Source organism: Triplophysa rosa, linkage group LG4 (genome assembly GCF_024868665.1).
Source record: "Triplophysa rosa linkage group LG4, Trosa_1v2, whole genome shotgun sequence".
Classification (NCBI taxonomy): domain Eukaryota; kingdom Metazoa; phylum Chordata; class Actinopteri; order Cypriniformes; family Nemacheilidae; genus Triplophysa; species Triplophysa rosa.
In genome coordinates this window covers 21,916,408-22,060,586 of record NC_079893.1, presented here as the reverse complement: position 1 = coordinate 22,060,586, position 144,179 = coordinate 21,916,408, and the positions used below count along the sequence as shown (strand labels likewise).

At 38.5% G+C, this 144,179-nt stretch overlaps 4 protein-coding genes across 9 annotated transcripts in view; 1 reads left to right on the top strand and 3 right to left on the bottom strand.

The window, feature by feature from the left end:
• Window positions 1-42,723: 42,723 nt before the first annotated feature.
• vegfc (vascular endothelial growth factor c) lies at window positions 42,724-104,626 on the bottom strand. The gene is made up of 7 exons (XM_057332604.1): window positions 104,078-104,626; window positions 82,823-83,033; window positions 82,409-82,599; window positions 78,656-78,795; window positions 50,819-50,922; window positions 47,141-47,462; window positions 42,724-44,996 (listed from the first exon to the last, which is right to left on the bottom strand). Exons 1-7 carry the CDS (start codon window positions 104,186-104,188, stop codon window positions 44,882-44,884), a joined length of 1,194 nt encoding a protein of 397 aa, XP_057188587.1. The 5' UTR covers window positions 104,189-104,626; the 3' UTR covers window positions 42,724-44,881.
• Window positions 104,627-123,307: 18,681 nt separating this feature from the next.
• On the bottom strand, window positions 123,308-125,383 carry spcs3 (signal peptidase complex subunit 3). Its single transcript, XM_057332300.1, has 5 exons — window positions 125,118-125,383; window positions 124,755-124,828; window positions 124,584-124,660; window positions 123,885-124,000; window positions 123,308-123,512 (listed from the first exon to the last, which is right to left on the bottom strand). Exons 1-5 carry the CDS (start codon window positions 125,258-125,260, stop codon window positions 123,380-123,382), a joined length of 543 nt encoding a protein of 180 aa, XP_057188283.1. The 5' UTR covers window positions 125,261-125,383; the 3' UTR covers window positions 123,308-123,379.
• Window positions 125,384-127,224: 1,841 nt separating this feature from the next.
• Window positions 127,225-135,887, top strand: asb5b (ankyrin repeat and SOCS box containing 5b). Of its 4 annotated transcripts, none has more exons than XM_057330979.1 (8): window positions 127,301-127,415; window positions 129,101-129,155; window positions 133,182-133,294; window positions 133,422-133,529; window positions 134,180-134,330; window positions 134,415-134,549; window positions 134,694-134,885; window positions 135,289-135,887. In XM_057330979.1, exons 2-8 carry the CDS (start codon window positions 129,104-129,106, stop codon window positions 135,414-135,416), a joined length of 879 nt encoding a protein of 292 aa, XP_057186962.1. In that variant the 5' UTR covers window positions 127,301-127,415; window positions 129,101-129,103; the 3' UTR covers window positions 135,417-135,887. The 4 variants fall into 4 exon arrangements, with proteins under 4 accessions (XP_057186961.1, XP_057186960.1, XP_057186962.1 ...); XM_057330980.1 differs by having other exon boundaries at window positions 133,182-133,261; window positions 135,289-135,886; XM_057330978.1 differs by lacking the exon at window positions 129,101-129,155 and having other exon boundaries at window positions 127,225-127,415; window positions 133,182-133,261; window positions 135,289-135,886.
• Window positions 135,888-136,007: 120 nt separating this feature from the next.
• wdr17 (WD repeat domain 17) overlaps window positions 136,008-144,179 on the bottom strand; it is a 28,332-nt gene continuing 20,160 nt past the window's right edge. For 2 of the 3 annotated variants that reach the window (XM_057330975.1, XM_057330973.1), the window contains exons 17-30: window positions 144,122-144,179; window positions 143,958-144,022; window positions 143,739-143,871; window positions 143,554-143,645; window positions 143,368-143,467; window positions 142,368-142,507; window positions 142,108-142,128; window positions 141,199-141,310; window positions 140,769-140,910; window positions 140,362-140,464; window positions 140,165-140,266; window positions 139,082-139,177; window positions 137,477-137,660; window positions 136,008-137,389 (exon numbers count right to left, since the gene is read on the bottom strand). The exon at window positions 144,122-144,179 is cut by the window's right edge and continues 98 nt beyond it. In XM_057330975.1, the coding sequence (XP_057186958.1) occupies window positions 137,270-137,389; window positions 137,477-137,660; window positions 139,082-139,177; window positions 140,165-140,266; window positions 140,362-140,464; window positions 140,769-140,910; window positions 141,199-141,310; window positions 142,108-142,128; window positions 142,368-142,507; window positions 143,368-143,467; window positions 143,554-143,645; window positions 143,739-143,871; window positions 143,958-144,022; window positions 144,122-144,179 (1,468 nt within the window). In that variant the 3' untranslated portion in view covers window positions 136,008-137,269. The remainder of the gene's footprint in view (window positions 137,390-137,476; window positions 137,661-139,081; window positions 139,178-140,164; window positions 140,267-140,361; window positions 140,465-140,768; window positions 140,911-141,198; window positions 141,311-142,107; window positions 142,129-142,367; window positions 142,508-143,367; window positions 143,468-143,553; window positions 143,646-143,738; window positions 143,872-143,957; window positions 144,023-144,121) is intronic. The other variant, XM_057330974.1, reaches the window with a different exon arrangement.

Genomic DNA, 144,179 nt, shown 5'->3' with positions numbered 1-144,179 from the left:
TCACCAGCCTGGCAAAGTGGGCTGGAACCGCAAGGCTATGGTGAATATGATCATTTAGGGAGCGCTTGATATTTTTAACCTGCTGGTGGGAAATTGTGCTCATTAAAAACAAAGACAGAAGGAGAAGGCAAATTGGTCCCATTTACGGGCCCCATTCCCCTCTCTTTCCTTCATTGTCTTGCTTGTATGTTTTGCTGCATGCGGCGCTGTGGAAACGCGACTGATTGCGCCGAATGTGCTGAGAGGGAATGATGCTCCACACTCAGCAGGGGGACATGGATGGCATATGGAAAACAATACGTGCTCGGAGGAGAAAGAGAGAGGTGGAATCAGAATGTGAACGAGAAAAGGGGAAGATGGGAGCGGCAGATAGATGGTTAAACTTGCCCTGGGGATGAATACTGGATGGTCACTAGAGGAGTGTGACCATAGTTAAATCAAACGCTTGCCGATGGCACGCTTCAACATTTTGGGATGTACTATGTCAGCAGATGCAGTCAAACACGGCATGTCTCATTTTTACCTGTCACACTGTCATGTGTTTATATGGAGAAAAGAAACAGATTGTGAATCGTGGAAATCATCCTATTAAAAAAAACATTTTTTTTTCTTAAAGCATCTTAGTGTACACTAGGGATGGGCGGTATGGCCCTAAAACTCTATCACGATAATTCCTGGTATTTGTTGCGATAACGATAAAAAAATGACGATATATCCATACCGCCATCCACCGCTGTTTTTGCATCAAGTGATAGTAGCTGCATGTAGTCTAGACCCTCAGAAAAACAAATATTATCAAAAAGTAAAACTTACCCCAAATCAAACAGCTCCTAAAATATACCTACAGTATTTTTGTAAATATAAAATATAATAGTGAGATTCGACTTCAAAAGGTTGTAGTAAAGAAAAGTTAAATGAACTAAAGCTCAATAAACACATCATGTCACACCTAAAACTGTATATATTCTATTGTTGGGTGGAAACGATCGATCGCATCACGCTGTCAATCACTCTCTCTTGAACTGTGTGAACCTTCTCTTCTCACAGCAGCATACACTGAATCTGTCTATGACTCGCGCTACAGAAAGAGAACATAAAAATGCGGATAAAAGAAATCTAATTAAATAATCCATGCTTTATACGCTCATAAACGTATTTAAAATAACGTAATACAAACTCGCAACTGTACTGTATGTAAACAGGCAGCAGTGCTGTGCGCACTGTGTCGCTATGAAAGCACATGTGGGCGCGAGCTGTGCACGGGACGCTCCGTTCATCCTGTATATAACAGGCAAGAAATCATATTAAACAATTTGCGCACGCGCGCATAACATCTAACGAATGTTTAAATAAATACTTTTAGCCAAACTAAATGTTGTGGTGTAACGTATTATGACTATCAACGAATACTTAACAAATGAATTAAATAAAACGAAAGTGAAACTAAACATGAACTCGGATGCATCTACAGTGCCAACCTAAACGAGATTTAGAGCTCGTCTTTTAGTGCAAACTCTTTCTCAGCTTCACGTCCGCCCTCCGCTATACCCGTTTTTGCTTCACATATGAGCTGTGAATGGGTCTCACAAAGAAATACATCATCAACTAGAATGTATCGTTTATATCGCGGGAAGACTAATTCCTATCGTGTGGGGAATTTCTACTGGTATATCGCAAACGATATAATATCGCCCTTCCCTAGTGTACACAAGCTGGGTTCATAATCCACATTTTCAGGCAATTACTTGGATATTGCTTAAAAAATAATGCATATTTTGCATGTAAAGACATCCAAATGAAAAAACCTGTACACTCACTTGAGATAGAAAGTGTAGATTTTTTTTAATGTGCATTAACTGTTATAGAAAAACATTTACAGAATACATGACATTAACAATATTAAATAATATAATAATAAATCATTCTCAAAAGCCAGAGCCAAAGTAAGTCATCAAAATGATTGGCTAATATTTCCTCATATTAACACTGAATTCATCAGAGCATTTTGTCTGCATGATCCAAACCTTCAATAATTTGAGGATTTGAACAAAACAGTCACAGAGGCTTTATCGTTATTTTTAATTTTTTCAAGCAATAATCAAACTGATTAAGACTTAGTGCCACAGGTGATCTGTGATTTTTCTTCATGCCTACTTTTAGCACTTTATTTGACAAAACATTAAAGAGTGATGTCAATGTATTAGTTTTATGCTGTAATAAATTTAATGCAATGTTGTATATTAATTTGTAAAATAAAATATAGTTGATAAGTCAATTAATTGTTATTAATATAATTGGAAACGCTTTACAACAAGGTGCCTTTTGTTAACAATTAGTTAATGCATTAGCTAACATGAACTAAACAATACAATACCTTTAGAGCATTTATTCATTTTTTGTGTTAATTTCATCATTTACGAAAACATTTTTAAAATCTAACATTGTTTCTGAATGCACCATGAACTAACATGAATAACTGTATTGACATTAACTAACATTGTTAGCTAATGCATTTACTATTGTTAACAAATCTAGGGATGTAACGATTCACTCAGCTCACGATGCGATTTATTCACGATTTACTCACGATTTTTTCTTAAAAAATGAGTTGAAACAAATTAGAAATGAACAACTTCCCTTGCATTATTTCTTAAATGCTTCACATTTCTTTGTATAATAAAATAATGTTTTATTTCAAATAACAAAACTAAACTGCAATTTCATAACAAATTAATAATAGAAAAAGTCTCTTTAATATAAACAAACTAATACTGTCTGTGCTTTTCTTGGATTTTTTTGCATTTAATATCAGCATCCACGTTTAGGTTTGCAGTGAAAATAGCAGCCCCTGCTGTTCAAAAAATGTATTGCGATTCAGTTCAAGCCTCAACCGATTTGAATCGTCACTCATTATAACCGATTTTCAACCGGCTCACGGTGAATCGTTACATCCCTACAAATCGCATATTATTTTAAAGTGTTACAACATAATTATACCCTTGTCTGTTTCAACTAAATTCAACTAAAATGAAAATAAAATCTGCTAATAACTAAATAAATAAAGATTTTATAGGTTTTTACAAATCCACTTATGAAAAGATATTTTAAAAAAGATCTGATGTTAGTTTAGTCTCATCTCAGCTGGAGGGATAAAAAGTTTTAAATAAAACTATACTTAACTGATATATTGTATTTTCTCTACAATTTGATATGTTTTTAATTGCTCTTTTAACTTTGAAAGGTCACATAAATACTGTATATTCCCACAAGTCACATCAATCATTTAAATGTTCAGGTGGTTGTAAGAGGAAAAATGCAACAATTCTTCAAATCCCATTTGATAACAATTCTATAACTAGTACATATTGTGGCTTCATTAGCTTCATGACCTATACCATACACATTTTTTTCTTTATCAACATAAATCCCCCAGTTTGATCATCATCAGTCTGAGATCAGTCAGAAGAGGGATAGGGCGGCTGGCTGCAAAATGGGAAATATTGCACAGGGAGCTGCCTGTCTGATGATGTTAAAAACATTACTACAGTATATATTGAATATCAACAAATCTGTTTTTAACAGCCTGCCCAAGTCAACTACTCCAACGGGAACAGTGTATCCCCGCAGAAACAAATAATTAAGCCAACAAACATGCATGTTTCTCTGTTGATATCTGATACATCAAATGTGGTGTGTAAATGACTCCTTGCGAAGACACTAGTGTTGTCACGATACTGGAATTTCTAACTTCGATTCAATACCTAAAAAATATCGATATTCGATACCATTTTCGATACCACGGGGAATAAACTGCCATAGCAATAAGGCCCTAATAAGCAATAGCAATATAGGCCTTTTTAATTTTTATTTGAAGTTAAATTGAACAAGACTAGCCAATGAGGTATATATTTTTACATTATTTATTAATAGTTAATCTAATGTTAATTTTACAAATACATTTACTATTTAAAATCAAAGTTGTATTTGTCAGTATTAATGGACCAGACCCTGTTGAAAAACACAGCCTATGCTGGTTTGGTGGTTTGTGCTGGTTTAAACTGTTCATATGCTGATTTAAGATGGTTCTTAGCTGGTTTAAGATCAAACCAGCATCGATCAAAACATACCTTACCCAGCATATACTGGATTTTTCAACAGGGGAGCTTACATAAATAGTTGTATTTTTTAACTAACATTTAAAAGAGATTAATAAATACTTGAACAAATGTATTGCTCATTCATTGTTCGTTAATGTTACTTAATAGCCTACATTTTTATTTGGCTAAATTGGCTTTTATTCATCTTTCTAACATTAACAACTTTTAACCGGAGCAAACGAGACGAGTGGATGAATCATTGAACAGCGCACACACATAGAGCGCTATGGTAAACACTGGAGTGCAAACGTGTATCACACGCGAGAACTGTTGCGGAGACTTTACTCGCACCAGCATTATTTCAAACATCAAATTAACCGGAGCGAACGAGACGAGTGGATGAAATCATTGATGAGCGCACATAAAGACAGAAACGCGTGCATTAAACATGAGAACTGTTGCGGAGACTCTGTACTAACATAAACAACATATAACCAGGGCGAATGAAACGAGTGGATAAAATTATTGATCAGCGCACATACATGGATCGCTATGGTAAACACGGGAGGCGTAAAGAGCGTGCACCACCCCAGATGTGTTACTGAGACTGGCCATTTTTTCTAACATTAACACTATTTAACTGCCGCAAACGAGTCAAGTCTGTGAGAGGAGGCGGGGCTCTGTTGTTATGCGTTCACGTGCAGTGTGTGTTAACTCACTGTCGGAAAAAAGAAAGAGAGCGGGAACGCGCAGCTGATATCGATACGTGGGACATGGGTATTGGAACCGTTTCAGATTCTTCAGTATCGATACTTATCGAAATATCAATATTTTTGACAACACTAGAAGACACTGTGTAAACCAGTGGTTCTCAAACTTTTTCGTTGTAAGGCCCCCTTTGTGTAGAGAGCATCGCTTTGCGGCCCCCCAAATAAAGACTTATAATCTTAAATTTAACATTTTTATTTAAACAAAAACATATTAGGTTGCTGAAATGCTGAAACATCAATTCTTTTGTCTGGTGGTCTTATTTTTCTGATGTTTGATTGCATAAAATCTATGATCAATTTCTATATTTCATAAAATGCCACAAATCTGTGGCCCCCTGGATCCATCTCGGGGACCCCAGTTTGAGAACTACTGGTGTAAACGACATGCAAGTACGGTTGCAAGTCAAGTGAGCAGTATGTCTCTTTTATACACACACACACACACACACACACACACTTTTGTTCCTGGACACCATGCGCAACATTTAAAACTTAATTTGTCGAGCGGCGGTATAACAGAGGTGGGTGGTATTTCGATGTACCTTTTATCAGGCCAGACACTTTATTACCTCCCTCAGTCGTCAGTGGGGTGTAATTCTTAAGGGAGAATAAGAAACAAGGGTCAAACGACACATCTTTAATGAGCTTCTCAGCTTAGACATCAAACTAGCCCATTTGGCTATCTGTTTCAACACCTCTGCGATTAAGCACTTTATTAGGAGCTGGCATTTCCCACTTTGCCTTTCCATAACATCTGGGTTAAATTTGTCCGATTTGGAGGCTTTCATGGCAGTAATTATTTCAACCTTTCGTAATGTCACCAAGACTGAGTTCTGAGATGCCACACTGGGGCCTCTCCTCCAGAACAAGCCTAGTCATTAAATCAACAGCTACCCATTGAAACATGGTCTGGGACAAGCGTTTACCCAACTAGGGTGATACATGCTCATTATGTCATCATATGAGATCTCTTCTCACAGTTAGGAGATGAATAGCTATGGTATTGAAAAACTGCCAACACTGACTCGCCAAAAGATTATGTATGTTCTCCAGTGCTTCTCATTTCATCTCCGGCAATGACGTTTTGGAATTTAAAGAAAGGAATGTGCCAAGTACACTTATGAGAATACATCAGACTGTGTTCAAAATATTGATGCGGCGATACATCGAACTCTTGTTGATGAGTGCGTTGATCCAACTGCCGCACATTTGAAATGAGCCAATTATTGTGCGACACATTTTTGTAACAGTTATTAGTGGCATTCGCTTAAACGGTTTTGCATAAGGCACGTTTTAAAGTTAGTGTTGCATAGAGCTTAGACATCTCACGTGAGGTTTTTGCTCTTACTCTATCAGTACTAGCAAAGAATCGCTGCTCATTTGCATAAAGACATTGTTGCATTGCTGGACCTACCCATATTTTGTCGGCAACAGTCATTAAAGCACAACAGCTCCCAATGAAAATAAACAAGTTCAAGTTGCCTTGTCGCTGGAAGTGCGAATGCTTTAACCCCCTCACGAACTTTGTCCCCACCCAGCAACTCAGCCTCAGTTAAGCTCATATTGGTAAATGTATGAATTATTGATGGATCATTCCTTGTCAGAGAAGCGAAGTTGCCCTGAGGTGCACATTATGATACTGTGTTTGCCTCCAGGCAGCACAGTTTGATTTGAATATTGATATAAACGAAAACACTAACACGCTGCTTATGAACAACATCTCCGCAATAATATTAAACCTTGCACCAGCAAAAGAGTTACAAGCCTCACAAGGGTGCCCGACGGTCACCAATACACAAAACAAGGTTTATGCCCTTTCATCTTCTTGTAAACAACACACATGAATTTTAAAGATTTTTTTTTCTAAGTCTTTTCATTAATGACATTGCCATAGGCATGAAGTCGGCAAAGAAAAGTCACACACAATGACCAAGTCAGGCAAAGTCATGAGCGAAGGTGGGGGGTCATTTTAATAAGCTGTCTGCCCCCGGGCACGATATGAGACAAAGCAAATGTACAAAAAGTTTTCGCTCAAGAAGTTTCATTTAAATGTATTTTGTGTGCGTGCGTGCGTGCGTGCGTGCGTGCGTGCGTGCGTGCGTGCGTGCGTGCGTGCGTGCGTGCGTGCGTGCGTGCGTGCGTGTGTGTGTGTGCGCGCGTCGGTTCCATCTTCCTCTTTTATTCCTTATGGAGAGTATTTTTACTGAGAAGTGAAGGAGGCAGAAATAGACTGCAATGCATGATTTCTAGACTTTGGCTAAAAGGACGTGCGCTGACACTAATTTAGAAACTGGATATTGCTTTGATTTCAGTGTAGGCAGCTGCATTATTCATGCAACACACTCTTCAATATGTTTACTGTTCTTTTTTTCTTTCTTTTTTAGCTTGTGGATTTATGTCTTAACCTCCAGCACTTACTTGTGATACATTACATTCATTACAATTACTAATAGCGCCCGGGAGAAGAGCGCGGGACGCATTTGTAGTCCTGCCATATAATGCTGTTGTCATAGTGTGCCTTGTGTTGCAGATTTGGATGGAAGCAGTTAGTGGTGGATCTGGTAGGCTAATTGTGTTTCTCTTCAAGTGAATCACTGAGACGGAGCCCTTTCACGCCCTTCTTTTCTGACAACACAACATTATCGTGCCGTTAAGCCTAGAATAAACATTAGCGCTCAGCCAAAAAAAAAAAAATGTAGGAAAAGAAAAAAGATCAAATTTAGTAGTAGAGCACTTCCTGTCATGAGCTCCGTAATGCATAGGTAAATAGACCGGCGAAGAAAATTATTCTCAACGGCTGGAAATATGTGCTTTGTGGACAGAGATATATAGCAAGAATATGAATATCCATTCAGCGGCACAGGGAGAGAAAGTGGGGATTTATTACCCGTACCTGATACAGGTCAATATTTAGAAGCCCATTTAATTGCTCGATATATTCTGAACACTAACACAGATACTGCGTGCCACAGTTTTTCATAATAGGGGTTTATAATATGACAGGTTCTAAAGAAGTGCTGAGCTTCTAGCTAATAGTTCTAATAATCAAGTTTTCCTTATCTCAACTTTGAAAACTTTTTTGCAAGCTTGTCTCAATATTTGTTTAATTCCACGCATCCACCAAACTTTTTTGTGATAATTTACTCAGACAGCCATAGTGTGGTATGATGTTATTAGCATGTCACATTTAGGGTTGGGAATCGTTTCAATTTTATCGATTCCGATTCCAATTCTGATTCTGCTTATCGATTTCGATTCTTATCGATTCCCAGTTTCGATTCCACAGTTGAAGTAAAACATTTAGATATCAACCTGTATGGTCATTTAGCCTGCTTATTGACTTGTTTGCAAAATATATTTATGAGCACCGTTTTGTGTATATTTACACATAGAAACACACCTTTTCTGATTTATTACAATTTGTATTATCATAGTTGAACTACATCATGGTTAAACTGCAGTTACTATAATGCAACTATGGTTAATTTGTGATTCCTGTGCTTTAATGCAAATTCTATAGCTAAACTATGCTTACTATAGTAAAAAATATCGATAATTTTCATAAGGCCTTTTATTGAGATATCAGCAGATCATGCAACGCATGTACTTTTCTGAAAATATGCACACAGGAATTGATGAGAGGAATTCAAATTTTAATCTCAAGTATCCGATTCCTATTCCTTTCGATTCCGATCCGATTCCTAGCCTTTCGATTCCGATTTCAAATTGGAATTGATTTTCGATTCCCAACCCTAGTCACATTAGCAATCACTGTACTACAATAACTAAACAAACTTGCGTACCTGTTTACAGCAGGGGTATGGTATCGTGATATACTAAAAAAATCCCACAGATTTGTGGGAACAAGATTTTTTTACTCAAAATAAAGCTTAATTACCAACTCTGTAATTTTTTTAACATCGCATGCTTGTTTCTGAGGAGCATACAAAAACAAAACGTGAAAAATGGTTTTCTTTTCATACAAAAATGGTTCTGTCAGTCTCCAAAAAGGAAAAAAACCATCAAGTGCAATCCATCATGCACTCTATTGTCATGCAAGTCATCTGAAAATGTTGAAACAATATGACCGAATTACCTCTTACCATATTTGGAACATCAGGTTCCAAAGCAATTGTACTGACAGTACAGACTTGCGTATACATTTGGGCGGTCTTAGTCAACTCAGACCACGAACTTATGTAGATTTGTGGGGGTGTGGTTACACGAGGCGTTTCAGGCAGGTCTGGGTGAGCACTCACTTTTAGATAGAATGCATCTTTTGTTCCGACACTTAAATTTTTGCAATTTTACGCGTCTAATACATGCATGGGCAACTTATAACACACCAGACACAGAAAAACATGTATTCGCACCATATGACCCCTTTAAGTCTCTGTGGGTGTGTCTGTGTTTTCTTTTGTTTTCTCTCTCTCCACTGTCCCTCCTCAGATCCATCCTGTTGTCATATTGGTCCGCTGAAGTGTCAATCTCCCAGCTTTAAAACTGACATCACATGTCGCTCCGCTTATTGTTGAACTCCGTCCATTTTAAATGGATGCCGGAGTGAATGCGCATAAGTCTTTGGTTCACCTACATTTGTTATTGCTGCCCTTCGCTGTTATTTGACATTGTCCCTTTTTCTTGTTGTGTGCCTTTTTATGTTTTTAGGTTCTTTTGTTCCGCCTGTGTTTGTCACCATACATTCTTGTTTTTCTTCGTTATCCCATTGTCCTTGTTGTCTTCTGTTGAATGTTGTTGGTGACTCGCTTTCCCTGTGTACCAGGGTAAGAGGTCGCGTGACATACATTGTGCACACGTAGGTTATCATCTTTTGTATTGGACACACTAGTTCAGGAGTGAGTACCACCCCATGTATGTTTCCTACGGGCTAGTTAGTGTAACTTATACGGCGTGAATACGCTGAAGACCCGCTTTATTAAATTGATTAGAGGGCATTAAAATTTGTTAGTTTTCCAAGTTTTGTTATCTTCTTTTCTTTAGCACCATTATCGTCCCTTTTCCCATGGTCTTGTGTTTTTCATTTCTTGTCATTGTATATATTGTAAATAGACACATCCTTTTCTTATTATTAACATCATTCTTTATTATTATTATTTCGTTATTATTATCATATTTGACGCAATATTATTCTTTTCTTTACACATTGTCACTTTCACCTTTGTATATACGCACGCACGCACGGGAGTTCATTATATGTTGCGACCCAAAAAATCCTAGATCACGCCTGGGGTTGTAACAATCACTGAAAGCATCAGTAAATTACACACAAAAAAAACATCTTCCCTTCTGAATTACTTTAAAAATGTTTTATTAAAATACTGCTTCTAAAAAAAGACATTACTTAAAAGTGTATCTGGAGTGGAATATACTTCACATATTTTTAACGTATCAGAACATGCATAAATGCGTTTGTGACGAGGGAGGCGTGACGAGAGCCATGGGAGGAGGAAGCGAGGCCGGGACGCTATTGATAATGAGTGTCAGCTGGGCGTCATACCGGCCTCGTATCTCTCACAGAGATCAGAAGCATAAAAGGACGAACGGCAGGAGATTACGGCGAGAGAGGACCGACCCCGGACAGTTAAGTTTTGTTTATGTTCGTGTGGCCGGCAGTCGTCCGTGAGGGGCTGCCGGCCTGTTCTACTGCTGTTTATTGTTTATTTATTTTTTATTAAAATGTTTAAATGTTCGCCGGTTCCCGCCTCCTTCCTTCCCGTTTTATTGAACCTTATTACATTGGTGCCGAAACCCGGGAGGAAGGAGGGACATGCTGTCAAAGAGTCCTCGCTGCTGAGGGGGATCGCGGTGCTGAAGAGCTGAAGAGGCGGTGGTGCTGGAGCGTGTGCCCGGGTGGGGCGAAGACCTTGCGCCGTGTCCTGGGTCGAGGTGGGGTGGCTGCCGTCTGCAAGGGAGCGGAGAGGTCAGCCCCGCTTGGATGGGTCGGAGCCTGCTACCGTCCGCCGGATCAGGGAGGAGCAGAAAGCGTGGGACCTGCTGCCGGCTGCCCTCGGTCGGAGGAGCCACCGCCGGCCGCAAGGACACGAGGACCAGCTGCCGTGCCCCTGGGTATGAGGTGGGGTGGCTGCCTTCCGGGAGGGAGCAGAGGAGTCAGCCCCGCTTGCCATGGGCCGGAGCCTGCTACCGTCCGCCGGATCGGGGAGGAGCAGGAAGCGGGGGACCTGCTGCCGGCTGCCCTCGGTCGGAGGAGCCACCGCCGGCCGCCAGGACACGAGGAACAGCTGCCGTGCCCCCTGGGTCTGAGGTGGGGTGGCTGCCTTCCGGGAGGGAGCAGAGGAGTCAGCCCCGCTTGCCATGGGCCGGAGCCTGCTGCCATCCGCCGTGTAGGGGAGGAGCAGGAAGCGGGGGACTTCCTGCCTGCTGCCCTCATCCGGATGAGCCATCGCCGGCCGCCAGGGGGCAGAGGAATAGCGAGAGAGCGTCCAGTACCACCGCATGGCACCACGAGGAACAGCCTCTCGGCTGGTTGAGGACCGAGCAACAACGTGTCGGGGAACCGGACTAATTTTTTTTTTTCTCTCCCCTCTCTCGCCCCTGTCGTTCCTGGTGCTTCCGTCTCCGTTCTCTTGTCTCGTCTGTCCATACCCCCAGGCGCTGGGGCCATTGAGACTGGCCCCAGGGGGGGAGTAAGCACAGTCTCATGGGTACCCCCGGCCTGTGAGGGGCGATGGGGGTCTGTGACGAGGGAGGCGTGACGAGAGCCGTGGGAGGTGGAAGCGAGGCTGGGACGCGATTGATAATGAGTGTCAGCTGGGCGTCATACCGGCCTCATATCTCTCACGGAGGAGATCGGCAGCATAAAAGGATGAACGGCAGGAGAATACGGCGAGAGAGGACCGGGCCCGGACAGTTAAGTTTTGTTTATGTTCGTGTGGCCGGCAGTCATCCGTGAGGCGGCCTGTTTTACTGCTGTTTATTGTTTATTTATTTTTGATTAAAATGTTTAAATGTTCGCCGGTTCCCGCCTCCTTCCTTCCCGTTTTATTGAACCTTATTACAGCGTTACTAAAGCACGTGCGCACCCACTGCCAACAAAACACAGACATATGACTCAGTTTCAATTACTGTACTGCGTGCGGTTCATGTACGTCATCTTTTAGCACTGGGACTGCTCCATCTATCAGTTTCAAACGATCTCCAAATCCAGTGTTATATCCACCGTTTATATAATATTCCTCACCAAAATGCAGTGAACAAACTAACACAGCTAAACTTCGCGAACGCAGTGCTCTCTCTCTCTTGCTCCAGCTGGTTGATGTGTGTGCATGCTCCTTTTCCCGCTCTCCCTGGTTGACGCATGGCATGGGTGTGCTCTTTCTTCTCGCTCTGGCGGGTTGACGCATGGGCATGCTTTTCCTGGAGAATTGTCCAACAACGGACTAAGAAATTCCATATGATTCAGTTCCATATGGTGAACTGAATGTGCTGCTTCTCCAGAAATATTCTTATTATAGGGAGCGATAGCAACGGCTAACAAAATACATTGACATCCATTATAAAAACTAGCATCTGGCCTTTCCTGCATTCCACTGAAGCCAGGGCATTGGCATTGGCATTAGCCTTTGTATGCTTTCCCATATATCTATGGGCTTTCCATCTAGTGTCTTTGGCTTCTTCCACGCAGAGAGAGACGTTTCCTGCACCGGGAAAGCGAGACCTTGTGCTAGCAGGGCAGTACTGACAACATTTTCCCACTAAATGAAAGCAATGGTTTATCCAAAAAGACGCTAGGTTTGCCGTTATACATGTCTTCTGAACAAAAGTGGCTAAAGGGGCCAGAAAAGTGGCTAAATCTAGTGAGAGTTGCAAATTTAGCAACAATGGTTGGACAAATAAGGAGGGCTGGGCGATATATATCGCGGTTCACACTAATTATACATGTCTAAAACTATTCTGAAATCGATTCTGTGTTTTATGCACAGCTCTTCCGTCTCTACGGCTCTTTGATCAGTAGGAAGTACTGCTCGAACTAAAATCACTACGAGATTGATTCGTTTATAACGTGCATTTGAAAAAGCAACACTCGTCAAACATCATCATTCATTATAAATATACTTTATTATCATGAAATTACCTGAAAAGGTTTGAAGAACAGCGATAGAATATGACCATTGGCATTTCCTGGAACTGTGGACATTTTCCACACGGCATTTATTTTGGCGAAGGGGACGCCATTTGTAGGGGCGTTCCAAACGAAAGTGAACACCTGAAACCCTTCGCGAAGGGCCCTTTCAGAAGTCCGTCAGCGAAGGGTCCATGCCATGGTCACTTCAAGAAAGTGAGTTCCTTTTGTGATCACGTGATCATGGATTACGAGTTCTTGTGACGCATTTTGAAGCAAATATGGTACGGGATTTTGATGTTATCTAAATGTAAGTACAATAATTTAGTTTGTATTTGTTTTACACTATTTTTGTCAGTGATAAATATGATTTAAGATGGTTAAAAGATAGTATAAGATAATTTAGTTTATTGGAAAGTATTTTTAATATGTTTAAAAATAGCTACTTATTTATAGATTTCCTTTATCATATAACATTATTTCCTTTATTAATATCATGTGGAGTGAAAAAAACAAGGTGAAAAAAGACATAATTACACAATATTCAACAAGATGTATTAAAAATGTGCATTTTCAACAAACGAGCGCTGGATTCAGAATGCACATGCGGTGCTGTCAAGGTAACATTTGGCCAGTCATTCCCTTTGTGAAGGGAGTTCCAAATGAATACACGAGTGACAATAATGCCCTACACCCTCCAAACAGTTCACTTCGAGGGCTCAGCCCTTCAAAGGGAGTAGGGCATAGGGATGCTCCCTTCCGTTTGGAAAATGCCCTCAGTGTGTAAATTGTTCTTCTGTGTCCCATATTCTGAGTTTCTGCGCGAGAGCGCCCTCTGGTTTTCAGCATTTAACCGTAATTCATTGAGGAAACTGAGCATAAGAATTGCAAGATTTATCGTCCCAGCCCTAGAATGAATGGGAAAAAGTGCATCACTGTAGTCATGGTGGGGAGGATTTTTGGCGTGGCGGCCCGCTACAGCAAAATGAATATAGCGGAAACACTGTATACTTAAGTCACAAGATCATAAATTTATAGCCTACAACCTGAGCTGTGCATTTTTTGCCTTTAACTTTAAACCTTTGGCAACACACAAATTTTTTGTTATGACTACTTTTGGATTCACTACATTAACCAAATACCTAATGAGGGGACTTAGGGTGTTTTCACACATAAGGGTTTGTTTCGGAACCTGGTGCGTTTTCTCTCTTGGTTCGATTCGTTTAGGCATATGTGAGCACGGCAATCACGCTAGGATCCGCCCCAAAACAATCGCTCCAAGACCGCCTGAACAAGGTGGTCTCGACCCGATTGCAAATGAACTCTGGAGCGGTTCGGTAGACGTGTGAAAGCCATCCGACCCAATGGACCAACGAACCAGACTGTATCACAATGTATGATGGGTAATTATGTAAAGTTGCGTGATGCAAAAGGGATTGTTTTGCTAATGGCTCCCTGTAACAATGTTCAAAGTAAGGAAGGAAGGAGGCGGGATGTTAAACCAAACTTTTAATAAAATAAACAAACAACAAAACGAAAGTAAAGTGCTGACAGCTCCCTCACAGTCGACTGTCGGCCACACAAACACAATAAAACATAACATAAAATCCAGGCCTGGTTCTCTCTCATCCTTCTCCTCCTTTTATGCTTCATGAGATCCGCCGTGAGATACACGAGACAACGCGCAGCTGACGCTCATTATCACTCACGTTACCGGCCGGAAAATAAACAGATGCACTCTGACCAATCGAAGGAGAGTTTACTCGCACGTAGGGTTGGGAATCGAAAATCAATTCCAATTTGAAATCGGAATCGAAAGGCTAGGAATCGGATCGGAATCGAAAGGAATAGGAATCGGATACTTGAGATTAAAATTTGAATTCCTCTCATCAATTCCTGTGTGCATATTTTCAGAAAAGTACATGCGTTGCATGATCTGCTGATATCTCAATAAAAGGCCTTATGAAAATTATCGATATTTTTTACTATAGTAAGCATAGTTTAGCTATAGAATTTGCATTAAAGCACAGGAATCACAAATTAACCATAGTTGCATTATAGTAACTGCAGTTTAACCATGATGTAGTTCAACTATGATAATACAAATTGTAATAAATCAGAAAAGGTGTGTTTCTATGTGTAAATATACACAAAACGGTGCTCATAAATATATTTTGCAAACAAGTCAATAAGCAGGCTAAATGACCATACAGGTTGATATCTAAATGTTTTACTTCAACTGTGGAATCGAAACTGGGAATCGATAAGAATCGAAATCGATAAGCAGAATCAGAATTGGAATCGGAATCGATAAAATTGAAACGATTCCCAACCCTACTCGCACGTGACTTTTATTAACAAAGTTTGGTCCGTTTGGAAATATTGCCTTGTGAATGCGAACCGAACTAAAATAAATTTCAATATTGTAGCGATTTAACCCCCGGTTTCGGAACAAAGCAATCGATACACAGGTGTGAAAACGCCCTTATCTATCAAAGTTGTGTGAGGTCCCCACATGGAATTAGTTGGCTGAGGAAAGTAATTTTGTGGACGGCACTGCGGTTGGAGGAGATCTTTCCATATGCAGGGCAATGGCAAGGCTAGTCCTTATCAAAGGCAGATACACAGAGCCAATCAGCCGCATCCCTAGACCTTCTCATTTACACCCGGCCTCATCTCAATGTCTGCACACTTATTAACACCAGCAGTCCCAGCGGGTCATGCCTCATGCCTCAGCGCGTCACGCGACAAGCCTGTCTGCTCTAACACACGCCATGTGAATGACACCTGAATCGTCAAAAAGGTCAAGACTGCGACAACCTCGCCTGATCCTACAGTTAGCAATACTGCTCGTGATTCGCTTCACAGTCCTCTTAATAAAAGAGAACAAGGTTTTCTGCACAGTTCCTTCTGGTAAAAACAATTGAACGAGACATTGTGGCATTACAGAGAACTAGAAAGGAAAGAGCCTACACTATTCTATTTTAGGTCCTAATAACCAGGGAAGTCATTTTTATTAGGAACAAAGAAATAAACATTCCTACACTATGATTTTTTTTTACAGAATTTTCACATATTTTTGAAATGCGGTTAAAAGCAATAAACTGCAAAATTGCAGCAATAAACTGCAAATGTATAAGTTGGGCATGAATTAAAATGAAAAAGATATATTTTTTCTTTACAAAAAAAAACGATTTTAAGTTTAAGAGGTTTTTTTTACAGTGTAGGTGGTCGCAGGCTAAGGACACAGTCAAGCCCGGTAAACTGTCATATCTTGCAATTTCAATTAAACAACACATTTCAGTCTTTAATGCTATAGATGTGTAATATCTGAAACATGATTAGAGTGGCCAATTCATATTTCAAGTATAATTTTTTTTTTACAAATTCCTTAAAAATGTTCAGTTCTATTAATTTCCTTATGAACTTCCTCTAAAAACTAAAAACCTTTGCTTTTGTATAACCCACAATGTCCAATTTTGACACATACAAAAGACAGGTGTTTTGTTTTCAACAGAAGCAGAATGGGCAAAAAAAATGCTTGTGTGTCAGCAAAAAGTACACAAAAATGGCACTGAGTGTGCTTGAGGCTGCATTTAGTCTCTATATTCAGGTTTACAAGATGCTAACCTTGCCTAGAGCATGCTCTGAGCTATCAACAAGCATATCTAATGTATACTTTCTTGTAAAAAGGTGAGATGTGAGCTTTTCACTCCATTAATTAAGATAAGGGCAGAAACAGTAACAAGATATTCAGACAGTAATCAGAAAGTTAAAAGGACCTATAAAAAGCCTTAGTTAAGCAGTGATGAAACCTTGCTGTTAGAGACTGCATAGTTCAACAATAAATATAAATATCAACTGTTTACTACCACTAATACTGTACTTGCAATTAATTAGGGCATCTAACAATCATAGTTCCCAAATGTGTTCTTAAGGGCTGGATCTTAATAAAAACATATTTAAAGAGTTTCACCTTACATTTAATAATCATTACCTCTATCACTAACTCTGCCTTTCAACAGTGTGATTTAAAAATGCAAAAGTTACATTTACGAGGAGGATTGTTCCTTAGAAATACAATAAAATCATTGTTCCTTTCAGCTCAACTCGAGTGATGCCTCTAAATACTGACCATTAGGGGTGAAACGGTTCAAATTACTCACGGTTCGGTCTGTGTCACGGTTTTAGAGTCACGGTTTCGGTTCGGTTCGATTTGTGCTATATTCAGGGAAAAGGGACTACAGACAAATAAAAATAAGAACAAATAATCAAGCTACAAGTAACAGCACCAATAAAACAACAGAGCAAAGCAGAAAATTAAATAAGATACTGTATATATACCTTTTAAGGTAGAAATGGATTAAAGTAATCAAATAAAACATAACATTGCATATGTACAAATTAAATAAAGACGAATCATAATTGAAGTTACAGAAGCTATTGAGTCACAAGCAGTGAGTGATTTCCTTGACTTTTAACAGACAGCAGGAATATTCTGCTGTCGCTTTAAGAGGAATGAAACACATCCAGAACACTGATACTGTACACATGCATTGTTTTTCGTCCGTTTCGTCCGTTCACTTAGGACATAACCTATTATGTTTGTTAAGATACTCGACAAGATAGGCATGTTGACCTACTTCGTGTGTGAATTTGTCCGTTTAAGCGCTTCAAAGACAACTCAATATTTGCGCCATGTCTGAGACTTTCCTTATGCGCGCTTCGGATCTTCTCACAGCGCGCAAGTGAGTTTTCTTCTGCATCATCTTGCACTTAAATGTTTAAATTGGCAAGGCTTGAATGAGTGTAGTTTAAACAGCAACACGTGCTGTTCAGGTCTCACCTGCACTCGCGCGCTCACAACACCGGGTGATGAAAGCATAAATGACTGGTCATATTACAGCATACGTCAATTGAAATTTGTCTACGTTATTTTATGTTTTAGGTATTAAATGTGTATCCATCGACAAACATACATTAGCTGAACTTTGTCAGTCTGTTTTATGCATTATCATTTTTAACGAACCACATTATAAATGCGTCGTCAGATTTAAGATGAACCGCGGTCCAAGCGCGTTGGACCGTGTGCTGAACCGTTGGTGGAGAACCGTGCGGTTCATTATTTACCGAGAACCGTTACACTCCTACTGACCATTATAATCAAAATATAAAAAAAATATATTACATGAACAAAAAAGTTGGTTCAATACCACACCTTTAATCAAACAAAAAATACTCTATAAAAAGAATCATTGATCCTTGCTATTATTATTCTAAAATCTGCCTTTCAATGTTGTGACAGAAAAATACAGAAAAAATTATGAATCACATGTGTGCGCTCAACTTTCACAGAGTTCAAACAATAAAATCATTGCTCCTTTCAACTTGATTCTTTTGTCCAGAATCACATTTATGGCAAGTACTGAGGGTTTACTTGTACGAGGAATTTGATTTGGTGTATTGGCACATAGCAATGACTTATAACTAATAAGAATAAGTACAATAGAAAACATTTGACAAAAAGTAGGCTATACAAATATGAACAAAAGAAAGGGACATTCATTGTACAAGAAAGCCATTCACTCTAACAAGTCACACTTGACAACTAAGAGCGCTTAAAGTCGCTTGCATTCTCATCCAGTCAGATCCTCCTGATTGTATTCATAACTAAACTATTTTTTAGAGATAAGTTTCAAGCCAGTGCCTGGCACGAGGCCCACCGTCGCACCTAGAGACAGTAAGAGAAAGACAGAGCGAGCTAAAGAAATGGGTGGGGGGGTTGAGGAAAGGTCTTTTATTTTTCTCCCCTGTAGCTCATTAGGCTTCTAGCTGTCCTGGAGGAGCAGCTACCGTTGACAGGAAAAATAAAAAGTGGTTTACAGGGCACATGGAGGGAAAGGGGGAGAAGAAAAAAACAGGCCAACCTTGCTGCTCATTATCTGCAATTCACCTTCAGCCTCAAACTGTTTTCTTAATTAAAGAAGAATTGAGGTGCGGGGGGAAAGCAGACGGCGATAAGCCGCAAAGAATCCAAATGACTCCACCGGATAGTAGTTAGGTGAAAAAATAAAACCTCTCACTTGAGAGAAGAGGAGTTCTTTTCCACGCACCAATAAGCCTAAAACTTATAACCATTAATGTTCCTAAACAAAAACTCCAACATTGTATTTTAAAAGCAGAAAAGTGGAGCACATTCTGAAACAGAGAACACAGTGGGCTGCTACCGCTGCTGTAAGCGACAGAAATTTGCCATGGATTTTTTTCCATACTGCCGAGCACAGCGGAGTCACCACCACAGTGGCGAGCCACGGTTAGTGTTGTCAGGCAAGCGGGCAAGCGCCCAGCAGCTCTAATGCTCTGTAAACACCACAGAAGAACTGTGTACTCCCTCTCATCAGACCGACAGGCCGAAAGAGCTTCGAGTCGTGACCTGCAATTGTCCGTAGGAAACCTTGACAAACCGCACTGCTCTTTCCACGCTTAGGTGGCTGTTAATGTCATGTTGCGGCGTGTCAAAGCAGACGGGTGATGACTTCCCCGCGCCGGAACGCGTGCTGCCATCAAGGGTCTGAGAAATCGCTCCGGCACTATTGTTGCGAATTGCGAGAAGTTTGGAAATTTTGAAAGTGAACTTTCATTAATCTGGCAATTTTGGGCAGAAAAATGTAGGGAAATAAATAAGAAGAAAATTATGTGACAGGATGATGGGCGTAATTGGTCACACTTAAATGACCATCCAATAGCCATGCCAATCAGAACAATTCAGGAACGTTCCATTAATATGGAAGCAATCACAACTCGTTGGCATGGAGTTCTTTCATTCCAATAAATGGCTATTCAGGTAGCTTCTGTGCTTCGCCAGTGGGAGCCGATGGCGTGTATTTCTTCCATTAATGCCTCGGATGGTCGCAGTCGCCTGGGCTACAATCAAGAAATTCTGGAGAGAGGTGATGACACGCTGTAATTTAGGGCTCTTTGTTTCAAACAAGAGGCCCCTCTCTTCTTTATAGACAGACAAAATGAGAGCTCCGTCAAAGCCGCCAGCTCGTGTTTCCCTTGTCTCTGGTGAAATGAGTTTCGCCGAGGCTTTCATGGAAGTCAAAAAGACGAATGTAATTAGGACGGCAGAGAGTGGCACAAGTTGTGTGGCCCCCTCTGTGCCCCTCACGGTGTTATTAAACATGGCCAGACGCGAAAGTGCAGTCGACGGTGCGGGAGACAAAGAACGAGAAGCCTGTGTGTGTGTGCAAGAACACATTAATTATATGCAAAATAATTGTATTGTTCAAAATAAGTTTACATATTAGATCAACCCCAGAGGTGTTTACACCTCACAAATCTCAGAAGACTGGTGTGAAACAAAACTGTCTTTAGTATCTTCACAACCCGCAGACCGTCTCACAACAAAAGCGAGGCACGTCTAATGTATTGCTAATGACAGGGAGGGGCATTGAAAAAAGCGGCCAAATCATGATAAAACACAGACACTTTCAAAGAAGAGTAAAGAGACAGAGAGAGAGAGAAAGAAAAAGGGGAACCAGAGAGAAAACAGTGAATGTCTTATAAAGGGCATTTATGATGGATGAAGCTATATTTTAAAAGGGCACGTTCATTTCATTGATAATCTTTTCTTCTGATCAATATTGTCAAGAAAAAAACATGCACCATGTTTTCCATAAACACAAATCTTTGCCCTTGTGAGCGTTGTTCAAAAACTTCTCTGCAATTAACTTTTAAGGTGATATTTTTAAGGACAGGAGAAGCTGTGAATAAAATATGATGTAAAATTGTATTTGTGAGATGAATAATGAAATAGGAGAAATATCATCAGCCTTGATGTGCGGTTGTCCAGGGCTTAACAACAACCTCTCTTTGTAATTTAGCTTATATTTCCATACATGCTGTTGGTCTAACATTTGTCTCACAATCTGAAATCAAGGGATGGGAGTCATGGGACAATGGCAAACATCCACTTTCAGCTTCAGAGAAATGCATGAACAGGTACAAAACAGAAATATCCCCCAGTTTTTCCATTACGACTGACAAGATGAACTATCTCTGCTCTGCTGATATTAGTTTGTGTCATGAAAGGACACCACGACATTTATCTAAGTCCGTCTTGATAGACACTCTCAGCGAAATCTGTTGTTAGACACAGGGGGGAAAAGTACCTTTGATAGAATTTTGATTACAAAGCAGCTGTTTCCAAAAAACGCCCAACACAGCATTTCACAGACAGAACTTGAATAGTCAGCCTGGTTGTCACAAAGTCAGTGAGACATGTTCACACGCTGTCCCTTGTACACTGCAAAATATTATTAAGCATTATTATTACGTTTATTTAAGTGAAATGCATTTGCAGAAAAAACTAGTTTTCAGAAACTACATCTATAGCATCTCCACACACATGCAAAACCATTATCACCTTCTAAAAGCCAAATAATAGGTGTGATAGAATTTAAAACATGGAGCTCAATTTTGCTTCTTAAAGTCCACCAATCCTTAACAAACTTCCAAATGTCCTCTTCTGCCCTCTTCTGGGGCCCAGAGAAAATGTCTGTCCAATAAACAGCACACCTTATTCCAAACCATGGATGATGTGCTCTTACTGCAGGAAAGGTTGCGGGTATTACGACAGGTAAAGAGTGTGCGACAAAGTCCCTGGGCAGGTAAGGTTTGCTCGTCTCTGTGGTGACTGGAGAGAGACCTCCCAGCACTTTTCAGGAGACACGGACACATGTCCTTAGAAACGAAGGTGGCATAAGCATTTAAACTAAAATTAGCATATGGACAACGAAATGTAGTCTGCACACACATACACTCCAATGCACAGTTAGTTGGACATATGTACACATGTCACGAACATACTGTATTATGATAACTATTAAAAGTGACTAAAGTTGGAAATATACCACTAATATTAACGTTAACTTAGGGCTGTCACGATTATGAAATTTGATTGACGATTAATTGTCTAATAAATCATTGCGATTATGGCGATTAATTGTCTGTTTTAGGGCTTTGGCGATTATGCCGATTAATTGTCTGTTTTTGAGCTTTGACATTTAATTCTCATTCATTTTTGATTCAGCGATTGAAACGACCATATTGTTCTGAATACAAGACTATGTTTTTTTCTTGGAAATACATCGGAAAAAATTGGGTCATCATATATTTAAGGTTTAGGCTTTTACCTGTCAATAATACAACCACCAAATACTTGTAAATGAAGTAAATTGATCAGATGTGAATTGAAGCCACCATTAAAATGCTATCAGTCATAGAAAAGCTTCTAGTCTGTTTTTTTCTCACTTGCAAGACTACAGTAAAATTTTACTTGTGTGTTAATGAAATTTTGGTAGACTGGTTTTCACACTGAGATTTGCTTAAATAATATTAAATTGTACTGCAGGTAATTTGTATATGTTTTTTTTTTTTTAGGTAATTGTGTTGTGGTGGTACATTTTACAAGTATTACCATGCTTTAGTAACAATATATACACTAAAATATGCAATATGCAGATGCACTACAGCTCCCCCTAGTGTCTTCTATAGAGATGTGCGATAATTGCGATGATCCGAAATCATCGCGATGAGGTCAAACAATCGCGATGAGACGATTATTTAATAATCGTGACAGCCCTACGTTAACTACAACATTTCCAACACAATGGATTACAACACAATCCAAAATTTCAGCCCCTAATAATAATTTTCTTGCATTTTCTTAATCTTTGATGAATTTTAAAGGTTTCAGGTTGACCTGAGAATGAAGCATAAACTGAAGAAAAAAAGTAGAAAGCCATTTAAAGCAGTGTTTCTCAACTGGTGGGTCGCAAATACATATGTATATATAATATATATGCACGGTATATATAGAGAGAGAGATATTTTATTATTTATTTAAGAAAAGTTGGACGCATCTTGAGGACCATGGCCAAACCAGATCGATCTAAAGCATTGACCTAACGTAAAAATAAAATCAGTTTTTACAGAATTAAAAAATATATAAATACTATACAATTTTTCAAAATTGTAAATTATAAATAGTATTATGCATTCATTTCATCATCACAAATTTTCTAAATTGATTAGTGACATTGGAAACTTTTTTTATGATAGGGCAGATGCGGTTTGCAACAAACCAACATGGATAGTCATCTTATGCACTTTTAACTTCTTTCAGCAGTTTTATCTTGACTCAACTGAATTGTGTGCTGTCAATAAAGCAAAAGTTTTATGTAAAATATTAATCAATGATGTAAGAAACTTTTAATAAACTGCAACACACGAGCATATCACATGTGGACTTTTTATTATACTGTATACTGCAGAGTGTTTATGAATAATAAAAATCTTCACAGTTGCACAGCAACACCCAGAGAGAACAAATCACTAAAAGCCATAACACAACACAATCTGCTCCTTTCACAGGCATCAGCATTTGTTATTTATGGATAAACGGGCAACTCAATAAACGAGATGACCCGCATGCAAATGGCTGTCGATGCCACATCACGATTTCACAATCGGAAATGCTCTCGTCTCAGAATGTTGAATCCACACACAAGAGAGATGCTTCGCTTGTTTACCTCCCCAGTGACAAGTCACTTATTTCCGACATCCTGTCTGACACCTTATGGGACTGAAGTTGCCCACGGCCCTCTTGATAAAAAGGACAAGAGAGTCATTTATAGAAACACCGTTTTATCTCTGCCTCTTACACCTTTTCCTTTAAATGAGCTGTCACACACACAGCCACTGCATTTACTCTCAACTTCCCCATGCTGAGAAACAACCACTGCAAAAAACGAGAGGAAAAAACAATACAACAAAAATAAAATAATGCACCCGAGATTCATTTCAACTTCAAAGGTGTCACTCGCTGTCGACTGTGATTTCCAACACACCCAATTAGTCTTACTAAATATAACCGACAGCCTGTGAGTGTGTATGTGTGTAGGAGTACTTGTGAGTGTGTGCCACAATGATGGTTACCAATGGTAGTTAGGGAGTGTTTGGGAATACACATCTACTGGACTGCCAACATAGTAGAGATTTAGAGCTTGGATAACAAGACAGAGAGGATATGGTCCACGGGCTGCGGTCTTCAGCCACTTATTACCATCTACCACAGCATCAAAACGAAAGAGTCGAGCGAAAAATGGTCCATCTTAAAAAAATAAAGCACGAGATGGATTCTAAGACCATTCCTAATTCAATACTCTGAAAGACCTTAATAATTCTGTACATACAGTTAGTAACTAGGGCGTATATACTTTGTCACCTTTGCCACACACTTAATTGTATTACATTAAAATCTGCCAATAAGCATAAAACGAAGCACAGGACCACTGCTCTCCTCTGTAGACCATAAACTCATGCATAATGCATATTACACCAGACCGTTACCTTCCCATAGAGAAGAGCATGTGGTGGATTTTATGAGAAGTCAGTAAACCCGTGTCTGTGGTCACCTATCGTCAAAAGCCCCATTCTATTTATCTGATTTTTTTCATACCCAGTGATCTAATGGGATGGCAGCCATCTAATGATTACTCAAACCTTGTCAGGATGCTATATTTATACACAATGCTTTCACATTCCCCTGCACACTCCACCCTACAGGCTCGGTTAAACACAGGGTTTGCTTATATACAGCATACCTGGGAGACGTTTAAATCACTGAAACACTGTTACCTGTAGTACGCCTAATGGACAAAATAAGTTTTGACGTCTCAAAAACGAATTTACAGTAAGACACCTCAAACACAAACATGACAAGGCCATTTTAAAATTCAATAAACCTATTTCAAGCACTGTGCCAATTTGGTGGAACACTTACCAATGGTTCGAAGATAAAATCCACCTTTTCTGTAACGCAGAACATCGCGGGCCTTTAAATCCATGTGTAATCCAGATATCAAATGATGGCAGACGTCAGGAGCCTCGTTTTTTAAATTCCTGCTCTTTCTGCTAAAGCAATACAAAGTTACATTAACAAAGGCAGACCTCAGGAACTATCTGATTGAAATAATGCTGCGGTTGTAACGTTAGTTACTGCAATTTTTACCTCTTGCTTTCCGTAACGTTAAACCGCCTGACATGGAACAAATCTTAAAGCGGTCAAAACTTTGTCGGTCAGATTATAAAATATGCATAACGACTGTACTACGCCCGCTTTTTATAGATATTGAACGCTTTTTTGTGGACTTTTATTTCGCGCGCTATTTTTCCTCTGTAATCACGTACGTCACTGCATACGTCATTGCGTACCATAACGCATTCTACACCCGCCCTTAAAAAAACTGATAAATATATTTATTGAAAACGCATTCCTATTCGTTTGCCATTTAAAATAAAGTAATAGAAACGAGTGGTTAAAACACCATACAACATGGCTGACGCGAAGGCTAGTCCAGGTGGCTTCAGTTGCCGTAAATTATATTGAATTGTGTGGGTTACACAGGGGTTAGTGTGTTTCAAAGTGTTAAAATGTCATTTTTATACATATTTAAAATATTTTATTTTAATTATTAATCAAGTAAAATTAACTGTTTGTATTTTTGTTTACTAATGAGAGCAGAAAGGGTTTAATGGTGGCAAGAGTTTGCGAATTGTGGATTACTGTTTTAACGTAATTGTATTAAACTTATTCATGTTCAGCCTTACTAGTGAAACTTGAAGAGCACTTTCAAACACCAAGCCATCAGGTCTCTGAGTCTGTTTGTTAAATGTCCGAACAGTGGGATATAGCAACTTAAGGGCAGTAGATGACTCTCTCCAACATCGGTCCATCCTGACGGGTGCGGCGGGACCTGAGAATGGTGCTGTGGTGCGGATCCGAAAGCACCGCCATAAGACTTGTAAAACAGGTCTGATCAGGCTTTCTCCCTATCTCAACTCATACGACTTGACTGGCATGACACGGGAGGAGGCTGCTCAAAGACTAGAACGCGTGTTCTTGTCAGGCCGTTCCGGTTTTCACGCGGGTTTTTCCTAGCAATAAGTCTGAGTGAATCTGAGTGAATATTCAATCCGCCTTCATCTTCAGTGAAAGGTTTCATGATTTTGCTAAGCTGCAAACTGACAGGCGTGACCGGATTGATCCGTCACGCATGTAGAAACTCAACAAGATGCAGAAAGCGCGCGAGATCAATCACAGTGAGGGGGAAAATTAAGAGAGCAAACACTGAAGCAGCTCAATAAATATTCCCATATATATAGCAAAGATGTGTTTTCCAGTGTATGTTTAAAATACAGTATGTTTAAAAAGTATGTTTTAATAATATAGACTGATTTTTTATGAAGATAAAATAGGAATGCATATAGCACAAACAGTTTAATCACAAACGTTTAGTTACAACACAAACAACTCTTGGTTGACATCTCTAGTTGGACATCAATTTTGAAAACATATCCAGTACAAAGTCAAAATTGTTAAAATGATCTAATCCAAAATGATGGACAATTTACTGTCCAAAAGGAGTGTTTATGCAACTCTCGTCACAGCTTGTTCTAATGCAAACTGGTCAGCAAACAATTGCTATTGGGCTTTGCAGATAAGTAGCCCACTTTTCAATCAGCCTCCTCATTTTATTCATGAACAATCAGTTTGGTAAACTGAAAATGCCATTTATGGGTAAAATCAGGTCCTATTTGTCTGTTGCCTCATGTTATGTGATTTGATTACTGTGAGCTGTAATAAGTAAGAATGACAGAACAGCCACAATGGCAATAACATTAGCAAGGTAACAATATGAACAATTCATTGGTAATAGGAAAAAATCCAATAAGCACTTAGTTGTGCCTGTTGTCTCTATGAGATTTGCTGATGGAATTGTTCAAAGTAAAAGCCTTGTTTTAGTCACTCGTTCCTATGAAACAAAATATTTCAGATTTTTGTCCAATTTTAGCATCTAGATAACATAAGCCTTATGCTTATGATGATATAGGGCAGAAGAATGAAATAATCCTGAATATGACTGGGCACAGAATATAACTGATGAAACACCATGAAGCATGTGCCAATGAGTTATTGGACAAATCCTTAACCCCAGGAAAACAATGCAAAGCCAATCGTGGCTTTACATTGAAGCCTGGTCCTAAAAGTGAGCAGGAGGGAGCTGAGCTCTCCTCCTGCTTCTCTGGCATCAGGGCGCTGGTACATCATGATTCCTGGGTCGCCTCCCACCCGAGATGAGCATTTGTCTTTGGACAACATTACTGCCTAATTCAAACAACTGCTGTGACAACCCCACCAGTAAAATAATCTGGGGTTGGGCAAACTAATAAAAAATAATGAAAGAACAAATGTGTTTATTCAATGTCACCCCAACATTAGTGGTGAAAACATTGCACATACAGTAGGGTGCTGGAAAAATATTGTCATGAAGAGTGAATATATAAATCAAAACAGGTCTCTTCTGTTTACAGTAATGGGCGTGTTAAGAATATATGACTCTGTTTGCAAAGGGATTATTACCAAAAATGGTTTCATGGACCTAAGTGAAAATCTCATCGTTACATTTTTAATTATCCTACAAAAGCAAAAAAAGAAAAAGGAAACAAATACACTTTTTGTTATTTATCATTTTTTTATTTTTGCTGTGTTGTGTGTTAAAGGAATAATGCTCACAAAAATCTCATTATTTCCTCCGTGACTCTCCATTACAATATGTCAATTTCAACTACAGTGTATCAATTTAGCTCTTTGTGAATCACAAAAAAAACAATTTTTTTCTATTAAGTGGTGACTGGGAATATCAGTCCCCTTTCCTTTCTGTTTAAAATCTTTACAAATATCTTTTAAAAGTAATTTTGCTATGTAATGTTTTGCAATACTAACAACTGAATAAAATGATGTTCATTTTTACATAAAAACAAAATACTGAATCTATAAAGCAAATTGAATTATGCAAACACTATAGTCTTTTGTGTATTCCACTGTGAAAATTAACTTCAGAATTAAATGAAATGTTTCTGAGTTTAATTAAAATGAATATCCCTTTCCTGAAGTTGCAGTTTGCTGGCTAAGTGTCCTTGTGTCCATTAGACTCTGATTAGTTGATGCATCTAATAAGCAATCCCTTCCACTTGCTGCAGAAATTATGAAGTAAATGGTGCATAAGCAGAGGAAAATGTGAAAGCCATAAAGTCTTTCTTTTCTTTCAACCACAACCATTTATGAGTGTGAGCGTGCATGTGTGTCACTACTAACTATCAAGACACACAGCAAGATGATGCCTAGTGCTTGAATGTCTGTATGGTAGAAAATGAAAAAAAGCATTGTCCACATGTAATAAAAACAAGTTAAGAGGATAGCAATTTTTTTAAATTAGACTCTTCTGGAAATGTATTTATTTTAGGATGTCCAATATTCCAGTATTTTCTACTTCACTTCAGAGTTGATGCCTTTGAAAAGCAAGGTTGTTGACAAGTAACATGAATGACAGGTGCTTACAACTGATATCTACCCTATACGATTTTTTCATGGCCATGTAGTAGGGAGTAATTATGAAGTCATGGAATAAGAATGTAATCCTTAAAATATGTAATAAGCCGTATTTAATTCAAGTATCTGGTTTCAATCTTTTTTTGACTTGTCAGCTGATCGATATATTTTGGGGGAAATACTTTAATTCAAAATATTTTATTTGATTGAAATTATACTGGAGATACCACACGGTTTATTCCTGACAGCTAAATATTTAGTAATCTCATACCTTTATGCAGTATTTTTATTTATGTGGGCTGTGCTCATAATATAAATGATAATTATAACAATAATAAATATTTAAGAAGGGGATCATCATATTTTTTCCTGTTACAATTGTCCTAACTTTCTTAGTAGCACTCTGACTTCTTGCAGATGTATTATAAATCTAGACATTCTCAATAAAAGGTCATTAATACATTTGGAACCTTTACACATATTACACAGTATGCAGCACATGACAGTCACTTTAAAATGTAAAGAAATTAACTTGCACCAGGAGATGGCAGCACAGTTTAGATTTTAGACCTCTACAAACACAAACGGTCTATTTCCACTTCTTGAAAGTTTGTATAGCTCATTTAATCCTAGACCCATGCAGACCAGCACTGACCGAGTGAGCATGCATCCTTCTTTAAAATGTTTCAAAACATGTAATTTATAGGATTTCTGGTTTTACGCATTAATCTGTTTCTCTAACCTCCCACATTCAAGAAACCTTGTCTGCTTTTCTCATTGCTGGACCAAATGGCAGTTGTTGGCCTTCTTTGGGTGGGAACAACTTTAGATTTCTGCCCGCAAATTTTTATTATTGCTGTTGTCCCAAATCATCTTATATTTAACAGCTTGCAATGTAGTACTATAAACTAAACTGAAGTGGCTATTACAGGAGAGAGGAAACATCTTTAAGTTAGTTAATAGGATTTTCCCCTTTTAAATCTGATGTTTTTATTACAGCTGCCCTCTTTATTCAGTTATTTATTGATGTTTCAAAATGCTAAACTATTTCCAGTGGCATAGAAGAGGATGTTTTCCAAACATTGAGATCTTTCTCAATGTGTGTATAGTACTTCATTTCACAGGGTTTCTAATTCTAAGTTCCAGAGAGAGGTTGGTAAATCAAAGTGGTGGCATGTCATATTGTAAAAAAATACAAAGATTATGAATGAACATTAAGGAAAAAATTAAATGCTAAACAAAATATGATTCCCATTCTAAACACACCAAAGGCACCTCATAAAAATTCCTGACTACTTGACTGCTGTGACAAAAGATGTAATTATGTTTGTAAGCGCAATAACTTGGCCTTTTTTTGCATAAAAATACACATCAGCTATTATTGCCCCAAGGTGGCTGTCAGGTTTTTCTTACATTATTTGATGGAAATAAAGCTGCGAAAACATGCGTGCACAACCACAGCGATACACATGGCAAAACAATATTCAGACCGCATTCACAGAATGATGTCTTAAGCAGATCAAAAAGGCCTACTATAGCAGCATCATTTATTGGTTGAAGACCTTTGTGAGGCCGCATATATCCAGACACTCTTTCTATTTTCACGCCGGTCTGGAGAGTATCTTTAAATGTCAGAGTCTGATTAATGCCACGCAGTAGAGCTGAATTAACCTATCTGGCTATGTTCAGGATTAGCAGTCGATTCATTCATCACCTGGCAAATTAGTACCTCGCAGCTGTTATCTTTCAGGGAGGTCTCCATGCCCGTTTTCCATCCTCATCATTCTGACTAAGGCCTGACAGTCCGGTTCAACCTTTTCCCGTGATCTTTTGGGTGTCTTCAGACAAGACCAATGAGACACCTTACTCATGTTATGAAGAAATATTTATTATATTGTCATATTATACAGAAAAAATACATGATTTATTATATTTAGTCCAATATATTGCTATGCAGAAAAGGCATACAGTTTTGTCCTGTGGCATTTCAAATGATGACATGGGTTTAAAAAATGGCATTTGATATGGGTTGACAAGGCCTGCCCACACACTCTAGATTAGCCAGAGAGGGCGAAAGGCAAACGCTGGCCTTCATCAAAGAAAAAAAAAGAACATAATTATGTACTTTAAGCTGTTCTCTCTTGATACTGTCCAGGAAGTGCTTCTGGTGACTTGAGAAATTCTTGCATGAGCTTTCCCAGAGGAACTCAATGTGCACTACCCCGGCTCAGTGGCATAACCACTAAAATGTCTCACCATTGTGACTACTGTAAAATTCTGGGCTCTCGGAATGTATATTGCTCTGAGCCCCTTACCTCTTAAATAATTGAAATGGGAAATTGTTTTGGGGCTCCCTGTCCCTGTGGGCCTCTGAAATCTTTTCCACCTTAACACCATGGAGCTATAGCCCTGCTCACAAATAGACCTATAACCATCATTTGGATCTAAAGTGTCTTTGTGATAAATATTTGGGTATGGGTGGTAGTGACCTATCATATAAATTAGGATTTATTAAATAATCCTTAACGATTACAGTTAATATATAGTAAATAGCACCAATGATTTTATCAGCAGCATCCAACGTCACATTTACATACACAGGTAAAAGATCAAATATCATTTTATTTTACATTCATTATTACTTTGAATGATCTTCCACATTTTTTTTCAAGTTCAGTGCAGTTTGGTCAGCCTCATCCCTCACAACATTTATTGCTAAAAAACAAACTTTCGGAGTACTTGACCAAAACATGGTGAATGCTCTTCCTTTAAAAAAACTCTTTCTTTAATCCTTTCTTGCATTGTTGAAACCGGTAACTTGTTATAGGCCTTCTTATGGCCTCCTTATGATGAATCACTTTGTTTTTGTCCTCACTCTTGTTAGTCACTTTGGATAAAATCCTAAATGCCTTAATGTTAATGTAAAATAACACTTGAAGTCACCGGAAATCAAAATACATTTAAAGGGATAGTTCACCCAAAAATGAAAATTATGTCATGAATTACTCTCTAGTTGTTCCAAACCTAATTTCTTTGTTTGGTTGAACAGAGAAGGATATTTGGACGAATGCTTGTAACCAAACAGTTCTTGGGTCCCCACTGACTACCATAGGAAACATATTTTTTTAAGTACTGAACCTAAGCCATTATAAATATTTTTTATTATAATGAATCGTGAATCGCCGAATCAAAAGGGGATTTTACATTACAACATACATTTACATTTTAATTTCTTAGCTGTTAGAAACCCAGACGACCCACAAACAGTACAACAAAATTGAGTGCATTCAGGGCATTTTCCAAACGGAAGTGAGCATCACTATGCAGTACTCCCTTCGAAGGGCTGAGCCCTTGAAGTGAACGGTATGAAGGGTGTAGGGCATTACTTGCTCCTCTTGTATGCGTTTAGAACTCCCTTCACAAAGGGAATGACTTGCCAAATGCTACCTTGACAACGCCGCACGTACATTCTGAATCTAGCGCTCGTTTGTTGAAAATAAACAACATTTTTAATAATTCTTGTTGAATATGGAGTAATTATGGCTTATTTCACTTTGTTTTTTCACTCCACTTGGTATTAATAAAGGAAGTACAGTATAAAGGCAACCAATAAACAAGTAGCTATTTTAAACATACTTTCCTATAAACTAAATGATCTTATACTATATTTTAACCATCTTTAATCATATTTATCACTGACAAAACAGAGTAAAACAAATACAAACTAAATTATTGTACTTACATTTGTAGTTAACATCAAAATCCCACACCATATTTACTTCAAAATTCATCACGAGAAATTGTAATCCAAGATCACGTGATCATAAACGGAACTCACTTGAAGTGACCATGGCATGTACCCTTCACTAACAGCCTTTTGAAAAGGCCCTTTGCGAAGGGATTCAGGTGTTCACTTTTGTTTGGACCGCCCCTACAAATGACCGAAGTTGCCTGCTTTCTGCGGGACCTAAGTGTAGAAAAAATATTTTTGTACTGTGGCGGCCACCATCGCGCTTCGAAAGGGAGGGGTGAGCGGAGGACTGAGAGATTGTTTGCAGTTCTCAAACTCACCGCTAGTGGCCGCTAAAAATCCCACACCATGGCTTTAACTATGCATGTTACAGATAGACACTACTCTTGCATCAAGATACTGTGACACCAGTTGCTCACGCTAATGTGCCAGAAACATATACAGTTTATGTAGAACTGTTGATATATTCATGTTGCTTACACACAGTCTGTAGTTAAATTGCATTCTTTCTTGAAAACTATGTACACATGAAGTTTACGAAGACATTTATCATCCAATCTCGAAAGCTTAGCCTATGGCTCACCAGGAGAAAAACATTTAAACAAATATATGAAAATCACACAATTGCTCATTGAAAAATATAATAAAAGAAAGGCGAATAAAATGCCACAGAGGAAAGAGATTATTAATAACATTGAATTAATTAATCAATACCTTATTTAACCACATACAGCACAGGTGCAAATTTTCACCTATTTTAACAACAACAACAGAAAAACTCTCAACTTAAAACTAAAAAATCTACTAAACTGACTAAACTGTAGCAGTCTAGTTGCATTTCACATAACTTATAAAATAAAGTTGAAATCAGTTAAATTTTTTAGATAAGTTAAAGTAATGGTAAAAGGTGCTAACATGATGTTCATCATGTTACCCATTCCTAAATAAAATATGTTTTTATGCAATAGAATATGCAATAGAAAATGCTTGATTTAAACTAATTTGTGGTAACTCATTTTCTATTTTTGAGGCAAGACACAGATTATGATGACATCTTACCAGAAAAAACTGAAAATACAGACAGAAAAGAAAATAACAGAGGGAAGTAGCTAACACATCTTACAAATATGTCAAATTCCTTTGTGAGGGGACTATTGTACAGTATGACACAAAAACAAAACATCAAGGTTTCTCATTCAGCTGGTGCAGGTGAAGGGAAATACAGTTACAGCATGTCAGCCTGATCTCACTGTTTATACGTAGGTATTTGTCCGTTACGTTTACAAGCACAAAACGTAAATTTTTGTACGTTTTTATTGATGCTGAAATGTTAAATTTAGACATATTACAATGTATAAAAAGTAAAAACTGCTACGTACGTTTTTAGCTCGTATCTCATTAAGATATTTGTATCAGTACGTTTCCATAATTGTATCGATAAGCGATGTATATGTTTAGACCCCTTAACCTACCCCCAAACCTAAACCTACCCATTTAATAGCTAAAATAAAAAAGACATAAAATGTAATAGACCGAAATATGCAAGAAAATTATGATTTTAGTAACAATATACCATTCAAAAAATATTTTATAGTTGCAAATCCTCCTCCTACCTCTAAAGCTAACCATAACTATTTCTTAAAAATATGTAAGAAAACCATGACAGACAGATAAGTGCAATCACAATAATTATTTTGTTTCAAAAATACCAAAAGTAGTCCAAGTGTCAATGCGTTGCAGTCGCAGTCCTCTCTGGTGGAATACAACAGTTTTGTGTGAGGAACAGAGCAGAATTTAAGTTGTTAATTGCCGAAAATATCCAGAAAGCACGCATTGTCCTACAAACACACCTCACCAGAAACACTGCATGTCGCAATCTGTGACGAGGCAGGCGAGAGCCAATGAGCGTTCGATTTTCCTGTCGTAAAACCTGTCGTAAAGCTTCTTGGTGGCGCCGGCGACAACTTTTGAATTTTTTTTTATTGATGCTTAATTGACAACAACAGATACAAGAGACAAATACAAAAAATAACAATAATAACAACAACAACATAGCATAAAAGAGAAAAAGATAATGAAAACTATATACAAAAGGGTATTCAGACTAACAAACAATATTGTATACATACAACATAAATAAATAATAATAAAAGGTCTATGGAAAATTGAAATTCAAGGCTTTACAATAGTCCACCGTTCTCTTAGCTTTAGTGTTCCTTACACCCTTCAATGTTTCAAAATATTGACAGAGCTCAATTTAAAATGTGTAAAGTTTGGTGTCTTTTTTGACCATAGACATTTGTGAATATGAAACTTGCCTAAAATAATAAATAGATTAAGCAAAAAACAACTTTTGAATTTTGTAACGGGTGTGTTAATGCCAGTGTCATGATGAAGAAAGAAGATCACCAAATAAAGGCTTGGATTTGGTTCTGTTGGTTCTGTTCCTATTCTGAAGATATCGATTGCATCTGACGAATAAAATTGATTCCTTTTGTAATTATTTTGCGTTTTTGGTGTATTTTATGGGTCTATTGTTAGTCACAGAAAATGCCTTTATATGGCAAACAAAGCAAACATTACATGGTAAGTAATGGTTAAACATTTTAAGAGTTTAAAGTCTTGTTTCTTCTAAACGAGTTGGCCGCAGAAATCACACAGAGCCGAAATCATTTCATAATAACTAAACGAGTAAACTTTAATAAACGCAATTGAAAACATAATGCCATTGATATGAGAAATAAATGCAATATAATAAAATACATGTTAATGCCGTGATTACGATATGCATAAGGATTCATTCGCAAGTCTGTAAAGTTGTTCATATGTATATAATTAACGTTTTATGTGTTGTCAATACGTCAGTATTGTGCGTTTAGATGCTGTAAATATGTCAGTATTTTGCGTTTTAGTGTTTGTGCAAACGTAAGTAAATGTACGTTTTGTAGAACCACATTTTACGTAAAATACGAATTCTCACATTTTTCCTTTTGAAATATCAAAACAGAATGATGAATAATTCTGAATGAAAATTGTATTGTTCTTATAAGGGCCATGTAATGCTTGCCAGCATCGCTGACAAACATTTAAAAAGAATTTGGGAAGATTTCAAAAGCCATCTTTATAGAGTAAAAAGTAAACATTATATACGCATGATTATTGGTATATTTCTACACTTAACGTTTATGTTTATATTGACACACATTCATATCGCAACAAGCCTGAATTCTGAAATCAAATACATGTTAAATGCTTATCATTGTATGATACAAAAAATAAATGACTCAATAGAGTTCTTTATTACATCAAATTATTTCCATCAGAAAATTCTTCACTACAGGGATGTCAAACTTGTTTAGCAATAACAAATACTGTTAAAACAAAGTAAATTATGGACACAATCTCATGTGTTGAGTATAAACCAGACAGTTTGAAATTCGTTCAATATGTTAAAAAATGAATTTGATTGTTTTCTGAGAAAGGACTGGGGTCTTCTAAATCTCATGCAGAAGTGATTAAGAACATATTTAGCACTAAAAGCATCATGCAAAGAAAGTTTGTTTACGCATAATTGAATGGCTTAATTGTTTGTTAAAAGTATGTAATTTGCTAAATATACCACAAATGAAATAACATTAAGACGTTTTGAAAAGATCTATGGTGAAATCTTGGGCCCATGTGTGCGGATGCACTTTATTATAATACTGTATAACACATTTGATGCTAGCCTTACTAGAGCTTACACACACTGCGCACTCACACTAAAAGTAGGATTTCTACTGGTTCTTTTGGCTGAAGTATTGTTCAAACATCTAAGATGGAAGAAGGAAACTATAAAGGCTCTCACCCTCATATCTTTGGTCATACATTCCTACATAATACCAGCCAGCTGCTTTTCAACATTGACTCTTTTGAAACACAATTCATGTATTTATGGACCTACATTGTGTAAACAGGAATTAACAAACAGACTTGCAGCGATTCATTCATCTCCAGTCAGGTGGTAAGAGCCAGAGCACAGGGATTTAAATCAGCAGGAACACGCTGTGTAGCAGTCCTTCAAACAGAATGAAGCAGATGCTGTTTGTGTAAATTGTGCCTTGTCTTTATATGCTCTTCCTCTAATTCCAGTGCCAGTCATTGTATATCTGACATCATCGTGGGTTTACGTCAGTCTGTGGCATCTACGGAATTCTTATTCGTGCCATTTCCTAAACAGAGAGAATAGAGATTCATGCCACCCTGTGATGTGCTATTGTGACTTCTTTCACAAGTATTTGTTTTTCTGGCCCATGCACATTTCACTTATTATTGTTATTTACCAGCATAGGTTTATTTACAACCCAACAGTTGAGTTCTTCTCAGCATTTTTCAGAGTGTACATCTTTAAAACTCCACTCATGTTTTTAGATCTGCTCACAGTGACTTGTTGTACACATCTTTGAAAAGGCTTTGAATTCACACACATGCCACTTTCAAAACTCTCCCGTCTAGCATTGTTGTGCGTCCAATCCAGCACACACCCATCTCCTGAAACACAACCTATAATGGGATTCTCAGCGGCTCCTGCCTCTCCCTTTAGAAAGGTCATAAGTCATGTAGAATTTCTATAGCAGGAAAAGTGCATGATGGGCACACTGATGTAATATACGGTGTGAACGGGTCGCAGTGGCATGAAGACTATCTGACAATCTTCAGACCAGGGCAATTGACACCGTTTCCTTCCCTCCTCTGAGGATATTGGCCATCCTTGAAAGAGTTTCGAAACCACTCGGTATTGTCTAGGTATCTAGGAGACAAGCCGACAACAAACTTTATTTAAACTCCTAAAATAACAAAACTGCAATTACAAAATAGAACTTTGGTTGCAATGGTGTTTGGAAGCATGTCAAGGTCATGATAAACCTCAAAAGGAAAAAAAGATTTTCATTTCACCTTAGAGGCTGGTTTTAATCTTAGTGCATACTCGCAATGCTATGCAAGCAGACTTTGATTGGACTGAAACGTAAATTGATGTTGACATTTAAGATTATCATGGGCAGTCTGGCTCGGGCTATATTTAAAAAAATAAAGCTCTGTCCTCATGTTTCTTTTTTCTTCCACAGAAGAGTGGCATGTTCACAATAAAACCCCTAACTTATTTGATGAATATGTGGTTCAGAAATGATCGTCCCCTCTAGAGCTCCACGTGAAATCATAACCCTGCTTTTGGTTAGAATGGCATTAGACAACATTACTTATTTACTTTGACAACATAACAAAAGACGTACCAAAGGCCTTACAGAATGCAAACCCATCTGCATCCTTTAAGGTCACTGGTAACCGATGTTTTTTGTACTATTCTAGCAGGCGTACACAGCGTTTCACATAATGTACTTATCAAGTCTGCCAAGAAACATGAGGAAATGGATAGGTCAATGCTGCTTATAGCTTTCAGACCTACAAAATGTGAACTAAGTAAAAGCAATGCTGAGGTGGTCTGCATTGACTCTGAGTCAATGTGGTTTCATTATGCCATAGGGACTCCCAGATGGAGCTCGGTTGTGAAAATGTGTTACAACCTCACCAGTCTTGAAGAAAGCGGTCTCCAAGGCTGGTGAGGTTGAAAGTGTGAAAAACTTTTGTGTGTGCCAAATTTAGACATTCATGAACTACATCTGGAGTGTGCAAATCACATTTACATGTTGTAGTAGCCCAGCCTGAAACGATCCATTTATAGATCCTATTCTCCAAGTTTTAACAACCCTTCTAGACTTTATTTGTCAAAGCTGGTATTGCTAAACACCTAAGAGGAGAAGAATTGTAAATCTCTCTTTGTTTATGGAAGTGACACATGAGAGGTCTTCAAATAAGCAAAATCACACTGAACGGACAGAACAGACTATCTAATAAATCTAATCTAATAATTCCCAGAGGACACAAAACAGATCCAGAAGTAAAGATGAAACAGTTTCTTTTAAATAAAACTGTGTTTATGGTTTGAAGAACGCTCACTTGTTAAAAACAGTGCGTGCAACTGGTCTTATTTAAATTTTGTTCCAAGTAGCACACATAGTAGAGGACTGAAGAATGTGCTGAAAAACACTGATGGTTGGGAACAGATGGAAATCATCAGATGGATTTAGAAACAATAGATCATATTCATTATGGCTCCAGATGACTCTAGTGTCCTAATGTCTTTGAGTTTAGTTTGATCTATAAAATGGCATAAAATACTGTCATTGTAAAAACTGAAGTCTGTTACTTATTGGTTTATTCACAAGAATTATATATTTGCAGCGCTCACAGTCAGAATGGATTGTGTCACATCTTTTGCTCAATGGCACAAAAAAGTATTCATATTATGAATTATTGCTATCTTTTGATGTAGGCTAATATACTGTACATGTAAATTGTGACATCTTAAATTAAAGGGCTAGTACACCCCGGAATAAAAAATATACTTAATTTATTCAACCTAAACTTGCTAAAAACCTGTATGACTCTTTCTTCTGTGGAACCCACAAAAAATATATTTTGAGAAATGTCTCTGCGGTTTTGTGTCCATACAATAGAAGTCAATGGGGCCCCAATTTTGTTTGGTTGCTGGCATTATTTAAAATATCTTCTTTTGTGTTCTGCAGAAGAAAGTAATTTATACAGGTTTGGAATGACATGAGGGTGAGTAAATGATGACAGAATTTTCATTTTTGGATCACTGTAAGGCATAAATTAGCTTTTACTGCATACAGTATATGTGTGTTGTTGGACGTATAACACAAGACACATGTTCAATGTAATGTTTGCAGTATACCTGGAGTCACAAAGTATAATGATTCATGGAGAACAAAGGACAAATAGACATAAACTGTGGCAGTGCCTGACGGAGACATTGCTCAGTCTGTTCTGTTTGTATTTATAAGAGGCTGTGGTTTGTGTTGACTAAATACTTTGTGAATAAAACAATCAACAGGCATGTCTTTTGTCATTTAGTTTGAACACTATGCAGTTCACCCAAAGCATTTCTTTTACTACAAACTGAAATGATGTTGCATTTAACAACATATTCTACATCACTGCATAATTTTTAAGGCTTATTTGTTTTATATTATCACATAAACTACGGCTGTAGGGTGAATCTCCTGAGACGAAACACACTAAGGGGAATATAAAGTGGATAGAGTGTCTTTAAATAAAATCTTATTTTGAACTTATAATAAATGAATATGAAATAAAAACAACAAGAGAACTGTCCTCAGATCATTATTCTAAATAAAAAAATTATTTTCTCACATCTTGTTATTGCATACCGTCTTTGCTCATGAACGTGCAAATTAAAAAGTTAAACTTTAAACATTCAACTGCAGCCAAGGGACATAAACATGACTGTAAAAATAAGTCAACACCAAAATGAGACTTGAACTACCGTTGTATGAAATTTGATCAATTTGAAATTTACTTCCCCTCTGATTGTCAAACTATTGTGTGACAGGTTGAACTGGTCACAGATATTTCTGACCATTCTCTTTATTTTGACTGTAATCTGATTATTTGATTGGATAGCTTTAGACCAGCAGCGTAATATTGGGAATAATTTGGTTTCTTGCATTTATTCATGGCTTTCATTTTCCTTAAATGAGTAGTATTTATGCATTCAAAATTGACGAGTCAAAACCCGTCGAATTACATAGAAAACAGGGAAAAACTGTAATTTTACATGAAAATATTTATTTTACGGTATATTTCTGGCACCCCAGCTGCCAGAAAATGTTAGTTTTTGACGGGATTTTTTAGTCTATTTTTATGATAAACAGAGAAAACGATTATGATAAAAAAATATGATCAAAACCAGTCAAATTACAGAAAAAAACTGAAAATTTACAAGAAAAACTGAAAAAACAATTGAATTTTACAGGAAAAATCCCAGCTGCCAGAAAATGTCCTTTTTTTACAGGACAGTGTTTGCTACAGATGGAAAAGCTATCCAATAGTGATAACATGAAGTGTAGACATCAGGACAGAAAGCATGAGATGGATGGTCTTTATGAGAAGCTTGATTCCATACAGGGCGTATGTTGTCTGCTGACTGTTTCTCCTCGGACGTACATGGGAGGCTTTAGTTGTTGAAAGGAAAACACCCTCCCAACTTGCCAATATCCACATCCTCTCTTTCTTGGCCTTTCAATTAATTTTTCATAATCACCTAATGGCTTCCTTTTCCCACAAGCTAAAAAAACAGACCCATCAGGGCACATCGGCGCTTATTCTGGCCTCTCCTTTCAGTGGGACCTCGGTGGAATTCGCAAAAAAGATTCATTTGGCTGCCGTTTAGAGCAGACAGTTCATTTCTCAGCTGCCGTCGGCTTCTGGAGAACAACATTTAGACCTCTGATGCCGTAGACCCCATTTTAAAACCTGTGTGGGATGAAGCGTCAGGGTCGACGTGTGATTGATTGATCCGCTGAAAGGCGGCGATGTGGGAAATGGGGCAGCGTCTTCCTCGCTCCTTCGAGATCTGCTCCAGGAGTGGGTGTAATTTAGAGGAAGTCTTAATCTTACTTTCCAGAGAAGTGGTTGGGGGGGTTACCTCACGGTTGATGTTTTCATTGTGGTGGTGCACGGATTCAGGCCAGGAGGAAAATGTTGGAGAGGGTCAACAACCTGATCAGAAGGTCAGGAAGAGGGTGAGGTCTGTTTTCCAGAGGGTGAGAGAGACTGCTAAAGAAAGCTTTGTATCCTGTAGGTCAGGTTGACCAGGTCTATTGCTCTTGTGCGTTGAAGTTATAAATTTTATGACTCTGTGTGTTTTCTTTGGCACTGCTTGGAACCATGATTGTCATGTATAGACAATCCATAGCTGTTTCACAGGACTACACACATACTAAAGCATTGAAGACAAGCCTCCTCTACAGAATTTTGAGTGACACCAGGACAACCGTGAGTCTCAGCGCTGCCACATTTATAAAAGAAGTAGAGGCCAAAAGAGTGACCCCCCTCAGGAACTTATTCTGAACTTTCCATGATTTATGGCCCCTGAGAGAAGCGAGTCTGTTTCCCGGGCCAATCATCTTCTGCCTCCATATGCTCTTACGTCTGTTAGCGACAGTGAGGAGTCATTCCATGTCTCAATTTGTGAAGTGTGTATATATACACAAGCACATAATATACGAGATCTTTCTCAATTACCCTTTCAGACACATATTTCAGCCCCCACAATGAATTCGGAAACCTAAGCCATCAAACTGAATGTTTTGGAATTAGTTTCTTTACAATATATACTATTTTATGGGCTTGACATGAAACAAAAATATTGAAATGTTTTCTTTTTACAGAGCTTCGAAATGATCAAGGGAATTTTACATTTTACAGTAATAATGAATAATGTAATGTAAGATAGCACAGACACAATTTTTAGTCAAAACTATTTTATTAAATACAAAAGAAGATGAAAACATTAGGTTTAAAATATAGCCTATGTGTGACCCTGTCTGTGAAAACCCAGTTTAAAGGGATAGTTAATCCGAAAATGAATATTCTGTCATCATTTATTGACCCTCATCTCATTCCAAACCTGTGTTATATTTTTAAGAACGCTGGTAACCAAACAACATTGGACCCCATTGACTTTCCCTGTATGGACACAAACCATTTCTCAAAAGATGAGACATTTCTCAAAATATCTTCTTTTGTGTTCAACAGACGAAAAATCATACAGGTTTTTGAATGACACAAAGGGTAAATGATGACACAATTTTTGGGGGGGATTATCCCTTAAAGTGGTAGTTCACCCAAAAATGAAAATTGTGTAATTTACTCACCCTCTTGTCATTTCAAACCTGTGTCATTATTCTGAAGAACACAAAAGATATTTTGAAGAAAGTTTGTAACCAAAGCACTAGCCCCCATTCACTTCTATTGTATGGACACAAACCAATGCAAGTCGATGGGGGCAAGTTAACAACATTCTTCAAAATATCTTCTTTTATGTTCTGCAGAAGAAAGAGAGTCTGTTTGAAATGACAAGAGGGTGAGTAAATGATGACAGAATTTTCATTTTTGGGTGAACTATCCCTTTAATTGTCCTATAGGCCATTGTACATAAATTCTGTCAGCTGGTTTTGCGTAAGTGCTTCAAAACATGCATGGCAGACATACGTGCACAGCCAGGAAGTTCGAGCGTGGACCTGAGGACAAAACCCTTTGAGTGGATTGCCAAGTCCCTCTGTAATGCCACGAAGAGATTCCACAATTACAAAACTATAAATAAACTCACGTGGCATCCCCCCTAAGGTACATGAAAACAAATGCAAGTTTGTTGGTTTAATGCAAAGATAATGTGCATTAAGAAAATAATATCCGAAGTGAATTTTGTAGTTTTTGAACCCAATGCAGATTAAAATCCATCAGAACTGAGTTAAGATACATGTCATCCAGTTTGTGAACCGAATAGTCTCCCAGATGATTTTGGTTGCAATGCTGGCATTGGAGCAGGCACCTAACTGATGCCAGGTGTATGATACTGGACCCCACTCAGCTGAATAATACAAGCAGACATTATAGTTTTATAGACTTCATTTATTTGATCACATGTGGCTGAAGTTTTCAGGACCACACACAGCATAACAGAGCAGCCTAATATATTTCTGCTTATTGACATTTGTTGACTACCACAGTTTTTTTAATATATAATAATTATCATCTTTGTGCTGCATTTCAGTGGTCACATATTTTTGTTTGTTCTGTACACCTGTGTGACTTTCTTTCTACTGCATAATACAAAAGATATTTTGAAGAATGTTTGTAACCAAACAAAATTGCCCTCCATAGACTTCCATTACATGGCATTTCTCAAAATATCCAACATATTCAAGTCATATAGGTTTGGAATGACAGGAGAATTTTCATTTCCGGTGAACTATCCCTGTAAGAAATGTCCAAAACTCGCCAGGTTAACACAATAAACCACTCATTTACTGTCTGTGCTTGTTTTAGTTTCAATTTCATTGGAATACACCAAAACAAGCACCAAACACAAATCCAAAGTTGATGTTGAAATGTAAACCTCATCTTCATTTAGTGCTGTGAAAAAAGCCAAGTCAAATCAGGCCAGACATGAAAATATGAATATTTTAGAATACCTTCTAAAATATTCACATCCACTCACCAGGTGGCTGTTTTTAGTTATTTCACGGTGAGTCCGCACGTGTTATTTTTATCAGGTCTCTCTTGGGATTGTGCGGCGGATGCAGATGGCTTTGGTACAATCTGCTGCAAACCAGGCTACAGGGAAAGCCTACTTTCAGCTGGAAACAGATAAACGCTGCACAGTTTTAATGTATAACATCTATGCATGTCTAAGTATATGCAATGCTGGGGGTGGGGGGTAATGTAATCCAGATGCAAAGTGATGCGACCTTAGATCTGAACTTCCCTGGAGAAACAGAGAAGCGGAGATGTGTGTGTGTGTGTGTGTGTTGGTTGGGGTTAAAACACAAAGAAACGAGGCAACCTGCTGTAGGAATAATCTAGAAAACAAAAGACGTGCTGGATTAGAGTCGAGTACATTTCTGAAATATTCCATCCAGTGATTGAAGATTATGGGAGATTACAATATGAAGATTAAGAGCTACAGGGGGTTGCTCTGGAATGAGAAACAGTGAAAAATCACACGCACATATTTGGCAGACACAGAAGCAAGACCGGGATGGAGGCAGAGGTAATTTATTATATTTACAGTGTCATGGGTGGATATGAGGTGGATCTGGGCCAATCGCATTACTTGTATTTAAACATCCATTCTGAGTTCTCGGCCACTCACTGACACGCTTGTTGACTACATTGCACACTACATACAAGACCAGGCCATAATGTCCAAAAAGGCCACTGATCTCCAAACTTAAAAGCCATTCTGCACACCAACATCACACTTTCTACTGCATCTATTAAAAGAGGCAGTCTGGATTCGATTGTAGGCTGGGAATCCGTCCAAATGCACAGCACATAATTTATGGAAGTGCATACATGTAGCACCCGTTTTTAGTTGTTATTGGTCCATATCCAGACTTTAAAATCATTTGTCCTCTTAAAATCACACAGTTTCTCCATGTTCCACTGGAATGCACTGCTGCAGAGTCCTGGTGTCCTCGATTGTCAACAAGCAACGTTTCCAGCGAAAAAAGACAAGTCGTGCATATTACCACCAGCTTGAATTGTCTGATAAAATTGAATCAGGATAGGTGCATATATTTGGTAGTCAAAACTGAATACATTTGAAACGTGTGCAGTATTATTTCAATAAGATAGTCTAGCTTATAAATAAGTTAACAATATATAATACAACTTTATATTTTATTTTACGGGACTCGACATGATACAAAAATATCGATCACAGTGTTTTTCTTTGCAGAGATCTGTAATTGCTATGAATAAGGGCGTTTCAAAATGTTTCATGGCAATAAATTATATAGTCAAAATCTGACAAATAACGAATAGACATTTAAAACGACGAGAAGAACATGGCTCCAGCCTTTAGACATCTCTATTGGTCCTGCATTCCATGTTTGATATCTGGACATTTCTTGTGTCCCACTGACGAATCCCTACTCCGTGCTAGTCCACGTGACTGGCACATGTGAGTCAGATAAGCAGCAGCCGAATATTAGCACTGCTCCACATGCCAGCATCTCCGTTGGCATTCAGCGCCTCAACCTACCCCGTTGCCCGTCTTTACTCCAGTCTCCCCCAGTATGTGGGTATACAGTGACACAGTTCCTCGCTGAAATACTCGTTCTCCTTACATCTCCGTTTCCTGGGATCCACAGTACATGGTGCTCTGGAGCAACTAACAACAACAGAAAAAATGTAAACATTAACATATAAAGGTGCCATTTTGGAGGATCTATTGACAGAAATGCAATATAATATACATATAATACATATATATTATATAATTTAGAGGTGTATAAAGACCTGACATAATGAAGCGTTATGTTTTAATTACCTTAGAATGAACCTTAAAATTTCTATCTGCATACACCCTACATGGAATTTGCCATGTTGTTTCTACAGTAGCCCTAAATGGACAAACTGCTCTACAGAGCGTATTTCGTAAATACGTTATCTCCTTCGGCAAAAAGGCGAAAACATGGCGACTGTTTTGTCGTCTGTCAGCCACCGTAGGGCTTTGAAAAGGAGTGGTTGAGTGAGCCGTTGGTTGCAATTCACAACCTCACCACTAGATGCCGCTAAGTTTCATACACTGGACTTTTACATTAGGTAGGGAAATTTCTATTTAAAAGAGCCATTTAAAGTGAAGTAAATGTTTAATTTCTATTCAATTCAAAGTCATTTCAACTTAATACTTTATATTTTGGCACGTGGTTGATGAACTTATAAAATAAGATGAAATTGCTAAAGATATTTTGATGAGTAAGTTGAAATAACTTGTAAAGCTAATTTGATTGTATACCTAAAAACCAAAGGCAGCAAAAATGTTTACAGCACACCCAAAATAGTGTTCATTTAAAAAAAAAACTTTATCAGCCCAATATACCATAAATCTTTGCAGAAGTAAATTTATAAATAAGTAGACTTATAATCTTAAATTTAACATTTTTATTTAAGCAAAAACATATTCGGTTAGGCTCGATTCACATTTCGCGCCTAAAACCACGCGCAAAACGCGAGAGGCGCTGCTTTCTCCTTTTTTACAAAGCGTTCGGGCAGTTGCGCACGCAGAGCGTCTGCCGTTGCTAAGCAACCATGGGCCACGATAGCCGTTGAGTCGAGGAGATATAAACAAAGGATATATGGATTATATGCACTGAAAATACCTTGCAATAACTCTGCTACTAGATTTAGTTATGCTGTGATCATCTGTGTCTCCATTTTCATTGACCTTGTCTATATTGGCTGGTTGAAACGCTTGCGCCTTTTTGAAAAGTTGAGATTTTTTCATCTCGATGCGGCGCCGACGCGCCTGAAAAAAAGAGCGCGTCGCCCCCTATTTCCGCGCGGGTGCCACGCGTCTACATTTAAAATAACGAATATGCGCGCGGAAAAGACGCGAAATGTGAATCCGGCCTTATACAATGCTGAAACATCAATTCTTTTGTCTGGTGGTCTTATTTTTCTGATGTTTGATTGCAAAAAATCTATGATCAATTTCTATATTTCATAAAATGCCACAAAATCTGTGGCCGCCTGGATCCATCTCGGGGGCCCCCAGTTTGAGAACTACTGGGTTAGGGGTTAGACAAGGTTAGAAAGTAAAAAGCCTAAAATATCATATTATAGAGTACTTTTTTTGGTAATCATCTGTGACGCGGTTTTAAAATATCCTTATCGCTAAGCCCTGTTTTTGGTCAAATTAATGTGGCAAATGATTTGATGAAATGAAATGTCAAACTGAGAAAAAACAACATTCATACATGACATCATGTTCTATAGAACAGAATTTGGCAGTTTGGTGAACAGTTGAATCTATTGTAATGAAATAATGAGCCCATAATTACACTTAATTCTGCTAATGACTCCACAGAAACGTTTGAGCAAGACATCTACGCCTCATTTGTTGGTTAACAGTGTGTACCAATGCATGTGTTCGTTTTGACACTTTCAGCTCGAAGCGACCACATAACATGTTATTCATCTCTACACATGGTTGACATATGTAATTAGACCTCAGCTAATCATTAAGGGTGTCACATTAGGTTTGAGGGGATTCAGAATGCATCAGAGCTCCAGATGTGTATGAAATACAAATACTGTTCCAATAGTCTCTAGCCTTGAGGAGTCAGACACCAGCTGTAAAACTCTGTGACGCACGGTGTACAAGTTAAAATATATATTAGTGGTTAGCAACAGCAGTGATGGTTATAATACACTTGCAAGACTTTTGGGTGTTTATTAAAGAAAGTTGCCATTTTTCTGTCAGTATATGAAATAGCCATAATCTCACATTGAAAAAACAAGCCGCTTTCTCACCTGCATGTGGCCGGTTGAAACCTCCTCCCTTTTAAGAAGCACTTGTTAGGGGTCTCTGTGCATTCGCACACACATTTGGTGCGGTTCAGGGGTTGACTCTTAGGGCACACCTTGGCACAGGTGCACTGGCAGGTGTCCTTGTTGAAGCTCTGCTGCGGCCCGCAGGAGGAGGGCTGCACTTTGCACACGCACTGACAGGTGTTCTTGTCCAGGTAGCGGTTTGGTCCACAGCCTGCTGTTCTCAGCTGCTTTCGACAGACACACTGACAGGTTTCTTCATCCAGCTCCTTGTTTGGCCCGCAGAAATCCTGCTCAAACGACTCTTCATAGGACAAGAAAAAGGGTTTTATTGCAACTTATTTTTACATTTGAGGGACTCTTTGGTCAGTGCTATGGAATGTTTGGCCGATTCGAAGAACGTTCCGCAAGAACGTTGTCCAGCATGCACAATTGTGAGATGTAACTGTTTAGCAATACAACATTTTTGCCTGGCATTCCTTACATTATGCTACCCCCAAAGGCCTAAACAGATGTTTTCTCTACAGCAGGCTAAAAACATTCAACTCGGTGACCATTCAACTATTTTGTCTGAAGTGGCCTTGACTGAAGAGAGGGCTAAAATTCCTGTCACAACTGTTTGTTTTTTAATGATTTAACTCATAGGGGTCACATTATGAATAATAGGACTTTATCCATGGAAAGAGTTTATAAACGGCTACATAAACATTTTGTTAACATGTTTTCGCTCTACTGTTGTGGTAATAACCTTGTAAAATGCACAAGATGTTGAATCCAGACACATTTGTAACTAAGCTGCTGTTACAATCAAGATATGTCAATAGTTACAAGGTATTTATGTTTTGCGGTTTAAAATGTCCAGTTTTAGATATTTTTGCATGGGAAACTGCTCAGTTACAGTAAATAAGAACTACACTGGGTTTCACTGGAAAGATACCATGCTGGTCTGGTTTGGTCAGTGTAACCACATTTAAATGCTTTTTCACAATAGAGAGGGATTTTTCGCAAATCTAATTGTCACTCTGGACTCATCCCACACATATATTCTCAAAATATATTCCCCTTAAGACATGAGGTTTTTCTCAATTATCATATTTGTGTTTTAAATGGGATGTACAGCAGTGTTTCATGCATTCTGACTTCTTTACAATGTTAAACGTGCTGTCTTCTCATGCTTAACATGGTCAACTTGTCAAAAAACGAGTTGGACATGGTATTTCTGTGCTAGGTACACTCCACCAGCGTTAGTATAGGTTTTGGAAAGTTTTTTTCGAACATGAAAATCCGTTTCGTAACAACTTTTTTTTGTCCCTTATTGGACAATTCTGCTGGAAAAGCATGCCCACGCGTCAACCAGCCAGAGCGAGAAGAAAGATCACGCCCACGCGTCAACCCGCTAGAATGAGAAGAAAGAGCACACCCACGCGTCAACCAAGGACAGCGGGGAGAAGGAGCATGCGCAAATTTACAGCATTACAGTAATACCGTAAATATTACAATAGTACACAGGTGTGTATGTGCAATACATGTCATGCGATTTGTTGAATTAATTAACATCATAAGAAACTAGATGTGCAATAATAAATATCATAATGTTATGTTTATAAAGCCCCCACATCCCCAACAGCAAAGAAAACTCTTCCCCTTAATAACTTATATTTATATGCTTAATAGAAAGCATATGAAATTAGACAACTGGAAACAAGTAAATCCAGAGGATTTAGAGCTCTGTTGACCCCCAAGATAATTCACTATTGGTGTAATATAAAGCTTTTCTGTCAAAGCACTATGCAAAGTAAAGAAATTAAAATTAATCAGAGTTTGTCTGCTTGAGCAAAAATGAATCACGGCTGCGTTTCATTCCCTAATCTCTACAGATGAACTGTGTGATAATCTTTTATTTCACTGTGGTATGACTGTTAAAGCATTGCGTTGTGCTGCTGCCACATATCATCCTCTCCCGATCAAGCTGTCTCTTTAAATCTAACACAGCGGACCGATATACGTAAGCAGTATGCATCTACACGGCTGATCTCACACATGCACTATATCTCTCTGTCTATTATGGGTTCAGCTGTCTGCTTCTCTTACGAATTGAGTTTAGTGTTACACATTAGCGTGATGGTTTTCTGACTGCATTGGATTCCTAAGTGCATACTCCACAGGCACTCATATCTACATCAGGTTTGACCTGTCACATCTGTTCGGTGAGAAGAAGACGAGTGCGTCACTCCTGCGAACCTGCATTACATCATCCTCCACTTGAGCTGGAACTCTGAGATTCAAGACCGGTTGGGAAGGCGAGAATGAGAAATTACTTTGTTTTAACCGAGTGCACTTTGCCGAGTGCCAATGTTTTTGTTTTTCTTGAAGGATTCTTGACCGATTGCCACGGTATTGCGAGGAGCTGTTATGGCAGCTTTCCCCTTTTGCAGAAACTTGTGGGTTTAGAGTCAGACTCAAGTGTTTGTTTTTGAGGCTTTGTTTTGTTAGCATGTACTCAGGGGTGTTAAATGCTGAGTTGGATATTTTGTGGCAACAATTCACAGCTGCTGCTTTTTGCGTCCATGAGAAAGAATTTCCTTCCACACAGACATCACGGTTGCACTGCCGCCACCAATTCACAGTAGAGAATTACAGTAAGCAATCAGGGGCTTATGGTATGTGTGTTACAGTTATCTTAGCACTGCTTTCCTGTAGACCAACTGGAAGGGTGTCATGGGTTTGATGCAGGTAATGCACGTGATCAAATGTAAAGCCTGAATGCATTGTAAGTCACTTTAGACAACAGTGTTATATAACTATAATTGAAATATACAGTGGTTAAAGGGATAGTTCACCAAAAATGAAAATTCTGTCGTACTCCCCCCTCTTGCCATTTTAAACCTGTATCACATGTGTACAACATGTGTTTAACATGTGCAAAACACACGTAAAATGCGTGTTGTTGTAACATTTTTTTTGTGAATACCATGTGAATTCCCAAGTGAAACCCATGGGATCACATGTAAAAACATGACATGAGAAGAACATGTGGTCACATGTGGAGAAATTTCACCACATGTTGCACATGTGTTCCCATGGGTTTTTACATGTGATCCCATAGGTTTCACATGGGATTCACACAAAAATGTTCCAAAACATACATTTCCCATGTGATCACGTGTATTGTTTTTTGTGAATTTCATGTTTTTCTGTAAGGGATTATTTTACACCTTTCTCGTAGAACAGTACATTCAAATTTTTAGGATTAGAAAAACTACTGTGACTAAAGAACTTAAACATACTGATACAAACCTTACATTTAGCCTCACATTTGCTTACATTTGTTATGCCCTGTATATTTATGTTTTACACTACACAAACACCTATTGAAATAAGTACAGCATCACTACAATAAGGCCTCATTTTCTGCATTAGATTGGATTTTGTATGTAGTTTCCTAGGAGCTCAGCAAACACTTTATCCACCTGATACACTCAACATTTCAGTTTAAGCGGTTTAAAGGGTTTGTTTAGAAAGACTGCTCAGGAATCAAATTTTTTAGAAGAAATGTCTGTCATAACATACTAATGTTTAAGAACATTTCATTCAGGTACACCAGGCACTCAGAGCACGCTGAGGTATTTTAAGATATTAACATTATAAATTAGCACTTACCAGAATGTGTTTTTAACAGAAGAGTGTCAGGCATTGGCACACATCTGCATAAGCGATTGCTCCAGCTGTGTGTCTTCGGGCATGTTTTATTTGCCACATGACATCTGTGGAGGAAATAAGTGATTAGCAATGAGACAGACGGTAGCTCAAGATTAAAACAAATAATTCACAATAAAAGCTCAAATAACAGCCTCAATAAAGCCACTCTCAACAAGCAAATGACTTATCTGTAGGCAAAACATTCTGCACGTTGACTTTACTGTTATAACTACAAAATGGATATATAATTCATAAACGCAGTTCTTTTGATCACAAGATGTGCCCAACCTTGCCGCAAATTAGTCTACTTGCTTTCCAGGATTTAGTAATAAATAAAATGGGCAAGAACAACAGGTATTTTCAAAGGCGACTTAAAAGAAGATATGTTTTTCAGATAGGCCTAATTTAACTTATCTATTAACTAAACACACCTCGCAGAGTTTTATACCATTTGGCTTAACTTCGCAATGTCCCATCATCCCATCAATTATTGACTATGAGGAGGGTCGAGACTAAACTCACGGACTGACTCAAGATCATCTCATTGTCTGGTCTAGCATCTATTTATCTTCTCATGGCCTCAGACTTCAAGTCCAGACTGCAGCTACCGGGCTGCGAAATCACAAGGTTCCACCAAGATAAACTTTACTCTGGCTTCTCTATTTTTAAGTTCGATAAATCTCCAAAATTGGATGGAAAGTGAGCGCTGCCCACAGAATGCATTGACACTGGTGTGAAGTGTTGTTTTGCCGTCTGGGATTTGATATTGCCTGCAGGCAAGTAAAATAATATCAAGTAACTCATTGGGAAGAGACTTGTTCTATTAAACCGTGGGAGAAGGTAGTTTCTGAAGACTCTTTGAATTTCAAAGCTATTGTCCTTTTGCATTGAGTGTAATCAGTGTGTATGCATATGCTTCTAAACATCTGCTATACATTTACATACATCCACAGCTGTAAGGCATCTATAAACTAGAAAAATCGGAGGCCTACTGAGATTTATTTTTAATAACATCCGCAAAGCATTTGAATATGGATGTGGGGGTCCTGCCTTACACAAACCACAGATTGTACCATCCAACTTTCTTCATATTTAGTTGTTTCAGAGTAAAACAATTTAGCAAGAAAAAAGTGCAGGATGCAGGACTTTAAGACGAAAACTAAGACAAAGAATGTTGGTAACCGAACAACGGTGGTACCCATTCACAAAACCAATGCATGTCAATGGATACCGCTTCTTTAAAATATCTTCTTTTGTGTTCTGCAGAAGAAATAAAGTCATACAGGTTAGAAATGACAAGAGGGTGAGTAAATGATGACAGAATAAAACATTTTTGGATTAACTATCCCTTTAAGGATATCTACAGTGCTAAATCTTTGACAAAATTTACATTTAGAAGATATTAGTATTCAAAACTTCTCACTTCCACCAAAATGAATCATTCTGCTTCAGCTTTTCATCAATTTCAAATTTTTTCTGAGAATCCAAATTCTCCCCAGAATCAAGAGAATCTAGCATCCGGTCCCGAAAAATGAATTACCTCAATGCATTAAATAAAGCTGCAGATTTCAAGCCGCTTCGGTGGGTCTTTAACACAATGGTCCACTAACTGAGCAACAGGAGTTACTTCTTACACAGGAAAATTCAAAACTTTATAGCCCTTTTTTAGCCCATTTACAGCAATGCTGGTAAATTACTGGTAAAGTCATTCTGGTATATTTATAGTAAATACACAAATGTGCTGTTCGCACAAGCAAAGGCATTCTGTTAATTTACACAGTTCACACAGCTGTCTCAAAAAAACAGTAGCTAATATGATATCATCAAGCAGAAGTTTCCTTATAGCTGCAATACAACCAGATTTATGTTTAAAAATTTGTCGGGGGTGTGATTTTATATCCGAACACAGCAAAATCTTATTTATGACCTTTTTAACACTGGGGGCACGTGTTGTTGATGTTTGGGTCATACACTGGCTCTAAACCCAAGCACACTGCGACCGTGCCGCTCGCGTGCGGGGTAGACAGAGTACGGTCACTTCATGTAATTATGGTAATAAAGATCTGTGTATGCGTGAGACGGCATGTCAAGACGAAGGGGGAGAACTAAAGTGAGATGAGAGAACTGCTCCCCCGGCTTCTGTTTCGGGAAGGTTGCGGGAAACTCAGCCCTGAACTGTATGAGGACAAATGCAGAGATGTGAGAAAAAAAACGGCAGGCTGAAACAGTAATGTTCATGCATACAGATACACAGAAGGTGCGCGAGGGACGCGAGCAGTTTAGCGAATACATGAGAAAGTGTTTGGCACTGTTTTGAACAACTTCAGTGCAGAAATATGAAGAGATACACAGCGCAGAGTGTGCGCGTAATTTGAGTTAGAGTGTTGTGATTGGCCCAAAGCAGTCAGTACGTCATGTGTTGTACCTTTTACCGGTAATCCTCATTATTAATTCACAAACCGCCTCATACTGGTAATTTGCCAGTAATCTTATAACTCATATTAGAGTTAGACCAATATTGGATTTTGCCGATAACTAAGGTGGTCAGTACATGCCGGTAACGATTAATTACCGATAGTTTTTATTTATTTATTCCCAATCAAAAGACAACACTTAAAGTAAAATAGCAATGAAGTGTATTACAACATTAACACTATTGCTTGAACCACTAAACTGTATTGTACTTTTAAATAAAACACATAAATATTAACTATATCAATACATTTTTAAGTCCACTGTATGGTTTAAACAAAAAATTATAAGTAGGTAATTTATACATTGATAGTAATGCAAAACAATTTTTGGAACCAAATTAGCATGTAAGAATGACATCTGAAGGATCCATTGTAATATTTTAAAATATACACTGTACATGCGTGTTTGTTTACATTAAAACAAATGTAATTTACATTAGCCGTTCGTGCTGTCTCTGTCACATCTATCTGCTTTCCGTTTCGTCACACACGCACGCGCACACATAGACCGCCCACTATACAGTTTATGATAAATATTCTGAACGAGTTATTACAATTTATTAAAGTATTGTTTTTGTCATCTTTGACCCCACCACTTTTCAAAACAAATTTACACTCATCTGATGTATTCCGCCCCGTGCAGAGTGTGGTCTCACGTTTCTAAATACACGTCACAGACTGTCAGTGGTAGTTTAATTTCCACCACTAGAGCTCGCTGTTTTACTCTGTACTCTCTTCCTGTATATCACAGAAAGGCTTTCCCTGCTGTATCTGGAACAAACGCAACCAGGTAAAACTATCGGTAGGGATCATTGACGATTACGATAGTTCAAATTATCATTATCGTGCAGATTAATCGGCAAAATCGATGAATCAGTCGACCTCTAACTCCTATTACTGGTAAATTGGGAGTACTGATTTACCAGAAAAGTTCTGTTCACACACAATCTGTTAACTGCAATTTTCTGGCAATTTACCAGTTAAGAAAGTTACAGAAGTAACACGGATGTGAGAGAGACTGAAAACTACAGAGAGTGACTGTGAGGGATTATATGCATCTGCAGTGACGTGCACTGAAAAAACTGATAGCTTTGTTAAGAGTATCATTTAGTTTGTTACTGTAATACAGTAGCATCCCAGTGCTGGTCGTTTCTTATATCAGCAATCCTAAAACACCTCAAAACAGATCTGAGGACTAGAACTAATAGTTGCATAATTTAAAGCAGCGTGCATAGCAGGGCCGTGCACAGAACTTTTGAGGGGAATGTGCTGAAACTGAAAAAAGGGCAGTCACAGCAGCAGGTTTAAGAATGCGGACCCTTTAAGAGCTGGTGCTCTGCGCAGATCTGACGCGTTCACTATTTTGCTTTGCGTTTACAAAAATACTAAACAAAATGTGCTTTTTTGTCCATTCAAGCACGAAAGAAAACGTAATATTGGTGCGCTGTCAGATACATTCTGACAGAGATTCAGTGACGCAGCCTTTAGCCTGTGTATACACCAGACAGGACCGCTTTATACTGGACGTTTCAAAGCATCCGTTTAAAATCGCGCCTAAATTGTTTACATGAATAAGAGCATAACTGTACACTGTAACGCTAGACAAAGGATGACAGAAAATCTGGGAAAACCATCTCATGGTGAAATTGTACATAATACAGGTTCTGATATCTTATGAAAGCTGGTTTCAAGCCCCTTTCAAATCTGTTTTTGAGCGTAAACGCTAATTACCCATGCGACCATACAATACGACTGATTAAAAAAAATGAAGTGTATCATCAATCATAAATCAACAAAGAAATTTCTTAGATATATATTTTTACCTAGGTGATGAGGATCACTCAGTAGTTTTGTGTCAAACTCAAATGCAGTTAACGTTACAGGGTTTTTGACTAGCGAATGTGTGCAAATGTGCATTTTGTCGGTTATTAAAACGGCGACATCACCGTTTTAATCAACAGGTTACAACGTTGTTGTAGCTATATGGGTGCTCAGTTTTTCTGTTATAAAATACATTTGGCCTAAATCTAATTTATAAAAGATGAAATGCTACTGTGTGCAAAGGCAAATAAGTGCAGGCAAATGCTAGCCCTCCAGTCCCAAATGTCTCAGACCTCAAATGCATAAAATATGAACATTTTAGGCATAATGTTTCTTGCGTAAAGAAAACGCTGTACTTCTTCAACAAGACATTTATTTATATTTACCCTTGCAAGACATTCAGCTGCTGTGGAAGGAACTGCAGTTCATTCGGTCAAGATAAAGTTTTACAGACAGACATACCCAACAAGATTGAGTCACAAGGTCTTTTTAACCTTTCATTGGCTAAATATTTGTAAAACAGGCAGACAGATGTCCAATCAACCAGAGTGACCAATCAAGTTACTTTTGATTTCATATTGATAATATAACACTTTCCTGTGGCTCAGTGGTTAGAGCATGGCACTAGCAATGCCAAGGTCATGGGTTCGATCCCAGGGGATTGCACATAGTCAGAAAAAAAATGTATAATACAATGCTTTGGATAAAAGCGTCTGCCAAATGCATAAATGTAAATGTAACACCAGCTCCCAACAACAATTCTGAAAAAACCCCGATCTGCAGTAAAACTGCCATACTCCATACTGTCTAATAAAACTGAAAAGCCAAGAGCAATGCTTCTCTTGACCCATAACAAATTACAACCACTAAAAACACCATTTAGTGGATCTTTTTGGAAAGAAAGTAGTCAGAATTCCAGGAAAACTTCAGAACAATCCGTTTAAAATCGCTTACCCTCATACTGCTTAAAAATACTCATTTTTATTACACAATGGTTCTATTTTCACATACAAAATTGAGTAAACTGCCACAACAAGTTTTGTTACATAAATGTTTACAGTATTTATATACAACTGTAAACATCTGGTTCTTGTGACAACAATTAAGCATATTGTAATGTATATGGTATGGCTTTTTTTAATAGAATTGTCATGGCTCTGCTTCATTTAGTCATGTTTTTTTGGTCCTGTAGCAGAGCCATGGCAAAGCCTTTGGTTATGTGTGGAGGGAAACATATTATTGTCCTTTTGACAATAATGTGCGTTCTCTCCAGTGTCTCGTCATTGGCCCCGCCCCTCTCGTTTCCTGTATTGTCTCCCTCTTGTGTCTTATGTTCCACACCTGCCCTCGCTCGTTATCCCTAGTTTGTCTTTACTATATATACCCTCTTGTTTCTTTGTCCTGTGCTCGTGGATTGTTCTATGGATGTACTATGTTTGATGTGTTTCGTTTGACACCGTGTCTCAGCCTTGCCTTGCCTTGCCTTGCCTTGCCCTGTCCTGTCCGTGAACCTGTATAGTTTAGTGAGTTGTTTTAGTGTTCTTTGGTTTTTGTTTTGCCCCATTGTGGGAAGTTGTTTCTTTGTCTTTTTCAAGCGTTTTTGGTTATTGTGTTTGTCCCCCTCGTGGGTGTTTTGTTTCTGTTTTTGTTATTGTTATTAATTAAAGTCTTGCTTGTTAACCCCTTCATTGCCTGCCTGCAATTCGGTTCTTTACACGCCAGCCATGACAAGAATGCTACAAGATAAAACACGACACTAGGAAGTACTGCATGTTATTTCCATATGGAGTTGCCTACATCATTTTGAATATAGCTATATGTATCAAAATATTTTTTGTAACATTCAACACCACAATTAAAAACAGTGCTTGTTTTGTGTGACACACCGTGTCTACACTTGGAAGTGACCGGCGCGACACGACAAAATACATTAGAAGCGCATTAGAACCCATTATAATTTCAAATTTTGTCCACACTGGATGGGGCGCGCCTGTTGCGTCCGGTGTAGACATGAAGTAACACATAAAAAGGTCCATATCCACAATTTTTTTTAGTTATTGTAGTTCGGTTCCAAAAGTCAAATACAGACCTAAAGACCCTCTATGTCTACGCAGGGGGACCCTCACAAAAACATGAGCTATGTTATGCTTATACTTGCTTATCTAGAACAACTCAGAATACAAGCATACAACAACAGAAAATGTATCGTGTTTACACTGGCCACAGAAATTGCCAGAAAAATGCATCACATGCTTGAATGCTGACAGAAAACACGCAAAGATTAATACGATGGTTTGTGGGGGGACCCCAAGATTTGTGGTCTACCACAGGTTTGAACTATTATGTTCTATATTTGAAGCCCCATCTGCTTTACACCTTCCCATTGCCTTTACCACTTTGCTCTTTTTTTATTTTAGCAAGTTTAAGTGGCTTGTGCATAGTGTCAGGTCCCCAGGCAGATTTGGCATCAGAGTCATCCAGCGCAAAACCAGTCTCAGATGTGGGTTTCCCCTCTGGATCACAGAGACACGAGACTTCACGATCTGCCCTCAACCTTTGCACTGGAAGACATGTGTGGTTGCGTGCAAGTGTGTGTGCTTGTGTATTTGCATGTTCAGCCTATGCATCCCGCTGAGAAACGACTAGGATGTAACAGCTCGAGTTACGGGTCCACTGTCATTAACCTCCACTGGCTGAAAAGTGAGAGGTCAGGGCCAGTTAGCATGACCCCGGGCTGGATCAGATCCAGGGGAGGACCATTCTCACACATAGATCAACCTTCTCTCCTCTCTTGTCTGGCTGTCCATGAAATCACCACTTTTCCATCTAGACAGCACAGATGATATATTACCCATGTAGAACTGTTTGTCATTATGGCGGCGTTTGACGAAACTTGAGCAATGATCTTGATCTTGAAGCTCGTGAACAATCTTGTCAAAATGTACAGTACAAAGGTAATCACAATCACCGCTAAATGTCAGTCTGCTTTGCATTCTACACTTCAAACATGCAAACTATGCAAACAGATGTTGGCATAATTAGTGTTGCGGGTTGTTTACTTAGAAAAAGCCAAGCAGGTTGTTGAAAGCCAATACCGTGAAATAAAGCAAATTGCAGACGTCGCCCCGAATGGGTTCAGTGATAAGCTACACGTACAAGGTACTCAATGTGCTTTCAATTACAATATGCTCGATGGTATAAGACAAGACATTCCTCAGAAGTTGAGGGGGGCTTATGTGGTCCACAAGAGGTGGAAGACAACCTATCGGATGACTAACACGTGCACTTGCACCTTGTGTAACGCAAAACAGATCAGTCCATTTAGTCTAGCAATGTGTTTGAAAGACAACATATAAGCTAGGATAATGTAGAGAGCATGTTCCTTGTATGACGGTGCTGTTGTACACGTTTATAGGCCATACTGAGACAAATTTGAGTCCTCACCTCTACAGTAATTCAACTGCTTGGTCAATATGGCCCATATGTTGTTTGTTATGGAGAGCAGTTTCATTCCTTGCTGGGGGCTGTCTGAAGAGGTCTGCCGCTCTTACTGATTTACATTTAAAAGTCTGAAGAGGTTAAAAATATCCCTCTTCCATATGGTCAGATAGCACTACCAGGGATGCCCAGCCTGCACTTTGAATCACATTTAAATGTAAAATGTCTCTTGCTGTGGTCAAAGGAAAATGTATCATTTGCTCAAATTGTTCCAAACAAATATAAACAGGGATATTATTAACTACCATAGTAGGACGAATTTTTGTATAATTTTTTTGTTCTGTTGAACACAAAATTAGATATTTTGAAGAATTTAGGGAGTTACCTGTCTAACAGGTAGGAAATAAAGTTCTCAAACACTTTACCGTCTTTACTGCTAAATACATGAAATACAGAATAAACCTCATTAAAGCTACAAAATCACATTGATTTCTTCTTTTCTTTTGTTCTTTGATTAACATTAGTGACAGGAGTCATAGCAGCACGTTTAAGAACGCGGCTCCTTTAAGAACTGCCGCTCTAAGCAGGTCTAATGCGCTTCCTATTTTCACTACTCTTTGCATTCATTTAAGACTTTATTTAACTCGTTGAAGACGAAAGTGCGAAAGTAGTACACACAATGTGCTTTCTAGCATAATCTTGTGTGTTTTTGTTCATTCAAGCACGAAAGATAAGATAATACTGGTGCACTGTCTGACAGATTCTGACGCAGCCTATAGCCCATGTGTACACCAGACGGGACCGCTGTCGCGTTGCGTTGAGCAGTGTTCCACACCCAGAAGCTGTCAATCTATACTGGACGTGTCAATACAACCATTTCTAATCGCGCCTAAATAGTTTAGAGGCCTTTATTTGAATAAGAGCATGACTATATAAAAAACGGAAAAAACTGATGTTGCGTTAATGGTGTTAAATATTTTAATATTTAATAATAAAAAATTAATTGCATGTTAAAGTTGACAACCGTAATATACATATACATATATACTGTATATATATATATGAAGAATTTGGTTCCAAAATGAGATAACTAAAAATTTTCAAAAATCATGTTTTTTTTTATTGTGCATTCCATATAATGTCAATCAAACTGCAGTTGGTTTGTTTTGATTTAAGCCATAATAACTCAAAAAATATAGCCAACTAACACACTGAAATACAATAAAAACATGATAACAAAATACAAAACATGATTTTTGAAAAAAATTTCAAACTGAGTCATCTCATTTTGGAAAAAAACTCTTCATATATTCTTATATTCTTATATATATTCGGAAGAAAGTAAGTCATACAGGTTTAAAATGATAAGAGGGTGAGGAATTTTAATTTTGGGGTAAACTGTCCCTTTAAAGGGGATGTGCAATGGTGTTTCATGCATTCTGACTTCTTTACAATGTTAAACGTGCGGTCTTGTCAAAAAACGAGTTGGACATATGACGTGGTATTTCTGTGCTCTATACACTCCCCCAGCATTTGTATAGGTTTCGGAAAGTTTTTTATTAACATGAAAATCCATCTCCTAACAATTTTTCTTAGTCCTTTATTGGACAATTCTCCCGGAAAAGCACACCCACGCGTGTCAACCCGCCAGAGCGAGAATAAAGAGCACGCCCACACGTCAACCAAGGAGAGTGGGAGAAGGACCATGCACACACATCAACCAGCTGGAGCAAGAGAGAGAGCACTGCATTCGCAAAGTTCAGCTGTGTTTGCTTGTTCACTGCATTTCGTTGAGGAATGTTATAAAACAGCGAATATAACACTGGATTTCGAGATCGTTTGAAACTGATAGATGGAGCGATCCCAGCGCTAAAAGATGCCCGACATGAACCGCACGTGGTAAGTGAAACTGAGTCATATGTCTGTGTTTTGTTGGCAATGGGTGGGCACGTGCATTAGTTCCGCCCTCCCCCATGCACACGTCGTATGTTTTTAGAAATAATTGTACAGATGTATCTGTCTTTAATAAATGTGATCAAACTAAAGACTCTACGGATATTTGAAAGGTGTGATACTATTCTGTAAATACTCAAGATTAAAATTAGATATGCAGAAACTGTTACGGCCACTTTAAATGATACACTGTAATACTATGCTGTAATTTCGCAGCAGGTTTGCCAGTAACTTACTGTAGATTTAATATATAATTTTGTTTAAAACATAAACTTACCTAATTTATATATTTTTCTTTCATGAAACAAGACTAAATATCTTAGGTCACTTTTCTTGTTATGTAAATGTATCGTAATTTAAGAAGTTTTAAATATTTTTTACTAGAAAACAAGACAAAAATGCTTAGGAAGAATGTCATCTTGTTGCTGTACTAATGCCAGTCTTTTCTTGCTCATTTTGAATATCAAAAGTCAACGTGTTTTAATTTTGATTAAAGTAATTGAAAACAGTACTAATTGGAAAATAGTATTAAGCAGTAATTAAATCTACAAGTAAGTTACTGGCAAACCTGCTGCAAAACTACAGCAAAGTTTTACAGTGTATATAAGCTATATACTGTATATACAAAGTATATATATATATATATATATATATACACTGTATATATACAAAGTATATATATATATGTATATATATATTAGGGCTGTCAATAGATTTACATTGATTAACTGCGATTAATCGCACACGTATAGTGAAATTAAACGTACACTATTTCATTTGTTTAAAGATCGGGTATCATTTACACTGTTAAACATGCTGGCTTCTCATGCTTAACATGGTCAACTTGCAGTGGTGTAAAGTAACGAATTACGAATACTCAAATTACTGTAATCGAGTAGTTTTTTTTCAGGAAATGTACTTTTTTAAGTGTACTTTTACTTTTACTTGAGTACATTTTTAGTGCTGTATCGGTACTTTTACTGCGCTATTTTTCCTCACATTGTTGTCGCTACTTTATACGTTTCATTTTCATGTGATTGGCCTAGGAAAATAATCAGTCCCGTTACATGACCCCGTCCACTCAAATCGTGCATAGAAAACTTGAGTCACACAGATTTCAAGACATCTGCCACCAATTTAGTTTAATCATGGAGGAGGACAAACGTGTGCAGCAGGCATACTTTTGCACACTTGAAAGTCACTGCGGGAAAGGGACACAATACGAAGGCTCGTTCGAGATATGGAGAAATATTGAGTTCCTGTAATACTCCGTTCGCAAGTTTCATCCAAACGGCTATATCATGAGATAAAATTGTCCATCTCTCTCCAAAGTCTCTACATCAAGTGCTCTGCCCTTATAAGTGAGTAGGGAACATATGCGATTGGAACGCATGCGAAGCAGTTTCGCAAACTGTGCATTACCAGTTATAATGTTGTAAATAACATTCAGTTTCTTGCACAGTTCGAAATTTCTGCATTGTGGGGCCTAGTACACATGATTGAACAGTGTTGGAAGTGCATAAATGGTTTTAACTGGAAAACTGAGCTCATGATAGACAGACAGACAGACAGAACAACACATTGAATGGTTATTTTGTCTGAGTTGTATCCAGTTATATGCTTTATCAGTAAGGTAAAGATGCGTTTTGTTAAAAGTAGCTATTTTCTATATAAATCTCCAAATTTGATTATTAATAATTATTCTTAATTCATTAAATAACACAGCCTAAAAAGTAACGAGTAACTAGTACTCCGAGTAGTTTTTGAGAAAAGTAATTTTTACTTTTACTCAATTACTTTTTTAACACCAGTACTTTTACTTGTAATTGAGTACAATTTCAGCAATGTAACAGTACTTGTACTTAAGTACAAATTTCCAGTAATCTTTCCACCACTGTCAACTTGTTAAAGTTGGACGTATGACGTAGTATTTCTGTACTTGATACACTCCCCCAGCACTCAAACTTGTTTCGGAAAGTTTTTTATAATTCTTTTTATAAAAAAACGATTGGCCATTCTCCCTGAAAAGCACGGCAAGGCGAAAGAAAGAGCCCGCCCACGAGCCAACCGACGAGCGAGACCCGCTTACCATCAAGCTTATCGGCCTTGCGTCAAGATGGGCTGCGCTGCAGCTCGTTACTCTTGCGATAGTGAAGTTTAGGTCTGTTTGTTTGTTCATGGCATTTCAGTGATGGATGTTATATAAACGGTGGATATAACGCTGGATTTGGAGATCGTTTGAAGCTGATAGATGGCGCGGTCCCATTGCTAAAAGATGCGGTACATGAACTGCACGCGGTAAGTCAAACTAAGTCATACATGTTTTGCAATTTTTTTGTTGCCAATCGGCGTGTACGTACATAATGTACAAAACACGAAGGGATTAATGTGTTGCTTGCTCGTGCTGTAGTTCCATCCCACTCTCACCACTAGTCCTACCACTAGCAGCTTGTGCTTTTCCGGAAATAATCGCACAGCTGTATCTCTCTTTTATAAATGTGACTAACTAATCACACACAGCATTTATGTTTTTAAATATACTTTAACATTCTAATAATTTCACATTTTGTCTCCAAATTAATGTAGAAACAACACATTTCTTTAACGGCATCATTTTATGTATATTGTTGGCTTTGCAACTGATGTATTTTTTAAATATATATATTTTTTCTACTAATCAAACCTATTATAATAGCCTAAGTGTGCCCTTTCTACCTGACTAACAGGTAGGAAATATACAGAAAATAAATACAATTCTCAAACACTTTATAAGTCTTTACTGCTAAATACATGAAATACACAAGAATCCTCATTAAAGCTACAAAATCACATTGATTTCTCTTTTCTTTTGTTCTTTGATTAACATTAGTGACAGGAGTCACAGCAGCACGTTTAAGAACGCAGCCTCTTTAAGAGCTGCCGCTCTAATCAGGTCTGCGCTTCCTATTTTCACTACTCTTTGCATTCATTTTAAGACTTCAGGTGCGTCCCAAATCCCACACTTGTGCACTATTCTACGCCATTTTGTAGTATAAAGTGTGAGTAGTGCGTTCACATTCAAAATCCTCAAAAAAGTTCACTTTAAGTACCCGGATGATGCACTTTTTCAACCAAAAATATGAAGTGTGGAACTGTGGACACTTCACGCACTCAGCGGTCGCAGTTTCACTTAGCTGAAGGGAGGCGGGGCTATCAGATGCTGCTCGAGCGAAACTCTCCTGCAGAGTGATAACGCTTCAATCTGATGATAATTAAAGTAATGCTGGGCAAAACAGATGAAAACTACATTAATTGTACAATGTTCAAGTTGATTTTTATTCACACGCATTGTGCCGTGCGATTGACGTCATTTGCGCTCGTCTGGGAAACCGATATGCTTCCGGTTAGTATAAAACAGTTTAGTATTCCATTTGGGACGATACTACCCTTCTAAACTTCATACACTACATGGTTGAGTGCAGAGTGCATAGTTTAAGGGCATAGTATGTGATTTGGGACACAGCTTTCATTTAACTCGTTGAAGACTAATCAATAAAATACTAAAAAATTTACTTTCTGGCATGATCTTGTGTGTTTTTGTTCATTCAAGCACGAAAGAGAAGTTATTACTATTGCACGTAATGCTAGACAATGATGACAGAAAAAACGGATGTTGTGTTAATGGAGTTAAATATATTTAAAGCGTTATCTGAAAAAATTAATTGCATGCGTTAACGCGTTACCGTTGACAACACTAATATATACGTATATATATATATATATATATATACACTCACCTAAAGGATTATTAGGAACACCATACTAATACGGTGTTTGACCCCCTTTCGCCTTCAGAACTGCCTTAATTCTACGTGGCATTGATTCAACAAGGTGCTGAAAGCATTCTTTAGAAATGTTGGCCCATATTGATAGGATAGCATCTTGCAGTTGATGGAGATTTGTGGGATGCACATCCAGGGCACGAAGCTCCCGTTCCACCACATCCCAAAGATGTTCTATCGGGTTGAGATCTGGTGACTGTGGGGGCCATTCTAGTACAGTGAACTCATTGTCATGTTCAAGAAACCAATTTGAAATGATTCGAGCTTTGTGACATGGTGCATTATCCTGCTGGAAGTAGCCATTAGAGGATGGGTACATGGTGGTCATAAAGGGATGGACATGGTCAGAAACAATGCTCAGGTAGGCCGTGGCATTTAAACGATGCCCAATTGGCACTAAGGGGCCTAAAGTGTGCCAAGAAAACATCCCCCACACCATTACACCACCACCACCAGCCTGCACAGTGGTAACAAGGCATGATGGATCCATGTTCTCATTCTGTTTACGCCAAATTCTGACTCTACCATTTGAATGTCTCAACAGAAATCGAGACTCATCAGACCAGGCAACATTTTTCCAGTCTTCAACTGTCCAATTTTGGTGAGCTCGTGCAAATTGTAGCCTCTTTTTCCTATTTGTAGTGGAGATGAGTGGTACCCGGTGGGGTCTTCTGCTGTTGTAGCCCATCTGCCTCAAGGTTGTGCGTGTTGTGGCTTCACAAATGCTTTGCTGCATACCTCGGTTGTAACGAGTGGTTATTTCAGTCAAAGTTGCTCTTCTATCAGCTTGAATCAGTCGGCCCATTCTCCTCTGACCTCTAGCATCAACAAGGCATTTTCGCCCACAGGACTGCCGCATACTGGATGTTTTTCCCTTTTCACACCATTCTTTGTAAACCCTAGAAATGGTTGTGCGTGAAAATCCCAGTAACTGAGCAGATTGTGAAATACTCAGACCGGCCCGTCTGGCACCAACAACCATGCCACGCTCAAAATTGCTTAAATCACCTTTCTTTCCCATTCTGACATTCAGTTTGGAGTTCAGGAGATTGTCTTGACCAGGACCACACCCCTAAATGCATTGAAGCAACTGCCATGTGATTGGTTGATTAGATAATTGCATTAATGAGAAATTGAACAGGTGTTCCTAATAATCCTTTAGGTGAGTGTATATATATATATATAGGCTACATGTATACATACTGTATATGTATATATACATATTTGATTGCTTAAAGGGATAGTTTGCCCCAGAAAAATTTGCAAATTCTTGCATCATTTATTCACCCATTGCCAACTGGTATGTGACTCTTTCTTCTGTGGAAGATAAAATGCCTCAGTGGTTTTGTGTCCATACAATGGAAGTCAATGGAGCCAATGTTGTTTTACTAACATTCTTCCAAAGAAGAAAGTCATAGAGGTTTGGAATGGCATAAAACCATTCAGTGTTGGTTAGCTGATCACTACAAATGTGCTTGAATAAGTAGTTTACAAGATTTGGAAACCGACAGTAAAATCCCAATGAACTGATGAACAATAGAACACACACCCACTGGCATATGTAAACCAGAAAGACCACCTAGAGGTCAAATGTCATTAGTTTACAGTGTGCCGTTTTCATAGCCTCACTAATGTCTGAATGTTTATCCTCATGGCGAGTCTCTCTTTCCTACATGGTGAGTCATCATCTCCCAAACAATACAGAGTGAGAAAAGCAAGAACGCAACAAAACTCTAGCCAACTGCTGATAATCATTACCAGGCCTCTGCCATCGCATTGCACAGGCTCTGATAACAACGACAGCTTTTATATGCTACGTTACCCTCTCTAGACCACAAATCTGAGTTAAACGTTCTTCTCCGTGGTGCGATTTGCATCATGCTTTGAGTGATTGGCTAAATGCACGAGCACCTTGGAGCGGACCACCCTGTGTCAAAGCCCCCGGCGGCCGACTGCCCTTATATCAGATGGCGGCAGGTTACGGCAGGATTTTTCAAGATTAGAATCAAGCTGAAAGCATTTCAAGCCGAACCGGGAGTGATCTTGAATTAATCTGGCATTGGAGTCAGATTAAATGAAAAACGTTGAAGAAAGAATCCGGAGAGCACACTGCGAAACACGGATGGGATCGCATGGCTGTCGACCTTTACAGCGGTAAAAGACAGCTTTACAGACAGCTGTAAAGAATTACAAGAGCGTGCAACACGGTAAAACACCGCAGCGGAATCCGTGCCACCGCGCATCTCCAAAAGGTTGGATCTCACGTACGCAGACGTTACGCCGTCGCCACTTGCGTGAAAGCACGAGAGGAATGAGGAGATGAAGCCTCAGTGTGTCCAGGAAACCAAAACAACATATAACACACTTCCTCAGTGCAGGTCGCCCTAGGAACACATCTGCTTTTTCTTAAGCAAGGCCTGGCTATGCGGAACCTTGTGGGGGATAAAGTCTCTTTCCTTTTCACTGCAAATCACTCTGACAGGGGATGACTGAAAAAAAACAGTGCTGAAACACATAACAATAAACAGTTCTTTTATTTCTCTGCCGATGGACTCACGGTTAGTTGTGGTAATGACGTTTTAACATTCGAGACAAATAATTAACGGCTTGATTTATGGAAGCTGTTGACGGTTTGTAAACACCATTAATAAATCTGTTTGTCCACTAGCCAGCATCAAAATCCAACGAGAAAAAGTCATTTAAATATTTGAGTGCTTACGCAACACCGCATTTCGTTCGAACGAGCGTTGAGTAACTCATCATAAACTGAAGACATCAAATGTAACGCAACAGCTCTGTATTAAATGCTTTCCAATATTCAAAATGTGTTGCTGGCGTGAGCCGCACATCACAAGTTAACATTTCGGTGTCACTTCCCCTGTTTGCAAACAGATCAATGCTGTAATACACTGGTGTCCACTGCCACACATGTTCTCAAACAAAGAAACAGCAGTTTTACACACCAAGCGCACATTATTAACAAGTCATTTCACTCGTTTTCTCCACTTTCGTTGCAAGTGAATCACTGCTTGGTGCACTGATGTCTGTCATGAAAAGGCGTACGAGCTTATCTTTCATTCTCTGAGAGGATAAAAATGATAAACATTTACACAAAGTATGCAAGAGAACAACATAGAGTTGAAAACGGGGTGTGCCTCATGTAAAAAATATCTCATGATAGGAAACAGACTGTGGTGTTGTGTTGTTCTTGCCTCTAAGTCGCCTTAAACAGTAAAAGGACAGTTTTACTCAACTACACCGAATATGGTTTACTTTACATATTTAGTGATGTTTTAACCAAAATTGGGGAGGTATGGGAAGAGTATCACTTACACATCTGCATGTTTTTCTACCTCACTGCTCCTCTCTCTCTCTCTCTCTCTAATGGATAAAACTCAAGGCCGTAAGTGTTGTTCCGTGTTTCAAATTAAGTGTTTTGATACAAATCCAATGTGGCTTTGACCAAGTAACACACACTCTTACTACAGCAGAACTACTGACAGACCCCAAATACACATGTAGATCGTCAGCTTTTTATTATTTTTAAAGGGATAGTTCACCCAAAAGTGAAAATTCTGTCATCATTTACTCACCCTCCTCTCATTTCAAACCTGTATGACTTTCTTTCTTCCGCAGAACACCAAAGGAGATATTTTGAAGAATGTTGTTAACTGGCACCCATTTACTTGCATTGGTTTTGTGTCCATACAATAGAAGTGAATAGGTGCAGACGCTGTTTGGTTACTAACTTGTAACTTGTGAACAAAAGAAAGTCATACAAGTTTGAAATGACATGAGTGTGAGTAAAATATGACAGAATATTCACTTTTGGGTGAACTATAACTTTAATTCAGTAAATAAATTGTATCAGGTATTAGACTACAATGAACCACTTTCCCATTGTTTGACTCATATTATTTGATCCTTATCACATAATTAAGATGTTCAAATCCTGTTCATGGTCATTTTATACAGGGCTCTAGACTAACTTTTTGCACTGGTGCGCCTAACTTTTTTTCTTAGGTGCACCACCACAAAAGTTAGGTGCACCCAAATTTTCAACCGCATCGCATTTAACACCGCAGTTTTACCAATTCACTTTTTTTTTAATCGCTGTCCATATAGGCAAAATTGACTTGTAAATGATTAACGAACAATCTGGTCAACATAAAGTTCTTTATTTGAAGAACAATTCTACAAGAAAGGTAACTTACTGAAAAAGTGTTGGTGCTTAAAGTGCTTCACTGAACTGAAATATAAACTTAAAACATCTCAAGATAAATGGACCAGGGCTTGACATAACCTGGGAGGTTGATGGCTCTGTGTCAGAGCATTGCTTATGATTTTCGGACGGATCAGGCCATAACTTAACATTATTCACGAAAAAGTTGTCAGTCGTTCTTTTCATCTTCTCTCATCATCCGCGGCTACATCCACTCAGTTTAACTGACGGGCCTATAGGCTCCTCACCTCTCTGTCTGACTGCAGCACACGCATTTTCACACGAACACACCAGAGGTTGCGCTAGACTTTTTTATTGTCCATCATTTTGACTGACAGGCTCGTAAAAAATCTGTCATAATCTATTATTACCCGTCACTATGGTGCAAGGTGGCGTTAGGTGGTAATTAGTATGTTCGTGACATCATCACGCTGTACTTGCATCTCGGAACTTGTTGTATTTTAATACAACTGAATGCCCAATAAAGCCATTGTTGTTTATATTCATCTATATATTTAATGTTTTAATGTTTATGTACATATGTGATTCGATCTGGGAAAACCCAACACATGGTGCAAATTTATATATTACAGTTTTTGATACCAAGCCCTTTCCAAATCAGTTTTTATTTTGCTCATACCTTGTGTATGTAACAAAAGTTATGGCTGAGGTCAGCGGAAGCGCTAGGATTTTCAGGATCGGAATTTGGAGGAAAACGGGTTTAAAGTTAAGTGATGAAAATAAAAGCACAACAGTCCAGTATCACAAGTAAAAGTCAATTTACAGTAGTAAAAGACTTACTCTAATAACAATTTAATAAAAAAACATTTCCCAGTGTTGAAGTCTATAAAAATACTGTACAAAACCATTTGAATAAAACGAAAGTAAGGAAAATGGTGCAGGGCACACTTAAAGAACGAGAGCTCTGCCATTATCACTACACAAGGAAATGTACTCGGTTACTAGCGTAACCTCGGTTCCCTGAGATACGGGAACGAGTACTGCGTAGCAGGACGCTATGGGGAAAACTCCTTTTTCTCCGATGACTGAAGCTTTACAATAACGCAGTGAATACTGCACGGCCATTGGTGCTTGCAAAGTAAAACTTTGAGCCAATGGCAGCGAAGCTGCACGGACCTATGGCGATGGTGCCCGCCAAAATGGGCGGGGCTTATGGCTATATAAGCAGACACATCACCGTAGGGTCCTCGGGTTACTTCGACTGAAGCGACGACCATATGCAGCTTGTAAGCACGGCCAGGAACGCAGTACTCGTTCCCGTATCTCAGGGAACCGAGGTTACGTTAGTAACCGAGTACGTTCCCTATCGATACTTCACTCGTACTGCGTAGCAGGACGCTATGGGGAACCAGTATAATCCCGCCGTGCTACAAGTGGAACGAAAACATCATATAATCCCGAAGCCGTGGCTCGAGGATAGGTATGAGGCAGGGAATCCTGTGGAAGGCGGAAAAGCCAAGCTAATAGGTGGCCTAATCCGGTTAATCGTCCCAGTAGTGTGCTAGGTGCTGGTGTGGTTGAGGGCAACCCCAGCCCAGCAGTAGTCTTAAGCAGAAAGGACCCGGGCCTGTAAGGCCGGAACGTCCAGACTGTAGAATCTGGTAAATGTGGAAGGCGAAGCCCAGCAGGCCGCCGCACAAATATCCGCTATGGAGACTCCGCTAGACCATGCCCAGGAAGAGGCGACACCTCTAGTAGAATGGGCTCTAACTCCCGTGGGGCATAGAAGGCCCAAGGAAGAGTATGCCAGCGCGATAGCCTCAATTATCCATTTAGATAGTCTATGCTTCGTGACCGGAGACCCTCTAGTGCGGTTGCCAAAGCAGACAAAAAGCTGTTCTGACCGCCTGAATGGGGCGGAACGCTCAATGTAAATCTTAAGCGCTCTGACTGGACAGAGCAGATTCAGCTACGGGTTCTGCTCGGAGGAGGGGAGCGCGGAAAGTGTCACTACCTGTGCTCTAAATGGAGTAGAGAGCACCTTAGGTACGTAACCATGTCTAGGTTTGAGGACTATCTTAGAGTTGTCAGGCCCAAACTCAAGACAGGAGGGGCTCACAGAGAGCGCCTGTAGATCGCCCACACGTTTTACCGATGCTAATGCTAGCAGCAGAGCGGTTTTAAGCGTTAAGGGACGGAGGTCCGCAGACTGTAGAGGCTCAAAGGAAGGGCCCTTCAGAGCTCTCAACACTGTGGGCAGATCCCATATGGGAACGGTGAGGGGGCGAGGAGGGCGTAGCCGCCTGGAACCCTTCAAGAAACGAAAGACCAAGTCATTCTTTCCCACTTCTTGGCCCGCTATGGGGGCATGAGAAGCTGCAATTGCTGCCACATAGACATTGAGCGTGGAAGGGGAGCGGCCCTTATCCAACAGCTCTTGCAGGAAGGACAGAATTAGTGATATGTCACAGGATTCTGGGTCTGCGCCGCGGGTTGTACACCAGGTGGAGAAGACAGACCACTTGAGGTTATAGAGTCGTCTAGTAGACGGAGCTCTAGCCTGTGATATTGTGTTCATGACACTCTCGGGGAGGACCTTAGGCTCTCGGGGAGGACCTTAGCACCCCCAGCTCTGGCTGGGGGTGCCAAATCGTGTTGCCTGCCTGAGAGAGGAGGTCCCGTCTCAGGGGAATAGGCCACGGGGCTGCTACGAGCAGCTGAGACAGTTGCGCAACCCAGGGCTGGTTCTTCCAGAGTGGGGCTACGAACAGCACCTTGTGCGCCTGTTCTCTGATCCTCCTGATCATCTGTGGTATGAGAGCGATCGGGGGGAAGGCATAGAGGAGCCAGCTGGGCCAGTTGTGGGCCAAGGCATCCCTGTCCTTCAAAAAATAGGTTGGGCAATGAGTGTTGTCTTTTGAGGCAAAAAGGTCGATTTCTGCCTTGCCGAAGACTTCCCAAATTTTTTGAACCGACTTGGGGTGGAGCGTCCATTCCTCTGAAGGGACGTTGCTCCGAGATAGCATATCTGCTCCCTGGTTCAGTCTGCCTGGCACATGAGTTGCCCTTAGTGAGCGCAGATTGCACTGAGCCCATTCCAAGAGGCAAAGTACCAGGGAGAAAAGGCGTCTTGAGGAGAGGCCTCCCTGGTGATTTATGTAGGACACCACTGTCATGCTGTCTGATTGGACTAAGACGTGGCGGTCCCGTAAGACCAGCAGGAAGTGGCGAAGAGCCAGCCATACTGCCTGCATTTCTAGGCAGTTGATGTGTAGGCCCTTTTCCTGAATCGGCCAGTGGCCGAAGGCCGGTGTGCCATCGCACAGAGCCCCCCAACCCGTTTTGGAGGCGTCTGTTGTGACCACCTTTCGTCTGCATGTGGTGCCCAGGGGCACACCCTGCTCCAACCAAAGAGGATCCCTCCATGGGGCTAGAGCTGTTACACAGACCTGATCCACCCAGATGCGTAGGTGTCCGAGACGCCAAGCGTGAGGCGGAACTCTCGGTTTCAGCCAGTATTGCAGAGGACGCATCCGAAGAACACCCAACTGCAGTACTTGAGATGCGGAGGCCATGAGACCCAGCATCTTCTGAAACGCCTTGAGGGAGCGTGACGCTCCGGGCGTAAAAGAGGCCGCGAGCTGCTGAATGGCTAGGGCACGGTCTGGCGTGATTCTGGCCGTCAGACGGTTCGAATCGAAAACCGCCCCCAGGAACGAAATCCGTTGGCTGGGGGACAGAGCGCTTTTGGCGAGGTTGATTCTGAGTCCCAGGCATTCCAGGTGACTGAGGAGGAGGGACCTGTGGGACCTTAGCTCTTCCTCTGACTGTGCTAGAACAAGCCAGTCGTCGAGGTAGTTCAGAATGCGGATTCCCGTCTGCCTGAGAGGGGATAGAGCCGCGTCCATGCACTTCGTGAAAGTGCGAGGAGCTAGAGACAGTCCAAATGGAAGGACCATGTATTGATATGCAACCCCTTCGTAGGCGAATCTCAAGAATCGTCTGTGATGGGGGGCTATCTGGATGTGGAAGTATGCGTCTTTCAGATCCAGGGAGAAGAACCAGTCCCCTGGGTATATTTGCGAGAGGATCTGTTTCAGTGTAATCATTCTGAAACGCCGTTTCATAAGGGCGCGGTTCAGATGTCTGAGATCGAGGATGGGGCGGAGACCGCCATCCTTTTTGGGTACGAGGAAGTAGCGGCTGTAAAAGCCCGACTCGGTTTGGTCTGGAGGAACCGGTTCTATGGCTCCTTTGTCCAGTAAGTTCACCAACTCCGTGCGCAGAACGTGTGAACTCGCGCTCTGGACTCGGGTGGTGATCATCCCGCGGAAACGCGGGGGTCTGCGAGCGAACTGGAGTGAATATCCTTGAGATATTATTCCCATTACCCAATCCGATATCCCGGGGATGGCCCGCCAGGCCTCGGCCCGTATGGCAAGGGGTTGAATGCATTGGGGAGGTATGCCGCCTTTCGGGGGCTTGACTCCTGTGGAGAGTGGAAGAGGAAGGTTGCTCTTTTTCTGACAATGTTTGTGTTTTATATAAGTGCCCGCTATAACAGCGGTGGGTTGTGCGGGCGTTAGAACAGACCCGGCATTCACATTTTGAAACAAAAACACATTTTCGCCGGCACCTGGAACAGAACGGGGTGTTTGGGCGAACAAAAGAGCCTTCTTTGAAGGAGGTCCAGCCGCAGCGAGACACGGTCCCTTCCTCTTCCTTTCCTCGGTCTCAGGATGGTGCCTGAGGCGCAGGGTCCAGCGTGATTTTTGGCCGGGGTCCCTGACGCTGAGGGTGGGGGAAACGTCTCCCGGAGCGAGATCGTTGACGCGTCTCAGCTCCTGTTACCTTCTGGGCAGCGGGGGGCGTGGCCTTCACCGGCTGCTGAGTTGGTGCTGGCTTGGGGCGAGCCGACGCAGGTCTGGACCCGGGTCTCTTGGGCAGGAAGTGCTTCATGGCCTGCGAAGATTTCTGCGCTGCGGTGAAGCGTTCCGCAAAACCCTCCACTGCTGGTCCGAAGAGGCCGGCAGCGGATATTGGAGCATCGAGGAAGGGGACCTTGTCTGCTTCCTTGATCTCTGTGAGCGTCAGCCACAGATGGCGCTCGAGCACCACGAGACTGGCCATCGATCTGCCTATCGCCTGGGCCGTGGCCTTGGTGGTGCGTAGGGCGAGATCCGTCGCGCTCCGCAGCTCTTTGAAGGGCGCGATATCTGTACCGGACCCGTCCATGCCCTGGAGGAGTTTGGCCTGGTACACTTGAAGCACTGCCATGGAATGCAATGCTGAAGCCGCTTGGCCGGCGGACGAGAATGCGCGTCCAGTGAGGGCCGAGGTGGTTTTGCAGGGCTTGGAGGGATGGGCCGCTTTTGCCGTCCAACCGATGGCCGAGGGCGGACACAGATGTGCGGCCACCGACTCATCCAGGGGAGGTAGCTTCTAATATCCTTTTTCTTCCGCGCAGTCAACCGAGGTGAGAGCGGAGGAAGAAGAGGGTAGTAGACGGGCTGAGTAGGGAGCGCGCCATGACCTGGTGAGTTCATCATGAACCTCCGGGAAGAACGGTGAAGTTCGTTGACGAGGGGCTTGGCGGCACCCCGGCAGGAACCATTCGTCCAGGTGGCTGCGAGCGGGTTCCTCCGGAGAGGACCACTCTAAGCCCAGCTCCTCCACAGCCTTAGTAAGGACCCGAAAAAGCTCGGAATCCAGACCTGGCGCGGCTTCGCTGTGCTCTATAGACGGCAGGGGGGCGAGGTCAAAAACCGAGCCCGACACTCCCCGTCTGAAGCCGCTAATGACATGCTGTCGTCTTCCTCGAATTCGCTTCCACCAAACGAGACCATGCCGCGGCCTGGGAAAAACGAACCAGCGAATTTTCTCTCTGTGGAGAAGGCGAGGCACACCGAGGGGACGTGAGCTCGCGCTTCCCCGAGCGCTTAGTTCCTCTACCCCGCTGCTTTGTCTCCGTAGAGTGAAGCAGGAGGGATCGAGAAGCAGATTCGCTGTCTGAGAAGAAAGCTATCCGCGAGCGCAGAGAGGAGAGACTCATGTTCTCGCAATGAGGGCATTCCGTCTCTCTGAGTGCGTCTTGAGCATGGGAAACTCCCAAGCATGAGACGCACTCGCCGTGACCATCAGCGGCGTGCAGGGATATCCCACACAAATGACAGTGACGGCGCGGCATTTGCAACAACGCCGCAGGAAATTTGCTCAATGGAAATTTGCTTTTTTAGAGCTTGCCGGATGGTGGCAGGGAACAGGAACCGGCGCTGCTGAGATCAGCGAATCGCTGAGCAGAGAGGTCCAGTCCGCTGCAGTGCTTTTTCCGACGGCGAAGCTATCAGTCCGAGTAGCGAGGTAGAAGTCGTTGCTGAAGGAGAAGAAATCAGAGGACCCTACGGTGATGTGTCTGCTTATATAGCCATAAACCCCGCCCATTTTGGCGGGCACCATCGCCATAGGTCCGTGCAGCTTCGCTGCCATTGGCTCAAAGTTTTACTTTGCAAGCACCAATGGCAGTGCAGTATTCACTGCGTTATTGTAAAGCTTCAGTCATCGGAGAAAAATGAGTTTTCCCCATAGCGTCCTGCTACGCAGTACGAGTGAAGTATCGATAGGGAACTAGCAAACATTACGGACAACAACTAATAAGCAGTGGAGCAAGTTTTACGTTGTTTATCATGTGCATAGTGTCTGGACTTTTGATCATCCCTTGTATGTGTTGCGATCGGATAACTCCCGGTGCTGCAGACGGGGAGCTCTGTCATCTCACGAAAACATTGTATAAAAAACTTTGCCGTAGTTTACACAGGACTGGCGGGAAATGTGCATTGATACTCCTTCATTCTTCATGTTATGTGGTTTACTTTGATAGGTGAACTGTCTTTCCCGTGTCTCAGCTAGCGCGACATCCGACGGGTTTTCCCAGATCGCATCACATATGTCTAGTCGGTAACAATGACGGGTGAAAACACGCATGTCCCTTCGCGAGCATATCACGCTCTAATGAAGGGAAACGGGGAGTTACAAATTGCCCTCATTGTAATCCGTCACAATGACGGACGGACGGCCTTCAGATTTTTCCGTCACTGGTAAAAAAAAACTGTCAATGACAGAGAATTTTCGTTTAACGCGACCTCTGGTACACACACGTACAGGAAAATCTGGACCACGGCCAATCAGAGGGGGGTCCGCCCTTCACTATCTCTGATTGGTTAAGACCACGATATGGGTCTAATGTGTGTCTGTTGTTGAATCACAGGGAGACTTTCAGAGTTGCGGAGACTTTTTTTCTCCCTCGAACAACTGGTCGCACCGGTGCGACCTCAGATTTTTCTTAGTCGTACCATTGAGATATAAGGTCGCACGTGCGACCAAATTGGTTGCACTCTAGAGCCCTATTATATATGAAACATATTAATAGGATAAACCCCTTGAGATGTACCACATCGTTTTCGAGGGGTCATCATATTCCATGTTTTTTATATTCCATGTTTTCATATGATTCTACCTGTATCAGTAGTCAGGTAGCACTACCCCCGCATTTGCAGATTAAAGGGATATTTCACTACCAAATCAAAATGTCCCCATGTTTTAACTGAAAATGGTTTTCTTCTGGAAGAATAATCCAGTCAGAGTTATAATACCACGTATCATTTTGCTTCCAAGCGGTAGAATGTGAGTGAACGGTGTTGATTTTTTGAAGCTCCAAAAAGTGCATCCATCGATCAAAAAACTGCTCGACACGGCTCTGTGGTCTTAACATCCATATTGACAGCGCTACTAAGCTTCCGTCATCTCTCGAATGTGAACCAGAGGCTTGTTCTTCCAGCAGATGACGCAAGCGTGTCGTAAATTCCGGTGAGGAACACTGCATTTTTCGTTTTCAGCCAATAGGATAACATCTACTCTGGAGGGAGATTTCGTCAACGTCATTTACCGGAAGAACAAGCCTCTGGTTCACGTGCATTTGAGAGATGACGGAAGTTAGACATCAACGTTAATAGTAGGGGTGTAACGATACACTCAGCTCACGATTCGGTACATATCTCGATGCTGGGTTCACGATACGATACACATCTCGATATTTTGAACAAAATAAAAAATTCAAATAACATTTATTTTCAAAATATTAACAATTTCAGTAACTTATTTTGTTGCACATACAACTTAATAAAGAATTGTAACATTTTAAAGGCTTAACTGAAATTAGAAATAAGATCAGTGTCGATTTTGACAGCAAATTTTGATTTAGTTTTAGTCATAGTCTTTTGACTAAAATGCAATTTAGTTTTAGTCATCCCAATTGATCATAGTTTTAGTCTATTTTTAGTCGACAAAATCTACATTATATTAGTCTACTAAAATCTATCTGGATTAACTCATTTAATTCGTGTAATTAAATACATACAAAGATTTAACTGTTTCGACATAATTTACTTTTACCTTGGAATTAAATTAAACCTGGTCATTACTTTTATTTTTTAGAAAAGCTGAGTAACTACTGGATATGCATTTTTGTAACACAGAGAATATTAGACCATGAACGACATGTAGCAGTTCATTCAGTCTCATTTTGACTCAACTGACTCGTTCGTTCAGTGAAGGGCGTGTTCATTCAGTACATTCAACCAATGAAATGCTCTGACAGAGCTCACGCTCAAGCGCTATTGGCTCGTGTCTCTTTGAAGCTGCGCTGTCTTTGCTTGAGACAGTAATGAATGAGAAAAATCTTTCAAAAAGACATTACATATACTGTATTACATTTCTGCAATCATGCAAATCACATACTTGTTTTTTAGCATGTCATTCGATCTTTTAATATACAGTACGACTCACTTCATGATCGGAACAACACTGTTTTTTTTTTGGCTTACTTTATGTTGCATATCACGTTATGCAGCAGCTCACGTTAGCGGATAAACTAACATTGGCATATAAAAACGTTTTTGCTGCCTTTGTAATGAGTGTCGGGGTGACTCGCCTGCAGTGACGCTTCAAGTTTGCTGTGTTTTAATGGCGATTGTAAAGGAAAATATGACGCTTTGTAAACCACTTGGAGACACAGATTGTGTCTTGTGCTTCCCCATCTCACAGAGACTTCTCTCTCTACCGCATATGTGAGATAAGCACATGTGACGTGCTGGCACAGAGCTGGTAGCGTCTTGACTGCTGAACGAATAGAATTAAACATATCGTAATGTATCCCCATCTCTCTACGATGCGCATCGTATCATTTTTGCATCGCGAAATATCGTAATACGAAGTATCGTTACACCCCTAGTTAATAGCGCAGTCAAACGCATCAATTTGCTTCAGAAGACATTTGTTAAGACCACGGAGCCGTGTCCAGCAGTTTTTTAATTGATGGATGCACTTTTTGGAGCTTCAAAAAATCAAAACCCGTTCACTCTCATTCTACTGCTTGGAAGCTAAATGATACATGGTATTATAACTCTGCCTGGATTATTCTTCCAGAAGAAAACCATATTCAGTTAGGATACCTTGAGGGAGAGTAAAACATGGGTAATTTTTGATTTGGTAGTGAAATATCCCTTTAAGAAAATTGAGCGAGAAATATGAGCTGCAATTTGTTAGCACACATTTTGTCAGCAGGCCACAGAAACCACATATGCTTTCTAAACTGGTTAGTGATGATTACTTCATCAAGCCAAAACACTGCATGGCAAGTTCATTATATTCCCTACTGGGATTTTCCTCCCTGACGAAATTTGCACAACAACAGACAGACAGGAAGACCTCCGTGGGCTTTAACAATGGGCAGTCACACTACACCACCAATATGAAAAGCAATCTGATGAGTTACCACACGTCACTGGATGCAGTTATATCCAAAGTACACACATCAGTGTAGTCGCATATCCGCTCATCATAAGACGCCACGCAGAGCCAAAGCACTTCTGCAAACATCAATGTCTTGCCATGATAATGTGGTACATGGTTTTTAAAAACGCTCCTGTTTTTAATGTGGTAGACTAAAATCATAATCTACATCAATGTTTGGGTGTCTGAGTGTTAAACACATTAAATATTTAGGTGTACACACCTGATTCGTAGGGTTTAAATAGACAAAGTGAACACTTACTCTTGTAAGGCTCTTCGTATGATTGAGTGTCGTTGTCTGTACACATCCAGTTTTGACAGACAGCTGCAGGAAGTGTGGTTGGCAAAGCTTATGGTGACTGGCTTGGTCCCTTGTTTGAGAGGAACTGTGATCTCAAACAGCTGTAGAAAAAAGGAGACATTTTCAATAAAAGCCTAACAAGTCACAAATAATGTAAGCTGTGAACTGTAATAAATGTTTCTGGAACTTTAAGAGTTCTGGCGCTGCATGTCACAGTCATTTGTATTTAAATAAAGACTCTTGTATCTACAGTAAATGTGTTGTGCAAGCAGGATTGCAAAGAAACTTTCTGAGAAATCAGTGAGTGTACACATTTACCAGACACAACCAGAACTACAGGCTGAAACTGCTGAGGCAGAATGGGGAAGAAAGATGGGCAGATATTGCTAGATCAAGCAATATTCACACCACCAATATTGCACGTAAGTGTTTATATTGTACACTTTCAGTTGGTTGTAGTGCTACATCCTCTTTTTATTCATGTTTGCTTATGATCTGTAGGATTGAAATAACTTTAAACCTGCTTATCCTTAGAAACATTATAAGATAGCCAATCTATTCAATAAACCCTTTTTCTTGTCTACTCAGCAAAACCCATTCCTCCTCTTCAGATGATGACCCTGGGCACACATAAATCAACTGTGCCTGATGAAGGGAGGAAAATATACCATCTGACTTGACCCCTGGCATTGGCTCACCTCACTTCTCAAGGTACCATCGTTCTCCATCTACACTTCTTAAGCCTAATTCACACGGATACAACAAACCCGAACAAATATTGACATATAAACAGAATGAATGAGTTTGTTGGTGTTTATTGAGGTTCATGGGAGTAGTGTACCTTTCCATGTGCGTTAGTGCCATGTTGCCACTTGCTAATCGCACAGATAGATCTGCAGACAACTGCTTTAGCATTATAAATCCATGAGAAAGTATCTGCATTAGACCACCAACAATACAGACTACACTAACCATGCACTGAAAATGTTAGAAAACATTTTTTATATATTTATCAGTTTGTGTATTCCCTGGGACAGTTCTCAGTTCTGAACCCAGTGCCCTGGTTTGGAAAGTACAAAGCTCAACTAGTTTGGCGATGTTCAAATCATGTTGAAACCACACACCTGGAACCACTCATACTACATAAACATTATAGTAATATTAGAATTACGTTGCATGGCAATCACAAACAACATGCGGGTGGTATAGTAAAAATATTACTTGTTAAAGACGTGTTTATTTATTTATTTTTTATGATAACCAAAATCCTAAATGACATTTTAGAGATTTAAAAGAAACACGGTAGCACTTTAATTTACAGTCCTGTTTCCCATGTACATCCTGTGAACTTATTACAGTACATATCGTCGCTGTCGGGCGGAAACCTCCTATGTCCAAATTTGGTCAATTTCATATTTTTTCACAAATCGATGCTATTGGTCAGTCCCCATGTGGGTCTGTTATTTTTACAAATTATTAATCAATCTAAAGTGTTGAAAATAGCTTGAGAGCAAATCTCTTAACTCCATTGGACACTTCAACTGTCTGAGGAGTCTCGTAACTCCACCTCTTCTTCACTCCGCGGGAGCTTCTCGGCATTACGTCTCCTGATTGAAAGTTTTTTAGACAATAACGAGTGAAAATAGTTAGGTTAGATACATTTGAGTAGGCCTGTTTTGTTTAAAAATCGATAGCTGTAATGCTTCAGTGCAGGAAGCCCGTGAGCCACGAAGGTAAGTTTGCGAGCAGATTCGGCTAATTTCCGCCTATTAGACAGCCTAGTCAGCTCATCGTTTTTGTATTACATCACTTATAGTTCTTAAACCTTTAAAATAGAGTTTAGGAAGATGTATGTAACCACAGTCGTTAGCTTTGGTTAACGATTGAAGCCTTTTCTCTTGTCAAGAGGCTCAACGCGACCGCCGACTTTATTTGCATGCAGATTAATTTCCGCCTATATTAGACAGCCTGTTTAACGTTTTATTTTGGTATTGCATCACTCATAGCTCTAACGTTTAAAATAGAGTTTAGGAAGATGTATGTAACCACAATCATTAGCTTTCATTAGCTCTTAAAGCCTCGTCTCTTGTCAAAAGGCTCAACGCGACCGAAGATTTTGATGAACACTGCTGGCAGCAGCGAGTCTGTGTCCGTACCTTATCAATGACAGCGTCATCTCGTATCTCCCTGCTCCCAAGTCATAAACCTTGTATCTCAGATTAAACATGGTTTTGGGGAAATGTTGTGTTAATGTTGGTACACAACAGTATATGATAGCAATATAAGGTATAATACCAACTTTAACGATACAATGTTTAATAACTCAAAAAATATGCAGTTTTTTAATTTCCTGAAAAATAATGGTTTTGGAGATGCGAGGATTCCGCCCGACAGCGACGATATAATAAGTAGGTAATAACTAGGTACTAACCCTGAACCTACCCCTAAACCTAAATTTATATCATGTAGTTACCTTATACTACCCAGTTCTTTCTTAGGTAATTACACTATAGGTACACGTACTGTAAAATAAAGTGCAACCAGAAACTCTTATCCACACCCAACTCTCTGTAATGCACATCCACTCATGATGACTTACTGCACCTTTTTCTTTCTTGCTTTCATGTGTGCAAAAGTCCATAATTCAGTGGGGAACCATTTTTACCAGGACAAGCGATCCAAAAAGCTTCACCGTCCTGCTCACTTTGTAAACTTGTCAGCCCTCCAGTCTCGATAATAAAAGCACTTCAGCTGAGTATTTACAGTCCACATGGCCTGAGTATTATGTATTTGCAGGTGAGAGAAGGGTCAGGCGAAAGTAGAAGTCCATAAAAAAATATTTTTCTCTCCCTCCCTCAGGTTATATTGAGTTACATTATTACATTACATTATTACATATTGTATGGGTGGACAGATAAACAGAAATACAAATGTTGTACCAACATACTATTAATTTAATTAAAGCCAAATTCATGTTCATTTAACTTTTGACCCAGTCATTTCTTGAATGAAAACAAGAGCATGTCATTTTATAATCCAAATCTTCCTAAAATATTTTGCAATATCTTGACATTGCATCTCTTGCTTAGGCTTTGTGCCCAGACTGGGAGTGTAATGTCTGTAGCCCAGTACCTGGACATGGGGACCTCGACATCAACGTTAATAGTGCTGTCAATATGAATATTTCTCTTAAACAAACGGATCGATTCGCTTCAGAAGACCTTTGTTAAGACCACGGAGCTGTGTCAAGCAGTTCTTTGATCGATGGATGTACTTTTTGGAGCTTCAAAAAATCAACACCCTTTCACTCCCATTCTACCACTAGGAAGCAAAATGATACGTGGCATTATAACTCTGACTGGATTATTCCTCCAGAAGAAAACCATATTCAGTTAGGATACCTTGAGGGTGAGTAAAACATGGGGAAATTTTGATTTGGTAGTGAAATATCCCTTTAAGAAAATTGAGCGAGAAATATGAGCTGCAATTTGTTAGCACACATTTTGTCAGCAGGCAGCAATTCACATCCATGACCTTCCAACCAAACTGCTGCCTCTTCACAACTCACTAAATCAAAGCTTAACAGACCATCTCTGCTCCGGCGAGCAAGCTGTAAAACAAAAGCCAATGCAATATATATATACAGTAATCTTAAAGGCATTACAGTGAACCAAACACTACAGACTGGATTAATAAAAAGTAAACGTCACTCACAGTCTTGCTGATGTAGGAAGTGCTGATGTTCATGCACTGATGTTCTTCACTGTTACAACAGCCCCCACATCTGTAGACAGACACGCAGGGTGGTTTATAGAAGGTGTTTGTAGCTGCCCCAAACTCTTTCCCCACATCTAAACAAACTTGGCGTGGCATGCACAGGGTCTTTCTCCACTCTGTTTCAATACCTGTGGGAAGCGCAATGGAAGAGTAGGATGAGGAGATGCATTTAAAAATGACCACCATCAATTAATATGCACTGCAGTTATTGCAAATCACAGTTTGAAACAAAGCCTATGGAAACTTTGTGCCAGGATTGTGCTTGACAACTATGAAAATCTTGGCTGTAATGCAATGGCAGAAAACATAGCCAGCACAAACTGTGGCTGTCACAAATTATTAGTCACTCACTTTTAAGTATTTCAAAGTTGAAGTAAGCAGCCGCAAAGGAGGCCTCCTCCGACCTTGTTTCTGTGGAGCCAGGCTCTCTGTGAGGGAAGCGAGCTCCTGTTTTGGAACGACACTTCAGCATGCTCCAGTAGTTGGGGTAAACTATCCTCATGAGTTCATCCACACTGCCCACCGAACGCAACTGTTCCACCAGGTCTGGCTCTGTATGTTCCTAATAAGACACAAAGAAACGGAGCCAGTTTACTTACAACAGAGTTCAACTTTGTTCTTCGATCTGAAGTAGCAAGAAGTTCAGAAACATTCATGCGGAAGCATATGTGTTTTAGAGCAGTGGTTCTCAAGCTGGGGGCCCCATGATGGATGGATTTGTGGTATTATATAAAATATAGAAATTTATAATAAATTTTATGCAATTAAACATCAACAACAGGACGACCAACCAGAAGTATTGATGTTCCAGCATTGTATAACAGAATTTGTTTTTGGTTTCATGAACATTCTAAGTTTAAGATTATAAGTATTTATTTGGGGGGCCGCAAAGCGATGCACTCCACACAAAGGGGGCCTTACAACGAAAACGTTTGAGAACCACTGTTTTAGAGTGTTGACCTATGTGAAGGATCAGTTAAGTCTAAGTTCATATCCACCTATTATGTCATCAGCTTAGACCTATAGCAGTAGGTCTAAGTTTGCACAGGTGATAACTTTCTAACTGCCAAAAAATCCTCCAAAAACACCTTATGTCAGATTTTCAAAATTGTGTAACTCTCTTGTGTGTCCTTTAACTGAGACCTTAAATCTGCCTAAATCTGGGAAAGAGCATCTAGTCAGTGACATTCTCTTTGGAACAAGATTCTACTGTCAGGAACACTCCTGGGTCACAGTATTAAACTGTCAATATTTAATGAAAATCAACAGGTTTCCCTGTTGTTTCTTGTTCTAGGTACCCAATAAAACTTAAAAAGATTTTGATACAACCTTCACTTTAAATAATTGGACTTATGTACCTTTATTTTAATGAATTTTAATGCAAATGGAACCTTTGCATACATTTGCATTAAAATAAAATAAAATAGATTTTTTAATAAATACCTGAAAATCTACAGACTTTGTAATCAGAATTTCTGTCCATATCTTTTTACAGATAATGGGTAACTAACAGAACAGAGTTTACAATTTATAGGCAGGCATCTAGTATACCTGCTACTACGTTAATTGATTTAAAACAAAACTTTAAACATATTTTAAAGGTCTAACCTTGCCACTAATCTTGAAAACTCCAAACATTGCAAACACAACCCAGACCTACACATACTGTAAAGAGCTAGATGTGGTGGAACAGAATAAATCTTTTCACTAAATTAAGCATGTCAAATTGAAATATGCAGACTAAGTAAAAATATAGATTGCTATTGTGTTTTAAACGGTCCAGTGTATGAATTTAGCGACATCTCATGGTGAGGTTGCAAATTGCAACCAACGGCTCACTCCACCCCTCCCCTTCAAAGCACTTCGGTGGCTGACACAGATGAAAGATATTGTCATGTTTTCACTTCTTTGCCGAAGGACATAACTTATTAACAAAATGCGCTCAGTAGAGCAGTTTGTCTGTTTAGGGCTACTGTAGAAACAACATGGTGACTTCCATCCAAGGGGACTTGTGGTGTATGTAGATAGAAATAGCTCATTTTAAGGTTATAAAACATAACGCTTCATTATGTAAGGTCTTTCTTTACACAAAGATATGTTTATTATATTGCATTTCTCTCAATAGATCCTCCACAATATTACACATTGGACCTTTAATAAAATTACTGAAACAATCCATCAATCTGGATTGCACCAGCAGCAAGTAATCCAGCCCTGAATCACATCAAAACTCAGAGGTATCACACATGTTCCACATTTACCTGACTAACCCCTAACTTTTTCCATAGTCTAGCTTTACGTATACAAAAAGAATCTTTTAACTTCTTCATCTTTAATGTTGTTCATTTTTTCTTTACTTTAGCTACTTGTAAACATTGTTTGGTAATCTACACTTATTTTTAGCTCTTTGACAAAATGTTAAATGCTCCCTCTGTGGTGAGTAAGTGACTTTGGATAAATGAATAAATTCTTGGCAAAGATACTACAAAGAAACTTGTGATGTATGCTTAGATTTCGAGAAGTTTCGATGAGATGGTTTGTGACTCAATCTTAAAACCAGTGACTATCAGTCAATAGTGTAGCCAACGGCAGTCTGTGTCACTTAAGAGAAGACTATGATTTCTGTCCCCTGTGAAACTGAGATAGCCTCAATGGAAGAACCGGTCAAACCTCAAGAGTCTCTAGCGACTCAGACAGTTGACAGTACAGCTTATCCAGTGAGCTAATGGGTTGTCTGTAGAGACTGAACCGCATCAGTCTGCAGCAACAGATAGCCCAATGCATGCAAATCAAACCCCCCCCCAGGTCTTGACCTCCCCGCAATCCTCAGTGGAATGAGACTTTGCAAGTGTGAAAACACCAACAGCGTCTGGAAACAGGCTGAAGTCCCTGATGGAAAATGATACTGCTGTCTGGGACATTCCAGGTAACATGCCCAGTTTACCCACATAGCCGATCACGGCCGTCGATAATAAAAAGCACACCCACCTCGCACTTTGGAAAGTGTTAAAGAATACAACTCAAAGCCTCTGTGTAATTTCCCTTCCCCTTTTCAGGGGGCCAGTGCTGGTATTGGCCCAGTCTGTTGTATCATCTCTGACTGGTGAATGAATCTCTCTGAATATCTATTCCAGAGATCTCATTGGGCAAGTCACCATGTTTACAGCAGTGAATTTATTATCTCAAAACCTAGGAAATTAGCTTTCTCTTTGAAAAACACACTCTGTTGTATTTTACTGTGAAACCCATATTTTACCTATGACAGGAGTTTTTTGGCCGGTTAAGTATAAGATGTGCTTTTCTAGACGCTCCCTTCTTCTCTCACTTCAAAAGAAGATCGCTAGAACAAACAGTATTACAGTATGGCATTTTGTGAAGACTATAAATCTAAGAGCCATGTTTCAAGATACAGGACATTTTGTGTTATAAAAGTGAAACATTTTATGAAATATGTGAAATTAGAATTTAAGCCAGTGTCATATATAACCTTGACTGAACAATATGCTAAACTCACATCTTTAATCTGTACTACTTAAGTGTTAATGCACACTAGGCCCAGGTCATAAAGTATTTTTGTACTAAGTTTGCATCCGCTATAAAATAAACCAACATTGGGAATGTTGTAATGACTTTATATATGGCCCTAGACAACAAACCTCAAGTGTCAATTTTTCGAAATTGAGTTTTTTACATAATCTGAAAGCTGAATAAATAAGATTTCTATTGATGTATGGTTTGTTAGGACAATATCTGGCCGAGATACAACTGTTTAAAACTGAGGAATCTGAGGTTGCAAAAAAACCTGCCTTTGAAGTTGTTAATCAGAGGCCTTGTAGAAGGCCGTTGCCAAGAAGAAACAGGTCAAACCTCAAGAGGTTTGTTTTAACGCTCTCTATTGGCTTACCGCTGTAATGACTTTGTGGAGAGTAGATGAACCCGAAAGCAGAAAATCGAATCTTTACATAGATACCAAACTTGAGTGGGTCCTTCCCAAAGAGCGGGCAGCAGCAAAAGTGGCGTAACGCAAACTGCGGTGGCCCTCCCGCAGGAGTGGAGGCGGGGCCCCTTTACCATATAATCACATCAGTGAAATTCATTCATGCATTTAAAATTCGCATAACTTACCAGTGCTATTACTAGACCATATTATTTTGTGTCAAAGCTATTGGACTACTTGCACGTAGCCTCGTGACGTACATCCAACTTGAAAAGGTACAGCTCACTAGGTTCCGGTTATGTATTTACAATGAGCTGTTGCTCCTATGACACCTAAACTATTTGAAAAAAGATTTTAAGTACATACTGTACAATATCAGCAACATAAGAAGATATATTCTAAACGCCACTAGGCACATCGTCTTTGAAATATATATATTTTTTAAAAGCTTTAATGCAGCACAAAACGATTTGAGAAAGCAATGGTTGACGAGATAGCGTTTCACCGTTTTTCCTCACACACAGGTCCGTTGCAGACATTTAACCACCAAACGCAAATCACAGAAGGATATAAGGAGACTAAAATACCAGCACAGACTGAAATACTGAACACATGCTTTTATTAAATGTTTGAATCACTATGTTGTGTCATTATTTCATTGACAAATGTATATATCCATAAGTAAATGCAATTTTTGTCAATATATAGGTCTATTTAAAAAGTAGTTATAACGTTTAAGGATAAATTCCCCAAAATTTCACGCAGTTCATGTATTATAATTTTATTTGGCAATTGGCATTAAATCTGCTCTATGCTTATTGCTATTTTTAAAAAGTTCCCAGTGTGAATGAACGTCTAATTTATTCAAAATCCACATGGAACATTTAACAATTATTGTTTGTTAGGCTATAACTTTATTGTCATTAAACATATGATCTATGAATGAGACTAAACACGTCTAGGACAGCGATGGACTTATGCAGGGTGCATACAACGCCTTTCTTATTCGGGAGTTGAGCAGGCCATAGGCTACATATATTAAATATATTAAGAGGAACTTCAGCTAATTTAAAATCCGTCACAAAAACCATTCAGCGAGTTCATGACAATGTACGCAATAAAGCATCTTTGCCATTAAGACGGTCTAAAACGTCCCTTTCTCCTGGCATTTTTCGTCTTTCACAATGTCCATCTAAAGCGCACTCTGGCTTTCAAAGCTGAGAATGGCAAGTTCGGAAAGTCTCTCTGGCTCATTGCACTTCTCAGACAAGTTTAAATTAGTAATCGCCACTTGCATGGTGACAGGGATGGTTAAAAAACTTCAGAGCATAGCCACATCTGTGACACTCGGACACCGTTTTGGAGATATTTTATGTTGCTTATTTTTAGATTATTACATTCCAGGACATTTGTAGCTATTCTCCATTACGATTGGATAACAACAACGACGACAAAGGATACTGAGATCACCAAACAGCGGTAGGCAAAAATTAACACCAAAATAAATGTCCTATTTATGGACATTTATTGCGTGCATGTCCGTTACGCCACGGAGCAGCAAGTGAAGTTTGTAGGCGTGTTTCCAGCCATTTTTGTTAGCGATTTTACTGCATCCACTCACAAAAATAAAGTTTTTGATTTATTTACGGTAGGAAATTTACAAAATATCTTCATAAAACATGATCTTTACTTAATATCCTAATGATTTTTGGCATAAAAGAATCATTTTGACCCATACAATGTATTTTTGGCTTTTACTAAAAATGTTCCCGTGCTACTTAAAAGTCCCAGTGAAATAAAAAATTACATCATGAAATATTACAGTGTTTACTGTCAATAGCTTACCAATGTAGGTCATTATTTATTTAAAATGCATGTGCCCTGCCCTCACAATCTTCAGTTAAAATCTGAAAATGCACTTCCGCCCTGGAGTGACTATCCATCTCAAATGACGCAAGTTAGACGGCTTGGGTGGAGCATCAGTTAACTCCTCCCTTTCAGCTGTCAGTCAGCTGCCAGTGCCATTTCAATATGCAACGGCTGTTTTTATACATCCAACCAATTCACAGTAAAAAACACAAGCCACGCCCACTATTTTTTTCTCATTTGAAATTCCGTTTCACTCGGAAATGCGGCAGAATATGGAAGTAAAAAAGATCGCAACTTCCAGTTCACGGTGACTTTAAGACTGTTTTTGTGGTCCAGGGTCACACAATAAAGTTCAGAATAGCAAGTTCGCATCTAAATCACAGTTTCACAAATCTTTCTTAAAGGTCCAGTGTGTAATTTTTTGGAGGATCTATTGACAGAAATGCAATATAATAAAGATAACTATGTCTTCAAAGGTGTATAAAGACCTCATATAATGAAGCATTATGTTTTTATTACCTCAGAATGATTTATCTATTTCTATCTACATACACCGTGGGTCCCCTTGCATGGAATTCGCCATGTTGTTTCTACAGTAGCCCTAAACTGCTCTACAGTGCGCGTTTCACAAAATACGTCATCTCTTTCGGCAAAGAAGCAGAAACGCGACATCATCTTTGTTCTGTGAATGCCGCTGTAGTGCTTCGAAAGGGAGGGGTGGAGCAGCCGTTAGATGCCGCTAAAATCTACACATTGTTCCTATAACTAGAAGCTCACGTTAACACAGAGACGATGTAATAAAATAATTCAAAGTACGAATATCACTGTTTTTGAAACTACATTTTATATGGTTGAATTTAAATAAAATTATTAAATATTTATTATTACATACAGTATATTGAATAAGACACCCAGACAAAACACAACTAGAACCTATGGATTGCAATTGTGCTGTACTGCACAAGAAAAGTACAATACTTGTAGGAAATGACCATTTCTACCCACATTGACTTCCTTCTGTTTATTCAGGAAACTTAAATACCACAAAAAGAGTCTGAACAGGACTATTGTATATGGCCTCTTCCATGTCTTTGTTTACAGTAATTCCTGAGATAACAAACTGGTCTGTTTCCGACCAGAAACAATGGAGACTGAGAAAATTATATTAGTGTGTGTATGTGCATGACACACAGACACGTTCAGACATTAGCATTAGTGGGTCCCAAACTTCAGGTTTGGTCATTCTAAAAAACACTAATACAATGCACTATTTTTATTATTCGAATGGGAACTAGGGCTGGGAGATCTTCCCAAAAGGGCATATCACGATCTTCATAACAAAGAATCTCGATCCATGATCAGAGTTGAAAATATTAACTTTTTTGTACATAGCACTGGTGCTACAGAGGTTTAAAGTTTTGTAGCACAGGCCAAACAGTTGTACAGGTAGCACAAGTATAAAACGTCTGTTATCATCTTTAGAAAACACAAATGCAGGTCATCACATAAATAGACTGGTTAACGACAAAGGACATTAATGTTATATACAAATGGATCAACTGGGGGCATATCATTTTTAATTTACACATTTTTTTAGTGTTCTGTGTTGTCCTTTTTTACTGTACAATAGTAATATATTTGTCCACATAAAAATACTGTAGTATACTATAGTATGTACTAGGCTTATAGTGAACTGCAGTAAAATTCCTAGATAATATAGTGTTTTTGAACCTTAATACAGTAAATTTTAAAGTATATTACAGTTTATCAATTTACAACAAGAATACCACAATTTGCCACATCAAATACTATAGAACAGTGGTCGGGAATCTGTTGCTCTTTTCAAAAATCATGTGGCTCGCTAGGTGTCTTACCCTTCACGAACACTTGATCGTTAAAAAAAACATAATTATATGAATATTTCAGGTTGTCCTGGCCAATACACGCATTCAGTGCTATGCGCAAGCATCACGACACTAATCAACGGCAAACAACGTTTCTATGGTAACCTCTCTCGCGGCCGCAGCCCTGATTCAAGCTACGGAGCGCGTGGAGTTTAGAAGAGCGATCATCATGCTTTTTTTTGAAAGTTACGGCTCTCTGTGGTGTATGACACAGAACTCGTTGCCTCGCTACCCAGCAAACACAGAACGTTCCCCTAACTTTAGTTTTTGGTTCCCTTTTGGTTATTTTTTGGGAACCAAAAAACAACATTCTAAGAACGTTCTTTTCAGGTTTTATTTTTTGCAACCAGAAAATAACGTTCCCAGAACGTTGCAGGCTGGTTTTTTTTAAATAACCAGAAAATAACATTCTCTGACGGTTATTTTTTGCAACCAGAAGATAACGTTCTCTGATGGTTATTTTTTGGTTATTTTTGCAACCAGAAAATAACCAGAAAGTAACGTTCCCTGGTGGTTATTTTCTGGTTATTTTTTTGCAACCAGAAAATAACCAGAAAATAACGTTCTCTAATGGTTATTTACTGGTTATTTTTTGCAACCAGAAAATAACCAGAAAGTAACGTTCCCTGATGGTTATTTTCTGGTTATTTTTTTGCAACCAGAAAATAACCAGAAAGTAACGTTCCCTGATGGTTCTTTTTTTGGCTATTTTTTATGGTAAAAATAGTCAAAACTGGTAAACGTCAGTGACATGTGCAATACATAAATTATAAGATCACATTGAAAACCAAATGAAATTAATAAATGTGCCCTTTAATGGCTTAAAATAATAAACTAGTTAAGCTAAATGAAAATACAATCATCTATATCCATGTGTATTTCTTTAGTGTGGTTGTCTGTTACTGTATGTGTGTGCGCTCGAGCATGTGCATTTTCCGCTCTGCCGCGCACTCCCGTCATTTAAAAATTAACGGTCATTTCGTTTTACCTCACCGACTAACACATTAGTTTAGCGGTTTATTTATTTTAATTTTTTATTTAAAACCGTACAGATTTGAGAGTAGACTTATATTTTCGTGATTTTCGATTGATTTGACACATCTAAATCAACAGACCATGATGAAAGGACTGAAACTCAGGGCTTTTGATTGTTATATCTAAAGACAGAGAAATCGAAAGAAATCGAAAATTAGGCTACTTCAGTGATGAAAAAGGAATTATTAGGCTAAAAGAATAATCTAATGCATTGATTTCATCCTCCATATTGTGTGGGATGATGTATTTTACTTATTTTAATTAGATTAACGTTAGACAAGCGATGGATAAAAACACAGCATGGATGTATTCATTACTGACGTGTAAACGGACCGAGAAAAATATTTTAGGCTAACGTTCTGGGAACGTTCCCCTAACGTTAGTTTCTGGTTTCCAGAAAGGTTTTTTTAAGGTTTGTTTTTGGTTATCTTTATGGAAATAAAACGTTAGTTTCATGGTTTAACGTTAGGGTAACATTCCCCTAACGTTAGTTTTTGGTTCCCAGAACATTATGGGAACCAGAAACTAACGTTCTATTAACGTAAAGAAAATTTTCCTGGAGAACCAAAAACGAACCTTAGAAAATAACGTTCTGGGAACCAAAAACTAACATTAGGGGAACGTTCTGGGAACAAAAAACTAACGTTAGGGGAACATTCTGGGAACCAAAAAATTGTTAGCTGGGTATGTAATCACATGTATAAAGTTTTAAAAACAAACCATGCAGCAAAGTATCCGGTGAACAGATGTAAGCAAACTTCGACGCTTGGATGGAGTATGGATATCTTTCTCGCATATGAAGTCCATACATACATCTGTCAAGGTTGACAGAGGAGTTTTAATGCCGTATGTAAGTGTTTGACCACGTACGAACCGAACTACAAAGCTATTAGCAAGACGCTAGTTATGTTCGCTTTCTTGAGGTGTTGCGCAGGTTGCGCAGACAGGTCGGCATATGACATCAAAGTGCCATGAGAGCAGAGCTCTGTGTGCTTTCGAAACGTTCTCGCGGTACTCTGATGTCAGACTTTCGCTGATCTGTCTGCAGCATTTCAAGAAGACGAACATACTTAATGCAAAGTCAAAAGACACAAATACAGTATTTTGTGAATATCAGTATAGGAATGTGCACTTTTTTAATTGTCATATGTTAGATATAATGAAGTTTAATTGAATGGAGGCCTAATGCAAACCTGTAAGTTGTTTATAAGTTGTGGAAATCATTTTTGGAGCCCCAGATGTATGCACGGTTTCGTTTGTTTCACAGTTTTTCAGTTGTCTGTGGACATGTTATCTTATGGAAGGAAAAGAACAATTGATCCCCACAGGGACCATAAGTGAGACTGTGGTCTGTGGACAAAAATATAGTTATTAGTATTGCAGTCAATGAAAATGTTATAATTTATACAGTGTGTATATATATACTGTATATCTCAAGATATTTCTCACGGCTCAAGATATAGGTTATATGTACTCAATGCAGCCGGGAAACGAGTTTCAATCGCAAAATACACTAAAAGTAAGTAATTTGGCAGTGCGCCATGGATTAACGTCACACACAAACAAGCACAAGGAAGGACAAACACACTTCACACAAATAAGCAGTTCTGTCTAATGCACTTGCAAAACTGTATTGCACACGTGCTACACTGGTAATTTTTCTTCGCACAGACTAATTAATATGTCGCACTGCACAGCCCTGCTGAAAAACACTCTGGTTCCGGAGTCCTTTTTTGGCACCAACCCCTCGCCTGCCATGCCGCTAACTTACTGATTTGTTTTCAAATATGTCACACATGGAAACATCTGAGGCAGACACGTGACGTGATATGTTTTGGACCATAGACATACATATATATATATATGTCTATGTTTTGGACAATCAGCACAGCCATCTAGCAGAAAATCATTAAGCTGTTCAAGCGGTGCTATGCAGATCGCGGCACGATGTCATATGCCAACGAGTCTGTGGCTGTGCAGCGCTGAATGATGTCGAACACACCTCTTGTTTAAGACGACAGACAAGATTATGATCCTCGCGATTCCGTTGAAAAGTGGATTGAGGACGCCTTCAAGATCGATCGCGATTTAAGATCGTCAGATCACCCACCCCTAATGGGAACCATGAAGTCTGAGGGCAGTTGACCCAAAAATGCCATTCATTGTTATGTTTTGGTGATCTTGTTCACGCTATTAAGGAAGACTTTTAGTTTTAAAATCTAGTTGACAGAAAATATTAATAACTAATCTTTAATATGTATTTGCATGCCAACATCTTTACTATCAAAAATCATGTTCAAATGGATATTTAATTGCATACAAGTTTAAATATGCACTCCAAAAACTTGCAGCTATTATAATAAATAAAAAGCAGGCCTGCAACTTCAGAACATTTTTGAGATAAAAGAAAATAAACATTGTGCCTGATTTATTTAGGTTGCAGTGAGACTAGCCTCAAACGAGAGTGTTTGGCCTGGAAGGACAGTGATTCATGGGAAATGATGAAATGATGAACTGATCATAGATGCCAGCAATATTAGTGGGCAGAGATAGCAACATTTTTTAAATATGACTAACTGAATGATTAACAGCTGGATTCAATACTAAAGACAAGATGCCATGTCAACTCTAACAAAACAGGATCCCACTTTTGTCCGATCATCCCTAAAAGGGATCATTACTGAGAGTATTTTGCAATTCAAATGTGAGTCAGTAATTTGAAACCAATGAGAAAGTTTGCATAATTACAAGACAGCCTGAAACTACCCAGTGTTGTCATTCAAAATATGAGAAGTCACATTTTCCTGGACACACATAACATAGATGCTGTTAAAGATGCTGCTGTTGCAGTATTGTAAGTCGCTTTGGATAAAAGCGTCTGCTAAATGACTAAATGTAAATGTTGCTGCATCACTTACAATAAAATATAGGCCTAAAAATATCTTTGCCATTGGGTCACCAACTGGAGCAAGCACTAATCTTAAATTAATATAACAGACTTCAAAAATCTATATCCAACATCAAAATCTGAAGAAAAAAACATGTAGCGAAGGCACAGCATAAGCAAACAATCACACACAATGAAAATAAACAGATCCCTGTACAGACTACGAGATTAGCATTTATCTTCTTCGCTGACACAAGCATCCAGAGCTATTTGGAAAAAGTTTCGGGAAGACACTCTTACTAAAAATCCTTTTGTCAAAATACTGCACATTTTATGCCACGTTTATAAAGTTATGATTTCCATACAGTCGCTTCATACTCCTACATTAAAACAAAATCAAAACCTCAAATAAAAAAATAAAGTGCCAACTTGGCGATTGCAATTGACCCTTAATACACTTGATTTTCCATTTTGAAATTTAAGAACTTGATTTACAAAACACCACAAAAACAGAGGAAACCACATCATCCTGCATCATGTGCAAAATTATGCTACATAAATTTGACAATGATTTCTGGAAATGAATAAATCAATGTGCTAGAAAGATTTTCAATATGGCACTAAGAACTTTCTAATGACACAAATGCCGTCTCGAGCAGTCACGGTTTATACCACAGGCAGCTGATAATCATATAAAATTATAAGAGGACCAGACAGCAGGCTAACAAACACAGTAGTCCAACATCACAGTGGAACAGCATCAGTACATCTGCACAGGAACACATGTTGCATGTGTTCTAGACATACCTTTCATCCTCAGTATTGGACTCCAGAGAGCAGGTTTGTGTACGCTGCTGTGCTCACTGGACTTGAATGATGTACTTGAAGTCAGCTGCTGAGGGCATGTCTGGGGCTTTGCTTGCAGACTTTCAAGAAGAAAAGGAGGAGGATCTGAGATATCATTAACCCTCTAATGACTCTAATGTTCCCCAAGAAACTCTAGACCTGTCTGTGAGTTTGAAGTCTTTGACCCAGTGAGAACTGATCCTTTGGAGCAGGGGTTTTCAAACTGTGGGTCGGGACCCACTTGTGGGTCGCACAGTGGCATGAGGTGGGTTGTGGAAAGTCACTTGGCTTTTGAATGACACACAAAAAAACAGTTTAGTCCAGTTAATGACTGGCAATGACAATAGCTTTGATATTTTACCATTAGATAGTTTGGTATTGCAGCTTAAATTTCATTTATTCTATTTAGGGAAAATAAAAACTCTTCTACTTGTAGAGAATGAATGTGTATTTTCTCCCCATATTTACATTTAAAAATATTTTGGTGGGTCTCAAGCAGTGGCGATCCGTGACTCCTCTTCCGGGGAAGCAGTAATGCGAAGCTCGGCAAAACATGTATTTAGCTCGTCATGTGTGTGGCGCATCATTTCAAAATACGTGCCTGCTGCAGACGCGTCGAAAGGGTTTTTAATAAAAGAGACGCTCACGTTTGCTAGATACTCGCTTAGTCTCATGTGTAATCAGAGTTAAGTGTTAACGCAGTGTCTTCTGAACGCGAGCGTCTCTTTTATCATAAACCCTTTCGACGCGTCTGCAGCAGGCACGCATTTTGACATGAAGCGTGATGCACATAGGTTCACGTGAAGCGCTGAACACGTATTTTGAATTCCTGCTTCCCCTGAAGAGGAGGAACCGATCGCCACTGGTCTCAAGATAGATTATACCGGTCTAGGTGGGTCCTGGAATGAAAAAGTTTGGGAATCGCTGCTTTGGAGAATAAGTGTGGCCCACAAGTGTAAAGAGTAAGAGGCCTGACACTTAGACCTTTCCACATTTCAGATCAACAGTCCTATCTACAATGTTTTCCTGAAGCAATTGACATGTTCCCCGAGGTAGAGTACTTTGCCACGATCCTTATGCTATATTACAGTCCCTCGTATTGTTTCTAAACCAACTGTCGGTACACGATCCGGGATGCCTGCACGATCCGTTCTGCGCATGCGCATAATGACGTAGTAAACAACGTCACGGTTTCCCTAAACTATTGGTATCAAGCATGCGATGAAACGCTTGACGGCCAGACGGCACAACTGGCGGCATATTTTTGTAGGCTACATTGTGTTTTTCATTTAACAGTTCATGGCGGGTCTATTTTGATGTTTTAAAATGTAGCTTACGCTATGCATTACGATGTGTTTACGTGGTTGCCAATCCAAAATAATAAAGGAGTTGTTACATGAACATACACGATTTTGGTTACATGTGGAATAAAGTCTGAGTCTTGAGAGTCTGTCACTGCAAACCTTCAGTTTCCTCCATACTCCCCTTCGCGATTCATTGCTGCATGGCATTAGGCCTACTTAACTTGCTGTGTTTCGATCTGAGGTCAGTAGTATTGTCAAAGACGGTTTTTATATCTATCTATATAATCTAAATGAGGAATAATCCCTTCAATGGTGTTTACAGAACACAATAAGGAACATAATATGCATTTCCGCCTAGACTATCTGCACTTACATGAAGAAAGAACTACAAACAAGTCTGGGGAAACGTTACAGAGTATTTCAACGCATAGTGTGCACACAGAAGTGACATGAGACCAGAGGTGGACAGTAGTGAAAGTCGCGGTATAAAGGTGCTCAAGCGTGGAACAGATCGTGCAGTGTCGTCGCTAAACAGAATTATCTACGTCATTATGCGCATGCGTGGACGGATCGGATCGTGTACCGACACCAACTGCTGGACGCAGTACACACGCTCGGCACACACACAAGCTCTTGAGATCAGACCTTATGTGTGGATATTGTTTCTCCAGCCTTCAGCCCGGTGTCTGCTAGAGCTATTAGAATGAACTAGCAGCATTGGATACAACACAGAATGGGGAATAGAGCATATCAATAGCCGGGTTTCCATCCAAAGTTGCGAATTTAGCTTATGCGCAAAATTGGAATATCGCATAAAACATTTTCGAATACGCACCGTTTCCATCCAAATAGTCAACCGTCACTTCCTAATAAACTGCCACTAAATATCAGTAAGAGAAGAAGAGAAGCCACTGAATATAATGATTTTCATATAGAATAATACTTGCGCAAGCAGACGATTACGAAACACAATAAATGCGGTGCTTTTGTGGATGTCTGCTGTTTGGGAAACACAGTCGTGACAGTTCTAAGAGGCAATTACAGAATACTTTGACGACTTTGCTCAGGCATTTAAGAATGACCGTAACAACATTTCTCATGCTGTGTAACAAGATCAGTTCTCTGGTTAGTCAGGTTACGCCGTCTCATAGTGCAGTTACGTGGCTTTTTAGAGGAATTTATTCGGCAAATGCGTTTCCATCTCCCATTATTCGCATTAACCCTTTTTCGCAAAACTGAAAAACCACCTCAAGCGATCGTAAAAACATTTTGCGAATTAAGGGTTTTTAATTCGAAATTTGGCGTTTCCATCACTCGTTTCTGATGCGAAACTTCAAAATGCGAATAAAACCAGAGTGATGGAAACCCGCTTACTGTCAATGCCTGAATCAAGAGATTCGAAAACAGGTACTTAGGGAAATAATTTGATGACGAACATTGTTTTATCTGTACAATGAGGACAGATCAATTCTGCACAATCACAACACATATTATAAGAAAGTAAACAGTTTCGATTGTGGTTGCTTTTAAAACTCCCCTGAAATAATGATTGCAGTTTTCTGTCCTGTGGTAATAATTGACCTGTTAATACAAGATGTTTGGCAGGACATAGACCCTAAGGGCTCATCCCTTTATTGAAACAGCTTAAAAAGACTTTCAGCCATCAACCATAATGTGATACTTGACTGCAAGGAAAGGAAATTCTCTATCAAGATTAGAAAAAAATCTGAAGTGCAACATGAGTCATCAATTTACCTGGGAAAATCTTTACCATTTAACTGTAAAGACTTTAACAGAAGTTCACTTTTTCAGCCTATGTACAGTATAACATAACTAACTGCATAACAACTGAAATCCAAAACAGCCACAACTTTAATTTCATGGGGTCTTTAAAGAGTAATACAGAGTTTGCTTCAGTCCCGCCAGACTCATTCTTCCCCTTTTGAAAAGTTACTTTCTTCTCGGTTTCACGTGTTTAGTCAGACGTGTGTCAGGATGCAATTACTGCTCACTTCTGATGCATACTTGGTTAAGGTTTCTGTGGTGCAATAAAGCTATTAGCCTGGAGGGTTGCCCACTACTCAATAAGACCGCAGGGATATTAGGCCTAATGTTCTGTAACCCAATTCTATAGCTCTCCAAAAACATAATACAGCTCTACAAGAAATCCCTGTGAAACTCCCTGTAGGCCAATTAAAAAAAAATCTTTGCACATACAGTACAGTGGGGAAAGGGGATATGGTTCTTTTTTTGGTACACTCAAAACATTGGTGTATGGAGCCAGTATCAAGGCTGGGCAGAAAATGTCAATTGCAAAGTTAAAGATCACTCAAAGAGTATACTATCTCTTGAAATGTTAAGGAAACTAAGGTATGATGAGATCACCAACTGCATAATACAATAAAATGTACATGACTCATCTCTAAACTAATGTGCTTATCTCACGAGTCCATTTCCACAAGCAATAACACTTGGATCCAAAGTGGATACTGTACATTATGTTGGATATGGCTTTTGAATCAAACTATTAAGGGCTCAATTCCAGAACACCAAAGTTTGTACGTACATGACACAAATTCATAAACTGTGCAGTTTGGATAAAAGTGCCATATACATGAATCAAATACTGCAGGGCTAGTTGATGCAGAAGGGCCACTGTTCTGGAGAGTTTTGCTCCATCCCTGATCAAACACACTAAAACAAGCTAATCGACAGGATTACTTAAAAGTGACAGATGCGGGAAAGTTGCCTTCCATGACAGAGGCATGCTGTACTTGCCATGGCACACTACCAAGGGAGGGCTGAATATACTTCTTGTGAATATCTACCATAGTGCTGATCATAAATCCAACCTCAATGAACCACACTTGAACCAGATCATTGAGTTCACTTGAAAATTACAGGCAGTTATCGTTCCTGTAATTTTAAGGAACTTCTTAAGAATGTCGATCTCCAGGAACAGGTTTGAGCACACCTGCTTTAGTGGCCCATACACTTAAGTGTAGTGAGAGTTAGTTTACTGAAACAAAATAATAAATCAAATTTGCCAATTGTAAGCGATCTGCAATTGACCCTTCGCAAAACCCCGCCCCCCTTCGTTCATGTTGCCATGTCCGACAATCTTTCGGTATCAGCCATGCGCTCCCAGTGTAAATTTGTGCACTCGCTGGGGAAATAGTGAAGAATTTCGGAAAAAATTACACGCTGATTTCAGACAGAAAGATCTGCAATATGCATTCGAGGGATACATTCAGGATTTGAGATAACTGTAACAATAATTATACCTATATTTGCATCCACACCAGCAGACGATAACGTTATGTTAATTCTAAACTCGCACGATGCAGTAGGCTACTACTGTCACACAAATGGATGTATAGCTAACCTAAATGTGGTGTATTAAGGGTTTATATTTACTCCGAAATTTGTAGTAATGACAATTTTAGAGAGAGAGTAACTTCGGGCAGAGTTTTGGTCAGCCGTGATCCTTCTTTGTGAAAACGAAAGTAAACTTTTAAATATTAGTTCACTTCAGTACAGAAAATAATAACAGTCCATCAGTGTTTTAATCTTTATTTGTGTTAAATACAACAAACACAGTACAGCTGTTGCTTTACGACCTCATTGCTGAAAACGTCTTTCCTTTAAAATGTGACTGCAAATGCTGCTCTCTGAAGGAAGAAGGTGCACTCATCACATCACAAGGACGCAAAGCATATCTTGCCAGCTTGCTCATACATGTAATATGTAAGTAATATATCAACAAGTATTATATTCCGCCTTAAAACACCACTTCCCGAAAGCTTCCGTCTGAAATTCGTACAATAATGATTCCAACAATATCGTGTATCATATCTGTATTGGTATAGTTGTGATGTGAACTCCGCTATTCTCCTTTATTTAGAATGATTTTAAGTTATAACTTAGTTATCTTTTATCTTTATAGTGTGAATAGCTGGGTATACTGTATATCGCTCTGTTTTCTATTACAATAATTAAAAAGCCATTTTTTCATATTAATCACCAAAGGTTTACTAAGCCAGGTTTGTCGGACTGGTTTGTTTGTCGGACAAAATTGTGGTCAGTCACGGGGGAACATAATATCGGCGTTATGATTGGTCAGATCGCCTGTCAATCCAACTGCTTACGAAGGGTCAACAATTGTACGCCCAAATACACACTACAGTCATTCGTCTACGCAGAGAAAATGGCAAAAAAAAATGAATTTCAGTGCAAAACACAAGGGTAATCCCAGCTGCTTCAGGCATACTGCTGAGCCACAGTCAGAGATGAATTCCTGAGATGCGTCTATAGCCAGTTTTCAGTAAGCAAAAGAAGATGTCACAAAGTTTACACAAAGATAGAGGGAGAAAGACAATGATATAGACCATAAATGCATAAACTATAAGGACTCTGTGTTCCTGACTGGCAATGTTGAGGAATATGCTGTTCTCCCCCAAAAGTTGGGTCAACAATGCTGTGTAAGACTGACTGGGATGCTTAAACAAAACAGATAAATGTTTTTATACTGCCACAAAGTCACAGTGTTAACAATCCTAAGAAAGTCAACCAACAAACGGATTATAAACAAAGTCCTGCAAAAGTAAAATGACCATCACTGAAACTTGGAGAATTGGCTTCTCCCTTATTTTCTATTGATTGAATGATATATTTGTGGATGGATAAAAATATATATATATTTTTTTTACATTCAGTTTTCTCTAAATATAACTGAGCCAAACCAGTCTGGTCATAATCTACAATGTATCAGACACAATTTCAATCATGATTTAAAGGGACAGTTTACCCAAAAATGAAAATTATTTAATCATTAATTCAACCTCATAACATTCAACCTATACGACTTTCGTTTGCAGAAAACAACAACAACAATGGGCCCCATTTACTTCCATTGTATGGACTAAACCCACTGAAACATTTCTAAAAATATCTTCTATTGTGTTCCACGGAAAAAATTAATGAATACAGTTATAAACAAACAAAGCGGCATGTAAATTAACGGATTAGCACACCGGACAAGAAGCGTCGCGTCGATGACAGCTCACAGGATGAGTGCATTCTGTATGCACAAGCTCAAATTTGAACCAATTTAACTTATTATTTAGCGAATGGGCTCTATATCACATTGGGATAAATCCATTATAGTTTTCTGTAAACGAAAACAGTGGGGAAACAAAAAGCATGTGATCCGTGCGAGCTAGCTCTTAAAGGGACAGCACCATAATAAATATGTGTTTTAATGCTCATCAAACAACAAAAAACGAAGACAAAACAGACTCAGTGCTCCTGGCTGATCAACTTGAATATGGTTTGATCTATATTTCAGTATACTGGGAAGACTATGAAGTGTTATTTTACATTTGACTCCTGTATTCAGTTTCTGTACCTAATAACCACAGTTAGACCAACCTGAAACGCTTAAAAAGTACTGTTAATTTTATTTGTGTGTTTGCTTTATTACATTTATTTGTGCTATTGCTCATAATTTGTTCTAATTTTATTACTAACTGATTGACTATTATTATTAGAGTTAGGCTAATAGTTGTATGGTATTATGAGCTTATTTATTAAGATTGCATAGGTAAAAAAACTAACTAATAACTAGACATTATTATTTATTTATTTCTTTTTGTGTGCGGGCAAGTAAAATTTTTGTCAGGGCCAGTAAAAATGTAGAAATTAATGTATGCATAATAGTCATCATGATTGCGCAACCGTGATTATTCCTCAGACAACAAAAACCAACCAACAAAATCTATAATCGTTGCATCCCTACTTTTCACTTTTGATTTACATCCTCTTCAATGTGTTGGTACTATGCAAGGCATCAAATATTACACATCATGACTTTAACCTTTCAAACTTGTTCTTAAAAAAGCACAGGAGAATTAATTTCACAATTATTATGAAATTAGCTTTAGAACAAGATAACATTTCTCCAATTGATATAGTTGCCTAATTCAAAATAGTTGCCGAACTGCTGACCTCCCAAAAAGTAATTTTACTTATGTCATCTCAACGTCCGACTACCCTTTCCCCTGGGGCGAAAGCAGATCTCCTCTAAAGGTGTGAAAGTGTTGAAAGGTGGTTGTGCTAAATCTAAAATTAAGGACTGAGAGGATCTGGCAGGTGGATTGGCTATTAGAGTGGGGAAGATAAGAGAGGCAGATGTGGTTAATCTGTTCCACCTGTGTTAACTTTCCTCCTACCAAGAAGTACACACGACCACACACTCACATTGAAGAAGACACCCCTGGGGAATCCCTCAGCCATCACTGGAGGCCAGAAACAAACAAGCATTGTTTATAAGATAACGGAAACTCTTTATGTTCATGAAAGCGAGCTCTTTTCCCTGTAGCTTGAGGTGCTTTATCATGGGTGGTTTTTCTCAGGCATCCATCTCTAGCCAGAAGACACACTCCTAAGGGCTGAAACTTAATGCTTACTCAAGCCCGGCTGTCCCAAGAGGCTTGCAACACAGCAGATAACAATTTAAGCAGTCAACATCCCAGTTTATAATGATGAGGCAAAACCGGCACTGTCACCAATGAGGTTACGTTCACAGCTGAGGCTTTAAGACTACAAATCACTGGGACCCAGCACCCACATTCCCCAGGTGACCCCAGCGTCTTACAATTACTTGTGATTTACAGGACAGCTTTGCCAAACAGATGAGAGATAGCCATCACTGAAATGTGCAAGGGAGAGATATAAGGTGAGTACATAAGCTAAGCGCTGACTGATCCCCAATGAATTATTGAGGACCGACCAACACTGTTAGCAGAGTCCCCCATCCTACACATTCATATTCTCTACGGCCACATGTGCAATTATAGGACACTTATTCAAACGCATGGCAAAAGCGCAAGACAAATATCTCCCAAATGGACTGAAAATAAACCATTAGAAATTCGGCAGCTTTCGTTGTTACCGTGGCAGTTAAGCTTAACTTTCCCGTCTCTCAGTGAATTCCAGCTAAATGAATCTTAATAACCCTCGAATTTCACCGAGACCCAAAGGAGTTTGGGAGAGCAGGAAAAACAACATCTAATTTTAGGCATTCATTTAAGTCACACATTACAAATGGGATAGAATTTAAGATTTTGTCAAGACGTCCACGTTGCTGGGTGTAGCATATGGTATCATTTATAGAGTGTTCATAGTAAAACTCCACAAAGGCGACTACTGCCGTGTTACAAAAGTTTGAATGTTGTAAAATGCAGAATGTCAAAGTGATCGTATGTGTAATGGTTGTGTCTTCCAGAACATAATGTTGGTGGGTGTGTGAGCCACAGTACGAACAGATCCTCATTTCTGTGAATTAACACAATCTCACTTCACTTGGGAACTTCTAAGAAAAAAAAGGTTGCAACATTTATCCAAACAATTCAGTGTATTGATGACATCATCAAACAGGTTTGTGAAGACAGAAAGAGAGAGAGCGAGGTTCTTCTGAAGTTGTTGCTGACCCAATGACACCTGCTTACACTTTTATGGCAATAAAATTGTGCTTTCAGATAATCTCCTTAAATGCCTTTTTTTTACAAATGTCATCCTGTGCTTTTGCAAAAGAATATCTAAAACCTGTAAATTCTACATGTTTCAATTATATTAAGTCCCTGGACACACAAAAGATGTGTCTCGGTGCTTCAAAAAGGACTCAAAATAAAAACGCAAATATTTAACATGGCTTTCCTTCAGGCTGACTTTAGTTAAGTTACTGTAAATAAAAACTGAGGGCAGCGATTCAGAATCAATAATGACTTTCAGAAACATAGCCTACTGGAACTTGCCAGAGCTTACCAGGATATCTCCTTGATCTTGGTCATAATCATAATAGTCGTGACTTGACTCCAAAGCAAGGTTTGCATAAAGCAATGCGAGACAGAAGACAGAAATTCCAAATAAGTGCATTTTAGTTGTAAAAACCCTCTGAAGTCTGGACAGAGTCTGTTCAAAGTTCCTCCTTTTCGGCTTTCAAAAGCCGGTTTCTACAACGCGCTCTCCTTTAAAATAACGCATACATCCAACATGTTAAAAGGAGCAGCTGAGGAGATACTGGTCCATGTAACGCAGCGTAAACTCTTAACATCCAGTCCGCGCGGAGACAGACGAGTGTGGAAGTGAGCTGAGCGCTCAATGGCATGTTTTATGCAATTTCACAGCGTTTCTTTGGCTTCTTCTCCTCCCCCTCTCCGTTTTCCCCAGCCTGCCTCTCTGCTCGCTGCTACACACATTTCCCAAATATCAAGAGAGTCGCTGCACGCGCGTCGTGTTATCGCCGTACAGTCAAACCGAATCAAACGTGTTTTGGTAAGACTCGCGTACAGTGCTCGTGAACGCACGGACTGTTACTTCTGCAAGGTTGCGCGCGTGTCTGTGTGAGGTCATGCGTGAAAGGTCAGTTTATAAATAAAGTTTTTTTGAAGACCGTACCTGAGATAAATTAAATATCCCTCATTGTAATGAATGTAGATTTTATTGTATGACAACTACATTATTTCTATTGAATTGTTTTCAGGGTGTGCTTTTATAAAAGTAAGTTTAAAAAGGTAATTGATAAATGCAAAAAATAGAGCCATTAACTGTATTGGATTTAATGGCTATAATGAGAATTGTATTGGTTTTAATGGAAAAATAATGGTGTCTGTGGGAACCAAAAGAACAACATTAAATCCTACTGAACTATTTTTTTTATAAAATGTACAAACCACAATAAGGGGTGCATTAACTGGGCCACTTTTTGATCTTTTTTGACCAAAAAGTGAACCATCCATCAATATATGAGGCTGGAACTATCAGGGCCACACCCTGAATAGGTGGTCAGTCTATCAGTCCCCCGCACATTCACCAAAAAGTGAACCAATTTATAGAAATTGACACTAGTCCTACTCAATAGAAATTACATTCAAACCCGTATCATCAATTAACTGCATATTATGACTTTTTTCTTTCTATCTGTCAAACATGGTAGATTGGTGGTTCATAAATAAAATGGTATGGGTGATATATGTTGCGTTGGGGTGGTTTTTATTTCAGTTCAAGGGTTCTTGTATATAGGGGGTCCTAGTCTTCAAGTTCACTGAGTGCTCTTCTAATGCTGTGGAATGCAAGTCCCACTTCAGTCATTGTGTTTCATTCACCAATGTCAAAGGGTTGCTTTTAATTTTGGGACCTCCTCAAATACTACTTTAAAGATCAGGTATCACAGGCAGTTTCTGCCAATCTCATATTAATCTTGAGTGCCTATACATAAGTATTGCATACGCCGTATCTTCGAAGAGTATTTAGTTTGATCAAATTTATAAAAGAGAGATACAGCTGTACGATTATTTCCGGAAAAACAGGAGCTGCGGTGGGACTAGTGGGGAGAGTGGGACGGAACTACAGCACGAGCAAGAAACACATCATCACATCATCCCTTCGTGTTTTGTACATTGTGCACGTACACGCCGATTGCCAACAAAACACAGACATATGACTTAGTTTGACTTACCGTGTGCAGTTCATGTCCGGCATCTTTTAGCACTGGGACCGCACCATCTATCAGTTTCAAACGATCTCCAAATCCAGCGTTATATCCACCGTTTATAAAACAAACATCACTGAAATGCCGTGAACAAACAGACACACCTAAACTTCACTATCACAAGAGTAACGAGTTGCAGCGCAGCCCATCTTGACGCAGCACAGCGGGCACTTTAGCCTTCGCCTTGCTTTAGGCCTATAAAAGGAATAGGGTGACGACACAGCGATCCAGAATTAGAAAAAACTTTCTGAAACAAGTTAGAGTGCTGAGGGAGTGTATCAAGTACAGAAATACTACGTCATACGTCCAACTCGTTTTTAAACAAGTTGACCATGTTAAGCATGAGAAGCCAGCACGTTTAACAGTGTAAAGAATTCAGAATGCATGACATAGCATGATAACCGATTTTTAGGTAGCAGGCTAAACATCCACTGTCAAAAGCATTCCGCGTTAACACTAATGCTCTATTTTAAAAAGGCTCAAAGTCTAAGGATTGGTGAATGATAACCCAATTAGTCATGACACTATTGAATACCTAAAACATACTTGTCAATACAAAGCCTGCTTCTGAATTTGGTTCTCTTGCAGAGCAATAGAGAGATATTTTGTTTACCATTAAATAAAATCTTTGTAAGTATAAATGATTTAACCAAATAGCCAAATAATTCTACTTATATGGACATGTAATAATTCAAAATCATTGCAATGTAAAAAGGCAACTTGAACAATTAGCGCCCATATAAAATCACTTTGAACAGCATCGATCGACCCTCTGTGTTATAACATCTAAAGCCAGCATCAGTCACACTTGGCAGTGGGCACTAGCATGGGCTGCTTTTTTGGCCTTCTCTTTGCATATGAACAATGTCTGATTCTGCAATCTGCCTCCCTGAATGTATTGAATGGAATAAAAAGTCAAAGTTCAGGCTGGTTAAATGAGGATTAACCGGGGTCAGTTTTGCTTTGACATAACTGAACACACGGGAGAAGTTATAACATTGCCAGCCAAAAGTCTGGAGCTGCTTTATAAGCTTAGCCACCGCAGATAGCATCTTGTTTAAATGTTATGTAGGCCTTCGATTTCCTCAGTGGGCCTTTAACATACTTAGTTTTAGCCCAAAAGTGTTTCAGAAGCTGACCGCAACTTCCATGCCTTTTTACATGATTATTGACATCTTTTACACTTTTTTTCTCATTCAGCCCACACATACGAAGAAATTTGGTTCTTCATGGATCATAATGATATGATAAGATACTTATAAGACACAGCTGTGGCTTGGATCTTGCGTATTTAGTTTCATAATTCAAATCCCTCAACAATTCAAATATTCCCAACTTCTCTTTTGAAAATGCTTTATTTGTATAATTGTCATAAACACCACCACGAGAAAAGTGCTAATGCTCACAAGTACATACAAGTACACACTTCTGCATCACACATGGACCAAACACAGGTCCGCTGACTTCTTACTAATCCACTAACTAGGGTACAAGACCACCACAGGAATTTACAAGGGTCCACAGTGACCCAGGACTGTCTAGCACTCTAGTTTGTGTGCGCATGTGTTCACAGTTTGTTCCCACACATGGGAATTGCTCCTGCCGGAACTGGGAAACAATGGGTGTGGGAGTCATGTGACTGGACCACTGCTTTGGGAAGCGCTGGACCTTGTTAATGCTGGAATTTGCGGTGTCCCTTGCGTTTCAAACAACGGCTGTATTAGTCAGGGTAGATCGATGGGGATAAGATGGCAAGGTCACAGGGGCAGACCCAATCTCCAGCGCTCCTTGGCATCCTCATTTGGTGTGTTTGTCTGTAATAAATTTCACCCGTCGAAGAGCATTTTGGCTACGTATAGAAACACTTCTGTTGTTTATTCTAGCGTCCAAATATGTTGTTTTTTATTAATTAATGCAGAAAGGTATTTATTTGAAAAGATGATGTTTCCACAGTCAGTACTGTCCCTGTAGAATATAAAAGCAAGTGAAGGGCCCGTGTTTCAGAGATTAAGAAGGGAAACGTGTTGAGACTGAGATAAGGGGCTGTGTTAAAGCTTCTTTGTTTCACAGTTGACAGCTGACACAATTAATTAACCAACAAATAAGGAACATGGGTGAAGGCCTAGAATGTTAGTGGTTTTGTGTGTTTATATGATAATTTGGTGAGAATCATGTCATGTCAGCATTGCTTTGCTGATCTTTTTTTGGCATGTCTTGAAAAATTATGTCCAAATAAAGACATAGTGGCCACAGTTGTGGCAGAAATAGAAAATAGTTTTGGGAGAAAAATCATCATTAAAAAAGCTAAATTTCATGAATATGAATATTTTATAAGAAGTTGTTTTGAAAAATGTTGGTATCCGAACAATGGCGGTACCCATTGACTTGCATTGGTTTTGTGTCCATACAATAAAAGTGAATGGGTGCCAGCGCTGTTTAGTTCCCAACATTCTTCAAAATATCTTCTTTTGTCTTCTGCAGAAGAAAGAAAGTCATACAGGTTTGAAATGACAAGAGGATAAGTAAATGATGCCGGAATGTTCCTTTTTGGTTGAACTATCACTTTCAGTAACACTCTTAATGTGAAACTGTGCTTTCAATTAGAAGTATTTTTAATTGAGAAACTTTGAAATACAAGGAGAATGTAATTTGCAGTGATACGTGGCATTAAACCCAACTTCTGCTTGTCACGTGGAATGTTTGATGAGAGGACAACACTTCATAAAAAGTGTCAAAAGCATTGGTTAGCAAGCACAGGCTCTAGAGGCATTTGACCCTTGTCCCATTGACTTATTTGCCCAGCAAATTACCCTCACTGAGAAGGTTTTCAAAGTAAGGGACCATTGAAGTGACCTCTTAAAAGTGATCTTTTACACACGTAAAACATTCCTGCTCACACACAAACACACTTCGCTGAAGAGTAAGAGAATGGGGAGGGGTAAAAAAAGCGAGGGAGAGAGAGAGATAGAGACCTTCCACCTCTGGCCTGCTTGCATTCGTATGGAAATAAGTCTTCTTGAGAAGTTTACGTTAAACTCTGAATGCGGATTAACCAGGCTCCCGCTTCACTAAACACAGCAATTACTGAGAACACGTCTACTTGACTGCCTATATAAATATTGTCTAAACATGTTGGCTGTTAAATATGTTGTCTGTTAGCAAAGCCACTAACAATTGCATTCCTTAATATGGAGTAAATTAGTTTAGCACTGAATTTTTCTTTAATAAAAAAATCTATTTAGGTTTTAGTGTATGTAAGTTTGTAAGTTAGTGTTTAACAACTTAATGTGTATAAATTTTATAATAATAAAGTTGCCAGTTGCTAACATTTTTTAGCTGCAATCCACTAACAATAAACAGTATTTTTTTTTTTACAATTTTTGATTTTAATAATTTATTCGATTTTTTTATTAACATGAACTATGTTTGAGAAATGCTGCAGAAGTTTTGTTTATCGTTGTTTATGTATTAAGTAATGTAGGTACATGACCGTAAATGGAGCCTTTTTATAAAGATTTACTACTTAACATGTATTTGTAGCCTATCTTTTTGGAGAAGTTAATTGTGAACAAAAATAAACTAACCCTTGATAACCTACTTATATACATGCCAGTGGGTTATTGTGAAATCTAGAGGTCCTATAATTTAATGCCCATAATGAGACCACTGTCCTTCTGGCGTTCACTGTCGTTTACTTTACAAGATGGATAATGAAGGTATTAATTGATTTACTTTATCTTAGGTATGAAGGGCAAATAAACTTGAAAACTGCTTAGGGGACCTCTAGCCTAAACTTGTAAATACTGACACCCGCACGCTGTGTGTGGTGGAATGATGCCTTCTATGGAAGATAGTGTGCAATCTTTTTATCAGACAGATTTGTCCAAACTAGCCCTTTCAGCTTCGCTGGTCATATACAGTGGACTGTTTATTTCAGTGTAAGGTGCTATGTTTATAATCAAACATGTTTTTCTAGTGCTGATGTACCAGATGAATTACTGTATGTTTGAACTGTTACCATAGTCATGATAGTCTCATTAAGATCTCTCTTTTTTTGCATTTCCAAATTCTTTGTTTAATAATTTGACCTTGTTAGTCAACATAGTGTATGTATAGTGCATAGTGTATGTATATTCAAAGGTTAAAATGGATAGTTAAGCTTTCCTGTGGCTCAGTGGTTAGAGCACGGCACTAGCAATGCCAAGTTCATGGGTTCAATCCCAGGGGGCTGCACAGAGTCAGAAACAAATGTATAATATAATGCAATGTAAGTCGCTTTGGATAAAAGCGTCTGCCAAATGCATAAATGTAAGTTCACCCAAAAATGAAGATTCTGTCATCATTTACTCACCCTGATGTCATTTCAAACCTTAATGACTTTTTTCTTTGGAAGAACACAAAGGAAGATATTTTGAAGAAGGTTGGTAACTGAACAACAGCGGTACCCATTCACTTCTATTGGATGAACACAAAACCAAGTCAATAGGTACAGAGTTTTCATTTTTTGGGTGAACTATGACTTTAAGGATTTTTTGACTTTATGTGTTTTCTTCCTCAAAACATGACACAGTTTTTAGAGGAAGCAGGTTGAGCTGGATGTCAGAGTGATATGACTTGAGGGCAAAAATAATGGTGAATGTGGAATTTGATAACAATTCTCAAGTCATTGTCAGGTACTAGGATGCAGATTACAAAGTTTAGTGACGCTCCAAAATCTAGTACAGTAATTGAGTGATGTATAGGAAATTTGTATTGCTCAGTGGTTGCTCCTTTATCAGTCAGGGGACATCATGGAGATCTCATTTATGTTTCATTCAAGTATCAGCTCTTTCCTACATTTCTCCTGAAATACAAAATAGACACAAAGGACATAATTATTTACATTCCTTTTAATCCATCTAATGCAATTTCTGTTTAACAATTGAGATACGAATGAGATCTCATGTGCGATTTTTCTTTCCTTCTGGAATGTTTTTTGTTTGTTGTTCATAGAATCGTCTTTCGTCGAAATGAAACGCATCAATTCACATTAAAGTTGTGTAACCGCAATGCTGAAATACGAGGGGAATATTGTATGAAATCAAATACAGTCCTGCCAAAGAAAATCATTTGAAGGGGAGAAAAAAGTTTACAGGACAGAAATGCCTGTGAAACCGACGACAGACTAGATGATTTTGGCACAAAGTTTCACACAAAGTGTGAGCTATCAAACTATATAATGCTTTACATTCAGCTGGGATACATGCAGCTGTATCAGCATGGCATCACTTCGTATACTGGAGATACGATGTGACATATTTCACCAGAGGTTCATACCCACAATCTAACAGTGTTGGGATGGCTCAGGACAGGAGCAAAGTGTTCAAAATAGGAAGATTCTGTTCCCAATTCATGAGCAGATATGTGTGTATAGTATTACATCAAATGCAATAAAGGTGGATGTGGACCACCCATGGTCCATGTGGTGAGGGCGGCAGCATCTCATTTGCTTTATCAAAGCTTCTGGATATTATCATACAGGAGCTGGGTACATCTAGAGCACCTGCCATTCAAACAACAAAACCAACTGTTGCTCCTCTAAAGACTGAGGCCAGATCACTTGTGAATTAAGAAAATGACCCCTCCAGACAAGCAGACGAGAGAGAGAAAGAGAGAGACAGAGGAGGTATGTTTCCCATGAACGTTTGCCAGGTTCTGACGGACTAATCCACTGGGAGAAACAAACCCAGTGTGTTTTCGGGGCTTTGGTTAAGTAATGAGGAATTCTTGCCTCAATCTCTTATAAGAGAGAATGGCTGATTTTTTATTTTATCTAAAGACTGCTCACAGACTGATGTCTCAACCTGCTCGGTTATCCAAAAAGCGAAGTTTTCAGACATTAAAGAGCTTATTTATTTTACGTGAACACAGATAAGTCTTTGTCAAACAAGAAGTCTTTGATGAGTGCATTTAAGTAACAGCCAAATTCAGGCGTCTAGATCTGGATTTGAGCCACGTAAAGACTGAACTGTGAGCTATTCTGGCTCTGAGACCCAATCAGCTTGGCCCTTTTCTCAACTATTCTTACTCGTTTACAATGGGGTCCAAAAGTCCACTACTGAAAAAGCTCATATTTTGCAATTTAATATAAATTGATGACAAATCATATCAGCATTAACAATTTGTGTAAAAGGTTTTAACAATAATTGAAAAAGTCAGTCACAAATGTGCAAAATCTAAATGTTCAAATTTCAAACCATAATGTATTGCTCCAAAATTTTGATTTAAATAAATAATCGCATAAGATTTTTCTGTTTCTGCTGTCTGCAAATAAAGTGTTGCGGTATTGTAATGCAGTAAAATATGTTTTCATCCTTCATACAACAGTTTGATATTAGATTGAGTTATTTAGTCACTTTTGTATTCTGTTTTACATTACTGAGCATGTTGATTATTGAACATTTTCAACTAATAAATCAATCTTGCTCAGATGTCAACTGATCATGCATATGCTTTCCTTGACATTACTTTAGTACAGTGTGGGTCCTTGGCCTGACAACAATCTCTGGCTTGTCCGTAGGGATCAGTTCATCCAACAAGATCCATCATTTGAACAGGTCTGACCCCATAATGAACTTAATGAAATTCAAAGAATTTTGAATGTAATGAGACACGGTCATCTTCAATGCTGCTACTATTAGTATTCCAAACGAAGGAAGTCATCCATACAAACTGTTTTTTATTTACTGTACAGCATACCACACGTAGAAGACCTTTGCCATTTCATGCTTGTCTGTTTAGCAATTGAAGGGTGAATGTTATTCTACAGAAGGTCTACATGAGTGACATTGAGTTTACATGAAACATATGGCTTAGTGAAGATGTACTCTCTGAGATTAGTACAAATAACAGGTTTCATTTGAAATAAATGTGATTTTTTTTTCAAACATTGAGTACATTACTTTGTTTTGATTTGCCACACACGAAATAGTGACAGGAAACTCTGTCTCATGTAAACTGATAAATACAGCCGCTGAAAAAATTAAGATTCAAATTTACTAGTTATAGGATTGTGTTTAGGTATAATGATAATTTTTGTTTTATTCTGTGAACTAGTAACTTTTTTTTTTAGAACAAATTTCAAATAAAATATTGATTTTATTTGCATTTATTTGCAGAAAATGAAAACTGGATTTCTCAAATTAACAGAAAAGTTGCTCTGTATTTTTTCAGACCTCAAATACTGCAAAGAAAACAAGTTTGTATTCACTTTTAAGCAATACAACAGTAATATTTGTGCATGTATTTAGGAAAAGTTCCCAAAAATTTTTTTTATGTGATAACCTCGATTTTTATCATATCATTTTTATGTCTTGTCATGCTGTCAGTCTTTCACATTGCTGTTGGATGACTTTTTGTCACTCCTGAGGTTTGATTTTGTTGAAATTCAACAGACACTGGACTGGAATGGCCACAATACGTCTAGAAATGCTGATTAAATGAACATTTTAAATGGTCTCTTAATTTTTTCCATGGCTGCATATATACATATGCCCAAGAAAAATCTAAAATGGTTGTTATGTTATCAATATTTACATTATTGTTGTGAATAAAAAACAGGAAAATGGCTGAAGTAGCAATTTAAATTAATTTTGTTCCTTGTCTCTCTATATTTCATGATTTGTATTTTACTATTGGTCACACTTTATGTTTGTCTGTGGGTTTAATAAATATTTAACCGATGAAATGTATTTAAAAGAACTTGTCAACTTTGACAACACGGTGTTTAACAATTTGAAAAAAATGGTTTTTCCATTTGTTTTTCCTGAAAAGTTGCGGTTTTGGAGATATTATGCCAGATGCAATGATATGAGGCACAACTGTGATATATCTATCGAGCATGTTTACATTTTTCCTATGGACTAGATGTTTTTATTCAAAGCAACTAACAGTGAATTCAAGCTATACATTTTATCAGTAGAATGGGTTCCTGGGAATTGAACCTATGACTTTGGCAAGTTTAACTAAACAAAATCATGTTGACATGCAACACATGTACTGCTATCTAGTATTACATTCACACACTTCAACATGTCACATTGTAACTTCAAATGCTCTATGCTAATAGCTGATCCAAGAAAACATAATTCTCCACAACCTTTTCTATAGACAGTTTCATCGGACGCATGTGCCTGGCCCGAAGTTAACTTCCAGTCTGTGTTTGTTGATCGGTCTGGCTAGCGGCTAATATTTATATTTTATTTATTAATATAAATGTATATTAATATTTTATGTTCATTTTATTAAATAATTTGTTGAATGGTTCATGTAACTTTCGCATTTAAGTTTAGTCAAGTAAAGGTACTTCTACTGGTAACCCAAAACAATACTGGCTAGACATACTTTTAACTTGCTAGCTAATTTAATTTACTTAACTTCTTTAATTTATTTATTTTGCTTGTTATGAGAAATAATCTACAGGACCTCTATTCTTTGCGGATGTGTTTGCGTGCAAGTGCAGTAACGCTTGTTTATGTTGTAACTTTGAAACAGTCTATGAGTATCACAAATATAGTACTGGTCCCAAACCTGTGTAAACTTTCAGCTGAGGTCCTGCAGGTGTGGTGTGTATGTTTTTAACTGAAACAGTGTTCATTAATAATCTGCTGTGGTGATGTGGGAGAGAAGAGTGATTTATCATCACCTCACCGATGACAGCTTGGAGCTACGCTTGTGTAAAGGCTTTTCAGATTTGATTTCTGTCAAGGCTTGGGTTTTACGGGAAGCCACAGAGCAGAAACCTCAGGCCAGCAGGTAAAATCAGGTTTAATACTCACAGAGGCTTCTCACTCTATTCCCCAAGTCTGGTTTCATCCGAGTCAATCATCAGCGCATATTTTCAGGTTTAAAGCTAGGATACTCCATCATTAAAAAATAATCATTCTGAATTACTCAACCTCAAGTTGTCCCAAACCTGTATGAATGTCTTTGTTCTGTTAAACAAAGATATTTAGAAGAAAGTTAGCAGCTGACATTCCTAAATTCTTCAAAATATCTTCTTTTGTGTTTAACAGAACAAAAAAAATCTACTGTGGTAGTCAATGGTGCCCAGGTGTCTCAGTTGCTAACATTTTTTCAACATATTATATTATTGCATTTATCAGCACATCATATTATTGCATCATTAGCATAAAGCATGTTGCTCGTTTACCAACCATCTTCAAAATATCTTAGAAAGTTATACAAGTTTGAAATGACAAGAGGGTAAATGATGACAGAACTTTTATTTTTGGGTGAACTATCGCTTTAAGTACCAAAAATAACATACAGTACACTGTATTTTAACACACTTTCATATTTAAGTTTTTTTAGAGCTTCCCATTGAGAAATCTAGTACATGGCAATACACAATAAAGACATTTATATATTTCTAATTTCACTATGTGTCCAAGCTGTTCACAATATATGTGTCCCACATATGTGTATTATCAACTGCCAATAATATGGTAAATAAAATAAAGGTCTCTGCAGCAGATAACTGAATAATGTTTAATAAGTGTTGGACTAAAATGATAACACTTGGAAAACACTGCAGTAAAATGCCAATCTTTATAATACATACTGTAACAAGAATTCCCCATCCCTTAACCTATAAAATCGCTTATGTTTGGCATCAGAAACTGCAGTGTTTTTGCTCCAAAAAGGCTGAACACAACTATTGATTTGTGTCCTGCGTGATACTCTTATATTTAAGCTTGATATTGCCTCATGTAGAGATACTATATTGCTTCAGTAATGTAATGAGGAGGGACGCTTTAGATTAAATATTCACACACACACTTTATAACACAGTGAGACATAAATAGAACATTTCTGTCTGCGTTGGCTTACAGTAAGTCTTTCGACCCTAGAGATGCCAGGTTTGCAAACGAAGGGTGTTTTAAAATCTTTATAACAAAATTGTTTTGCTATATTTTGCTTTTTTGTGAAGTGTGCCTTTCTGTAAAAGTTGCATCTATGCTGCTAGATGCCAGAACTCCGAAATCTGGCCACAAAGCCCTTTCCCAATGATGATCATTTAAAGTCTAATTTTTATACAACATATAAATCTCAAATATTCATTATAATAAAGTGTTTACCAATATGTGATTTTGAAGCGTTCTTAGAACCAACATCTCAGACTGGAAAAACAACAACCTGGCAGTAGAAATGTGCACCCATGTGCAAAGATGACGGGTAATTGTGTAGCCCCCCCCACCCGTGGGCCTCCAGTATCATTCCTGAATTTCACCCCTATAGCTACAGCTTTCCTCAGCTAAGTAACCGCCATTGAGATTAATGGCAATGCTAATGGTTACGTTTCTCTTGCTATTGTAGACCTTCTTGTGTTTCTTTTCAATCATCTGTGCAATAAACCACATGTCTTGGTTTTTGGTTACGTCTTGAATCTGCATTTAATTGGTTTGTTGGATATAAGATTACTAATATTCCTCCCCAACATTTCAAATATCAGTCCAATGTAGACAGCAAAGGTCAAATGATGGCGTTTTGGGCCAACTCAACCGAGTAGCAATGCTGTTTACTGTTTTTGATACAGAATGACATATGTTCTTGAAATCTGAGCAGGAGGACTCAAACACTGGAAATGCACTTTTGTCTGCAAAAAGAGTTCAGTTCATTAGTACGATGAAAGTTGTGTTGACTGTCTTCTCTCATCACTATTTATTTACATCTGCTTCTTTGACCTTCAGAATCATACAGTTGTACTGCTACATGTATTAAGCTTCTATCCATCATTGGCAATCTTCTTTTAACAGCACTAAGAAAAACTATAGTCTTTTGCCTTGATTAGTGTCAGACTTCATCACATGCAAACTTTGGTGTTCCCTGCACAGTATGCTGCAATAATGATGATCACATTCTTGAGACCAACAGGTCCAGGGATGGTCTTAATTTAATTTATTTTTAAAAATCATGAATAATAATTAATCAGTCAATCACACTTTTGTGTGATGTATCTCCATTAGATAGAAATACTCACACATATTTGTTTTTGTAATATTTGAATATTGATGGGAAAAAATGGATTCAAACTGAATTCAGACTAAATTGTCCATTAGACCACATTCCTTGTTTCAATTGCTATAAAATGTGGACCCTGTGCATTATACAGTCTGGGGATCCTATATGGTTTAATAAATGTTTATTCTAGACCACCATACTGAAATACTGTGATGTATTTTTATATCTATTTAGTCTTTAGTGACATTCTAAATGGACACAGTTTATGAGACACAGCTGTGTGTAAACAAATAATTGAACATATGTTCTAGTCATATTATATTATGTGTCCTCCACACCACGTTTAACAGCTGTGATATCGTTATGCCATTTACGGGATACATAATGTTTTTTAATGGAAGTTTATTAGCACACTTTTATTGCTTTCATTTCCTTGACTGCATGAACAAAAAATCAGAGAAATAACTTCAGGACATAGTAATCTATGTTGTCTCCCCCTTGTGGAAATATGTGGTATGTAACATACTTTCATTTTAGTTAATAGGGAGGCAAAACGTCATATGATTTAACTACACACATGCCTGTAAGTGAGTGCTTACAGTGCCTACGATTGGAATTAAAAAATATCCTCATCTATTGTGATTGTGTTGTTATAGGCTACTCACCACCACAATAATGGTGTCAAGATGGCAGAGGAAATATACATGAAATAACCTTGTTAACACCTCCAATGTTCATCAGTGTCATGGTATACAGGCGTTTCAGACATTTGGTCAAATATTACAGACCTGTGCAATATAATTGAGCAATGTCAAATAAGTAAAAGTGCTATTGTACTGAATTATGTGAATTACAGCCATGCTTGTAAACATGGCTGAGTTGTTATCGAGTACAACAGCACTCTAGTATGATATTTAATACTTTACACTCTGAAAATAAAAAAAATCAATTTCTAGTATAACTCAATAAGCATTGCAACACAAAGGTCATGGATTCGAAAACACACATTCAGATTTAAATATCAATCTGTATATTATTTGAATATTCAATGCGATGTGAGTCGCTTTGAATAAAAGCAGATGCCATATGCATACATGTAAAATCATAATCCTCTGTTCCCCAAAGTGGTCCAAATAATGAAATGTTAAAATTATGGCCTAATACCCCAACATGTGTATTTTATGTTTAAAGATATCACATAACCCTTAACATTTTACAATTATATAGCAGCTGATGGATCTAAAGAACAATCTGCTGTTGGCTGCATTAGATTGGAACATTTAGTTAAAAGTGAGAACATTCGTTTTGTTCATGTCTCAAAAATGTTTGGCATAGGGTTAATAAAATGTACTACTCCTAATGACTCTGAAATTATTTGGTGATGATAAAATTCATTTTGTAGAATACAAATGTATGTTTTTTGGAAACTTTCCGCGATACAGTACATCATTATAAATTATTTGGAGTCCAGCAAGAAATTATAATGTAATATTATGTTTGGCCAATTTTGGCTGTTCAAAACAGACGTCTAACCAGCATCCCATCTTTCAGCATCTCTACAGTTCACTCAGATGTGACAACCCATAGCAGTCATCTCCATGGCAACCGCAGCCTGAATTTGCCCATTTCACCTCTCTATTATAACACAAGCCAGACCCCCAGCAGAGAACTTACGCTCTTTTCATTACATTTTTTTCTAAATCAGTCAGCTCTGTAGAGCTCAGTAAGAGAGTCCGGTCTTGTTCACGATAGGCAGCTCTTACAGGAAGCACTTCACAATAGGAGACATCTTTTACAGTTTATTTACATGCATGCCTTTAATAGAGTACAAGGTCTGCTTTGTCTTCCAAAACTTGTTTTGAATACAGAACAAACAAATTCCTCTTACTCAAAGAAGAATTTAATGAAAGCATGGTTGCTGCTCAAGGTCAACAAACTGAATTCGTTTTCAGTCCTAAATGCCTGGGATTTTTAAATGATGACCGGATTTCCTGTAGGCCCCAAATCAACATATTTCTGTGTTTTGTGTGTCCGAAAGTTTTTAAATCTCAAAGGCAATAAGCAATGTGTTAAACAAAAAGTTAAATACATAAATAGATACATGTGGATATCTCATTGCAATTAATCAATAGTCATGAACATGTGTGTGTGCCTCATAATTATGAAAATATTTTGACATTTTTATGGATATTTCAACTGTATAATACTGTCAGAGATGTAGAGTACTGCACCAATAATTTGCATGAACTAATTTAATGGTTTTAACGGTTGTCCTGGATATGAACACCAGTGTATTATTTTATTGTATGTAAAGTATACAATGGTGAATTTTGCATCCCAGTATATGGTGGTCACACAAAACACTTCTACTGTATTTTGTGTCTGGGTACAGTATGTTAAAAAAAACAAGAATGTCATTTCTCACCACTCCTCAAGAACCCAGGGAGTAACGTTGCTCTCATGACCGTGACTGTTCTTTCTTTCTTTAGACCTGATTGTTACTCAAATAATATGTCCGTTGTTTCTAAAAAAATATGTCAGCATCCTGCTTCTCAGACAGGCTTTTGTTTATTTGTCTAAGTTGTAAAGTCTGAAACCTCTCTCTGCACATTTAAATGCTCAATTGACCTTTAAGCATTGCTGTAGTTTCTGAGCTGATGACAGTTTTACCTGTGTATAGATTATGCAACTGATGCTATTTGAATTATTGTTTTGTATATTTTTTTATTATAGCTTCCCTTTCGTATTTGTTGACATCGTGTTCTCAATAAAAAAACAGATGCCTTTTGAAATGTTACTTTTAAAGGGATAGTCATGCACACACAAATGCAAAAATGAAAATATGGTCATCATTTACACATCCTCATATTCACAAACCTGTCTTTCGTCTATAACACAAATGAAAATATTAGGACGATGGCAGCCAGATTATTAGGGTATGAAAGTCTCCAGTCACCATTTACTGTTACTGGAGAAAGTCATGAAGGTCATGAAAGGGATAGTTCACCCAAAAATGTGCACGGCTTACTTTCTTCTAGAGAACATAAAAGAAGATATTTTGAAGAATGCTGGTAACCGAACAATGGCAGTACCCATTCACTTCCATTGTATGGACACAAAACCAATGCAAGTCAATGGGTACCACCGTTGTTTGATTACCGACATTTTTAAATGATCTTCTTTTGTGTTCGGCAGAAGAAAAAGTCATACAGGTTTAAAATGACAAGGGGGGAATAAATGAGGACAAGACTTTCATTTTTTTGGTGAACTATCGCTTTAAGGTTCGGAACAACATGAGGGTGAGTAAATCATAGAAATTTTATTTTGCATTTTTTTGTGTGTATCTATGTCTTTCGTATTATTTGGAACTCACGTTCTGTTAAATATTCTAAATAAATGTGTGACATGTTTAGTCTAGACCCTGCAATCATAATGGAGACAACAGTGTTTGCAGTGAAACCCAATATCACTGTGTATAATACAAAACTTTCAGCGGAAAATTTCTGATTGTGTTAATGACCTTTAATATCAGGTCGGGATCTCACAGTATGAAAATCGATTCGATCCGCTATTGTGTTAAATTAAACACAGCTGCTAACGGAACACAGGGCATTTAGGATGAACAAGCTGTGATTTCTGCTCTGTGTTATGGGTGAACGATGATGGGCATACAGTAGGTGGTGATGTCGGTATCTCATATGGAGGCCAGTCACGAGTCACTGGTGCCTGTGCATTTACGGAGGTCAAATGCCAGACATTGTGTCATGCATAATGATGCCGGGCATGATGGATAGTAACTTTTACTTCCATGTAAACGGCTGTTAAATACTGTTTTACGGCATCTGTTTGTGGTCTGGAAAGGATGACATTCCATATGCCATGTATGTAATAAATAATGCATTTATACTGTACTGTAGGGGCATCCAAAATACACAGAATTTTTTTTTAACTCCTCTTATCTCACTTTCTCAGGCCATACCATAAGCAGTCTTTTGTTTAATGATCTCCAAAAAGACATTCTAGACTTTTACTTCCCACAGTAGCTAAATAAAGTGTTGTTCCGTTGGCATGTCTCAGTATGGGATTCTGTGGTTCACATTAGAAGATGTCTCGGTGATAACAGCCTGTAAAGCCATGAACTCTGTCACTGCACTTTCAGGGGACAACACACTGACCCACTGGGAACTGAGAATGGAATCCCTGAGAGGATATTTTAGCAGATCTACTATAATATAAATTGTTTAATTGCCTCTTTAAAATAAGAACACAGTTAACCATAATTAGAATCAGTATGGGACCCTTTTAGCACAGTTAGGGGACTGATAGGTTGGATATTTGCTCACACACATTGATAAATGAACTGCTATCCAGCCTACTAGTCTAACATTTCCCATGCAATCTGTCCTGCATTGCGATGCCAACAAAAACCTTGCCTGTTTTACTATTTTAGATTCAGTTTAAGTTGCCATGAATGTGAATTGTGTGCTTTCACACAGAAACATAGGTTAGATTTTAACATGGTAGGCCTAGTACTGATTGTACAATTTACAGTCAGTAAAACTATTTAGGTGTATGGGTAAACATACACAAAGAAAACTTTAAGTAATGTTAATGCATTTAATATTTCCTTTGCCAGTCTACAGATATGTAAACCTACAGGTATTATATTTACTTTTAAGTGTTCAATAAATAAAACAGTCTGCTATTTTTTCCCCATAAGAACCTGACGGGACCATTGTCCGGGGGAAATCATGACCCCATTTAACGGGAACATTCTCAGATAAGCTTTCTTGTAGTAACGTTAAAAGAACATTATAGCTATAAACATATGTCATTGCTAAACATTTTCATACACACTAACGTTACCTGAAAACGTAGGTGCTAAATACACAGGCTTACTGTACCTGTACAAAAACGACCTTTCAGCACACACTCGTTGTCCTTTGCACGTATGTAAAAATGCATGATATCTGTAAGCTACATTATTTTGTAAATGTTCTAAAAAATGTTCGTGTTTTTCTGTCTAGCTGCTGTATTTCTAGAAGCTTCTGTTGGCAAGTTAAATTCCTTGTGTTGGCTTGTTCATATACGCGCATTCTGATTCTAGTCACGTGCTGCCATCTAGTGACTGAACCTTGGAACTGTGAGTACAATTAATTGTAAGTACATTCCATAAAATGTACCTACTTTACTTGTGGTCAATATTCCAAGATTTGCTTCATGTGAAAATGATTTCTTTTTAAACATACACATGCCTTGCCTGTAATTGTCACAACTGGCTCATTTAGAGCTAAAGCTAAACCCTGCAAGAACAGTTTGACAGGCCTGGGTTAACACACATGCCTGCTCTGTAAACTTTGTTTTACAATTTTTCTCAATCCCTTTGGCTCATTTCTCGAATGAGACTTAACATTCTCTAAACTGTAAGTTCAATGGTCACAACTGTTTGCTGGAACATCAAACTCTATTGCATGTCTGCAAAATATAGTAACTGATTCAAAACATTTCGTTCTTGCTTCAAAAGCTAGCTATTTTGTCAGACAATTGGCAAGTGCCACCAAAATAGAAAGTGTTTTTGTCATCGTGTGAGCCATACTAATCAAAATGCTTAGATTCTTTTTCACAGTGGCAGACATGTGAAATTATTGTCATTTCCAAATTTAATTTATGCTCTACTTTATGACACCGTTTACTGTAATATACAAAAATGTTACAAGGCTTACAGCAGGTGAAGGAAAAAAGTGGCGCACCCTTCCCCTACAGTGATTACTGTAACTGTAATGTCCTCACTAGCAGCATTCATGGCATCCAACTGAGACATCTAAGTTTGTGGCCGATGGTCGTATACTTTCCACCTCCATGCTAGAAAAAATTCCCAAAATACTGTAAGTGATTGTGCTGTGGGCCAACTCCATATACAGTATACTATGCTTCCAAATCTGCTTGATTGGTTGGCTGATTGTATTTAGTGATTTATTGCAGTTAGCAGACAATTTGCCAATTCAGCAGACATTACAAACTTCCCATGTCATAGATACTCACAGAATATACATGCGTGCCTGATAGATTTTGTTAACTGAATGGATCATTTTGCATGTGTTGGTTCACACGATGAAAGAATGTTCAGAAGTTTTTATGAAATTGACAGTTTCACTGAGAATCAGCTAATCAGTTTTGATCAACAAGCTATATGCTTTTAGTTATTGTGCATATTGTTGAGAATTGTACATATCCTTTTGAACACATGTGCCAAAACACATGCAATTTGCCTAAATCAATAAGAAATTCAAGTCTGATGTGAACAAAAAACGAACTGTTCAGAGACCCGAACTTATTGTTTTGAGAAAAAAAAGTCTCTTTCGAGAAAAGAGCAAAAGCGATTGAGAAAAACTGTAATCTTGACACTACATTTAGAACAAAATGTTGTCCAAAATTATAATATCATTTTTAGTTAGTAACAATCAAGAACTCCATACACAACAGTTAAAAAAGTCACTCATTAAAACAATTTTCCAGCTTTTATTGAAACCCGTACACACAACATTTACACACAGTTTGGGATAAACTAGAATGGTTTAGTAGGACTTTGCAGTTTCGTATGTCTCGGGGAAGGCGAGAGATTTGTGTCCTGATCCCACGACCAATGGCAAGATTCCAGCATTTGGCACCACATTCCATGAAAGAGTGAGAGTGATGTTCTTATTTGCCCTGTATTTGGAAAAAATAAAATACAAATCATTTCACAGAGACAAGAACCCATGTGTCCTTTTCAATTCTATTATGTTAAATATTGTTCCTAGTATGGGAACATTCAAATAATGTATTTCTTCTATAACAGCTGCAGTACATGAACTGGAGAGACCAATTTGGGCCTTTCTGAGCTTGCAAACTGTGAATTTTCAGAAAACTAAAGAACGGCAACTGTAATGTATGCTGTGGTAAAAATATACATATTTTACCAATAAAGGATTAAATTTGATTACATTTGATGTTGCGTTTTCTCAATCCATTTCAAACTTTCACATGTCACCAAACAAAATGTTATAACTGTAAAAAAATTATCTGAATAAAGAAGCTAACCTTAGACCATTCCCATCATCAAAGAAGAAGTACTTGGATTTAATATCCCTCAAGTTCAGTTTGGTTTTGTCACCTCTCAATATAATTTTGTCCCATAGCACCACCTGGTTCAGTGCCTAGAAACGAAAAAACAAAGGCTTATTATATAAGCACAATAAACTAGTATGACATGAAAATGTGCAATACAACATTCATTCAAACAGTAAGATTTACCTAAAGGGATACTTCACCCAAAAATGAAAATTCTGACATCATTTACTCATCTTCGAGTTGTTCCAAATCTGTATGAATTTCTTTGTTCTGATGAACACAGAGAAAGATATTTGTAACAATGCTTATAACCAAACAGATCTTGCCCCCCATTGACTCCCATAGTAGGAAAAACTACTTTATACTTTTTTTGAAGAATGTAGGACTTCAAACAGTTCTGGGGCACTTTTGACTACCATTGTATTTTTTCGCACTATGGGAGTCAATGGGGGGCAAGATCTGTCTGATTATAAGCATTCTTCCAAATATCTTTCTCTGTATTCATCAGAACAAATAAATGTATACAGATTTGGAACAACTCGAAGGTGAGTAAATGATGACAGAATTTTCACTTTTGTGTTAAGTATCCCTTTAAATGAAATATTTGACATTTGTATTTAGCATGGCCACAATCTCTCTGGTTAGACTGAATGGTCAGTCAAGACTTACATTGCTTTTGGTTGAATATTCAGCAGACATGTACAGAAAGAGCTCCTTTACATTCCAGTCGAATATTGGCTGAAGATGTAATACAGGGATTAAGGCTAACAATGCACATATGTTTTGGCTAAACTGAACATTTTTTCATAGTAGTACAGCAGTGATCTGTCAAAAGGATATCAGCAGAAATGTCAAATGTTACAAAACCCAAGTCACTCCTCTCTCGTGGTCCTGTGAAGTCGTCCACATTTTTACTAAAGAGGAAAGGGGAAATTATTAATTCGCTTAAATTATCATTCAAACAGCTTTAAATGTGCCACAATTCATATGGGTACAGGTAATTATTCGCCATGCATTGACAATATTTCGCGCTTCTTTCTATTTGCATAGTTGACGTGCTGCACTATTATTGGACATCTTCAACCTCATATGTTCCCAAAGATAAACACTTATAAATGATCTAGGATGCATTGTCCCTTCCCAAACATTTTTCCTATCGTTGTTGTTTTGGTAGCAGAATCAGAAAGAGCTCCGTTAACTTACATCATGACTTTGGATACGTGTATGTCCACCGGAACACTTCTGTCTTTAAACGCTGTGGTAATAAAGCATCCGAATGTGAGAGCTGCCATTACACTGAGAGAGAAGGCGAAGAGCGAGTTCGCCCTCGATAATACCGTGTTCATGATTCCGTCTGGTTCCGATTAAAGTAAATAAAATAAATTGCGAAAGAGAGATAGAGTATAAGAAAATGCTACGACAAGGTTTCAAAGCAGGAAGTGAGTCGCTTCATAGATGATTCGGAAGCAAGACCTTCTTCCTGTTTCATTTTGAAAAGTAGTTATTTTGCCACCCGGTGGTCGGGACGTGGCATTGCAACAACAGTCAAGCAGCAAGCGTCAATTGACAAGCAAAACGAGCAAGTTATTTATCGTTTTAAATGAATATATCTACATTATAAATATAATATAACCTCTGATTTATTGGGATAACATCAAATGCTTTAGCACTTGACAAATAAGAGCATACTAGTGTTGAATCCTTAAGCATCTAATAAAACACAAGGATGCACTGTATGTATCAATGATAGTACAATCAAATATACAGCAGTAATGATGCAACCAAAAACAAAGCTGTCATAATGTATCATGAGACAAACATTCCAACACACCCCTCCACAATGACAAAACTCATTGCTATGCCTCAGTCAAGTGGCCCATTTTACACTATTTGAAAGTACAGCTGCCTTATCTCATATCTACTCTGGGTCCAGCTGCCTTAGGGGATAAATGGGCCGGCCTGGCATATGATCCCCATCAACCCATCCCTGGATCCCATTCCAAAACATTCACAGTCACTGAGCAGCAGCAATGACTGAGATTCTGGAGGAGCGGCCTTTCGGCTTGCAGTATACTAACGTCTATCTCTCAATTTTCATTCTCTTTTGCTTCAAGCTCTTTGTCAAGATCAGCTTAAACATACTGACCCACTTCTATGCGGTTAAAGGAAACCGTAAGGAGGCGGCCCGGATTGCAGCAGAGTTCTATGATTTTGGACAAGGGCACAGTAAGTTGGCATAGGCTACTGTACATGTATGTGTGGGATACATGACTATATATTGTACGTGGGGTGAGTTTTTCCATATTATTGTAATCACGTGTACAATGTTTGTAAACTAAACTGGCAAAACTTTGACTTGTTGGGAGGTGACAGAGGACAGTTCTTTTGCATGGCCAAGTTTTAAACACAAACAAAACTGGGTCATTGAGTACTCTTATCACAAACAGAGTTTCCCAGCAGTTTTTGATTATTACATTTGGATATTATGCGAAATCTTCAGGTTGAAAGAACAATAGCCTGATTTTACAATAAAATGTTTGGAGCAATGATGCAGGCATCGATTGCACTTCACATCCACAGAGATGTATTCTTTTTGCTTTTAACTTATTTATATTCGATTAAGCTTAAAATGCATGTAATTATATATAACAGACAGCTATATATTCACTAGTACAATGCATTTTATATTACTATCTAAAACACTTTCTAAACGGCAATAATATAAACTACCATTATCCATTGACCATTGTTTGTCTAAATGTGTCCCAGTAGCCTTTTATCAACAACAGACCATTAAATGCAATGTTTTGATTGTCAGACTAAGCTCAGTATGACGTAACAAAACATGAGGTACCTCTAAACGCAGCAATATCGTGCTCAAATAACACATTTGAAAACATATAAAATTAAAAAGTCATACATTTTACAGTAAATAAAAACTATATTAAATAAATGTAAAAGGAATTCATATGATGAATCTTTCATCTACTACTAGCCAATTGCTTCGGAATAACAGTGGTACCGTTCTAATTTTAACCCGGGTCATAAATAGTATTGTCAACGCGGATTTATGCGCGCGCGAGTGGAGGAAAACGCACTACGGCGAAGGATTACCTCATCATGAATATAAATTACGTTACGTGACGTGCACAAAGTACGCACGCTGATTGGACGCCACTCTGCGGACAAAAAAAACAAATTTTATGGCGAAGGTGGGTCTTTAATATTTATGAGTTAAGTCTTCGCCATAGTAGGAATAATCATTTTCTTGATACAAACACGACTCGGGTGCAAAAACAACAAGCCGAACAGCCAATCGGAGAGAGGCAGTGGCTCCCTGTGCACAGAGGACATACAGTACTGTAGCTCATGCAAACATGCCTGAAGTTCCCTGCAGGGACCCCGAGTGCTCAGAAAATACTCCAAAGAAAAGAAAGCGAGAGGACATCGACGGGTTTTCCCCCAAAAAGAAATCGCGCTGGGGTATTTTGACCAGTCAAGGTGAGTTAGCAAAACGCGTAAATAAATGTGCCTTTATATTGCGCCCTGTTGTCACCTTGCAGTAATGCATTTGCTTAGGGGCGGACCTTCCATTAAAAATAACACATGACATAAAAGTTAATATTAAATGAAAAATCTGAGTATTCATATTTGTATTATTACATTAAATGAATTTTACTGTATGAAAGTACTACTTGGTCGGTACTATAAATATGTTGTATTTTTATTAATAAATATTAGGTTAATATGGAAAATACGTAAATAGTAACAAATACATTACTACTAGCCTACATTAGGCTACGTATAGAAATATATGTAATATACTTTAATGGGTAAGTTAACGCTTTATTTTTCAGTGTCCTTTTTAAACATGTTATGTGTATTTAATATAGTATGTACTATAAATGTTGCACAATTATATCTAACTAAACCTAATCCTAACCCTGTAGTGAGTATAGTAAGTAGTTAATTATTATTACTCAGTACTTAAATGTATAATTACACTGTAACACAAGACATGTAAAGTAAAGTGCAACATACATATGACAGAAACATTTTTGATAACAATAAATTTACATGATACAATATTTCATATATTAATAATAGATACTCAGCCATTCACAATGTTATCTTTCATTTCCATATATGAATGAAACAGGAGATCATGAAAAACAGTTTTAAAACCTTACTCACACAGTGGCTTATGCAACAGTAGTACTGCGATCATAGCAGTCGCTGTTGTACTGTGTGTATTGTCTGATGCTGTATTTTAACATAAATTAATAGTTTATCATTTGGTGCATTTTTTTAAAAGTTGTGGATTCAACCCAGTCTTGTCACTCAAAGCTAAGTTTAGTTAAATTTGCTTTGCAACATTTGAACCCACTTAGCAAGGCCACCAGAGAACACAGTGTACTACATTTTTGTTCTGTCAGAAAACAGTATGCTGTAGACATTGTCCTTTGCTCCATTATGTACAGTCATTTTCTGAAAAGCTTAAGGCATCCAGTGACAGTATTCAATTTTGTATTCCCTTATGTTATTACAATTCCCCACAGACTTTTTAAATAAGATGTTTCTTCTTATCTAGAGTGGTTCTAGTCTCCACAGAGCCCAGCTGCAGTCGCATGAACAGAACAGGATCTGGAATATTCATAAGCACTCCCTCAGATTAGCTGTTAAGCAGTCACCGCCATATATATTTGGCAGCCATAAAGCAAAAAACAACATTACATATGTGACATACTCATTTTAAATCATACAACTCTGAAATTAGACGGACAATCTTTGATTTAAAATCAGTTTTAAACCCGGACATAAAACCATCCATAATAATGTTGTCATTAACACAAAAGAGGAGACATATCTAATATCAGGTTATGTTGTTTCAATGTTTCGATTCAAATTTCATCTAAATAGTTATGCTTAAAAAGTCATTTGTAATGAAAAATATATAAATCATGCAAAATAGAGGCAAATAGAAGCAACTACTGGTCTCAGACGTCTGGGCTCCACTGTAAACTCCAGTAATATGAAGTAATGTAGTTATTGACTGTAGCACAGCTGTGACCTAAAGCTTAACATGTCAACCTGGAATCTTGACCCATCTCCCTCGCTTAACTAAGCTACACCGTGAAGGGCTCTGCTATTCCTTCCCAAGATGACCGACATCCTCTCATTCACAGGCAATGGCGTATGTATATGAGTGGCTAGATGTGCCATGGGGCGACGGAGACATGGGTACGTATAGAGCATATATGTGTAGAGCGGAACCTCCTACTCTCAGGCCTTGTTTTGTATGTGGATCAACAGTTGCAGAAGGCAGTTGTCATATGACGTTGTAGCTAGATTGAGTTCATGCTATATATAGGTCTACATATCGGGGTTAGGAACCACTGACACACAGGAAACTCCTTGTGTATGTACTGTTTAGACATCAATTCGATATTAAACAGTACTGATTCTGTTACGTTTGTGTTTATGCGTGGCCTTAGAGGATGGCTGAAAGCTGTAGTTGGTAGATGTGTTTTTGCCGGTGTGGTTAGTCTGTGTTGATGAAATTGTTTCAGCAATGTTAGAGTTATTGTTTCAGCAATGTTAGAGTTATTGTTGCTAGCTTAAGTTTCTTTGGGAAAAAATCAACTGTTATTGTAGCGGTTTCTGATGAGAGAACCAATTCAGATTTTACATACTAATCCTTCTGTATTTTGGCTTGCTTACATCAAACTCATGGTTGATTTTGTTTATGTATATGCATTATTAATAGATCTGTTCTGTTACCTCAGAGGGAGTTTAACCTCCATTTGACAAAAGTAGTCCTCACTGAAATTCCATTTGTGGCAGGTGTAGGGTTGCCTGGGGTAACACAACTAGCCCAATGACCACAGCCCAGATAGCAAAATATAAAGTGTGCCACTCCTACAAATTTTATAGTCACTGTTATGCATGACACATAATTTCTTCTTTAGAGTCAGTGTAGTCATATTGTAGTGGCAATCTTACATTAAAAATGACATTTGATGTCTGAGCCGATGGCCTTGTGGACAGTGCTCCGACATACACTCACCTAAAGGATTATTAGGAACACCTGTTCAATTTCTCATTAATGCAATTATCTAATCAACCAATCACATGGCAGTTGCTTCAATGCATTTAGGGGTGTGGTCCTGGTCAAGACAATCTCCTGAACTCCAAACTGAATGTCAGAATGGGAAAGAAAGGTGATTTAAGCAATTTTGAGCGTGGCATGGTTGTTGGTGCCAGACGGGCCGGTCTGAGTATTTCACAATCTGCTCAGTTACTGGGATTTTCACGCACAACCATTTCTAGGGTTTACAAAGAATGGTGTGAAAAGGGAAAAACATCCAGTATGCGGCAGTCCTGTGGGCGAAAATGCCTTGTTGATGCTAGAGGTCAGAGGAGAATGGGCCGACTGATTCAAGCTGATAGAAGAGCAACTTTGACTGAAATAACCACTCGTTACAACCGAGGTATGCAGCAAAGCATTTGTGAAGCCACAACACGCACAACCTTGAGGCAGATGGGCTACAACAGCAGAAGACCCCACCGGGTACCACTCATCTCCACTACAAATAGGAAAAAGAGGCTACAATTTGCACGAGCTCACCAAAATTGGACAGTTGAAGACTGGAAAAATGTTGCCTGGTCTGATGAGTCTCGATTTCTGTTGAGACATTCAAATGGTAGAGTCAGAATTTGGCGTAAACAGAATGAGAACATGGATCCATCATGCCTTGTTACCACTGTGCAGGCTGGTGGTGGTGGTGTAATGGTGTGGGGGATGTTTTCTTGGCACACTTTAGGCCCCTTAGTGCCAATTGGGCATCGTTTAAATGCCACGGCCTACCTGAGCATTGTTTCTGACCATGTCCATCCCTTTATGACCACCATGTACCCATCCTCTAATGGCTACTTCCAGCAGGATAATGCACCATGTCACAAAGCTCGAATCATTTCAAATTGGTTTCTTGAACATGACAATGAGTTCACTGTACTAGAATGGCCCCCACAGTCACCAGATCTCAACCCGATAGAACATCTTTGGGATGTGGTGGAACGGGAGCTTCGTGCCCTGGATGTGCATCCCACAAATCTCCATCAACTGCAAGATGCTATCCTATCAATATGGGCCAACATTTCTAAAGAATGCTTTCAGCACCTTGTTGAATCAATGCCACGTAGAATTAAGGCAGTTCTGAAGGCGAAAGGGGGTCAAACACCGTATTAGTATGGTGTTCCTAATAATCCTTTAGGTGAGTGTATGTGCTGCAGTTCCACTTCAGGCGACCCAAGTTTGAGTCTGTCTTTTCTCCTACTGTACTATATTTAAAGGTAAAAAGTCCAAAATTTAGTCTTTAAAAAATGAAAGCTGATGAATAAAAACCTGGGGAGTTAAAAACAACCTGTGGCGACCGTTTAAGTAGCCTAAAAATGCAGACTTGGCAACCCAGGGCAGGAGATTTTAAAATAGCAAAATTAAATCCTACGGTGTACAATGTATGATGTATGATGATAAAAATATATTTAATGCTTGACTAAATTAATATATGCATTTAGAATACAATGACTTTAAGTTTGGCTTACTGATACACCATACTGTATGCTTTCATTACACCTGTTGTTCATTTTGTACATCAGCATTGCTAAAATGTTCTTAGCTTTCTGAGTAAGATGCTAGATTATGGGACAAACTGTCCATATTTAATATGGAATGCTGTTCTGTTCCATTAAACTATGGGAAATACCTTATTTAGGCAATTCAGTAATATACAGTACATGCTTTTATTGCTTTACCATTATGCAACATGTTTATACACTGTAAAAAATGACACAGCTATTTACTTAAAAAAATTAAGGTAACAGTATTACACAAAATATTTTTAAGTACTTTAAAGCATATTTTTAATGCAATATTCCACAAATAAATCAAGTAAAATTACCTAAAATATTTAAGCACGTCACATGATAAACTTTAAAAAATCAAGAAGAAATATTAATTTGAGCATTGGAGATAACGTCTTGATCTTTTTTAACTTCAGTTTAACATTTATTATTGTTTATAACATATATGATGTACAAGTAAGCTGAGAGTTGACTCAGTACTGACATTAGCAGCATTACTGTTCACTGAGTGAAAAAACAAACAGCTTGGGCTCTCCCACAACCTAAGCACAAGCGCCACTCGTCTGAAAGATGGTAACCACGAAACTCAGAAATACAAACAGAATATCTTCTAAATCTTAAAGACAACTGAACAATAAACACTATCAAGTCTTTCATTTTATTCTAAAGCACATAAAATAGCACTTTTTCACAAAAATGACTCTCCTAATGCTGTCGCATGCAGAGCATGCTGGGAACTCTAAATTCACTGCTCGGTTAGGGAAATTAACTTAAATAATTCCTGTAGTTCCACCACAAAATAATTAAATAAAGATCCTTTATACAATTTTAAGTGGGTTGAACATGATAAAATTAAGTTGAATTCACTCAATTATTTGTGCATTTAGAATTCCAAGATATTTCTATAATTTTAACTTAAAATTTGGTTAAAAAAACAAGAACACAATTGTATTAAGCCAAGTTTACTCAATTAATTTCATGAAATCTACTACGACACAGAATCATTTTTTACAGTGTATGCTAATGCTACTGAAAACTGATCTGCCCATCAAAAATTGGTCACTTTTATTTGTAAAATTTGCAGTTGTCAAGGGAACAACAGAGAATGTTGTCCCAGGTCTTGCCACGCATTACATAAGACCTTCAAGTGTCATGTATATAAAACAGTGCGTTCATGTACTTCTAATAAAAATTCAGCCAAGTTCAATTTAATGATTTTTTCAATTTAATTATTATCTTTATTGCAACAGCACATGAGAACATATTCAAACAAATGGAAATAAGTTGACCTTTATTGTGTTATAGAGAGCTGATCCACTCTCACAGTAGCTGATAATGGCTTACTATTTCCACTCACAAGCTCTCCTCTCAACAGCTGTCAATGGCCAGTGTCAAAATCACCTGCACACACCACTCTCACTTTAAAATGTGCTCCAAAATATCAAACCAGATTGAGTGGATATATTCCAGGCTCTTGAATCAGGCCAGAGCTCATAAAACTTATCGGCTCATACTGCAAATTATGTTTAGTTTTTAATGTATTGTTTGACAATTCAACCTGTGTTTGGGTTGTACATCTGAGATGAAAGCCTGATTCAGTACATTTGTTTGTGTGTCTCATAGGTTCATGGGCGGATCGATCCCCACTCCACGAAGCTGCGTGTCAGGGTCGACTACTGGCACTTAAGACCCTTCTCTCACAGGTTTACACACAATACTTTCAGCAGTTTAAATTGGTAAAATATTTGTATTTCAATACAAAAAATCAATATGTTTTATAATATTATAAATCTGATCACGTGAAGCACGTGAAGCACGTTTTGCGGTATACCTCATTTGTAAGTCTTTCTTTCTCTTTACCAGGGTTACAATGCAAATATCATCACCATTGATCATGTGACTCCACTGCACGAAGCTTGTCTCGGAGATCATGTAGCGTGTTCCAGGGCTCTCATAGAGGCCGGTGCCAATGTGAGTTAATAACCAAGGTTATGTGAAATATTATTTTTAATATAATTATTTTAAGCAAAAAATTATTTTAACTCAATTGGGTTAAATTCATCTTAAAACACAAATGTGACCAAGCCACAGTTTAATGGAATAAGATTTATTGTAGATCTTTCTCAGTCAGGAACACGCTGTACCGTATTTTTTTCTAATGGTGTTGTCTGTAGCAGAACATTTCTATTACGCTTCCATGAAAAAGCACACGCACTCAGGTGACAGTTAATTCACATCCCCACTGGGAAAAGGAAGTTCATTTTACATAATTGTGTAGCTAAATAGTTGTTGCTCTTCCTATAATTATTTAATATTATTCTCTGCACACAAGAGATGTTGAGGGGAGTCACATGTGCATTCAACAACAGATTCGTTCCATTTATAGTACAAGAAAAATGTTGTCTCAGTTGGTTGATGCTAAGGTTAGTATGTAAATGGTGGTAGTTATGGTCAGTTCTCTATTTTGTGAAACATTTCCAGTGTTGTTGCAAAATACCAAAATACTTATTACCTGGCAAAATTATATTTAAAAATAAATGTATATTTTTGTTTTCATATTGTTGATAGTGATTTGTAGACTTTTGCACAGATCGATCTGTTGACAATGTTGTGTGTGGTAGGTAAATGCCACCACCATTGATGGCGTGACCCCGCTGTTCAACGCCTGCTCAGCAGGAAGTGTCACTTGCACTGGAGTACTATTGGAACATGGAGCAAAACCACAGGCGGAAGCATGCCAACCTTCACCTATTCATGAGGCCTCCAGCAAAGGTAAGGGATTCTGCTAACTACAAAATAACTCAACATTTCTTAAGTTATAAGCAGTTATTTACAAACCTACAAGTTGTTTCTCAGGCAGGGCAGCATGTGTGGAGGCTCTCATCTCATGGGGAGCGGATGTAGATTATGACATCCCTCATTTAGGAACGCCGCTCTACATTGCCTGTATCTCCCGGGAACTCCAGTGTACACAGAAACTTCTGGACGGAGGTACGTGTGTACAAGTACAGTGAAATATTTTTCTTTGGTAAGTATAGCTATTTAGGTTATCATACCGAATTGCCAACCATGAGCACGTGGTGTTGCTGGCACCATGGTCTTGTATTTTTACCCACAAAAGGATGTTTATCTTAGGTGCCAATGTACAGAAGGGCCGTTTTTTGGAAACACCCCTTCACGCCGCAGCACAGAAGGACTGCCCAGAAATTGTAAGAGTGCTACTAGACTTTGGAGCTAACATCAACGCTCGCAACGTGGAGCTACAGAGGCCGGTGGAGACAGCGCCACCCAGCAGTACAGCAGAGAGCATGCTTCTGCTTTATGAGGGTAATGCTTTTATTTTGTTTAACTGTTGTGGAATTATATTTTGTGGTTGTTTCCTACTACATGTCATAATTAACTTTAGATATTGGATTTATAAAAAAACAAGAAATAATAAGAATTTGAACTCGGAACACAATTTTCAAAAACTGTCACAATACGTCCCGATATACAATATTCATATACAGTATACTTAATACACTTAATATAATTAGTTTTATTACTATGTTGATTTATATTGTGACTTTTTGGTCATGTCTTGTCCAAGACCACCACTGCTGCCCCCTCAAAAGCACACATATTTTGCATGACAACCCTTTGATCCCTAATATTCCCTGTCATTTGAATGCGTGGCTTTAAGGATGTGTATCTATGTGTAATAATGCTGATTCTTTTTCTTCCTGGACAGCCACACCGAGGTCTCTGTGTCAGTTGTGTAGACTAAGCATTCGAAACTACATGGGCCAATCCAGACTGCATCTGATCACTCATCTCAAACTTCCTAATCTTCTGAAGAGTTTCCTTCAGTACAGATAGACCTCTACCTCTCCACAAAACCCTCCCACTATTTCTCTCTATTTTCTTATATTAAGTGCATGACTATATGTCAATGATAGGTCACCTAACTTGCCACACTTGCCATTTATTTAACCTCAGTTAAGTAAAAAAACAGATATATTTTTGTGCAACTGATAAACATTAGTTCTATTTTGGTTAATGAAATCTTTACAATATGTGCATCAATGTTACCTGCATGTCTTTGTCTACTATGATACCATTTTACCTGGAAATGGAATTGCTACTGTTATGCCTCGATGTGCAATGCAAGCAATATGCAGAATGCACAAAAATGATGCTGTTTTGGTTTTTACAGTATCCTGTTGATCCTATAACACTATAACAAAGAATTGTCTGAATAAGATTGTCACTAAACATTTTTGCCCAAACACATCATGGTAAGAAACATAACAAATAAATGCAAATATTTAAAACTTGATGGCTTTGCTTTGTTATTTCTTGCTGGACAAATTAAGTGAAACCGCAAACATTTATAAATATTTGAATAATGTCCAAAAAAATTGTAAGCAGTGGTGTGCAATACTCATGAGCGAAAATCAAATCCTGAGCTCTACTTGTACATCCTTTTTAATAGTCATTATCACAAAAAAATCAATTTGACAGTTTTGCCTATTCTTACAAATCGAATATTTTACTTTTATGATAAACTATTATTCTAAATAAATAGGTAACAGATGAGACAGATGGGCACTTGTTGCATGCAGAGTCGGCAATCATCTGTTGTCTGATTCAACTCTAGAATAAATATATGACATTCTCTCTTTTGCGTATGGACAGTGATCATCTAAATAATGTTATGTACACCCATTTCAGCTTGAAGTTTAAACATAAACTCTACAACAAAAATATATACAAATAAATACATTTCACAGTGCAATCTAATGAAAATAGTCTCTGCATGTGGATTTTCTAGCATAAAACCAAATGTCCATAAAATTATTTCTCCAAACCATTTTATATTCTCAGCTTAGTATGGAAATTCTTGCTATTTTGAATTTACCAGTCTGAATAACTGATATTAGTACTAATATACTACTGTATGCTCTATTCATACAGGCTTTCTATCAGTAAAATGTCCCTCATTCCATACAGTATGTGCGCTTTTCACCAACATATTGCCTAAGTTCATATTTGACAAAACAGCATAGCTTAAAACACCCTGTAACATAAGTTGTGATTACAATTTGCTTTTAAGTCAATAATGTTTTAGGCTCTCAGTACTTCTGTTTGGTTTTACTTAAGTAACATATATTCTCAATAGTCAATAAGTACATTCAATACATAACAGGCAACAAAAATGATGTCCTAATTGTTCATTGTCAATGCTGCAAAATTAACTCATCTCTCATGATGTCAAATAAATATGTATAAATAAAATAAATATGTACAACAAAGACCTGTACCCTGTACTCAAGTCTTGTAATAAAAACATAATTGTAGTAACATTATAATATTGACTGCAACCTTAATACCTAATACCTAACCATAACATCTGCATCCTTATTTGTTCCGCTTCATACTATTCATCACAGCATCCATCAGTCTCTCTTTTTCCCTAAAAAGATATTAGATGTTCCAAATGGCGCGTATGCTCTGCAGGTCTCACTGTAAAAAGCACATCATGAATTACACTGAGGTGAAGGATCATGGCCTCACGGATCAAGCCTTAAAAAGGTTGCTTCCTACAATTTACGACCTCCTGTTGTTCCACCACAACAAGCTTCTGTTAGACAATGAGAATGTTGTTCTGCTACCAGATGCTAAATTTCCAGATCCGGACCAGAGAGAATACTGTTCACATTCATTTCTGCTCAGAAGGGGTTGAGGCGTATACCCGTCCCCAGCGGAGAGAAAGGGTTCACCTTCGCCCACATCAGGGCATCGTTTAGAGAAATGGCTGATTTGCCATCCTCCAGGAAGAACACAGGACCCTGCCGGTCAAAACGAAAATAAAAATATGAGTTAAACAGCATTTCATTTAGAGTGCTAAGACACAAGAGAAACAAAGAGAGACCCACCTGTATCCTGAGGCCAGTGAAGCAGGAAATCTGGACATCAGAGTGGCTAGGCAAGTTAGAGCCAGTGACATAGTCGGGACCCTCTAGACCCTTGATGGGCTCCTCTCTCATCCGACTCAACAGCTGGCTGTACTCCAGCTTCTGGGCCTCAGATGGTGAGGCGTACGAGCTTTCATCAGGAGCTCTGTGTGTTCATGTTCCACAGGTGTGCATGAAAGAAAATAATAAAAAGAAGAAAAGTTTATTTGTTGGATCTGAAACCTAGTGAAATTCCTTCAAAGACAGACATTATCATAAAGCCAATCGTTATATGAAGCGCTGCACTATGTTATGAATGTATGTTGCAAATTATGCGCCTGTTTAAATTCCTCCCTGAAGTTCAGCTGTCATCGTAAAAAAACATCTAATACGCACAGCACTATTGCGTGCAGAACTAACCATATAACTATCGGATGATTTAAAAGCATGCTGAGCCGTTTACTCTCATTTGACTATGATACCATAAGCGGATTGGTCTGCACAGCGCGAAGTTAAACACACCTAATAAACCTCAAACCGAACATTGCGATGAATTCCATTGTGCTGAGAAGATGAGCACTTTGTTCATCTTTATTTAAAAGCAGTCACGTCGTAATGATGAAAGCGTGCTCGGGTGCGGATGGTAATGCTCAGTGTAAGGGCAGGCCAGCGGGGGAGTGGGGATGCTATTGCTTGAGTTTCTTCGTCTGTTCAGATGTCTGTTAACTTATCAGAGATACAAAACAGCACACAGCAAGTTTTCGGTATTGCACCAAGCACAAGTCAGTCGTAATCGTTACAAAGAGCTAAGACCAAGCACCTAACAAGGTCTACACACGTTCATTCGAATGGTTTGTTTACCCCCACGGCATAAACGAACATGACCTTTTTTGTGGGCGTTCCCAGTAATGCAGACGCTCATCCACACCCACTGATTAACATGTAATTTGCATGACTTTGAAAATGAAAACGAAAATGAAATAAGTTTCTTTTAAAACTTTATAATTTAAATTGTGTCAGTATTATTGCGTGAGCATTAATAAAAACCTTTTAAAAATTGTTTTATTCGACATTTTAGTGAAAATGAAATGTCAAATCACCAATTGCATTTTCGTTTCTATTTGACAGGGTCAGTGTAAATATGAAAATAAAATAATTTCATTTTATTTTTCATTTTGGCACATATTGTGCGTTCAGTTATGTATAATGAAATTGTTAATCTGGTTTTCACTTTCATCATTAAAATTGTTTTTTTCAATTTGGCAGGATTTACCTTCCATGTCTGGGTGGGGCCAGGGCAAAATGAAAAGACCTTGAACGGCCCTCCCTATACAAATAGTCATGTAAAATGCACAAGAGACTTCACACAACTTTGGTTACTATACTGTTAGCATAGTAAGATATTGCAATCAATATTTTAAAAATACAGCTAAATACAGTCTAGTTAGATTACATGTGTGTTTGCAATACAGCATTATTGTGCTGTCTAGTATAGTATTTGCTGCCTTAAAATGCTGTCTAGGCAGGCAGGTTTTTTAACAGACATGTTGTGTGTAAAATGAATGAGTCATGTATTAATATACACACTTGAAAGATTGAGTGCACACTCTCCAGGCTTCCAGCTCTCCGGACAACTGCTCTATCTGTAAAGGCAAAGCCACCTCCCGCCTCTTCAGCAGCTGACTAGAAGAGAGAAAGAGCACATTCGTCACCTTACACAACCATATAAATGTTGGATTGCTTTATATCAAGGTTCAAAACTAACCCTGAAAAACCAAAAGTGGCTTTTGTATGATTATAATGCATACAAAATATGAAACGTAAATAATAAAATTAATAGAAAATACATTAAATAGTATTAAATATTTATGTCCAGTCCATTGCCACTGTCAGGGACGTTGCGTGCAAGGACAGAGGACCCAAGTGCAGACAGCGGGTAAGGGGTTACCAAAAGGCTTTAATACAAACACAAAACATGAAACAAAAACCCACAAGGGGGTAAAACAACAAAACAGCAAGGGTAGGAACCGGAAGGGAACATAAACTAACTAAACTAGACAAGACAATTACCACACTAGACATGACTAAAATAACTAAACTAGACTTACATGGTGATACAGGACAAGGCACAAGACCAGTGTAACAACACAGATGATCCAGCACAAGACAGAGGACACAAGGGCATTAAGTAGGGAACAAATCAAGAGGGAACAGGTGAAGGGCATGAAACAATAAATGAGCAATAACAAGGAGACGAGAGGGCAGGAACAGAGACAGACCGGAGAGGGTGTATGGAAGGCCATAAGGGACAAAATTACCCCTCTCCACATGAAACATGGGGTTCTGTCATGATCCTGCCACTAGACCACGAAAAACATGACGCGGCAGAATCATGACAGCCACTGTGACTTAAACAGTTCAATTAATAAAAATTCTGTCGTTTATTCATCCATGTCATTAAAAAAAAGATATTTTGATAAATGTTGAGGATGTGTTTTTTGTGTCCACACAATGGAGGTCAATGGGGACTAATGTTTGGTTATCAACATTCCTCAAAATATCTTCTTTTGTGTTCTGCAAAAGAAAGTACATCAAAATAATAATAGTGTGTTAAACTGTTTAATATTTTATGTGGATTTTGAAGTATTATTATGGTTTTCCATAACTTACCTTGTGTATTCATACAGTGCTGGCACTATACTTGAATACTGTCTCCCAATGGCTAACAGTGCACCAATATATCCACAGAGAATGAGCAACTCATTCCGCTCTCTAGTCAAAGACACAGAGAGAGACAGTGAGATCACAGAACCTAAAGTTAAATGACACTAGTGACAGCAGTTCTAAAGGGAAGGTCATTGACTTACTCACTACACTTTGAGAGAATAAGACGGTCTGTTCTGATATAGCTCAGCAGGTCTAGGATATGGTATACAGAGTCCACAGCCCAATCAGGAGCGCTCAGCTGCTCTGTGAGGGGATACAGAATATCATCAACCAAGAGAACAAACAGTTTTGTGCTGAGAGGTTGAGACTTTTCAAGAATATTTTTATGCAACAAATATATTTTTATGCAATAGCTAAATTGATAAAAATAACTGGTGTTGAATAATAGTCGTCCAGGACCAAAGTTACAGCACTGGTGCCTTCTTTGTTTAATTATGCAGCATTCTGGGTTAGGTTGTGACAAATGTATGTTTTGTGGTGCTTTGTGGTGAGATATTTTAATGATTTAGACACTTTCAGAGATTTTCCCTGTCCCTCTGACACACACCTTTGACATATGAGATCCCAATGGGAAGAGCCTTTTCTGGTTCTGGACTCAAGAGATAATACTTCACTGCTTGAAAGATTTCCCCTTCAGCATGTGCATTCTCAGCAAGCTCTTTACATTCTTCTAAAGTTGGTAGACCACACTGAAAGAAAATAAACAACAAAAATTACTATTTAAAACAAATGCACCATCTTGGAGGTTGGGTTTAATGGCACGGATATTGAGGATGTAGTGTTTAATTGACAATGATCATTTAATTATTGTTTCATGAATCCATTACCACTGCTTTGATATAGATTGTATAAAGAATGTAAAATAAAGACAGTTAAAAAATTAATTTCAAGCAAACATCAGAAAGTATAAAAGTGTCAGCTGATTTTAGATTACTAAAACTTTTGTTGTGCAGCACATGAATGTATTAGGTCATCACCTTTTCGTGCAGATCATTGATTTCAGATGAGCTGCCAGGGTAGAAGGCACATAATTTGGCTAACAGGATCTCATTATCAGGAATCATCTGAAGTAATCTGGCAGCAAGATCCCTAGAAAGTACAACACCAAATGCATTGTGAAGAATGTCTAATTAAAAATAGAAACTAATAGAAATTGATGTCACAGCATACACATGCCAGTAAAGAGTTGGATATGTAATACATTTGTATTTATATTTTTTAAATTGGAAATTTGGTTGGTTGAACAATTGAAGTTGACTGAATGCATGCATGAATGAAAAATGAAAATCTGGGTCCGGATTCACGAAACTGTTCTTACGACAAAATATAAGATTGTTCTTAAGAAAAATTAAAGGAAGTTCATAAGAATGTTCCTTCTTAAGACGTTCACAAATATTTTCTTAAAAACATCTTCATAAGAATAAAATGACACATGCTTTGTAAATCAATCCTGAGAAAAAATGTAAGAACTGACTTAAAGGGATAGTTCACCCAAAAATGAAAATTCTGTCTCACCCTTGTTTCACAGGTTGTTCCAAACATGTGTACATTTCTTTCTTCTGCTAAACACAAAGGAAGATACTTGAAAGAATGTCAGTAACCAAACACATCTCATCTCCCATTGACTCCCATAGTATTTATTTTCCCTACTATGGCAGTTAAGGGGGGGGGGTGAGATCTGTTTGGTTACTGACATTCTTCCAAATATCTTCCTTTGTGTTCAGCAGAACAAGGACATTTTTAAAGGTTTGGAACAATCTGGGGGTGAGTTTTGTGAATCTGTTTTGTGAATCTGGCCCCTGTTGGGTATAAATGTGTATTTGAACAATTTTTTGTTGAGAAAACAAAACGTTATGACCGATGTTCAAGGAAGGCAGAAAGAATACCTGCATGCCACAGATGGAAAGCTAAAGAGATGTGGAAAATGACAAATGTAACAGGTGCATGTCAATGATGATTAGGATCATGTCACACCTTTGTGCATGACTAATCATAAGAAGTGGGTTTATTTAGAGAAGTGTGCAAGCTATATTTAAAATAAAATGTGATTTGATGTGTCATATTCATATCTGGTTTGAATCCCACTTTTGAGAAGTGTTAACCTCAAAAATCTGCACTGATCTGAACCCTCAACTTTTATGCTTACCATGTGGCAGTGGTCATGTACTTCCTGGCCAGGAGCTCAAGAACATAGTGGGTGGATTTACTGGCCGACTCTCCCAGGACTGTGCCCACGCACACTGCTAGTTCCAACTCATTGCCTCTGATCAGAGAGGCCATCGCCAGCTGACACAAGGACGAAAAAAACTGGAATTAACCTTTTTATAAACAATCACATAACATGTTTACGTTTCATATATACAGAACATATGCAAAGTTTTTAGGTCAAAATCATTCTTTCAGGTCACACTCATGTTGGAAAAAAATCATATTTTAACACCATTAAGATTTTTTGCACTATAACACTTTTTGATATTATGTTTTCATGATAATTAAAGGTGCAGTTTGTAAAAACCGCCGCTAGAGGGCGCATGATCAAAACAACAACAATGCCGTAGCTTGACGACGCTGTGAAGGAGCGTGGAATGATGGGATCTGTTGTCTTCAACTCCACCGCTGATGGCCATCAATCAGACGGGAACTAGAAATCATGATAGCGGATGTGGTAAAGATTTATAAATGTTGCGAATAATTGTGTTCCATAAATAAGTGACTGCTCGAAAAAAGCTAGTGGCTTTCTAGACGTTAGACACTACTTCTGCATTTGTCCACGACACTGTTGTCATGCAGTTTCTACGTCATGAAAGGCGGTAACAAAGGGGAACGTGGATATGACACCATTGACAAGCGACTGCACAGCCCCGTGTCACTGTTCAGAATGGCGATTTTCTCACGATTACAAGTAGTTGGAAACATTTGAGATATTTTAAGTACTCAGCTGAACAAAATATATAACACTAGCCTAGTGGTTTTTGGATATTTTACTGCAAAATTGTTACAAACCGCACCTTTAAGTATTATTACTATAATAAAAATAATACATTTATACATCACTGAACTATACCTTTAAAAACATTAAAATGATTGCATAATTACTTATTATTTCAAGTTGTATAACTAAATTATAGACTTCTAAATATACATACTTCAGAGTTGTCTACAGCCAGGTGACAGCAGGCTGCCAACACAGCGTGGCCATCTTGGAAATACCACTCTGCCAGCTCTTTACACACTCGATGCAACAGGCTGCTCACAGAAACAAAGAAAAGAAAGGAGTGTAAACAGATTGTATCTCTCCAAAACAATTGCAAGGATCACTTTGCATATTTTACCCGCAGTATTTGTCTATGTTGTCATTGTCTGAGTTCGCAGCATGGTTTATTGAAGCATTCTGAGGTCCGTGGATGTTACCCTCACAAGCACCCTGATTGAAAAAAGCAGGTTAGGAACACCCTACATCACATTAGACTCTGCACAAAGATCCTAAAATGGGTACAAAGAACATGGTGTCCTGTACCTGAGCCACTAGTACTGCTTCTTTCAGCTGACCTCTAGACGTGAAGAAATTCACCAGTTTTTTCACCTCGCCAGTGGCGATGCAGTACGGGATGATGTCGTCATTGCCTTCCTGCATGAGCTGGTCTGCTCTCCTGCACAGGAATGAGTAAATGAGAAATGAACCTGGGTGAGTCACACATAGGAATTCATCTGAATTACAGAGGACTGTATAAAATACCTTTGCATGAGCTTTTTCCAGTATTTCATGGATACACCAGGAGCCACAGAAAGAGCCTTTTCCCACTAAAGCACAACCATAAATATGTAAAATCATCCAATTCCAAAAGAAATTCAATTTTTTATTTGACTGTGAATATTAATAAAATATTAAACAGATTTTACCTCTCCCAGTTCCACCATAAGCTCGCAGTATCTCTGGATTTGACCCAATCTTATATGA

Bases quoted from the DNA above. Each gene is read 5' to 3' on its own strand.
- vegfc (XM_057332604.1), bottom strand. From the start codon at position 104,188: ATGCACTTATTTGGAATTTCTGTCTTCTGTCTCGCATTGCTTTATGCA. The intron at 83,034-104,077 runs GTAAGCTCTGGC...GTGTCTTATTAG, and splicing joins AAGATCAAGGAGATATCCTG to GAACATACAGAGCCAGACCT. The intron at 44,997-47,140 runs GTGAGAAAGCGG...TGTTGTTGTTAG, and splicing joins TTTCAACCGGCCACATGCAG to TTGCTCCAGAGCACCATGTA.
- spcs3 (XM_057332300.1), bottom strand. From the start codon at position 125,260: ATGAACACGGTATTATCGAGGGCGAACTCGCTCTTCGCCTTCTCTCTC. The intron at 124,829-125,117 runs GTAAGTTAACGG...TTTCCTCTTTAG, and splicing joins CACGTATCCAAAGTCATGAT to TAAAAATGTGGACGACTTCA. The intron at 124,661-124,754 runs ATATCCTTTTGA...TCCCTGTATTAC, and splicing joins AACATTTGACATTTCTGCTG to ATCTTCAGCCAATATTCGAC.
- asb5b (XM_057330977.1), top strand. From the start codon at position 127,292: ATGCCTGAAGTTCCCTGCAGGGACCCCGAGTGCTCAGAAAATACTCCA. The intron at 127,416-133,181 runs GTGAGTTAGCAA...TGTGTCTCATAG, and splicing joins GGGTATTTTGACCAGTCAAG to GTTCATGGGCGGATCGATCC. The intron at 134,886-135,288 runs GTAATGCTTTTA...CTTCCTGGACAG, and splicing joins CATGCTTCTGCTTTATGAGG to CCACACCGAGGTCTCTGTGT.